The sequence below is a fragment of the Chiloscyllium plagiosum genome, unplaced genomic scaffold (assembly GCF_037043375.1).
Source record: "Chiloscyllium plagiosum isolate Xiang-an unplaced genomic scaffold, Cpla_swu_hap1 HiC_scaffold_26, whole genome shotgun sequence".
NCBI lineage: Eukaryota > Metazoa > Chordata > Chondrichthyes > Orectolobiformes > Hemiscylliidae > Chiloscyllium > Chiloscyllium plagiosum.
The window spans coordinates 45296309-45419005 of record NW_028270164.1 but is presented as its reverse complement, the minus strand read 5'-3'; the positions used below and the strand labels follow the sequence as shown (position 1 = coordinate 45419005).

The window sequence follows — 122697 nt, the reverse complement described above, 5'->3', positions numbered from 1 at the left end:
TGCAATCTCTTCTGGGGTAGAAGAGACCTGTGCAAGAAGGACAGATTGCACCTGAATTGAAAGGGGACTAATATACTGGCAGGGAGATTTGCTAGAGCTGCTCAGGAGGATTTAAACTAATAAGGTGTTGGGGTGGAGGGTTGGGGGTTGGGTGAGACCCAGGGAGATAGTGAGGAAAGAGATCAACCTGAGACTGGTACAGTTGAGAAAAGAAGTGAGTCAAACAGTCAGGGCAGGCAGGGACAAAGCAGAGAACATGGTAGGACTGATAAATTAAACTGCATTTATTTCAATGCAAGAGGCCTAACAGGGAAGGCAGATGAACTCAGGGCATGGTTAGGAACATGGAACTGAGATATCATAGCAATTACAGAAACGTGGGTCAGGCGCCCTTTGTGTGGAACTGCAGGAGATGGGGGAGATACTAAACGAGTATTTTGCATCAGTGTTTACTGTAGAAAAGGACATAGAAGGTATAGAATGTTGGGAAATAGATGGTGACATCTTGAAAAATGTCCATATTACAGAGGAAGAAGTGCTGGATGTCTTGAAACGCATAAAAGTGGATAAATCCCCAGGACCTGATCAAGTGTATCCAAGCACTCTGTGGGAAGGTAGGAAAGTGATTGCTGGGCCCTTTGCTGAGGTATTTGTATCATTGATAGTCACAGATGAGGTGCCGGAAGACTGGAGGTTGGCTAATGTGGTGCCACTATTTAAGAAGGGTGCTAAGGACCAGCCAGGGAACTATTGGCTAGTGAGCCTGACTTCAGTGGTGGGCAAGTTGTTGGAGGGAATCCTGAGGGACAGGATGTACATTTATTTGGAAAGACAAGGACTGATGAGGGATAGTCAACATGGCTTTGTGTATGGGAAATCATGTCTCATTAACTTGATTGAATGTTTTGAAGATATAACAAAGAGGATTGATGAGGGCAGAGCAGTAGATGTGATCTATATGGACTTCAGTAAGGCGTTCGACAAGGTTCCCCATGGGAGACTGATTAGCAAGGTTAGATCTCATGGAATTCAGGGAGAACTCGCCATTTGGATACAGAACTGGCTCAAAAGGTAGAAGACAGAGGGTGGTGGTGGAGGGTTGTTTTTCAGACTGGAGGCCTGTGACCAGTGGAGTGCCACAAGGATTGGTGCTGGGTCCACTACTTTTCATCATTTATATCAATGATTTGGATGTGAGCATAAGAGATAAAGTTAGTAAGTTTGCAGATGACACCAAAATTGGAGGTGTAGTGGACAATGAGGAAGGTCATCATAGATTACAACAGGATCTTGATCAGATGGGCCAATGAGCTGAGAAGCAGCAGATGGAGTTTAATCTAGATAAATGCGAGGTGCTGCATTTTGGGAAAGCAAATCTTAGCAGGTCTTATACACTTAATGGTAAAGTCTTAGGGAGTGTTGCTGAACAAAGAGTCCTTGGAGTGCAAGTTCATAGCTCCTTGAAAGTGGAGTCGCAAGTAGATAGGATAGTGAAGAAGGCGTTTGGTATGCTTTCCTTTATTGGTCAGAGTATTGAGTACAGGAGTTGGGCGGTCATGTTGCAGCTGTATAGGACATTGGTTAGGCTACTTTTGGAATATTGCGTGCAATTCTGGTCAACCTTCCTATCAGAAGGATGTTGTAAACTTGAAAGGGTTCAGAAAAGATTTACAAGGATGTTGCCAGGGTTGGAGGATTTGAGCTATAGGGAGAGGTTGAATAGGCTGGGGCTGTTTTCCCTGTAGCGTCGGAGGCTGAGGGGTGACCTTATAGAGGTTTATAAAATCATGAAGGGCATGGATAAGGTAAATAGACAAATTCTTTTCGCTGGGGTCGGGAAGTCCAGAACTAGAGGGGATAGGTTTAGGGTGAGAGTGGAAAGATATAAGAGACCTAAGGGGCAACTTTTTCATGCAGACGGTGGTACGTGTATGGAATGAACTGCCAGAGGAAGTGGTGGAGGCTGGTACAATTGCAACATTTAAGAGGCATTTGGATGGGTATATGAATAGGAAGAGTTTGGAAGGATATGGATTGGGTGCTGGCAGATGGGACTAGATTGGGTTGGGATATCTGGTCAGCATGGACGAGTTTGACCGAAGGGTCTGTTTCCATGCTGTACATCTTTTTGACTCTATGACTGTGATATTGGGCTCAGTATTGAAGATGGAATCTGGAATGGAGAGCTCAAAGGAAATAGTAGCTTGAGAAAATTGCAGAGTGTAGTATGAAGAGATGCAATAAAGAAATGTTAGTATGAGGGCATAATTAGTATTCCAATTTAAGTTATCAATTCTACTTGGAAGACCCAGGGATTTTATCACATGACCTTGTACTCAACCAAACATCCCTTACCACTGTCAATACTTTGTAATCATTGAATGAAAATGTTCAAAGTAAATGAAAACAAGGGTAGTTTATTTATTAATTGTTTTCCCAGATTGTTCCCAGCAGTTGTCATAGAGCCATAGAGTTATACAGCATGGAAACAGACCCTTTGGTCCAACCAGTCCATGCTGACCAGGCAACCCTGTCCGACCTTGTTCCATTTTCCAGCACTTGGTCCCTATCCCTCTAAACCCTTCCTGTCCATAAATCCATCTAGATACCTTTTAAGTGTTGTAATTGTACTAGCCTCCACCACTTCCTCTGGCAGCTCATACCATATATACACCACCCTATGTGTGAAAACGTTACACCTCAGGTCCTTTGTAAATCTTTCCCCTTTCACCTTAAACCTCTGCCCCCTAGTTTTGGACTCCCCTGCCCGAGGAAAAAGATCTTGGTGATTCACCCCTATCCATGCCCCCCCATGATTTTATCAAGGTCTGTAAGGTCACCCCTCAGTCTCTGATGCTCGAGGGAAAAAACGTCCCTGCCTATCCAGCCTATAGCTTAAAATCTCCAGTCCCAACAACATCCTTGTAAATCTTTTCTTTCGGGAGATTAAACTTGAAGTTTTGAAGATTGCAGGATGATCATTCAGAGTGATAGGTGCTCAAGTCCTGGGGTGATCTAGAACAAGAGATCCTATGCTTGGCTCCCACTGAGATTGATGGGAGTGTCCCCTATAGCCATTTTCACTGAGATTATTTAACTTGGCATGTGGTTTGCAATTTAACGCGATGGGGCCGGTGACTTGACCTTTGCCCCTCCCTCGCATACAACTACCAGCTCAGTCAACTTTACATTTCCGAGGTTTTAGCTGAGGAATGACTGCATTCTCGATAAGATTCTTCGATGGTGATTCACAGGGTAGATATGGGAGAGGTTATTTCCACTTTGGAGGATTGTCCAAGAGCAGAGGGCACAATCTCAGAAGGTTGCCCACTTAACACAGAATGAGGAGGGATTTTTCTTTCCCCTGTGGATCTGCAGAATTCTTTACCACAGAGGCCTGTCAAGGCTGAAACAAACACAGAAAGTGCTGGAGAAACTCAGTAGGTGTAGGAGCATCAGTGAAGATAGAAACTTGGTTAATGTTTCAAGTCCAGAATGACTTCTTCAGAACTGCCCAAGTTGGGTTGTTAAGTATATTCAGGGTGAAGATAGGCAGATTTTTAAACGGTAAGGGAATCAAGGGGGTAAAGCAAGGAAGTAAACCTGTGGTTGATCAGCAATTATCTCATTGAATGGCAGAGCAGACTTAACTGGGTCTTGCATCTTCTGAGTCAAGTGTGTGGTGCTGGAAAAGCACAGCAGATCAGCCAGTATCTGAGGAGCAGGAAAATCAATGTTTCGGGCAAAAACCCTTCATCAGGAATGAGGCTGGGAACCTCGGGGGTGGAGAGATGAATGGGAGAGAGTGAGGCTGGGGAGAAGGTAGATGAGAGTGCAATAAGAGGATGGAGGTGGAGGTAAAGGTGATAGGTTGGAGAGGACGGTGGAGCAGATAGGTGGGAAGGAAGATTGACAGGTGGGACAGGTCATGGGGATGGTGCTGAGCTGGAAGGTTGAAACTGGGATAAGGTGGGGGATGGGGAAATGATGAAACTGGTGAAGTCCACGTTGATGCCCTGGGGTTGGAGGGTCCCAAGGCTGAAAATGAGGTGTTCTTCCTCCAGGCGTCAGATGGTGAGGGAGCGGCAGTGGAGAAGGCCCAGGACCAGCATGCCCTTGGCAGAGTGGGAGGGGGAGTTGAAGTGTTTGGCCATGGGGCGGTCGGGTTGATTGATGTGGTGTCCCGGAAATGTTCTCTGAAGCGGTCTGCAAGTAGGCATCCTGTGTCCGCAATGTAGAGGAGACCACATCGGGAGCGCCGGATACAATAAATGACGTTGGTGGAAGTGCAGGTGAAATTTTGATGGATGTGGAAGGCTTCTTTGGGGCCTTAGACGGAGGTGAGGGAGGAGGTGTGGGCACAGGTTTTGCAATTCCTGCGGTGACAGGGGCAGATGCCTAGAGGAGAGAGTGGGTTGTTAGAGGGTGTGGACCTGATGAGGTAATCGCGGGGGGAACGGTCTTTACAGAAAGCGGATAGGAGTGGGGATGGAAATATATCTTTGGTGGTGGGGTCCATTTGTAGGCGTCAGAAATGGCGGAGGATGATGCGATGTACACAGAGGTTGGTGGGGTGGAAGGTGAGGACCAGGGACGTTCTGTCCTTGTTGCGGTTGGAGGGGTGGTGTTCGAGTGTGGAGGTATGGGATGTGGATGAGATGCACTGTCGGGAATCTTCAACCACGTGGAAGGAGAAGTTGTGGTTTTAAGGAAGGAGGCCTCTTCCATCTTCTGATCCCAGTTATAAAGGTGCTCAGTATGGTAATATGATTTGATTTGATTTATTATTGTCACGTGTACTGCAGTACAATGAAACATTTTGCTTTGCGTGCAGTATAAGCAGACCGTACCACACAAAGTGCATTACGGTAATAGAGTGAGCAATACAATGTTATGGCTGCAAAGAAGGTGCACAAAGAGCGAGATTAACATTCAATTTAAAGTTGTCGATGTCCATTCAGAAATCTAATAACAGTGAAAAGAAACTGTTCTTGAATCTATTTGTAAGTGTATACAAACTTTAAGACCCTTCTGCCTTACGGAAGAGAGTGGATGAGAGTATAACCGGGGTGAGAGGGGTCTTTGATGATGTTGGTTGCTTTCCTGAGGCAGCAGAAAGTATGGATGGAGTCAATGGATGGAAGGCTGGTTTGTGTGATGGATTGGACTGTGCTCATGACTTTTGGTAGTGTAGATTGTGGCTGATATTGCAGTAATAGTTATGTTCTGGGCAGTCAGTATGGGACTCTCACACCCAGTCAGTGCTGTCAATGGCAGGCTATCCTGCAGTCAGCAGTGATAATGACGTGAGCTAATAAAGAGCCTAATCTCATGGATCTCCCACGCTGGGCTGCAAATTAAACTAAATGTATGTTTGGCCCTTTCAGCAATGGGAATCTGGACCTCTGGGCCTAGAAAGAAGAACTAAGGGAAGAGTTGGACATGGGAAAATGGGTCTCTGTACTTAACCCATATCCTCACTCAATAACCTTTATCACAATGTGAACTACCTTACACTCCCTCAACATTAAAACACAAACAGAAATTGTTGGAAGAACTCAGTAGGTCTGGCAGCATCTGTGGAGGGAAAGCTGAGTTAATGTTTTGAGCAGAGTAACCCTACTTCAGACCCGAAATGTTAACTCTTCTTTCTCTCTACAGATGCTGCCAGACTTGCTGAGTTCTTCCAGCAATTTGTTTTTGTTTCAGATTTCCCGTATTTGCAGCGTTTTTTGTTTAAACCCTAAGTGCAAAACAATACTGGATATAGTTACAGATACACGTGAGCTAAATTATGATTAGCCGAAACAAAGAGCAGGTTGGGTGCATGGAACTGAGGTCTGTCTGAACAGACTCTGGTATTTGACAATTCAATGATCTTAACTCAACATTCTATCAGGTAAACAAAAAGTAGCTAAATTCTTAAATTCGCTCATTTATGTCTCTTCCATGGTGTCAATAGCAAATATATCTTGAAAAAAAGGACTGGTTGTTGATGTCTTCACAACTCAATAGAAGGTTTAAATTGAAACAAAAACCAAGACTTAAACTTTTTTTTGGCTAAGTATCATTTGCGACAGTTTTTTTTTGGAGAGTTTCTCACCATGAGCCCTGATGAGATCACTTGTTGTTATCAGAATAGAATATAATTTCCTTCATTGTCATGTGTACTCAAGTACAGGGGTACAAAGGTACAGGGGTACACAGGTACATGGGTGCAGGGGTGCAGGGATACAGGGGTACAGGAGTACACAGGTACGGGATACATGGGTACAGGGGTACAGGGCACAGGAGCGCAGAGGTGCAGGGGCGCAGGAGCGCATTGGTACAGGAGTGCAGGGGCACAGGAGTGTAGGGGTACAGAAGTACAGGAGTGCATGGGTACAGAAGTGCAGGGATACAGGAGTGAAGGGGCGTAGGGGTGCGGGGGGCAGGAGTACAGGAGTGTAGGGATGCAGGAGTACAGGAGTGCAGGGGTGCAGGAGTACAGGAGTGCAGGGGTGCAGGGGTGCAGGAGCACATTGGTACAGGAGTGCAGGGGCACAGGAGTGTAGGGGTACAGAAGTACAGGTGTGCAGGAGTGTAGGGGTACAGGAGTGCAGAGGTGCAGGTGCGCAGGAGCACATTGGTACAGGAGTGCAGGGGCGCAGGAGTGTAGGGGTACAGGAGTGCAGGAGTGCAGGGGTACAGAAGTGCAGGGATACAGGAGTGAAGGGGCGTAGGGGTGCGGGGGGCAGGAGTATAGGAGTGCAGGGGTGCAGGAGCGTAGGGGTGCAGGGGCGTAGGGGTACAGGAGTGCAGGGGTGCAGGAGCGTAGTGGTACAGGTGTGCAGGGGCGCAGGAGCGCACTGATACAGGGGCGCAGGGGCCCAGGAGCATAGGGGTACAGGGGCGCAGGAGTGTAGGGATACAGGAGTACAAGAGTGCAGGGGCGCAGGGGTACAGGAATGCAGGAGTGCAGGTGTACAGGGGTGCAGAAGTACAGGGGCACGGGAGTGCAGGATCGCAGGGCGCAGGAGCGTAGGGGTACAGGGACCCAGGAGCATAGGGGTACAGGGTTACAGGAGTGCAGCGGTACAGGGGAGTGTAGGGATACAGGAGTGCAGGGGTGCAGGAGCGTAGGGGTACAGGGTTACAGGAGTGCAGCGGTACAGTGGAGTGTAGGGATACAGGAGTACAGGCGTGCAGGGGCGTAGGGGTACAGGAGTGCAGGGGTACAGGAGCGCACTGATACAGGGGCGCAGGGGCCCAGGAGCATAGGGGTACAGGGTTACAGGAATGCAGAGGCACAGGGGCGCAGGAGTGTAGGGATACAGGAGTGCAGGAGTGCAGGTGTACAGGGGTGCAGAAGTACAGGGGCACAGGAGTGCAGGATCGCAGGGGTACAGAAATGCAGGGGTGCAGGAGTACAGGGGCGCAGGAGCGTAGGGGTACAGGGGCCCAGAAGCACAGGGGTACAGGGTTACAGGAGTGCAACGATACAGGGGAGTGTAGGGATACAGGAGTGCAGGGGTGCAGGAGCGTAGGGGTACAGAAATGCAGGGGTGCAGGAGTACAGGGGCGCAGGAGCGTAGGGGTACAGGGTTACAGGAGTGCAACGATACAGGGGAGTGTAGGGATACAGGAGTGCAGGGGTGCAGGAGCGTAGGGGTACAGGGGCGCAGGGGCTTAGGGGTACAGGAGAACAGGTATGTAGGGATGCAGGAGTACAGGAATACAAGGGATCAGGAAGGCAGGGGCGCAGGAGTACAGGAATACAGAGGCGCAGGTGTACAGGGGTGCAGGGGCACAGGGATACAGGGGCGCAGGTGTATGGGGTGCAGGTGTACGCGTTGCAGGTGTACAGGGTGCAGGTGTACAGGGGTGCAGGGGCACAGGGATACAGGGGCACAGAGATACAGGGGCGCAGGTGTATGGGGTGCAGGTGTACGCGTTGCAGGTGTACAGGGTGCAGGTGTACAGGGGTGCAGGGGCACAGGGATACAGGGGCACAGAGATACAGGGGCGCAGAAGTACGGGGTGCAGGTGTACGGGGTGCAGGTGTACGGGGTGCAGGTGTACGGGGTGCAGGGGCACAGGAGTACAGGGGTGCAGGAGTACGGGGTGCAGGGGCACAGGAGTACAGGGGTGCAGGAGTGCAGGTGTACAGGGGTGCAGGTGTACGGGGTGCAGGGGCACAGGAGTACAGGGGTGCAGGAGTGCAGGTGTACAGGGGTGCAGGTGTACAGGGGTGCAGGAGTACGGGGTGCAAGGGCGCAGGAGTATAGGGGTGCAGGGGTAAATGAGTACACAAGTACAGGAGTACATGATTACAGTGAAAAGTTTACAATGGCGCCCCATATGGCGCCAACTAAGGTACAAATCTTAGATACAAAATAAAGAAATAAAGGAGAAAAAGAAAAACAAAGATATTCATAGTATAAATTAGAAAAATATGAAATAAATTCAAAAAGATAAGCATTACAGTCTTTCTTTAAAAGGCTTGTAGTAAGTCAGTGCAGGAGGCTTCCACCGATCCCCTCTCCAACAACCGCTCCCGCTCCGTGTGAGCCTCCATCCTGCTGGCCATCCCCGCTCCGTGTGAGCCTCCATCCTGCTGGCTGGCCCTGCTCCGCTAAGGCATCCATCCCATTGGCTGTCCTGCAAGCCTCCAGCCTGCTCTGTATCAGGAGAAATCCCAAATAGGGGAAAAAATGGGGGTGATAAAAGAGATGGAAATAGGAAATAAACAGAAGGAGTGGAGGAGCTCTGGTTGGGAGTATCCTGCTCCACCACCATCTTGACCAGAGTTATTTTACTGAACCCACCCTCATGAACTGCTGAGCCCCATAGAGCTCCTCCCAATTGATTCTTGCTATTGTATCATGCGCTCTTTCCAGAACAAGTTGTCACTGCCTGGATGTAGAAGAATCAATCCCTGACACCAGTGCCCTGTATGTGGCTGACATTTGCCCTGGACATGGCGGACAAGGAAGATTTGATGCCATGCTCTGTTGGCCAAGATCTGGAAGTGCAGAGATGGGTTCCTTTGATCCCTGTTTTCCCAGGACCAGAAGAAGAACCCCCAACGCTAGACCATACCAACCTGGTCCAAGGTTACCAACTGGTTCAGTATAGTTTCAGCTTTTGGAGTAATGTACAGCAATGGAAGAAGGTGGTCAATGTCCTTCTCCAGCCCACATGTGTAAGTGCCACCAATGTCTCTCCAATACCTCACACTCACTCATTATCTTTGCTACTGCACCCAGCTCCCAACAAGGTGCATTCTCTACACTCTCACTCTTACCCATGACATCTTCTCTCACTCAATGACTCATACGCCAACATCAGTAACCCTGCATGCCCTCTGTGCTGCCCACTGACATGCTCAGGACACCTCCCAAACAACACTGAAAATAACAGTGTGCCACCCATTGTCATCTCCTGTAATATCTCTCACTCCAGGAGGAAAACAGCCCATGATAGGGCAGAAAGAGTCAAAACAGTTGCCCGGTATTTGTTTCCTCAGTCTTTACGTGGAGAGCATCCTCTGACTGCCCTGAGCAGTTGACTGATTGTGTCCAAGCCCCTGGACTGGTTCTGGAGGCTGCCTTGACTTACTGGGCCAGGACCTCCTGAGTGAAGGCACCCTTGACTTGACTGAGGAGAAAGTGAGGTCTGCAGATGCTGGAGATCAGAGCTGGAAATGTGTTGCTGGAAAAGCGCAGCAGGTCAGGCAGCATCCAGGGAACAGGAGAATCGACGTTTCGGGCATAAGCCCTTCTTCAGGCTTGCTAACAATCATGGCAAGCTTTCCAGCTTTGTGTCTGTGCTAAATGTCATGGGAAAATGGCAGTACTGTGAGCTTAGCATCTCTGGCTGAGGGGGCAAAACTCAAAAAGGCAATGCAAGGCAGGGATGTTGTGTGTTTTGGTATCTTTAATATCTCTTTAAAATTAAGAGATGCTTTTGCCCAAATATGAGTATCATGGATCAGGCAAACATACTGCTTTTGTAATGTAAATATCTTTGGCATCAAGTCCATGTTAGAAAACAGGAAATCCAGATAGTTCAGATAACACAAGAAACTGCAAACCCAAGACAGGTTCATGACCACAGAGAGTAGTTGATGCCAAAACATCGAATGTATTTAACAGACTGCTAGATATAGCACTTGGGGTGAATGGGACCGAAGATTATGGGAAGAAAGCAGGATTAGGCTATTGAGTTGGACGATCAGCTATGATCATGATGAATGGTGGAGCAGGCATGAAGGGCCGAATAGTCTCGTCTTGCTGCTGTTTTCTATGTTTCTAAATGTGAGAGATGAGAGAGAGTGGGGTTTAGCCAGACTCTTTTCACAAACTGCCGTTATGTAAACCTCACTATTGTGAGGACACTCTCTCAGGTTCCACAACAGATGATTATTTGTACACTCCATTGAATTTATAGTCATAGAGACACAGCATTGTACAGCATGGAAACAGACCCTTCAGTCCAACCAGGCCACGCTAACCACGACCCTAACTAAATTAGTCCCACTTGCTTGCTTTTGGCCCTTCTCCATCCAAACCTTTCCTATTCATGTACTTATCCAAATGTCTTTTAAACATTTGTAACTGTACCTGCACCCACCATTTCCTCTGGCAGTTCATTCCCTACACTTGCCAATCGTGTGAAAAAAATTGCCTCTCATGTCCATTTTAAAACTTTTTCCTCTGACCTTAAAAATATAACCGTGGTTTTGTTATTGATTGTGTAGAGGACAGATAAACCCACAGGAGGTGTTAATAGTGGGTGTCAATAGCAGAATCTATGTCAACTCTGCTGAAAGCAAAACCAACAAAACCAAACACTGCTCGGGATGGGGAAGCAGGGGGTGGGAGGCAGGAACCAGAAAATGGAGGACAGTGTTCATAGTCTGAATTGTTAAAGTCAACACTTAATCTAGAAAGGTTACCCTAAACATTGAGTTCATCAACATCAGACCATGAACTCTCTCCTTAAGTTTCTTTAAACTTACACCCTTTTTCCTTAAAACTATATCCCCCTAGTCATTGACATTTTTACCCTGGGGAAAAGACTCTGACTATCTATTCTATCCATGTCTCTCAGAATTTTGTAAATGTCTATCAGATCAGCCTTCAATGTTCATGTGAAAATAACCACGTTTGTCTGATCTCTCCTCATAGCTAATAACCTCCAAACCAGGCAACGTCCTGGTAAATCATTTCTGTAGTCTCTCCAAAACCTCCACATCCATCTGGTAGTATGGTAACCAGAATTGTGCACAATACAGGGTATTCAGATTCTGAAAATGATAAAAAATATGTAATATATATGTAACATACACAATACATATGAACATATATTCAGACCTACATACAAACAGACTTATGAAGATACATAGATATACAAACAGACATACAAGTTAGGAGCAGATGGCCCTTCAGCCTGCTCAACTATCTATAAGGTCATAGCTAATTGTGGCTTCAACCTTTTCCTTGCTATCCCAATACCCTTGTGGTCAAAAATGTGATGATCTCTGCCTTGAAAATATGCAACGACTCTGGCTACACTGCTCTCTGAGGGCAACAATTTCACAGACATTCTGTATGGGAACTCATTTATTTTAAATTGTGTTCCCTAGTTCTCATCTCTCCGATAGGGGAAACATTCTTTCATCCTATCAAAACTCTTCAGGAACTTGGATGTTTCAACATGATCACTTCACCATCTTCTAAACTCCACCGAACACAGGTCCAATCTGCAATCTATCTCCGATTTTTGCAGATGTGTTGCAATGCCGTAATCATCAGTTTAAATGGCACGATAAATGATTTAGCACATGCTAATGTTTCCATTCCTATTCCTGCTTACTTTCTGACCAGCTGTACTCAGGTGTAATGTGAGAACCTCCCACACATCTGGGACTTTGAGTGATACAAAATCTATCCCAAATATCGAGGCAGAATTTAATCTGGATCAATAGATGTGAACTTGAATTCAACCCCCACCAGGTACTTGCTATAGCTGTGGAGAAGGGTGCCAGTGGGTGAATCATGTGTTCAGTATGCACTGCTGTCACAAAGGTAACCTGATATATCTCAAGTGCAAACTACAATTACTTTGAGGCTTTGATGTTTCACTGATAGAGGTTCTGACTCGTTAACAAAGGGAGATGTTGAGTTCACTGACATCTTTATGGGAACAGGATCTGTGACAGAAACAAGAACCAAGCAACATTTGCCAGAGAACTACATGGTTCAGTAACACTTACTCGCAAATTTAACGACAAGTGTGAACCATGCCAGTAAACAGACTAATAATTCAGAACTGTTTGCCTCTATCATCCCTCTGTCCAATTCATGAGGGACTATAAACATTTCTTCTCAGATCATTTTTAAAAAAAGGTCCTGGAGTAGGTCATTTGGCCCATTGAGCCTGTTCTGTTCAATCATGCCAGTTTGATTGTGGCCGTCATTCCACTTTCTGCCTGTACCCCACACCTTCATAACCATTGACTGCCTTGTAGATCAAACATATACCTAACTCCAGCTCAAATATATTCAATGACATCAGCTGTCACTACTCCCGAAAGGAAAAGAGTTGCAAAAACAAATGTCTCTATCGCAGAAGCTCCTTATCATGAAACTGCACCACCCTACCCTGATGCCCACAAGAGGAAGCATCCTTTATCTTTATTCACTGATGGGATGTGGGTATCACAGTCGAGGCCAGTATTTTTTGTCCATCCAGAGTTTCCCTTTAGAAAGTGGTAGTGAGCCCTCTCTTGAACTGCTGCAGTCCATGTAGGTAGACCCACAGTGCCTTCAGAGAGGGAAATTCCAGGATTTTGACCCAGCGATGCTGAAGAAGCGGTGACATATTTCTGAGTTTATTCAAGTTTCCAGGTTTATCGGGGAAAAAGCAGGAAGGTGGATGTGAAGAATGCTGGATCAGCCATGACCCTAATGAATGCTGGAGCAGGTTTGAGGGGCTGAAGACCTATGCCTGTTCCTATTTCTTCTGGTCATAAGTCTGTATGATGTGTGGCTTGTGGGGAACTTGTAGGTGGTGTTATTCTCATGATTGTCTCAACAGCCATGCAGTCAAACCCCCTCACAATATTATACATTTCATTAAGATGACCTGTCATTTTTCTGAACTCCAATAAAGCCCAACCTGTCCATGTCTTCTTCATAAGAACAATCCCTTTAACTGGGCAGTGAATCTACTGAATTAACTTCAATGCAAGTCCATCCTTTCTTAAGCAAGGAGACATAACTGTACACAGTACTCGGGATACGGTCTCACTGATGGTCTATACAACTGTAGCAAGACTACTTTTATACTCCATCCATGTGCAATGAACTACATCTTTCAAGTTGCCTTCCCAACTACTTGCTGTAACTGCATGCTCAGCTTTTGTGGCTCATATAAAAGGACACCCAGTCCTTCTGTAGAGCAAGAGTCTGCTGTTTCTGTCTAGTTAAACAATACCCTGCTTTTCTATTATTCCTCCAACCTCATGTTTTCTCACAGTAAACTTCTTCTGTTAACTTTTTTTTCCACTCATTTAACGTATCTACTGTATATCCCTTTACAGATTGTTTGTATTCTCCTCATGCCTTGTTTTCCTGTCTGTCCATCATCAGCAAATTTGGCTACAATATACTTGATCGCTTAATCTCAGTCATATTCAATTCGGGGATTGAGCCGGTATCATGAGCACATTCTACATCAGAGTCTACACATCTAGTCAACTGAGTTATATGCCCCAATATTGTTTATCTAATTTAAAAGTAATTGATTTCATACAATTGAACTTCCCCATTTTTTAATCGAAAGAGCATGAAAAATGCCCACCTATTACCTGAAGTTACAGTCATAAAGAAATCACAGGGACATATTTTATAAGCTAAAATGATGGAGGTTTAACAGAAAGCTGGCCCTCAATCTGTGGTTGGATCATTCAATTTTGGGGTGCAGAATTTTGTGGATAACTGAGAAATGTCTATTGATGGCCAGATCCCATGTGTCCTGGTCCATTGTTATGGAGAAATTTAAGCAGAGGTTTGATTGGATAGGGTGGCCTTCAAAAATCTAAAGGTAATGTAGATTATATACCCTTCTCTTTTTCCAAGTGTGAATGCTTGGACAATGAGTGAATGCATGGTCAAATGGTTGTCCATGGAAATTATAAAGTACAAGCTGGGTGGTCTATGGAAATTATAAAGTACAAGCAAGTAAGAACATACAGAGTTGTAAGGGGAAAATATGGCTAACAAAAAAGTGATGAATTCACACTAAAATTAACTAGGATATAACAAGCTAATAGATAACAGCACAACCAAGCCGAGGGTGTCCTTTTGAAGCAAAAAACAGGAAATGTGTTGGAGGAGGAATGTCATATGCAATTTTATAAAATACAATAGATCTCAAACAGTGATAACATCACAGAAATGTAATTTGTGACTTCAGAGCTGTTTGATGATGCAGGAATAGAATTGTAGGAATGCAAATGTGGAATTGCAAATATGGAGGAGTATAGGAAATTGACAATATTAAGACACAAGGGATGGGACAGCAATCAGTGAGGACAGAGGAGCCAGATTCTCTCCTTTGTCAGGAGTGGACGTGGGGTGGGTGCACATAAGGAGGGGACAGTGTCTGAAGTTTGTAATGCCAGCGAGAATGGGACCTCAAGTACTGACTGGATTTCATAGAAGGAAAGGCAAATAGAAAACCAAATAATATGTTTTACTAGTTTTCAGATTTTGCTTTGTATACAGAAATTACAAATGGATGATGTTCAGATATTGTACAGCTTTGATTAGCAACTATAGATTCAGAGGCTAGAAGGCTTTAAAATCGTTCCACTCATTTTCACATGTTGACAACTTGTGCATGAAATAATCAATTACTAAACATAACATAATAAAATATCCCATCAAAACAGGAAATCTAACACAAGAGTAATGGAAGGAGGCCTGTTTACTTCAGCATGTACTCGATAAGATCATTGCAATACCCAAAGTTGCTTTACTTGTGGAGGTGTGTTTCAGTAAGGAGTGCAAGCTACATTTTATATAGACTGCGGTATTTCAATGTTACCAGACATTTTATCTCATCAGATTTCAATGTAAATGGCTCCCCACAGTTATTCAGCAACTACAGACATGTGGGTACAAATTTTGCATGCATGAAGCAGGCAAATGGTTAAGAAAGACTCTGGTGTGGAAATCTTCAAAACATACAGGTTTCCTGCTCTTTTTTGGAGTCACATTGTTAAGCTTGTGTCAAAACATCTTTTTATAAAGTTCACTTCCTTTCTCAATGTTATGCAAAACAATTCTTGCCTGTTTGATAGTGTGCTCAATCAGATCGTTGTGTGTTCAAGATCCATCCCTGAGGCTGAGTACATAAATCCAGGCTGTTTTGGAGGAGCAACTATTTCATTAGGCAGACATAAAATATCCTGTTTTGTAAAGGAGGAGCTGAATATTGCCAGTGTTTGGGCGACATTCCTCTCCCAGCCCAGACAGTTTAAATGACCAGGTTTCTCCTCTGCTGCTTTTGAAAGCAGTCTGCATATTAGTTATGCATTTTTTATGATGTGACTGCACTTCAAAAGGAATTAATTGGCTGCTGTACAACCACAAAAGGTGCGATGTTAACAACAACTTGTATTTAACTTTATACATATCTAAAGGGAGCATTATCAAATATATGACAGCGAGCCAAATAAGATTTCATTATGCCAGTTCCCCAAAAACATCATCAAAGAGGTAAGTTTTATGGAGTGTCTGAGAGAGAAATGCATGGTGGAACTAAACAGTTGAAGTAAGGGTAGTCCACAGCCTAGAATTTGGGCTATTCAAGGTGTGGCCCCCAGTGGTGGAGCAATTAAAACTAGGGACGCCCAGGAGGTCAGAATTAGAGTAATGTGAATAGCTCATAGGGTTACAGTTGTGGGATTGGACTATGGCGATAGGAACGGGTGAGGCTATGGAAGGTGTTGAAACAAGATTAAATTTTTTTAAATATAAGACGCTGTTTCACCAAGGGCAATGGAGGTCAGACAGTACTGAAAGTTGAGTGATTTAAGATACAGGCAACAAGATTTTGGATGAATTCAAGTTTATAGAGGAAAACAGCCAATACTACTTTGGAATATTCAAGACCAGAGATCTGAGTGTTTTCAGATGAATTGAGGAAGGGAGAATTCAAGCAATTTTACAGAGGTAAAATAGCCATCTTAATGATGGCATGGATTTGAGGTTGGAAACTTAACCTTGGGCCAAATGTGACACCAAGGTTAAAAATAGACTGGCTTAAACTCAGACTTTTGTCAGGAAGATGGAAGAAGAAGATAGCTAGGGAACAGAGTTTGGAGCCAGGACTGAAAACAATGGCCTTAATCTGACCAATATTTATTTCGAGAAAATCGTTGTTCATCCCCCAGTATTGGTTGTGAGAATTTAGCAACAATGGAAGAGTTAAGAGAAGTGCTAGTTACACAATGCTGTGCTTTCAGACAATGCCACCAAGGGACAGAACCTAGATGAGAAATAGGACTCCAGGGAATGGAACCTTGGGAGACCCCTGAGGTAATGTTGCAGAAAGAGAAATCATAGCTAGTGATTCTCTGGTTATGATTAGATAATTAAGGATAGAATTAGGTGAGAGCAGTCCCACCAAACTGCCCAATAGCGGAAAGGCACGGAAGCTATTCCAGTCTGTGCCAGGGTCAAACATTTGATCAGAGGGATTCAAATACAGAATTCCAGGTATGACGGGAAAGGGTTTGGATGTTGAACTTCATGTTACCAATCAAGGCAAGTTATTTTGTTCTATTCCCCTCAACAACTCTCTACATAGGACAAGTTATTCCTGAGTTTATGTTGAGCTTGGGACCTGAGCTCAGGCTCTGCATTTGAACCGAAAACAATTCATTATCATTGAGTGACCATGTTACAACGTGGGTCACTAACAATTTGGCTGGAAGTCTTTCGATATCGAATGGACATTAAAACTCTCGTTTCAAAGTCCAGAAACCTAGCTTCTGCCTTCCACACATAAGTTTCCAATCCAGTTCGGACTTGGTGAAAGATGAGATCCCAGATGCAGCCTGCACATTTTTTTAAAAAAATGTTCACCAGGTTGTTGGTGTGGAAGTTTATTTCATTTACACACCACTTAGCACACTGCCTGGGAGAGTCAGAGAGGCAGGAAACCTCACACCTTTAAAAAGCACGTGGACAAACACTTTAAACGTCACCTACATTGTTTCTATGCTAGACACTTCTCCCATGGATTTGCATTGTTTTTGTAAATCCTATTTCATCTCATGCACATCATCACAAGACCCAGGAGTCCCTGAATATTGGAAGCCATGGATTACTTTTCCTCTCCTTAATCCATGATGCAAAAGTCAGTTGTGGGCACCCTGGTTGCTGTCTGAGAATAACTGTTCTGGATGGTTTAGTTTCTCAATGAATAACTTTGACCTTCAGAGAGCTGCAATTTCTTACTGACTGTAATTTACTTTAGTGCAATATCCACTTGTGGCTGGCAATTTTCATAAGACAAAATGATTTATTTGGCCAACTCTCTCCCTTTGAGGAGCTTCACTGGTTTTAAGGCCAGCAATTTTCTACAGTGAGTTGGTATGGTAAATGTCCGAGGGAGAGGTATTACAGTGGTTTCAAGGTAGTATTCCAAATTGTCACCCTCTTTGCATCCCAACTGACATTAGCTGTTCCAAAAAATGCCAAGATCAACCTTCCTTCCTAACACAGAAACTTCTCATCTTGACGCGATAATTTTGTTTTAGGGCTTCAGCTTACCCTGCCTCTGTTACACCCGCCAATTTTTCCAAATATCTTACATTGCTTCAATATTAGCCTCATGTGCTTCCTCTCACCAACGGCTTCAATCTTTGTGGTCCTATAATCTGGAATGTGCCTCACCTTCTCTCACTCTCTTTAAGAACTTCTTGAAAGTCTACTTCTATGACTACGTCACTCATTCTAATATTTTCTCCCTTGGCTTTATGCAATTTTTGTCTGACTATGCTTTTATAAAACATCTAGAGATGTTTTGGTGCAATAAGGGTTTGGATTAAGCGCATGTCCATATCATATGGCTCAGCTACCCTATATGTGGGATAAGATACAAACTATTCCTATATCTGCTCGGAATGAATGACACTAAGGTGATAGATGGGACAGAAACTGGGGAAAAGTGTGAACTTTTGGGTTTATAACTGCTGTAAGCTAAATTGACATGAAGTTAAATGCATATCATCAAACCCATTTCCTAAGAGATGCCTGGGTTGTCGGCAATTCAGGGTAAATGGTCAGACTGCTGTCAGTTCTGGGCTCAACCCAAAGTCTGTTTGTCACAGTAAGCACTCGGATGCTTGTAACCTCTCATGAAAAATATACCGGCCAGCAATCCTTTTCTATGCAACAAAAAAAAATACAGATGTTACTACTGTGCCAGAACCTCATTAAACACATCTGACCTGTTGTAGATTTTTAGCAATTGTTGCTTTCCTTTTTTGTACAATGCTAGGCTACCCAAATGATTGCTGGCTGAATAGATAAATGCATTGCCTACCTGGATGGTTAACTATGGGACTAGAAACAAGTGACACTCGATCTGCATTTGCAATCAATTCATTATTGACTTTATTCCTTGAGCTAGAAAAACGTATAGGAAAAGTAGTTTAGATTCCCCTTTCTAAACAATTTTCAATGATCTTTAAAGGAAAGTGTTCCAGCTTGTGTTAATATGATCAAATCCATTTGTGATATAGCAAAGTCTCAAGAAGGGGCAGATCATTCAAGAATGAGATAAAACAAAATTTTCACTTAGAGGGGTGAGAATATTTGGAATTCTCTACTGCAGAGAGTTGATGAGTATATTGAAATCAAGGGTTGACAGATTCCTGGATACCAAAGGAATTTAAGGTAAATGGGGGCATACAGGCAGTTGAGGTACAAGATCTAATCAAGAATCTTACTAGATGACAATCAAGGGGCTGAACAGTTATATCCTACTCAGTCACACAGCATAGAATACACCCTTTGACCCATCAAGTCTGCACTGACCTATCTACATTAATCCCACTTTAAAGCCTTGACTGTTACATTTCAAGTGCTTACTTACATACTTTAAAAAGGTATTAGATCTCCCACTCTACAACTCAGGCAGTGTATTCCAGAGTCCATCACCCTCTAGGTGAAATTTTGTTTCATCAAATCCCCTCTGGACCTCATGCCTTTCACCTTAGAACTATGCTCCTTTCCTGACTGACCGTTGGATTAAGGGGAACAGCTGCTTTTTATCTGAAAAGGTGTGCGTGCTACCGAGGATCCGTGGTACTGCCTTCAGAGCAGATGACAAGGTGGTCCTGACAACAATGAGGGGCCAACCTGACCCAGGCCATCAAACAGGCAAAGCATGCATATGCACAGAGAATTCACAGCCACTTTCAGGACAGCGGCGATATGCAGAGCATGTGGAAGGGCATCCAGGTCATCACCAATCACAGAACAGCATCGCCTGTTTGTGCTGGTGAGGCCTCCCTCCCGGGTGAGTTTAACAACTTCTATGCACAGTTTGAGGCATGAAATGACGTGGCAGCGAGGAAGTCCACCAGCCTTCCCAATGAGCAGGTGCTATGTCTCACTACGGCCGACGTGAGGAAAACCCAATGTAGAGTCAACCCACGTAAGGCTGCTGGACCAGATAACGTCCTTGCTCAGAAGATGCTCTGACATATTGGTGGATGCTCTCACGGACATCTTCAATATCTCCCTCAGCTGCTCCACAATTCCAACATGGTTCAAGGCCGCTACCCTCGTCCCCGTGCCGAAGAAGTCTTCAGCGTTCTGTCTCAACGACTACCGTCCTGTTGCAATTACACCCATCATCATGAAGTGCTTCAAGAGGCTCATGATGAGGCATATTCAGATCCTGCTGACACCCCGCAGTTCACGCATCGATCCAACCACTCAACAGATGATGCCATTTCCACCACCCTCCATCTGGCCCTCACCTACCTGGAGAAGAAGAACACCTACGTAAAACTACTGTTCATAGTCTTCAGCTCTGCATTTAACACTATCATTTCTCAGCACCTAATTGGAAAGTGGAGTCTGCTGGACCTAAATACCTCCCTTCGCAACTGGATCCTGGACTTCCTGACTGGGAGACCTCAGTCAGTCTGGATTGGGAACAGCATCTCCAACACCATCACACTGAGCATAGGGGCCCTCCAGGGCTGTGTGCTCAGTTCATTGTTGTTCACCCTGTTGACACATGACTGCAGTGATGCACAGTTGAATCACATCATCAAGTTCACCGATGATATGACTGTAGTAGGTCTCATCAGCATGAATGACGAGTCAGCATTCAGAGAGGTGGTGCAGTGGCTAACAGATTGGTGCAGAGCCAACAACCGGTCTCTGAACGTGGACAAGATGAAAGATGTAGTTGTTGACTTCAGGAGGGCACGGAGTGACCACTCTCCACTGTGGTTCCCCTGTGGAGATCGTGAAGAGCACTAAATGTCTTGGTACTCAACTGGACCCTCAACATCAGCTCCATCACCAAGAAAACCCAGCAGTGACTCTACTTTCCACGCAGGCTGAGGAAAGCCCACCTCCCACTTCCCTCATCCTCACCACATTCTACAGAAGGTTCATTGAGAGTACCCTGAGCTGCCGCACTGATTGGTTCGGGAATTGCACTGTCTCGGATCGTAACACCCGACAATGGATAGTGAGGACAGCTGAGAAGATCATCAGGGTCGCTCTGACCTCCATTACAGACATTTACACCACATACTGCATCTGAAAGGCAAACAGCATTGTGGAAGACCCCACACACCCCTCACTCAAACTCTTCTCCCTCCTGCCATCTAGCAGAAGATACCGGAACATGTGGTCCCTCACGGCCAGACTGTGCAACAGTTTCTTCCCCCAAGCCTGAGGCTCCTTAACACCGTATGATGGGACTCTTTTCCATCTGAAATTCTTTGCACAATTTCGAATTGCTGCTAGAACAATGATAATTAATAGACATTCTTCTGTTATACTGTAATTTGTGTGTTTTGCACTTCTTGTGCACTTTATGCCGCCCTTTGTATGACTGCAGTTTGTGCTGTCCATGTAGCACCTTGGTCCTGGAGGAAAGCTGTCTCATTTTTAATCTATCAGTTGTATACAGTAGCAATGACAAATAAAAGTTACTCTACTCTACTCTATTCATGCCCCTTAATCTTATACACCTCAGTTAGGTCCACCCCTCCTCAGCCCTCTCTGCACTAAAACAAACAACATGACCTTTTCCAGCCTCATGTTAAAACGCTCCACCTGAGGCAGCATCCTGGTGAATCTCCTCCACATCCCCTCCAGTAGAATCACATCCTTCCCACAAGGTGCCTGAGCATAACTGTACAGTGTACTCTAGCTGTGGCCTAACTGAAGTCTTTTGTACAGCTGCAATGTAGCCTCCCTTCTCAGTTGTTCTGTCTGCCTTCATAGACACCCTATTAACTTGTCCTGCTGGACAAGCACCCCAACATCCTTCCTAGTGACCTACCATTCATCAGGTATTCCCTTGCCTTCTTACTTATTCCAAAGTGTATCGTCCATCACTTTCCAGGGTTAAACTCCATCTGACCATCTGAGAATTTCAACTTTTATCTTCCCGTAGCAGCGAGTTAACCACTGTTAACCACCCAGCCAAATCTTTGCTGTGCTTACATGCTCCCCAGAGAGGGTGGTGGTAGTTTAGTGGAAATATTATTGAACTTGTAGTCTCTACACCCAGGCCAATGTTCTGGGGATGCAGATGTAATCCCACCATGGCATTTGGTGAAATTTGAATTCAATAAAAATCTTGAACTAAAAGCCAGCCTAATGACAACAGTTATTGCTGACTGGTAAAGCAGATGGCATTTTCCAACTATGTCCAGCAGGGAAGAAAACCTACAGGCCTTACATGGTCCGGCATAGTGTGACTGGATGACTCTTAATTGTCCTCAGAAATGGCCTAAACTGCCAATCAGTTCAAGGCCAGCTCAGGATGGACAACAAATGCCCACATCCCAAACAAGAATAAAAAATAAATTAAAAGGACTAGTAATAAAAAGGTTCTGACTTGATTCCTGAAATTACATACGAGGCATCAAATGATGTGGGTCCAAAAAGAACATGGTCTAATGGTCAGAAGGAAGAAGAATTTAGAAATTCTCTCCTCTCCCCTTTTAGTCCAGGATTATGAAAATAAAAAATCTGTGTCATGGTGAGTTTGGTAGTTTTCAAAATTTAAGAAAAATCTCATGATCTGCTTCTTAATTAGATTAGATTACTTACAGTGTGGAAACAGGCCCTTTGGCCCAACAAGTCCACACCGCCCCGCCGAAGCGCAACCCACCCATACCCCTACATTTATACCTTACCTAACACTACGGACAATTTAGCATGGCCAATTCACCTGACCTGCACATCTTTGGACTGTGGGAGGAAACCGGAGCACCCGGAGGAAACCCACGCAGACACGGGGAGAACATGCAAACTCCACACAGTCAGTCACCTGAGGCGGGAATTGAACCCGGGTCTCTGGCACTGTGAGGCAGCAGTGCTAACCACTGTGCCACCGTGCCGCCCACATACAATTCTTAAGGTGAGATGAGAGTGACAGCCCTATTAAAACTGGAATCAATGGGTATCGGGGGCAAACTCTCTGCTGGTTGGAGTCATACCTGGTATATAGGAAGATGATTGTTGTTGGAGGTCAGATCTCAGTTCCAGGACATCCCTGCAGGTGCTCCTCAGGGTAGTGTCCTAGGCCTAACCATCTTCAGCTGCTTCATCAATGACCTTCCCTCCGTCATAAGGTCAAAACTGGAGATGTTCGATGATTGCACAATGTTCAGCACCATTCCCAACTCCTCACATACTGAAGCAGTCCATGTGCAACAAGATGTGGGCAAGTAATACTCATGCCACACAAATGCCAGGCAATGACCATCACCAATAAGAAACAATCTAACCACCGCCCCATGACATTCAATGGTATTATCATGACTGAATCCCCTACTATTAACATCCAGGGGGCTACCATTGAACAGAAGCTCAACATGATTTGCTACAAGAACAGGTCAGGGGTTAGGAATACTGTGGCAAGTAACTGAACTTCTGGCTCCCCAAAGCCTGTCCAACTACAAGGCACAAGGTCAGGAGTGTGGTGGAATACTCCCCATTTGCCTGGATGGGAGCAGTTCCAAGAACACTCAAGATGCTTATCACCATCTAGAACAAAGCAGCCTGCTTGATTGGTATACATCCATGCATATCTATTCCCTCCACCACCAACACTCAGTAGCAGTAGGATGTACTATCTACAAGATGCACTGCAGAAATTCATCAAAAATCCTTAGACAGCACCTTTGAAATCCACATTCCATCTAGAAGGACAGCAGATACATGGAAACACCATCACCTTCAAGGTCCCCTCCAAGCTGCTCAGCATCCTGACTTGGAAATATATCAAGTATTCCTTCACTAAAGATGGGTCAAAATCCTGGAATTCCCTCCCTAATCGCATTGTAGACTGCAACAGTTCAAGGAGGCAGCTCATCATCACCGTCTAAAGGGCAACTAGGGATGGGCAATAAATGTTGGCCATTCAGCGATGCCCACATCCAGCAAATTAATAAAAAAACCTGACCCCAGCTCACACCCACACCTTCTCATTCAACTCTAAAATCAAACTTCTTTTTCACTGAAGCTGCACCTGCAGAACATGCTAACTTGATAAGTAAGTATTAACAAACAAAAAAGAACTCCATTTATCAGTTTGAAAATTGAAAATACTTTGGACACAACAAATTGAAAACTGCATGTCAATGAAGGTAAGAAACATGAGATACACGTGGTTACTTGCTCGAACTCTCTATTGCTATCGATGGAGAAGGATATGGAAGATAGACATAGAACATAACAGCGCAGTACAGGCCCTTCAGCCCTCGATGTTGCGCCGACCTGTCATTCCAATCTGAAGCCCATCTAATCTACACTATTCCATGTACGTCCATATGCTTGTCCAATGACGACTTAAAGTTGGCGAATCTACTACCATTGCAAGCAAAGCACTCCATACCCTTACTACTCTGAGTAAAGAAACTACCTCTGACATCTGTCCTATATCTATCACCCCTCAATTTAAAGCTATGCTCCCTCGTGCTCGCCGTCACCATACTTGGAAAAAGGGTGGACAGGGAGAGCCTATCTAACCCTGATTATCTTATATGTCTCTATTAAGTCACCTCTCAACCTCCTTCTCTCTAACGAAAACAGCCTCAAGTCCCTCAGCCTTTCCTCGTAAGACCTTCCCTCCATACCAGACAACATCCTAGTAAATCTCCTCTGCACCCTTTCCAAAACTTCCACATCCTTCTTATAATGCGGTGACCAGAACTGTACACAATACTCCAAGTGCGGCCGCACCAGAGTTTTGTACAGTTGCAGCATAACCTCATGGTTCTGGAACTTGATCCCTCTATTAATAAAAGCTAAAACACTATATGCCTTCTTAACAACCCTGTCAACCTGGGTGGCAACTTTCAAGGATCTGTGTACCTGGACACCGAGATCTCTCTGCTCATCTACACTACCAAGAATCTTACCATTAGCCCAGTACTTTGCATTCCGGTTACTCCGACCAAAGTGAATCACCTCACACTCGTCCGCATTAAACTCCAATTGCCACCTCTCAGCCCAGACAATGTGGGAAAACAAATAGTGACGTCTTAAAAAATGTCCATATTATAGAGAAGGTACTGATTGATGTCTTAACACGCATAAAGGTGGATTAAATCCCCAGGACCTGATCAGGTGTACTGTGGAAATCTGTGGGAAGCTAGAGAAATGATTGCTGAGCCTCTTACTGAGATATTTATATCAATTGCCACAGGTAAACTGCAGGTTGGCTAACATGGTGCCACTATTTAAGAAGGGTAGTAGGGAAAAGCCAGGAAACCATTGACGAGTGAGCCTGACTCAGTGGTGGGCAAGTTGTTGGAGGGAATCCGGAGGGTCAGGATTTACATGTACATGGAAAGGCAAGGACTTATCAGGGATAGTCGACATGGCTGTGTGTGTGGGAAATTGTATCTCACTAACTTGATTTTTTTGAAGAAGCAATAAAGATTGATGAGGGTAGAGCGGTGGACGTGATATGTACTTCAGTAAGGTGTTTGACAAGGTTCCTCATGGTAGACTGGTTAGCAAGGTTAGATCACATGGAATACATGGAATAGCTATTTGGATATAGAACTGACTCCAAGGTGGAAGACAGATAATAGTGGTGGAGGGTTGCTCTTCAGACTGTGAGTGGTGGTCTGCCACAAAGATCAGTGCACAGTCATCTGCATTTATATAAATGATTTGGATGTGAACATTAGAGGTATTGTAAGTCTGCAGATGACGCCAAAATTGGAGGTGTAGTGGACAGTGAAGGAGGTTACCTCAGAACAATGGGACCTTGATCAGATGGGATATGGAACGAGGAGAGGCAGATGGAGTTTAGTTTAGATAAATATGAGGTGCTGCATTTGCAAAGGCAAATCTGGGCAGAATTTATACTCTTGATGGTAAGGTCCTGGGGAGTGTTGTGAACAAGGATCCTGGAGTACAGGTTCATAGTTCCTTGGAAGTGCAGTTGCAGGTAGATAGGATAGTGAAGGCAGCTTTTGGTATGCTTACCTTTATTGGTTAGAACATTTGAGTGTAGGTGGTGGGAGATCATGTTGTGGCTGTACAGGACATGGGTTAGGCCATTTTTGGAATACTATATTCAATTTTGACCTCCCTGCTATGGGAAGTTTGTGTGAAACTTGAAAGGGCTCAAAAAAGAATTACAAGGATGTTGCCAGGGTTGGGAAGCTTGACCTGCAGGGAGAGACTGAATGGACTGGAGCTATTTTCCCTTGGAGGCTGAGGGACGACGTTATAGAGGTTTATAAAATTATGAGGGGCATAGAATAGAATACCTGCAACCAACACAAAATTGCAATTCCTCTAAAGTGCAGTCAACAGCTAACATGCTCATTTCAATTTGCAAGGTCCTGTGATCAGACAATTTAATCTTGTTTTTTAAACAAATCGTTTCCCTAACCCCAAAAGAAAAGGAACTCAGTAATCTTTTGGTTTTCAGTTTGGAGTAAAGATATTGGGACCAAAGTATTAAATTATCTTTTTCTCATTCCAGTTTGACAAGCCTGGTGTATAGTTTGAAAATTTTCATACCATATTTCCAAGTGAATGATCCTTTACCCACTGGTGTGATCTTACAGGCTTCTGTTAAACGTTTCAAGTTTCAACTGTGTCAGCTTTACGCAGCTTCTCACAGTTAACTGCAAGGTTTAACTGGAAGTTGGAACAAGTCACTTTGTTACACTGTTACGTCTGCTACACTGACCAAGGAATGGTGAGAACCAAAAGGAGGAAGATTAAATAGGGTACAGTGCATTTTGTTTTTAAAATCAATTTTTCCCGTGGTCAGCTTCTTCCTGATTTTATAATTTTAAAAAAAAGTACATATAAATTTCAATGTGTTTACTGAGGCACTCCAGCAAATCAAATCTTTTTAGACCAGTAATCTTCCAAACCCAACTGAAAAACCACACAGTGCAGGTCACACACTATTCCTTTTGTGAATAATGGTATCTGAAAGATCACAAATGCACCTTTCTAGTTATATCTTTACATAAACTTTGAGTGAAGGGCTTTCTCCACTTCCGCAGAGCTGCTCTCAATGCAAAATAATTTCTATAAAATGGTTCCTGGGAAATTAGCTGAATACAAACAATATATTCATGATGGTGTCAAATAGGCTGACTTCTGAAACTTCCCCTTAGGACAATTGTGTTCCAGATGGTAAGGAATGCCATTGAAGACAATTCACCAAATAAACAACACAACAAGATTGTTCTTGGAAACACTGAAATCTGCCTTTTGGTGCAGCTTTCACTAGGGGGCCTTTGATGGTGTAAAGTCCAAGTGGTCCTTAAAGCTAAATAGCTCCTGTGTAATTGGACTGATTTAGAGACTGGACACTGGCAGAGGTACACTCAGCAAATGCATGCACTGCTGGCCTGTACAACAACTTTTGTATCAGGCCAGTCTGGAACCAGGTCACTATCTAGTGGAATTCACCAATTACTGAAATCTGTTTATGGGAAGATGTTGTGATGTAAGTGGCTCAGTTCTGTACAGTTATCACTTTAGCAAATTAATACAAAACATCTACGTTACAAAGGGTTCATGTGACAATGCCACTCCTTTAACATGGTTATGTTGTCCTTGGATTTTTTCAGAGAAGTCATGAAAGACATAGACTCTGAAAAGTCTAAGTTTGAAGGGTTTTAGGACTAATTTGATTACAGCTAACAGATACTGCCTCAGTGAAAAGGCTTTTAAGTTTTAATAAAACCACTTGTACAATGCAAGGGGAGTGGCCAGTTCTCCTGCTGCCTGATCTTGGCACTCTGAAAGCAGTTGAAAAGTGGTGAAGTTGCTGGACGTAGAGAAGCAGGTCCATGCTGATCATCCCTCTGACTTCTCTCCTGTAAGACCCTGTGTTTGATTTTACCTTTTATGCCAAAGGGTGTTTATGGGGATTGTTGCAAGTATTGGGAACAGCATCATTAAGTTGGGATAATCCGTTGCTTCTTCAGATGGGTTAAGTTATTCAGTATTCTGTTCTCTTTTGTTTAAAGGGTTAATGAATGAAACAAACAAAAAACAAAACTAAACTTATTTACAACTACATGGTTCAACCAACTGCATCCCTCCTGGAATATCCGAGTCTGGGCTACTTTCTTGAAATGTTTTGAAGGGTCTGGTGTGGTCCATACCATTCAAAAGCATCACTACTGACCTTTAGCCAATTGAAATTTGATCAACTTAAAATGTAAAGTTTGGTCACAAAAACAAGCTCGACCTCCTGTATAAGGAATCTGCTTGAACAACAACACTCGCTCCACGTTGACCAAACCAGGAATTATCCTCATTTGACTAAAGAAAGCTCCTTCAGTCCCAGCTATAGTACTAAACCAGATGTTAAAAATAATTTGTTTGCAACGTCACTCCAACAAAACCAAACACTTGTTCTCTGGTATCATTATCCAGGTGTTACTTCAGATAGGGTGTGTTACGATGGAGACTAGTGAATCCAGTACACTCATCCAAATTTGTCCTCACACAATGATACCAGAGACCCATCTACATCAATTGCAAGGTAGTGATCAGGTACATGCATCCCATGTGATTTTTCTGTCCTTACTCCACTTTGTTCCCCTGTACATCACAAACTGAGGATGAAACCAGGATATCCTGAAGTCTGTTTGCCTCATGCTGAATCATTAATCGAGCCACAAGGCTAACCAAGGACTTCCTAAAGCAGCTCAATATACAAACATACAGCTGGAGCTTTAATGCCAGCTCATTGATAGTAGTCACCTCAAAGTTAGAAGTCTGAAATTTAGCCTAATTGTTGCACAAGCCATACTTTGTAGGAGACATTTAACAGTGCAGACTGCCTGTTTAGATAGATATAAAAGATTCCATGGTTCTAGTCAACGAGATGGGAACACACCCAATTTGATAACCGACAATTATTTAACCTCACCAAAACAGATTAAGTAGCCACACTATCGCACTTGCTACTCATTTGCACAACATTGCTGCTTTATTTTCCTTCATTAAAAAGTAGTGAAAGGAAGTCAAAAACTACTGCATTAGCTAATAATTGGATGGATCAACTTCTTTGGGGAAGGGTTGTGTTTTTGCCTTGGCTACATACATGCACTCCAAACAATTGGGGTCACAGGAGCTAAGCCAGTTTAGAATTTCAAATGAAATATTTACTGGCCATGCTAATAATTAGATTCACCAATGTACCTTGCATTGCAAAAATAAAACTATTTATAAAATGCTTCACCCCATCAAAACATTACACAATAAGCCACTTTTGCAGTTGAGCCACACAGGCAAGCACTGGAACTGTTTCTCTCCAACATCTGATTACATTCTAGAGGTAAAAGGTAACTTGGTTTTCTCAGTTAGGAGAGCACTCTTTCCTGCAGCTACTGAAACATTCAAGGTCTAACCTTTAGTCTCACCCAAAGCCTGTATTACAGACTTAACAATGGCGATGAAATTGTTGAGCAACTGTTCATTGCTATTCTCTTGCTTAACAGTAATTTGCATGTCCCTCTTGCCTTTTACAGTTAGGAGTTCAATTAAAAACAATGACCCAGTCTCATTTTTGGCAAACAGATAGGCTTTCCAGGGTTGCACTCCTGCTCGACTAATTGCAACCAGCTGGATGTGAACAAACTGAAAAGCAGTTTGGATGGCATCAGGGCACGAGTCTTTGTGCCAGTCCACAGTGACAACTTTAGCAACTTCCAGAAGAGTCCAGCGCTCCTCAAATTGCTCCGGCAACAGGTGGGCACTGGTCTGCAAACTGACTGATCCGGAGTCTCTAGCCATCTCTTCCCCTTGTTCTGGCTTTGTGTCTTTGTAGAAATGTAAACACAGAAAAAGTTACAAAGGGCACTTTCAACATAAAGAAAAACACAATATGCAAAACACTACTGGACAAGAAAAGCCATTTTCTGCCTCTCTCCAGAAGAGAGCTCTAGGAGTATATTGCTGCTGTGCCAAAATGGACATTCTTGATGTGTGTTGGGGTATGGTAGCAGGCATTAAAGTTCACTTATTGGCATTATTCCAACAGGAGTCTATGGATAGTAACCACCTCATTTTTAAAACTATTTAGCCCAAATAGAGTTTATCATGCTGTTCCAACTGAAACCAGCTAGTTCAGCACAAGCAAATCAAAGCTGGGACTCTTTGGGCCAACCAGCTTAACTCTATTTCTGCATTTATTCTGAACAACTGGATAACTGTATGACAGCTGGAGACCTTTTTGAAACATAAAAAAGCTCAATTTCAGAGTAAAGGGAACATCCATTTAAGAGAAAAGAAATTTAGCAAGTTTTGAGAAGATTTGAAGCTCAGTTTGAGATTCTGGATGTCAGTTTGCTCGCTGGGCTGGAAGGTTTGTTTTTAGATGTTTCCTCACCATACTGGGTAACATTAGTGAGCCTCCGGTGAAGCATTCGCATTAGTGACCCGCTTTCTATTTACGTGTTTAGGTTTCCTTGCATTGACATCAATTCATGTGGTGATGTCATTTCCTGTTCTTTTTCTTCGAGGGTGGTAATTTACAAAATACCTTACCAGAAGTATAACAAACACCACATTGGACAAACAGCCTGAAAACTAGTCACCAGGATATATGTATATCAATTAGCCACAAAAAGACATGACCCACTCTCACTAGTGTCCTTACATACAGATGAGGAAGGACACCACTTCGATTGGGACAACACATCCATCCTAAGACAAGCCAAACAGAGACATGCACGAGAATGCCAAGAAGCATAGCATTTCAACTGGAACTCTATCAATAAACACACTGATTTAGACCCCATTTATCTGAGAAAAAGAACAGAAAATTACATCACCAACTCAAGGAAACCTAAACACAAATAAAAAGTGGGTCACTAACTCCAGTGCTTCACTGGAGGCTCACTGATAAGGTTACCTAGTAGGGTGACAAAACATCTGAAAACAAATATTCCAGCTCAGCGAGCAAACTTACATCCAAAAAAGGAATTTCTTTTCCTGACGATATTGAATGTGTGGAATCCTTTACCAACTTTTTATGGAACACTGTTGAGGCTGGTTCATTGAATATATTCAAGGCGAAGACAGATTTTTTTTAAGTCAATAAGGCCAACTGCAGATACTCCTCAGATACTGGTGCACAGGGGCAAGTATATTCATAATGCTGTCAGGCAACCACTTGCTGAGGGACATATTGGTCTCAGTGTAACAGTTCAGTACTTCTGTAGATGGTCAGGTGGTCAAAATTAACCTTACTCAAAACAGTGCAAGATATGTATAGCTGATGGAGAATGATTCAATGGGATCACTTAATTGGCAGGATTCCACTGGCTGGTTTATTTATTCGAACAGCAAATGTTGTGTCAAACTGGTTTTAATATTCATACACTGAGCAAATATTTTTAGAATGAATTTGAAACAGGTGACAGCAGTGGACTGCCAAGAATTTACATCTACAGATGACCTTCAAATTAGAGATATTTCAAAACCCTTTACAATTCAGTACTGAAATACTGGTCCAAGAGATAGGTCACAGTGTGTGGAAGAGTTGCCACTACCAGTGGAATTAGCAACAGACCAACAGCAGAATTGGTCTCAAAAGTGGGACTTGCAGTTGGAAACCAGAGTGACTCCAATGCATGGATGACAACCAAAATAAAGGAGATTGACTGTCTAGGCCTGGACTTTAACTTTATTAACTACTTACCTATCTCATTTGCCTTTACTGCTGACCCCTGCAGGATTTCGAGGGAGTCCCCTTTCTGTGCTGTTAAGCGATCCCATTGTTCTCGACCATAGATTGGTATTAGTGTGTTAAAGCCTTTGGACCAGGCACTTACTGCCTCATTGGCTTGACCACTTATTACATCCAAGGATGGGTCAGACTTTGGTCCACAGACTACCCTTTTGACCTCTTCAATTCCTTGTTGAAGCAGCCGATAATAGAGCAGTCCTCGATCACGCACAGCCATATCTAACTCCTCCTCTGTCAAAAAAAGAACAAAATATCAGTAGTGAGAGTAGCAGGTAATTTTAGAATACCTGCAGTTAGTTAATAAATATGCTGCTTAGTTTGAAATGGACCATAAATCGATGAGGACTCCAATTTGATCAGTGTTTTGGGACTGAAATAGCTGACCCAAGCCATGCAGTGAAAATGTGTATGTGATAGTCCAGCAAGAAAACAACATTGTCTCAGATGTCCTTTTGTCATCAATTGCCATTAATGAGAACCAATTAAGGTTTTCAAAATCACAATCTGAATCGTACAAATCTCATGTACATTTTGCTAATGCTGAATAATATTTTAAGGCATATCAGGAGGAACTTTGTGTTATTTCAACAAGGATTAAATTATTTCCAGAGGAACTACCTTTCCATGATACTTCTCTCAAAGTCTATTTAAGTCAGGTATCTCTCAACTTATCTAAACGTCTAAGCTTCCTTGCCTCCCCCACCTTACGATTGGGTCTCAGTGAAACAAGTAAGGAAAGACAAGTAGTTAGTAACAGTCATCCCACAATGAAGGTGAACTTTTGCAGAGCCACATATTCGTGGTTACTTATAATTGCAATCATCTTCTATCAATTCAGGTTCCCTTACATGTTAACTAACAGCCACTGATACCAGGCACCCAAGGGATCAAGTCCTAAGCAGAGCTCATGGTCTTTAAGACAACAAAGGAGTAAGGTGTCATCCCTCCATCCACAACACCAGATAATGCTAGCATTTTTTCATTATCACAATCCTTACCAATAACATAATAAAGTAGCCTTCCCAGCACATCCTGACATTCAGCTGGGCGGCTCAGGAACAGGCGTACCATTGCTGTGATCAACTCCAGCTTCACTGCTGCAGAGGTCTCCATTTTCACATTGTCCACAAATTCCTCCAAGATGTAGGGAGCATTGGGAACCTGCTCTCCGTGCATCCCAAGCAGCCAGATTAGAGCTTGCTTCCCCTAGTTAGTAAGGGCAAATGGTGGAGGAAAAAGAAATACAGTTAATTATCATAGAATCCCTGCAGTGTGGACACAGGCCATTTGACCCAAGTCCACATTGACCCTCCAAAGGCATTCCCCTCCCCTATTACTCTACATTTACCCGACTAATGCACCTAAGGTTCAGAAAAGATTCACAAGGATATTGCCAGAGTTGGAGGATTTGAGCAATAGGGAGAGGCTGAACAGGCTGGGGCTGTTTTCCCTGGAGCGTCAGAGGCTGAGGGGTGACCTTATACAGGTTTACAAAATTATGAGGGGCATGAATAGGATAAATAGACAAAGTCTTTTCCCTGGGGTCAGGGAGTCCAGAACTAAAGGGCATAGGTTTAGGGTGAGAGGGGAAAGATATAAAAGAGACCTAAGGGGCAACGTTTTTACGCAGAGGGTTGTACATGTATGGAATGAGCTGCCGGTGGATATGGTGGAGGCTGGTACCATTGCAACATTTAAGAGGCATATGAATAGAAAGGGTTTGGAGGGATATGGGCTGGGTGCTGGCAGGTGGGACTAGATTGGGTTGGGATAGCTGGTCGGCATGGACAGGTTGGATCGAAGGGTCTGTTTCCATGCTGTACACCTCTATGATTCTATCCTTGAACACCGTGGGCAATTTAGCATGGACAGTTCACCTAATCTGCACAAAGGAAACATTCTCGAAGGCACTGCTTCTAACCCTGTAGATGAGCACAGCAGTTCAGGCAGCATCCGTGGAGCAGTAAATTCAACGTTTAAGGCAAAAGCGCTTCATCAGGAATACAGGCAGAGTGCCTGAAGGGATAAATGAGAGGAGGGTGGGGTTCTCCCCACCCCCAACCTCCTCATTTATATCTCCACCCTTCAGGCACTCTGCCTGTATTCCTGATGAAGGGCTTTTGTTTGAAACATCAATTTTCCTGCTCCTCGGATATTGCCTGAACTACTGTACTTTTCCAGCACCACTCTAATCTAGACTCTGGTTTCCAGCATTTGCAGTCATTGTTTTTACCTTCTAACCCTGTATGTCTCTATGATGTTGTGACTGAGTTCAAAGGGGTTAATGTTTCTGACTGATCACAAAAAAGTTTGATTTTTAAAAAGGGAGGTGATAGTGCTGATTTCATATTTATATATTCAGACTGTATAGAGCTCTAAACGAGTCACAAGAACTATTCTAATGCAAATAAAAAATTTACTCAAGCAAAAATTTCAAGATTAACAATAAGTTTAAACTGTACAAATATAACTGGCAAGTCTGAGTAAGAGAAATACAAAAAATCTGTAGATGTTTATCTTACAAGTATTTTGACCAAGTAACATTAAATTAAAAACTTATAGATTGTTCAAATGTTGGTCTGTGCCCTAAGTCACGTGGTACATTAGCTGCTCTCACAAGGGTATCATCCAAGATGGCTAGCAGAACTCACTTTTTGGAGGCAGTGTACATTTCAAATTCTCCTTCAGGAACCCTCTGCTTAGGGCAATGAGATTTTCCAGTGGGCTTTTAACTCAAGTTTTGTTTGGAGGGGTTGCAGAGAAAAATAGTGGGCAAAGGCAATTGCTCCAGACAAGTTATCCTGCTGGTAGTCCATATTCAAATCCAAAAGCTTTATCGTACCCTAAGTCTGGTTCTGCGGTACTTTTGTGAACTCAGTAACTCCAGTCGAGCAGCTGCTGTTCTTTCCACATTTAATAATTTCCCCTGCTGCAGGCAGGGGAAATCCTGGGAAAGTCCTTTGCTTTGCAAAGTGTTCTTTCCAAAAAGTTCAAAAGGTCTAGATATATGTTGAGTCAATTGTACTTGAGGTAACAAATATTTATAACAATAAACTAAGGTTTTCTGTAGTACCTTGCTCAAGCACCACTGGGGGCTGGAGAGGTAAAAGCTAATCACAGTTGGAACAAAATCTGTCTTGTTTGGCATTCAAATGGATCTTAAAGGGCTACTTAAAATGATAATGACTAGCAGTGGGATTCCTGGCTCAAGTGTTTCTATCCTGACCACATGCTTTATTCCAGCCTGGGGAGAACAAGACCAAATGCATTAATGCAATGAGGTCAGTTGAGATTTTGAATCTGGGAAACTCCAGAGCAATGTGTTTCAGTATCTAGGCAAATGGCAAGAGCCATTTTGACCATCATAGGAATTCAAGCCAAAACCTGTTTTCTCATCAGTGTTAACCTACCTCACTGTCTTGGATGTTCTCTTCGCAGCCTGGTAGTGCCTGGCATACAGTTGCTGTACACTGGGGACACAGCCATACAAGATCACGAAACGTCTGAATGACAGCTAAAGACAGAAGGGGAGAATGATTAGCTTAGCAATGATAAATCAGAACAAATATTAAAGGTTAGAGCCTGGAAGAGGGCCATACCTGATGTAATATGTTCCTGCTTGAGGCCCAGAAGCCCTTTCAAAATAACCATACACCTTTCACTATTGGTCCGTGCAATTCGACCTAGAAAGATAACACAGTTAAAATGATGGAAATATTCCTTGTAACGTTAATGAGAAGATATATTTTCCACAATAGATTACCTTAAGTAATAATCCAAAACTTTCAGAAACAGTATTTTTGCTACTTGTCTGAAGTTCTCTTTTAGTGAGCAGATAAAGATTAAAGTAAACTTAAGCTCCGTCAGTGGCTCAGCTTATGGTAGTGAATAGTTGAACTCAGATGAGCAAGATGCCAACTTTGATCTCTAGACCACTAAACTATTTGATTTCAATGAGGCTGTTAAAACTAGCACAAGTGTCCATGAACGGTTGTGAAGAATCATGTAAACATTATGAGGGGTAAAGACTGTGGTTAATATTGATGCACTTTCCACGTAACGTTTTTCTATTCAGGCTCACACAACTCATACAGCCCACTTGCAAGTGGTAGGTGAGGGTGAATCCATGGACAACAGAATCCATGAATGGGGTGTTAGATCATAACATTAGAGGAATAAAATAGCAGGGAACAAAACATAAAAACATGTACATGAGCCTCAGTACAATAGAAAAGTAGCTCAGTTTGGTCAAATGCTCATTGTGCCACAATACATGTCATAGCACAAAGTCAAGTAAACAATGTGTGAAAAGGCTTGATCACAGGTCTTAGCGCAGTGTTATTCTCAGTTCTGGTCCATGACAAATCAAGGAAACATTCAAGCAGTAGAACAAGGGACCACAAAGTCCCTTGCTGTCCTTTGCAGCTGGGACTGGACAGAAATAGGTTTTCCAACTTAGAGGCAAGTCACTCAAGAGGTGATCTTAAAAAAGAAAGGTTATAAGATAACTAATGGCACAATAAAGTAAATAATTATTTACAATTAAATTCCAGGAGGGCAGGGGAAACTGGCTTTAAACTAATACAGATCATTCTGCTCTAACTCGGCAGATGCGTTCCTCTGCAATCTCATGCTATGGAAAATCATGCTGTGGAAGATCACCATAGAAAATTGCTACACGCATTCAGTAGAAAGTTCACGTTATCCAAATATTGTCCACAATTCGTCAATCGTGTTATCACCAATTCACATTGACGAAATGCATGTTATACCATAACAACTTGCAGTAAATTTAGGATCAATGTTGGGGTTAATGTGCTCAATACATGGAACAGAAACAAAGTTCTGCACGAAAAATGCTAGAATCATTTATGAAAAAATTCAAAAATGTAATAAGTAGAACTGTTAGTTCCATCTCCATTGATGAGTCAAATTGCCTTCATCAACTATAAGGTGGCTCAGTGGTTAGCACTGCTGCCTCACAGCACCAGGGACCCAGGTTCGATTCCAACCTCGGGCAACTGTCTGTGTGGAGTTTGCACATTCTCCCCGTGTCTGTGTGGGTTTCCTCCGGGTGCTCCGGTTTCCTCCCACAATCCAAAGATGTGCAAGGCAGGCGAATTGGTCATGGTAAATTGCCCATAGTGTTGGGTGCATTAGTCAGAGGGAAATGGGTCTGGGTGGATTACTCTTCAGAGGGTCGGTGTGGACTAGTTGGGTCAAAGGGCCTGTTTCCACGCTGTAGGGAATCTAACCTATTCTAAACTATAACATCTTGCAATACCCAGAATCACCAGAGCTTAAGAAACATTGTCCCAAATTTGTGGTGCAACTTAGACTTCACTATCAAATGAACACACTTCAGACAGGAAGCCAAACTCTCGAACTTAGCATAACAGATGGAGGATGACTAAGTCACAAATGTATATATAGCAGAGCAGCAGTACCAAAATCTCCTGTGGGTGGCACTATGATGGAATGATTACAGATAACTTGTTCCACAGCACCACCAACAGGAATCTACTGCTACAATTAAAATAGAGAGCCTGACAAATATAAACGACGCTTGTTACCAATGCCAAGATTGCCAGCAAAGAAGTCGCACTGCCATGACAGCGCCTTCTGGACCCCACTTCGAGACACATTTTCTACTCCATCCTACCAAAGCATGACTGCCCCAGCCAGAGAATAGCGAGCGTGTTGGTGGCTGCCATTTGAGAAGTCACAGGACAATAATTGCATTTTCCTGCCATTAAGCTGCTGGGAGACATGACACTGTAGGATGTTTCATACTCGTGATTTCTGGTTTGGACCTCTCTGCATGATCAGAATCTGAGCAGTGTTCATGTAAAGAACCTAGGGGCCACCATCACTGTGTATAGAAGGATGAACAAATCTGGGTCAGAAAGTTTGTGTGTTAAAGGCTCTCCATCTGGTACTACAGCAGAGTGATGCAATTGCAACTATAAAGAAAATTGTAATGTATCCAGTCAAATACAGCCATGTTCCTAGTTTAACAAAACAAAAAAGTCCTCATCTGTATGTATTTTACTTCACTAAAAAAAAAATAATGTTTGAATAAGGAACCATCCAAGTGAGCCCCGAGGACAGCAAAACTCGACTGAAAGATATGAAAGTGCAAAATGAATGGTACCTATATTTAAAATGGCCATCTGAGCTAGCTCTACAGAAACATCTGTGCAATAGGTCTGAAGCTCCTCAAGTATCTGCTGGACATTCTCATCGTTCACCAACTCCCTGAGGATTTCCATCTTCTGGTATTTAATGTAATTCGGTTCAGAGTACATACAGAAGAACTTCTTGTAGTGACCACTGAAATGCCCAGGTGAGCTGCGAAGGATCTCCCGTGCATGACACAATCCGAGGAAACACAGCTCGTGACACTCTGATGTGCAGATAGCCAGCAACGGCCCTTTCACCCGCTCCAGAACATCTATCTGCACGTGTGGGAAATCTTCAGACAGCAGAAGAAATAGTTTGGTGGTTGCCATAACAACGTTAGGCTGACTGCTCTTGAGAAAGCCATCGAGTACATTCAGAATTGTGAACACTTCATCTTCAGTTCGGGTCTTGTAGCGAACCAGGTATGCCAACACTTCACTCTGCCCCCAGTGATCCAAGTCCTTCATTCTAAACAAATAAATAAATTGAAGTAGAATTCCTTATCAAAAATGCTCCAGTCCTCATTATTATGCTCTTTTTCCTACTCATCCCACAATCCTGAAACTCTGACCTTACACTAGGACATTGCCTTTAGTGCTTAGATTTAGTTCGCAAACACATTTAAAATTGAAAAGACAGAACAAACCAACCTGTTTAAAAGGTGATGCGCTATTGGCTTGTTGATGACCACACCCCCTTCGTGTTTGAGGATTTCCTCTAATGCTCTCAAGCAATTGACCATAACAATAGGATCTGGGTCACGCAGCATAGCATACAGCTCATTTACCACAGCCCCATCTGCGTGGGAACAAAATCAAATGACAACAGTCTCAAATCTCTTCGCTCTTCAAGTTTCTAACAAACAGAACTAACAGCAAGAAATGACACAAAGATAAAACAAACAACTACAGATCCTGGAGAACAGAAATTACTGGAGAAACTCAGCAAAAGTCACCAGACTTGAAACATTAACTCCACTTTCTTCCCACAGATGCTGCCAGACCTGCTGAATTTTTCCAGCAATTTCTGTTTCTGTTTAAGAAACTACATGCAATAGGTTTAAACCAGACTTAAACAAAATTCCCTTTTCCCCTTCTCCATGGTACTACTTCAAAAGGTCAATTCTAATGAGTAATAGGAATTAAAGCTAAATTAGTCAATAATCTAACAGTACAAGGACATGTGGCTGATTGTGATCGTAATATAAAATAAATCAATATTAGGATTGAAATGGAGGAGAGCAAGTCACTCAAGCTTTTAATTTTGTGTAAGGCTGACTTGGGAGAGATGAGGCACAAAATTTGCCATGACAACCTGGGCTGCACTATTAAACAAGTACTTAAACAAGTGGGCGGCACGGTGGTTAGCACTGCTGCCTCACAGTGCCAGAGACCCGGGTTCATTTCCCACCTCAGGCGACTGACTGTGTGGAGTTTGCACGTTCTCCCCGTGTCTGCGTGAGTTTCCTCCGGGTGCTCCGGTTTCCTCCCACAGTCCAAAGATGTGCAGGGTCAGGTGAATTGGCCATACTAAATTGCCCGTAATGTTAGGTAAGGGGTAAATGTAGGGGTATGGGTGGGTTTCGCTTCGGCGGGTCGGTGTGGACTTGTTGGGCCGAAGGGCCTGTTTCCACACTGTAATGTAATGTAATGTAATGTAATCTAATCTAATCTTACATATAGCAAGTTTAAAATGACATAATGTCTCCCAAGAACCTAAACAAAATATTATTAAACCAAATTCCACAATGAGAAACAAAAGGAGACACTAATGTGGCTGAACAATAGCTTGATCAAACAGCCAAATTGTAAGGAGTATCTTAAAGGAGTAATGAAAGACAGGCAAAGAGGTTAAGGAGAGAATTTCCGAGCTTACTGCATTGACAACTGAAGATTGGTAAACAGACCTTGGTGCAAGTTAGGGCATATTAGATGTCAAGTTTACAGAGGGTAGAAAATGAGAGCCCACCCAAGAATGTTTTGGAACAGTCAAGAATAGATGGGTATTTTGTCATCAGATGACTTAAGATAGGGCAGAGGAAGGCAATATTACAGATATGGAAATAGGTGGTGATGGAGCAGATAAAACTGTGGATTAACAATGGGAGGTGTTCAAAAAGTCTTTGATAGAATACAAGACTTGGTTATGTCTCTTAAAGGGCAACAGGTGTACCTTGTACTGAAATAACCTTGACCAAAAATGTAAGAAAGAACATGGAATCAAGAAAATAGACTTATGTGAAAATAAAGAATAGTAGAGATATTGTGGACAAGAAAGATGTAGGATGCAAAGACCGTGGCAATAGCAAATAATAAATATTTTACAAAGGTTATCAAGGATAAGATTAGAGGATTTTACAACGTCATTAAGTGAAAATTGATTAAAAGTAATGCCAATTTTTTAAATAAAAGGCACAGGTGATATTGCAACTGAAAGTTCACAAAATAACACTAAGTATCTATCTTGTACTGATTACACCACAGGATGAGAATAAAGAACCAGAGATACAAATAAAACAAAACAAGAGGCACAGCCTTTATTCATGACAAGTATTAAAAGATTAAAGTTGGACATATCTCCAACACCTTATAGTTTCAACACCATAGGTGAGGATATTGATGAGTTAGTTCTGACCTTCTAAATACTCTTAATTCACAAGTTATCCCCTTGAACTGGAAAACTGCCCACTTTACTTCACTATTCAAGAGTAGAAAGATTAGTGAGGAAATTATATGGTTAACAGTCCAATGTCAGTTATGATCAAGTTGTTAAAATCTACTTTTTGTCTTGAGTAACTGATTATTTCAGCAAAACCGCTGATTTGAGAATAACCATGGACTTGTTAGGAGGATATTACGTCTCAAATTTCATTGACTTTTTTTGAGGATGTAGCATTGCTGGTAGATAAGGAGGGTCTATAGACAATTTACAGGTTTCGGTAAGACATTCAATAAAGTTCCATGTAACAGATTGTCAACAAAAATGGAAATTGAGGCAACCTATTGCCAATTGAAAGTTTTCAAAACTGAGATCATTAGATTGTGTGTTAGGTAAAGGTTTTAATAGTTACAAATTATAGTAAGAATGGAACTAAGATAAAAACAAAGCATTATCGATGCTCGTGAAGTCTGGCAGCATCTGTGGATACTGAAGCAGAGTTAAAGTTTCAGGCCCAGTGTGACTCTTCTTGAAACATTAGCTTTTTTGATTTGTCAGCACAAATGCTGCCAGACCAGCTGAGATTCTCTGGTACATGTTGTTTTTATTTAGGAAGCTTGGATATAATTGAATGGTAAAACAAACTCAAGGGTTCAGTGTGTGAACTTCTACAGAAGGATCACTGGACCCAAAATGCTAACTTTGATTTTTCTTCACAGATGCTGCCAGACAAGCTGTGCTTTTCCAGCAACTTGTTTTTGTTGCCAAATTCTAAATGCCTCTTCAGTTATACTGACAAGAAATGTTTAAAATTCGAGTGTGGCATTAGGAGGAGAATGAAAGCCAGTAGGCCATTCAGTCCTTTGGACCTGAAACATCACCTTTGATTTCTCTTCACAGATGCTGCCAGACCTGCTGAGCTTTTCCAACAGCTTCTGGTTTTGTTTCTGATTTACGGCACCTGCAGTTCCTTCGGTTTTTATTCAGAAATTGGTAGTTCATCATATATATTCAGATCTCACAGAAAGGAACTTCCACTGAATGATACACTGTCAGTCAACTTAAGCTGAAAACATGTAAAGATTTAAAAAAAAATGAATTTCCAAGATCATGAGCAGATAAATCAGATTATTTTCAGTTTTAAATAATCTCCAGCATGCTGCCTCCCAAAGAAATTCTGTAAATCTGCAAAAAATTTCTGAATAATAAAAAGGTTGTTTTTGTACTTACCAATTTCTGTGTCTCCTTGAAGGGTCTGTATTTTAGCACATCCCAGAACTGCTGCTCGCCTGACGTAGGAAGCTTTATCTCTTAATCCATTTAGTACTGGCTGTTGAATATATTCACTTATACCTGGCATTCTGAAAAAGAACAAATCACTCATTCAAATTCTCAATGATCCAGAACAGAAGGGGGCTCCTCACATTAGATTGCATCAGAAATTTATTTACTTTCGTTTGGAATCATGTTTCTTCTTTGAAAACAATCATGGAAGAGGTAAAGCAGAGGAGGCCTTTTACCCTATCGATCCTATTCCAACTCTCTGTAATAGGAACTAGCTTGCCTTGTGCTTCTGCCTTTTCCACATAGCTCTGCAAATGGCTTCCTCTCAGGTGCTTGTCCAATTCCTTTTTCAAATTCACTGCACTCAAACTCCAGATCCGCAACAATGTGAATTCTTTTTTTACTAATCACTCTAAACTTGTGTCATTTTGTTATGCACCCTTCTGCCAACAGGAACTGCTGTTCTCCATTCTCTGTTTAGATCTGTCATGATTTAAAATCTCCTCTCAATTTTTATTTATCTAATTAAAGCAATCTCATCCTCTCCAATTCACCAATAAGACACCTGCCTGCCTACTAGAACAATTCACACACATCTTTTCTGCACTCTCTAAAAAAATTAGAACATAATAAAAACAACAGGATATGTCAGGAATGTGTTTGCAAACCCACCTGATGTGGTGCAATCTGATATACACCCAAATGAAAACCTAGTCAGAAAATCTGGGAATCGCTTAATATTTCACACAGTTAACAAAGTACTTTTTAAGAGTTTCATTGTCATAATATAGTAGACAGTCATCAAATTGTGCACAGTGACCTCCCCCAAACTGTGACCTATCAGTGATCAGATAAACTGTTTTGGGAGGTTGATTAAAGAATAATGCAAATAGAGATCATTTACAGAAAAAGTGCTAGAGAAACCCAGCAGCAAGTCTGACAGTTTCTGCACAAAGAGAGTCAGAGTTAACATTATCATAACATTAACTGTTTGTCCATTCACTGGTACAGCCGGACCTGCTGAATTTCTCCAGTACTGTATGTTTCAGATTTCTGGCACCTGCCTTTACTTTGGTGGAAAGAATGGGTCCAACTCAAAAGGGAAACGGAGCCTCAGTTGAACGTGTACCTTGTCTCAAAAGCGGCACCTGTGACTGTGCAGTGCTGCCTCAGGACTGTACTTCCATGATCTGGACTGGGGAGTGTGAATGCTCTGGTACAATGGTAGCATCTCTACCTCTAAGCCACGTTCAAATGCCACCTGTTCCAGAGGTGTGCAATGGCATCTCTAAACAGGTTGAACAGAAAACATGTCTGAGACACGGCAGCCGGGACGTGCACCAACCTGAAGCTACACATACTCCTGAGGGCCAGCCCCCTGACCATGGGGTTGGGGTCAGCGCAGTCTTTCCGCAGGGTGTTGATGGCCAGCAGCGCCAGGTTGGGTTTCAGGGCGGCATAGGTGCACATGTACAAGTAGACCAGCTTCTTCTGGACAATGTCCAGAGTCGCGCCGGCCTTCACCATCTCCATGAAGAGGCCGGAGACATCCAGGCCCTGGCTCATGTACCGGATCACCCTCAGTACCACATTCCTGTGGCGCAGCCTATCCGCCTGCACGTTGGGGTTACACAGACTCCGCCTCAGCTCCTTCACTATCTCCTCGGAGCCGGAGTACGGCATATTTCCCGCCGCTCAACAAGCCCAAACTCCAGGCCAGGCTCCACCCCGGCCAGCCCTAGCAACCACACCGCCAAATACTCCAATCTCATTGGCCCGCTCGCTCAGTAAAACCTATCCCGATTGGTCTTTACGGAAATAAATCGACGAGTCCTCGGGGAAGCCAAGAGCGTACCTGTATTCTTCACCGCCCCCAACTGGTGGGAGATTGTATTTACTCCCAGCTGAAAGCTGGACTATCTGAGATGCTGCCCATTTTCTCCAGCAGTACTGTATTTTGCTTTTATCTAATTGGTGTTGATGCCACATCTTTCTCCAACATTTGGTGTTTATGAACAACGGGCTGAGTCAATACATAGAAACTAGCCCACACCCAATTCCTGAAGAAGGGCTTATGCCCAAAACGTCGATTCTCCTGCTCCTTGGATGCTGCCTGACCTGCTGCGCTTTTCCAGCAACACATTTTTCAGCTCTGATCTCCAGCATCTGCAGTCCTCACTTTCGCCCACACCCAATGACATTAAACCAATCACAAAAAGGGCTTGAAAGGGCACAAATTAATAAGGAAACAGAAAGTGCTATTGGAAGTCAGTAGGTCTGGCAGCACCTGTGGAGAATGAAAGAGTTTAAGTTTTGAGTTGAGCGATTGTTCTTCAGAACTGAAAGGGACTGGAAAATGGTGAATTTTACGCAGTTGATGGGGGGGGGGGTGTGTGGTTGGTGGAGGAACAAGTGGAACACATTTTGTGCGTGTCCACAGCAAAAACCAACGGTTTTGACAGTGGTGGTAAAGGAGCAACAGAAATAGGTGTGAATGTCAACTGTGAAAATAAGTCTGCTGAATTCAAAGCCAACAAGACACTAATAAGACAGTACTAGAGGATGGTGGAGTACAGAAAATTGTGCAATTCAGAATTCAATCCTCAACCTGTAATATACCAAATGGAGGACAAAGTGTTGTTCCTCTATATTGCATTGAGCTTTGTTGAACCATTGTAACAGACCCAGGACAGAAGTGTTAGCAAGGGCGCAAGTTGGTTCAATGAAATGGCAAGCACCTGGGAGGTCAGGGTTATTTCTATGGACACCACAGATGTGTTCACCTAGTTTGCATTTGGTCTCACCAATGTAAAGGAGATCACGTTGTGGGCAGCAAATACTGTAGAACAGATTAAAAGAAATACAAGTAAAATACTGCTTTATCTGGAAGGTGTGTTTGGGGCCTTGGATAATGAGAAGGGAAGAGGCGAAAGACCAAGTGTTGCACCTTCTGCACTTGCATGAGAAATACCCTGGAAAAGAGGGGAAGTATTGGGAGTGATGGAGGAGTGGACCTGGAAGTTATGGAGGAAACAGTCCCTACAGTCTACTTATAGTGGTGGAGTATGGAGAATGTGTTTGATGGTAGTATTGTCCAAGGTCACCTCTAATGACTCCCCTATGCATTTAAATGATAAGCAGTGACATGATCAGTCCTGAACAAGTTAATGGTACGTACTCCTGTAAAACAGTGGTCATGCCTGGCTGAGAGTGATGTACATCCAATTTGTTACTGAGTTTTTGTTAATGCAAGGAATGCAGAGCTACCATTTCTGAAGTAGAGTTGTATTAGTCTCGCAATTTTAACTATTTGTCTCTCTCTCTCACCACAGATGCTGTCAGACCTGCTCAGTGTTTCTGGCATTTGCTGTTCTTAATTTGCAGGATCAAGACTCTTTTGTGTCTGTCCCTGCCTTGCATCAAAGATGACCCTACATTCCTTCCTTGAAGTGGTGGCTTGTGAACAGACTTTCATTCGATGTGTGGAAAACACAACAGCCCTCTCTGCACTACGTAAAGAACGGATGGTCACACCTTATCAAAATGGAGTGGGGAACACACAGAGATGAGTGCTGAGAAGAGCTGTGTCCCAGACAACATATCTTATTGCTCCCAATCTCAACAAGGCCTTTCACAAGGGAGCAGGAGCTATGACAAAAAGCTTGGGAAGGTTAAGCTTGAGAAGGCTGCTTCTCATTTCATAGACTTCCCGAAGTCTTAAGGGAGATGAATTGACTTAATGTGCATGTACGAGATATCCATTGGGCCCAATTCTGGGCTATCAAATGTTTCATCCACATCCCAGATTTCAATAAAGTGTTATCTTATCCTCCCTTAATTCTACTGCTTTGAGTGGGTGACTCGCTCATATCATCAGTTTGACTGAATCACCCACCCCAGATAGACTAAAGTTTTTCCTGAGAACCTCATGTACAATGGCTGCCATATAGCTATCCTTTACCCCAACTAGACTTTCACATCCTTTAGTCCAGACTGAACCAAATGATATAGCACTAGACATCTTCATTGATAAGACCATCATTCCATAGCAATGGCAACCCACATACCAACTTCACCATTGTTATGGTGACAGTGATTGATTACTCAGTACCTGCGATTAGTTACTCAGTACCTGCGTGGGCATACTCTCCGCCAAGCAATATAAGTTGAGGTGTTCCACCCATGATTGTATCCAGGATAATAATTTCAAAAGTATATGTTTGTTCTGATAGTTTTTGTATTCAGGTCTGAAAGAGTCTAAAATTGTTAATATTTTATTAAATGCAAAAAGCACTAACTTGTGATGCTGTGGGCTGGGGAGGGATTGGAATAAAGTATGGTCTTGTGGGAAATGGAATATTTTGTTGTGGGGTTTTCTGCGCACATCTAAGACTTGGGTTTAAGACTGGTTGAGAAGAAGGCAAGGCCAAAAAGTGTTTTCAGGCTTAAGGCCTTTTGAACAATGTTTATTGTAAATTAATACTAACCAATATTATACATGATGATCAGATATATACTGCAGTCTATTTTTGCATAGGTAGACTAATAATGCCTTTAGGGAATGAAGTCCAAGAATCTGATCCAATTCAGGATGGTGAGTGGCTTGGAGAGGAATTTTCAGATGGTGTTGTTTCCATGTATAGTATTTGTTGTCCTTGACTTTGGAGATGGAAGTGATTATGGGTTTGGAAGATGCTGTCTGAAGAGCCTTGGTGAATTTCAAATGCAATGCTTTTTGTAGGTGCTACACACATTAGCTACTGAGCATTGGTGCTGTAGATGTGGTGCCAATCAAATGGGCTGCTTTGACCTGATGGTGTCAAGCTTCTTGTGTGTCATTGGAGCTTCACCCATCCAGGCAAGTATTCTATCCCACTCCTGACTTGTGCCTTGTAGATGGTGGACAAGCTTTCAGGAGTCAGGAAGTGAGTTACTTGCTATAGGATTCCTAACCTCTGACCTGTTCTTGTAGCCACTGTGTTTATATGGCTACATCATGGTAACATCAGTAAATGTCAAGAGATGATGGGTAAATTCCTTCTTTTTTTGCCTGGCATGTATGTTACTTGCCATTTTTCAGCTCAAGACTGGAGAGTGTTCAGATCTTGTTGTACTTGGACATGAAGTGCTTCAGTATTTGAGGAACTGAAATTGAGATGAACATTGTACAATCACAACAGTGAGGTAGGATGAATTGGCTCCCCTCTATATCTAGAATTCTGGAATATAAGGATGTAGAAGTTATCCTGCAGCTATACAAAACCTGGTTAGACCCCACTTGGGAGTACAATGAGAAGATTTGGGCACTATACCTTAGGAAGGATATATTGACCTTGGAGGGAGTGTAATGTAGATTTACTAGAACGATACGTGGACTTCAGGGCTCTAGAACTTAGAACTTTAAGGAGTGATTTGATCAAAGTATTCACAAAATCAACAGGAAAAGACAGGATAAATCAAGATAAATTATTTTCACTGGTTGTGGATTCTAGAATTGGGGGTAAAATCTAAAAATTAGGCCCAGACCAAGTGAGCTGTTAGGAAGCACTTCGACACACAAAGGGTGAAAGAAGTTGAGGGGGCTCCACAAATATCCCCATCCTCAATATTGGAATTCTCTTCCATAATCAGCTGTTGATGCCTTTAGCCCATGTCCTTGAATATGTAACTATGCTACAGACTAGCCACAATTTCATTGAATGGCAGAACAGGCTTGAAAGGCTGAATGGCCTACTCCTGTTCCTATACTGCTATGTGCCCTTCTTTATTCACTGACCCCTCAGTTGACCCCCATAACTGGCATCTGCCCGGAAATGTGTAAAATACCCCAGGTGTATCGTATACATAAAAAAGCAGGACAAATCCGACCAAGCCGATTATGCTTCATCAACATCTTCTGAATCCCTGACTCCTTCCATCTCACAGGACAAGGGCAGCGCATACATGGGAGCACCACTACATTCAAGTTCCCCTCCAAGCTACTCACCATCCTAACTTGGAAATATATCAGCATTCCTTCACTATCCAAATCCTGGAATTCCCTCCCTAAGGGCATTGTGAGTCAACCCACAGAAGGTGAACTGCAGCAGATCAAGAAGGCAACTCACCATCAACTTCTCAACGTCAACGATGGACAGGCAGTAAAGTTGACCCAGCCAGTGATGCCCATATCCCACAAATGAAAACAAAAATGACTGTTTCACTCCAGGTACTTACAAACATGGTGGTTTAAAAGCCAGTTTCAAATCTACTGGACTAGTGGAACTGAATACCTACGTGTACCTGCCTTGGTCCAAATGATGACATGCATTAAAGGTCAGAGTCGAAGAACTATCCCCTAATTACCCCATTTCACAGATAAAGATCCTCTCACACTTTCAATGTTACAAACCAGTTAAAAAAGGAATCAGGACTAAGGAACTTCAATCAGCCTTACAGCGAAGAATTTCAAAAACCAACTGTCTGACCATTAACATCAATGCTATGAGCAAACTCAATGCAATGGCGAGAATTTTCAACTTTCAAATCTTCAGAAACAATTCAGGGACTGATCAGTTTTTACTTTTATATTTAATCTATGTGCATATTTGTTATTTTTCTATTTCACCTAGCATGTGTAATTAATAGACTCACACATTTCGTTAATTCAACAAAACCTAGTTAATTGGCCCTTTTTAATATAAGAAGAGTATCCACAAGTACAGGATTATTTTTGAAAAATTAACTTTGTTGCAACCAACTGAGGGGTTGGTGATTGAAGAAGGGCACATTAGCAATATAGGAACAATACAGCCTTTCAAGCCTGTTCTGCCATTCAATGAAATTGTGGCTAGTCTGTAACACAGTTACATATTCAAGGACATGGGCCAAAGGCATCAACAGCTGATTGTGGAAAAGAATTCCAATATTGAGAATGGGGATATTTGTGGAGCCCCCTCCACAGATTTGTTTAATTGTCCAACACCATTCACTACTGGATGTGGCAGGACTGCAGGGCTTAGATCAGATGCATTGATTGTGGGAACACTTAGCTCTGCCACTTGATGCTTATGCTGTTTGGTGTGCAGTTGTCCTGTTAGGTGGCTTCACCAGGTTGACACCTCACTTTTAGGTATGCCTGCTGCTGCTCCTGGGGCAAGCCCTTCTGCACTCTCCATTGAACCAGGATTAATCCCCTGGCTTAATGGTCATGGTTGAATTGGGGATATACTGGAACATGAGGTCACAGATTGTGCTGGAGTACAATTCTGCTGCTGTTGAAGGCCCACAGCGCTTCATGGATGCCCGATCTTGAGTTGCCAAATCTGTTTGAAGTCTGTCTCATTTAGTACAGTGATAGTGCCACACCACATGATGGAGGTAATTCTCAAAGTGAAAACAGGACTTCGTCTTCCCAAGGACTGTGCGGTAGGCACTATTACCGATACTGTCATGGACAGATTCATCTGCAGGCAGCAGATTGATAAGGAGGTCAAGTATGTTTTTCCCCGTTATTGGTTCCACACAGATCCAGTCTAGTAGCTATGTCCTTGAGGATCTGGCCAGCTTGCTCAGTGGTACTGCTGCCAAGCCATTCTTGGTGGTGAACATTAAAAGCCCCACCCAGAGTATATTCTGCACCCTTGCCACCCTCAGTGCTTCCTCCAACTGTTGTTCAACATGAATAGTGCTAATTCATCAGCCAAGGGAAGATGGTATGTGGTAATCAGCAGGAGGTTTACTTGCCAATGTTTAACCTGAAGTCATTAGACTTATTGGAGTCTCCAGCCAATATTGAGGGCTCCCATGGCAACTCCTTCCCAACTGTATACGCCTATGCTGCCACCTCTGCTGGGTCTGTCCTGCCGGTGTAATAAGACATATCTAGGGATAGTGATGGTAGTGTCTTGGACATTATTTGTAAGGTATGATTTGTGAGTATGACTATGTCTGACTGTTGCTTGACCAGTCTGTGAGGCAGCTCTCCCAATTTTGGCACTAGCCCCCAAATGTTAGAAGAGAGGACTTTCAGGGGTTGACATGTCTGTTTCTGCCATTGACTTTTCTGGTACCGAGGGTCAATTCCAGTTAATCTGTCTGGTTTCATTTGTTTGAGACTTTATAGCTATTGGTACAACTGAATGGCTTGGTAGCTCATCTCAGAGCACAGTTGAGAGTCAACCACCCTTCTGTGGAGTCACATTTGGCCAAGCCAGGTGAGGATGGCAGAGTTATTTCCCTGAAGAACATTAGTGAACCAGGTGACCTTTCTGGCAATCAATAATGTTTTCATGGTCATCATTAGATCCTCAACTCCAGATTTTTTATTTGAATTCAAATTCCACTATCTACTGTGGTAGGATTTGAACCCGGGTCCCCAGAACATTAGATAGTTTCTGGATTAATAGTCTAGCGATAATAAGACTAGATCATTGCCTTCCCCCATGAATGCAAGAGGTGGCTTTCTCTTGCTAGGGGAGAGACAGTCAGTCCCCCTTGTAATTTCTTCTTGTTAAGTCGTCCCTTGTTTGAAGTATCTCTAACGCTTTATAGGTGTGACCTTCTATGGCTTCACACAGGGCTTTGCCAGACGTCATCGAATTTAAATCCACAGTTTTTCTGTAATAGCCCTCTTTTTGAAAATAACACACATTTTAGAATTAAAAGTCAAAACAAGTTTATAAATACTCTAATCTACTATCACAACAAGTTAGGGTGTGCTGACCTATTTTGCATTTGATTTCATATTCAGTGCTGAAGCTGTTCAAAATCTGAGGAGTTGTACTTTCTGCATTTGCCAATTCATGGACATATCAATTGGATTTGATAACTAGAATTGAATCTCTGGTGAAATGATTGGTTATGGTGACTTGTATGGGTAATTGTTGATGAGCTATTAAAGTTGTGGTTTGGATGATAATTATTATGATTTTGATCTCCTTGTAGTTCACTCAATTTATTGTTTTGTGGTATTTGTTGATTAAAATTGCTGTTTAATCTTTGTTGTTGTAAAGGTTGGTTGCAGTACTAAAATCGAAAGCTATTGAAACTTCTGAAGTTGCAAAAGCTATTTTCAATGTAAAAGTCAGTGTTTCCTTACCAATGAATGAAACAATCCCCTTTCCAAATAAAAATGGAAAGGACTGCAGATGCTGTAAATAAGAAACAGAAGTTGAGAATTTCTGGAAAAGGTCAACAAGTCTGGCATCTGTGGAGAGAAATCAAAGATAACGTTTCGGGTCGGTTCTGAAGAAGGGTCACCACAGCCAGAACGTTAATTCTCATTTCTCACTACAGATGCTGCCAGTGCTGCTGAGCTTTTCCAGCAATTTCTATTTTTGTTCCTATTTTGTCAAGCAGGTTAAACCATTCTGAAGGATCCGTCAGCAGAAACTTTCTCAAAATGCCTTTAATCATCAAAACCTGTTGTATTTTATTTTGACTATATCACAGCTGGCAACCATGACATTTTCACACTGATTTTTTTCTCTCTGTCTGAGGTATTTATGTACCGGATTTTACACCATATGATCAGATTTGGGCATCTTCTTTCTTTGATAATAATTTTTAACACTTGAAATAAATAAAGCTTATTAGTTACTGAATAAAACTTGCATTTCTTGCCCTTGCCATCAAAATAATAAAGAATTAACTAAATGCACTGTTAGGGCTCTGAAATTTTGACTTCCAAGAAATAATTATTGTCTCAATTCTATCAATCAATGTATCATGAGCATATTTGTGAAGAACTTTCCTAACTTGCTTGTTAATAAAACTTACTTTAAGTAAGTAGTATAGAGTTGCTAAGTGATTGCCAGAAATCTTAATTCTGTTTCTCAGCATTTTTTGGCATTTTGTCTCTGAAGGATCATATCTATCCTGGATAATTGGTCTCTTTTTACAGGTGTTTCTACACTCAGGGATTTCTCCTGTTCAGCTCAGTGGCATTTATGTTATTTTCTGGTCTTACAGCTGTAAGATTAAGTTTTAGGAAAAAGAATTATGTTGAGCTCTTCTGTTCAAACGGTGTTAGGTCAGTTTCTTTACCCTTCACAATTTCAAAAATTTTATCTGTGTACTGTTGTGCCACCATCTTTTCCCACATCTAAGAAAGACTATTTGAGGAGAAGGCAAGTGTTATGAAGGTGTAGAGGTGTACTATATTTTTAAGAGAGTTGAAAAGCTAGCAAGGATGGACAATGCACAGAGAGATCTGGACAAGGTAACAATGTAACATTTGATCAAAACAAATATCAGCAGGTAAGTTGCCATGAAATAAAAACAAATTCAAATTTGGCCAATCAGTTTAAATTATGACCCAAGACAGCAAAATCCAATCAAATTTAATTTAGTATTTTGATAATATTAAAACCAATGAAATGATCTGATGTTTTGGGATATAAAACCGAACATTTTGAACAGTTAGGGGGAGAACTGCCAAAGACCATCAAATCTGGACTGCTAGCTAAAGAGCTCTCTGAAAGGTACCTGTCAATGGGGAGTGTGCATCAGAACATTGAGGCTGACCTGGAGAGAATCTACAAAGGAGAATTGACGAAGCTGCCTGGTTTTGAAACTTGATGTTCTTTTGTAAATCAGAATCGGGATTTTTTTTATTGGACCAGTATATAGTGGGAGGTAAATAGTTGTTGGCTTTAATATTCTCTGTTGGACTTAAAGAATAAAGTTGTTAATTGTTACTTTAAATAGTGACCACTGGGATAGTTCTTTGCCTCCAGACTTTTAACAAATTACAGCATGGGCTGAATCTTTTCTGTGTGGCTGGTTTAGTTTCGGGGCTTTTGTCCACAATTTGAACAGATTTAAACAGAGCCAGTCTGAGATTTGGACAGATTTGAATAGATTTGGGGTACGAAAATGCCCAATATATTTAAACACTTGCAGGTTAGTGTCCTAGATCTTTAAATAAAACCTAGGTGAGACAATTTGTTTAATTTCGGTGACTTGTGGTTGGTTAAATTAAAAGTGAGAGAAATGGCTCTTAAAATTGCTAAAGAGACTCTGGGATTTGAAAATGATTCTCAAATTTACCAAGAAAGTTTAGAAGGAAATAAAAAAGGAATAGAATTAGCAAGTAAGTTAGATTTGGGCTTAACCAAAGACATAATTAAAGCTGGGATTGTAAGGGAGTTATTTAAACACTTAGATGTGTCAGAGAAACAGACAAGTGCATTAGAGGTAGAAAAACTTAAATTACAATTGAAGAAAATGAAGTTAGAAGATAAACAAAGAGAGGGAGAGGAAAGAGAATGAGAGAGGGAGAGAAAAAGAGAGGCAAGTGAGAGAGAAAGGAAAAAGAGAGAAGGTTGAGCAGAGAGAAGAAAGAGATAGAGAAAGAGAGAGAGAGAAGAAAGGGAGAGAGAAAGGGAGAGACAAAAAGAGAGAGAATTTGAACTTGAGAGGTTACAACTTAGTCAGCAAAGTTAAGTTAACAGGATGGAAATTAAAAGAGAAGGTAGTGATATATACAAATATGTCAAAACTCTGCCACATTTTGAGAGAAAGATGTTGAAGCTTCTTTATTTCATTTGAAAAATTGGCTAGGCAGATGGAGTGGTCCGAAGATTTATGGGTAATGCTAGTTCAGACTAAACTGGTTGGCAAAGTTAGTGAGGTATTTGCCACGCTGCCAGATGAAGGGTCAAGAGATTATGAAGAGGTCAAACAGGCTATTTTAAGTGCTTATGATTTGGCGCCAGAAGCAGAGAGACAATGGTTCAGAAACACAAAGAAGGAACCAGGTCAGACTTATGTTGAGTTTGAAAGAATTAAACGTGGTCCTTTTGATGGATGGGTGCATGCTTTAAAGATAGATAGGGCCTATAATACTCTAAGAGAGATTACTCTGCTGGAGGAGTTTAAAAGTTCTCTACCAGAGATGATAAGAATTCACATGGAGGAACTGAAAGTTCAGGAATTGAGAAGGGCAGCAGAATTAGCAGTTGAATACATGTTGGTGCTTAAGACAAGCTTCCGGCCAGAATTTCATCCTGTGAGAGAATAGAAGTTGGGAGAAGGAGAGATCCTACGCTACAAAAGAAAGAATAGAGAACACTGGTAAGAGTTTACCACAGGTTAAAAAATAAGCCCAAGAAGTTGGAAAGGAGGTGAAAGGCCTCAGATGTTTCCACTGTGGTAAAGTGGGACACGAAAAGTCACAGTGCTGGTTATCAAAGAATGGGGTAAAGATGTAGTAAAAGAAGCTAAGCCAGTGGCATTAGTGAAAGTAACAAAGGAAACCTGAAGAAGAGATGAGGAGCTGCAGGAGACTGCACAGCCCAGGCAGGGGCTGGGTATGGAGTTAGTACCTGATCTCTACAAAGAATTCACCTCTGTGGATAAAGTTTACTCAGAAAGAACAGGGGGAGAAGGGCAAGAAGTTATAATTTTGAGAGATACAGGATCTAACCAGTTGCTATTAGTAAGGGATGAGCGAATTTGCACTCTTTCTGATCTGTTACCTGAGAATGTGGTAACTTGTGGGATAAATAACAGAAATTTAGCGTTCCCCTATGTAAGATTAGGTTGGAGTGCCAACTTAAAATTGGGGAAGTTACAGCGGGAGTGATTGACAGAGTGTCAGTTCCAGGAATTCAATTTGTTTTTGGAAATGATTTAGCAAGGTCCAAGGTGGGAGTGACACCCCTTGCTGTGGAGAAGCCCAAGGAAGACCAAGAAACTGAGGAGTTAAAATAGAAATATCCTGGTATTTTCCCAGACTGATAACCAGATCCCGCTATCATAAGTCACAGCAAGAAGCAAATACTAAAGAGAGAGATGTAGGAGTTTAGTTAGTGGATACTCTGTTTGATGTAATGGTGCAGGAAAAAAATGAACAGGCAGAGGGTCAGACTGTTTAGTTCAGATGTTTAGTCCTGAAAGGATAAGGGACTTGCAACAACAAGACAAGATGTTAAAAGATTTATATGTGGATGTGTACTCCGGAAAGGAGGCAGAGAATATTCTGGAAGGTTATTACTGAAAGATAGAATCCTAAGGCAGAAATGGAGACTGCGGCTGGTTAGTACAGAGGAGAAATGGGCTGAAGTCCACCAGATTGTATTGTGTGTAGCATACAGAGTTAGTACACAGCCACTGTGTCGCATTGACTTTTTGTTTTGGCTTGTTCCTTGGCACATCCTATTTAGTTAGCTTGTTAGATTGGAAGGAGAACCCTCACACACACGAGACATAAGCCTCAAAAGAACCCATGCACTTGGAAGCTATGGATTCAAGTACCAACAGCAGTGCCTTTGTCATTAACACTTTGCCAAATTAACCACTGTATATGCAGAATAGTGTTTTATAGTGGATTCCAAATGCAGTATTGTAAGGCTGTATGGAGTTCGCTAATGTGGACAAAGTTAAGTCAAATTCCCACTCCAACAAACCCCTTGTCACATGCATGGCAGATCAGTCTGCAAAACAGGTCTCTATAGAAGATCCCACATGTGCAAAGCCCAGAGAACCTGACCCACTAACTGTAGTAGTGATCAGTCCAATAAACTGGTCTCTTTGTAGCCCACAGAAGATCCTTTCACATTGATATTGAGTGACACCAGGCAGGGTCAGCTCCGATCTGACAGGTCCAGCCTACTTCCCCATTTTAGACCGACTCATACGTATCAACCACATCCTCGGTTTGTAGTTACATTCATGGGCTACCTTTTGTTTGTGTTCCTCCAGCAATAGGAGATGAACTGTTTGTGTCATTGCACACTCACCCCACCAAAGGCCACTATTTGGTAATGTTCTCCTGAAGAAACCGCCCTTTGTCCAGGCTGTGAAGCCGACTACGTGGTCAGGACTTGGAGGCATCTTCCTCTTATCCAGCTTAACCCAAGAACCATTCTAATCAGAGAATGTTTCAAAAGCTATCCCTGGACACAGATCCAGATAGAATTCTAGGATCTTTTATCATTGCACCCGCAGGCTACAGATACTGTTTAATCTTAATAAACCAATAGTCTGAAGTTGTGGGTTACCAGCTTAGCTTGATAGCAACCAGGGCTCAAGTTTCACCAGCGATGTTTCTTGTCAGAACTTTAGCACTTTACAAAAATCAGTCCTAAGCTGCCCGCGGCTTGTCACCCAGCTTCAAGTGGAATGGAAAGAGGGAACCGAAACCTCAAACGTTATGTTGATCATCCCACGTAGCGGGTTAACATGGTCACTGTTGGCTGGGTCGCCATGGGTACAGCTCCTCTTAGTGGCAACTTACGTAGACCCAGTGGGTTGCCCAGTGAAGACACCTCACCCAACTCCCACAGGGGGCAGTGAAACAGAACTGGATGGAGTCCATGATATAACACCATGAGAGACTTTGTGGTCCAGTACACTGGGAAAAGTCAGCAACAAATTTTTAAAAATCTCTCTCAACAAGGTCAACAAGGTGCCACCATTTAAATACTCAGTGGGAGAGCACAGAGACCTTGGGGTTCAGGTTCATAATTCCCTGAAGGTGAAGTCATAATGAAGAAAGCATTTGGTACCCTTGTCTTTATTGGTCAGTCCATTCATTGTAGGAGTTTAGATGTCATGCAGTGTTGTACAGGACATTGGTTAGGCCACTTTTAGAATACTGCATTCAATTCTGGTCTCTCTGCTATGAGAAAGATAATGTGAACCTTGAAAGGGTTAAGAAATGATTTACAGTGATGTTGCCAGGTTTGGAGGGCTTGAGCTATAAAGAGAGGCTGAATAGGTTGGGGCTATTTTCCCTGGAATGTCGGAGGCTGATGGGTGACCTTACAGAGGTTTATAAAATCGTGAAGGGTATGGATGGGCTGAATAGCCAAGGTCTTTTCCCCAGTGTAGGGGAATCCAAAACTAGAGGGAATAGGTCTAAGGAGAGAGAGGAGAGATTTAAAAAGGACCTAAGGGGCAACATTTTTACTCAGAGGGTGGTGCTTGTATGGAATGAGGTACCAGGGGAAGTGGTGGAGGCTGGTACAATTGCAACATTTAAAAGGCATCTGGATGGGTACGTGAATAAGAAGAGTTTAGAGGGATGTGGGCCAAATGTTGGCAAATAGGACTAGATTAGTTCGGGTTATCTGGTTGGCATGAATGAACTGGACTGAATGTCTGTTTCGGTGCTGTACATCTCTATGACTTTAGATACTTATAGATAGAACTATTTACTTCAGCTGTGGGTAAAGTGTTGGAAAAGGTTATAAGAGATACGATTTATAATCATCTAGAGAGGAATAACTTGATTGGGGATAGCCAACATGGCTTTGTGAAGGGTAGGTCATGCCTCACAAGCATGCTTGAGTTCTATGAGATGGTGACCAAACAGGTGGATGAGGGTAAAGCGGTTGATGTGGATTTCAATAAGACATTTGATAAGGTTCCTCACAATAGGCTATTGTACAACATATGGAGGCATGGATTTGACGGTGATTTAGCGGTTTGGATCAGAAGTTGGCGAGTTGAAAGAAAACAGAAGTTAGTGATTGATGGGAAATATTCATCCTGGAGTTCAGTTACTAGTGGTGTATGGCAAAGGTCTGTGTTTGGGGCCATTGTTGTTTGTCTTTTTTATAAATGACCTAGATGAGGGCATAGGAGAATGAGTTAGTAAATTTGCGGATGACGCTAAAGTCAGTGGAGTTCTGGATAGTTCTGAAGGATGTTGCAGGTACAGAGGGACATAAAAAGGTTGCAGAGCTGGGCTGAGAGGTGGCAAATGGAGTTTAATGCAGAAAAATGTGAGGTGATTCACTTTGGAAGGAATAAAGAGTTCTTGGCTCATGGTAAGAATCTTGATAGTGTAGATGAGCAGAGAGATCTTGGTGTCCATGTACATAGACCCTTGAAAGTTGCCACCCAGTTTGGTAGGGTTGTTAAGAAGGCATACAGTGTGTTAGCCATTATTGGTAGAGGGATTGTGTTTTGGAGCCACAAGGTCATGTTTGCTGTACAAAACTCTGGTGCAGCTGCAGTTGGAGCATTGCCTAGAGTTCTGGTCACTGCATTATGGGAAGAATGTGGAAGCTTTGGAAAGAGATCAGAGAGATTTACTGGGATGTTTCCTGCTAAGGAGAGAAGGTCCTATGAGGAAAGGCTGAGGAACTTGAGGCTGTTTTCATTAGAGAGAAGAAGGTTGAGAGGTGACTTAATTGAAACATACAAGATAATCAGGGAATTCGATAGGGTGGACAGTGAGAGACTTTAACCTGGGGCAGTGTTTGTAGAGGAATAAGATAGTGTTATTTTCTGGGTCTTTAGATTGTGAAGGAGCAAAAATGGCCTTTAATAGAGTGACATATACTTCTTGTCAGATGTTGGAGTTTAAAGAGAGTTCAAGGGTTACTGCAGATTATATCTGCCATAAATGCTGTTGGCTGTGAATCTTATCAGACAAAATGGATTGGTTGGAGAGACAGTTAGAAGCAATGCGGAATTTGCAACAGCAACAGTATGTGATGGATGGCAGTTATAGGAAGGAGGGAAAGTCTCAGATACAGTCACATAGATGGGTTAACTCCAGGAAGGGTAAGAGAGGTAGGGAGTTAGTGCAGGAGTCTTTTGTGGATATACCCATTTGAAACAGGTATGCTGTTTTGGAAAATGTAGGGGTGATGGATTCTCAGGGGAACGTAGCATGAACAGCCACGTTTCTGGTATTGAGACTGGCTCTAATGCAATGAGGGGTACGTCAGCTTCCAAGAGATCAATTGTTTTAGGGGATTCTGTAGTCCGAGGTACAGACAGACGTTTCTGTGGCCAGCAGAGAAAAAGCAGAATGGTGTGTTGTTTCCCTGGTGCCAGGATCAAGGATGTCTCAGAGAGAGTGCAGAATGTTCTCACGGGGAAGAGGGGCCAGCAGGAGGTCATTGTCCACATTGGAACTAATGATATAGGAAGGGAAAAGGTTGAGATTCTGAAGGGAGATAACAGAGAGTTAGGCAGAAATTTAGAAAGGAGGTCCTCAAAGGTAGTAAGATCTGGATTACTCCCAGTGCTACGAGCTAGTGAGGGCAGGAATAGGAGGATAGAGCAGATGGATACATGGCTGAGGAGCTAGTGTATGGGAGAAGGATTCACATTTTTGAATCATTGGAATCTCTTTTGGGGTAGAAGTGACCTGTACAAGAAGGACGGATTGCACCTAAATTGGAAGGGGACTAATATATTGGCAGGGACATTTGCTAGAACAGCTCGGGAGGATTTAAACTAGTAAGGTGGGAGGTGGTGGGGGGAGGGGGGGGGGGGGGGGTGGAACCCAGGGAGATAGTGAGGAAAGAGATCAATCTGAGACTGGTACAGTTGAGAACAAAAGTGAATCTAACAGGGGAGGCAGGGACAAGGTAGGACTAATAAATTAAACTGCATTTATTTCAATGCAAGGGGCCTAACAGGGAAGGCTTTGGGGCAGCGACCATAATTCTATTAGATTTAAAATAGTGATGGAAAAGGATAGACCAGATCTAAAAGTTGAAGTTCTAAATTGGAGAAAGGCCAATTTTGCCAATATTAGGCAAGAAAGTGCAAAAATGTGCAGGTTAGGTGGATTGGCCATGCTAAATTGCCTGTAGTGTTAGGTGAAGGGGTAACTTGTAGTGGAATGGGTCCAGGTGGGTCGCACTTTGGTGGGACGGTGTGGACTTGTTGGGCCGAAGGGCCTGTTTCCACACTGTAAGTAATCTAAAGAAACTTTTGAAAGCTGATTGGGGGCAGATGTTTGCAGGCAAAGGGATGGCTGGAAGATGGGAAGCCTTCAGAAATGAGATAACGAGAATCCAAAGAAAGTATATTTCGGTTAGAGTGAAAGGAAAGACTGGTAGATATAGGGAATGTTGGATGACTAAAGAAATTGAAGGTTTGGTTAAGAAAAAGAAGGAAGCATATGTAAGGTAGAGACAGGATAGATTGAGTGAATCCTTAGAAGAGTATAAAGGAAGTAGAAGTATGCTTAAGAGGGAAGTCAGAAGGGCAAAAAGAGGACATGAGATAGCTTTGACAAATAGAATTAAGGAGAATCCAAAGAGTTTTTACAAATACATTAAAGACAAAAGGGTAAAAATCAGCAAGGCGGCCTTTGTGTGGAGCCACAGAAAATGGGGAAGATACTATATGAGTATTTTGCATCAGTATTTATTGTGGAAAAGGATATGGAAGATATAGACTGTAGGGAAATAGATGGTGACATCTTGCAAAATGTCCATATTACAGAGGAGGAAGTGCTGGATGTCTTGAAACAGGTAAAGGTGGATAAATCCCCAGGACCTGATCAGGTGCAACCGAGAACTCTGTGGGAAGCTAGAGAAGTGATTGCTGGGCCTCTTGCTTAGATATTTGTATCATCGATAGTCACAGGCGAGATGCCGAAAGACTGGAGGTTGGATAATGTGGTGCCACTGTTTAAGAAGGGTGGTAAAGACAAGCCAGGGAACTATAGACCAGTGAGCCTGACTTCAGTGGTGGGCAAGTTGTTGGAGGGAATCCTGAGGGACAAGATGTACATGTATTTGGAAAGGCAAGGACTGATTAGGGATAGTCAAAATGGCTTTGTGCGTGGGAAATCATGTCTCACAAACTTGGTTGAGTTTTTTGAGGAAGTAACAAAGAGGATTGATGAGGGCAGAGCGGTAGATGTGGTCTATATGGACTTCAGTAAGGTGTTCGACAAGGTTCCCCATGGGAGACTGATTAGCAAGGTTAGAGCTCATGGAATACAGGGAGAACTAGCCATTTGGATACAGAACTGGCTCATAGGGAGAAGACAGAGGGTGGTGGTGGAGGGTTGTTTTCAGATCGGAGGCCTGTGACCAGTGGAGTGCCACAAGGATCGGTGCTGGGTGCACTACTTTTTGTTATTTACATAAATGATTTGGAAGTGAGCATAAGAGGTACAGTTAGTAAGTTTGCAGATGACACCAAAATTGGAGGTGTAGTGGACAGTGAAGAGGGTTACCTCAGATTACAACAGGATCTGGACCAGATGGGCCAACGGGCTGAGAAGTGGCAGATGGAGTTTAATTCAGATAAATGCGAGGTGTTGCATTTTGAGAAAGCAAATCTTAGCAAATCCTAGGACTTATACATTTAATGGTAAGGTCCTAGGAAGTGTTGCTGAACAAAGAGACCTTGGAGTGCAGGTTCATAGCTCCTTGAAATTGGAGTCGCAGGTAGATAGGATAGTGAAGAAGGCGTTTGGTATGCTTTCCTTTATTGGTCAGAGTATTGAGTACAGGAGTTGGGAGGTCACGTTGCGGCTGTACAGGACATTGGTTAGGCCACTGTTGGAATATTGCGTGCAATTCTGGTCTCTTTCCTATCGGAAAGATGTTGTGAAACTTGGAAGGGTTCAGAAAAGATTTACAAGAATGTTGCCAGGGTTGGAAGATTTGAGCTAAAGGGAGAAGCTGAACAGGCTAGGGCTGGAGTGTCGGAGGTTGAGGGGTGATCTTATAGAGGTTTACAAAATTATGAGGGGCATGGATAGGGTAAATAGGCAAAGTCCTTTCCCTGGGGTCGGGGAGTCCAGAACTAGAGGGCATAGGTTTAGGGTGAAAGGGGAAAGATATAAAAGAGACCTAAGGGGCAACTTTTTTACACAGAGGGTGGTACGTGTATGGAATGAGCTGTCAGAGGAAGTGGTGGAGGCTGGTACAATTGCAACACTTAAAAGGTATTTGGATGAGTATATGAATAGGAAGGGTTTGGAAGGATATGGGCCGGGTGCTGGCAGGTGGGACTACATTGGGTTGTGATATCTGGTCAGCATGGACGGGTTGGACCAAAGGGTCTGTTTCTATGCTGTACATGTCTATGACTCTATGACTCAGACGCAATGGCTAGCATGAGGGGACATAGCTTTAAGTTGAGGGGTGATGGATGTCAGAGGTAGTTTCTTTACTCAGTGAGTAGTAGAGGCATTGAATGCACTGTCTGCAATAGGAGTAGACTCTCCAACTTTAAGGGCATTTAAATGGTCATTTGATAAACATATGGATGAAAATGGAATAGTGTAGAATAGATGGGCTTCAGACTGGTTCCACAGGTCGGCACAATATTGAGGGCTGAAGGGCCTGTATTGTGCTGTAATGTTCTATATTCTTATCTCCTATTTGAGGAAAGATCATGTTTTTATCAAAAGTGGTTGGGATCTTACCCAGTAGTTAACAGAACAAGTTCCAGTAGTTTCTCTGGCCTGGATTTCAGCTAACATGAGATAACAACAACTCAAGTGGTTTTACTGTTTGAAACTGAATAGGATAGAGATGCATCCATACTTGGACAAAAGAACAGAAATGACATGAGGTAAGGGATAATATCTGTCATACTGTACTTTGGGAGCATTCTCTCCCCAGTCAGGATATGGAGCATTCTGTGGGAAAAACGGAGCGGGTTTTCCCAGTGATAAGGCGAAAGTGAGCACTGCAGATGCTGGAGATTAGAGTCGAGAGTGTGGTGCTAGAAAAGCACTGCAGGTCAGGCAGCATCCGAGAAGCAGGAGAATCGATGTTTAGGGCAAACGCCCTTCATCAGCCCTTCATCATTCGAAGGGTTTTTGTCTGAAACATCAATTGTCCTGCTCCTCAGACGCTGCTTGGCCTGCTGTGCTTTTCCAGCACCACAATCTTTCCCAGTGATAAACCAGGCACCAGAAAGTTGGGAATTTAGGACAAGAGTAAGGGTGAATTGATGTAGATGCAATCGAAGGGAGAAAGAAGCTAAGAAGGACAATGGGGTTAGGAGAGTGGATTGGAGGATGAGCATGAGCAGGGACTACTGCCTGGAATCAGGCTACACTGGAGAGTATGTCGATCACAATGTTGCTGCCATGTGGTTGGAGAGTCCCAAGGTGGAAGATGAGGTGTTCTTCCTCCAGGTGTCAGGTGCCTTGGAGTTGGCGATGGAGGAGGTCGAGGGCTTACATGATAATGGCGGAGTGGGAGGAGGAGTTGAAGTGGTTGGCCACAGGGTGGTGGGGTTGTTTGGTGCGTGTGTCCCAGAGATGTTCCCTGAAGTGTTCTGCATGTTGGCTTCCTGTCTCCCTAATGTAGAGGGGATGTAGAGCATGTGTGGAAGTACAGGTAAATCTCTGCCAGATGTGGAAGGATCTTCTGGGGCCTTGGATGGAGGTGGGGAGTGGGGGTGGAGGTGTGGGCACAGGTTTTATACCTCTTGTGGTGGCAAGGGAAGGTGCTGGGGGTGGAGGATGGGTTGGTGGGGGGCATAAAATATACCCCTGGTGGTGGGGTCTGATTGTAGGTAGCAGACATGGTGGAAGATGATGCATTGAATCTGGAGATTATTAGGGTGGAAGGTGAGGACTGATGGATTCTATCTTTGTTGCAATTGGAGGGGTGGAGTTCAAGGGCGGAGATGCAGGAAGTGGAGGAGATGCGCTGGAGGGTTTGTTGAGCACGTGGGAGGAGAAATTGTGGTCCTTGAAGTGGAGGCCATCTGGGATGAACAGGAGTGGAGGTGGAGGAATTGGGAGCAGATACAGTGGAGGTGGAGGAATTGGGAGCAGATACAGTGGAGGTGGAGGAATTGGGAGTAAGGGATAGTGTTTTTACATGGGGCTGGGGTTGGGAGGAGGTGTGGTTGGCCATACGAAATGCAGGATACAAGGATAGGTTGGGGGGGGTGGGTGTGGGTGGAATATTGTTCAGATGGTCGGTGTGGACTAGATGGGCTGAATAGCCTGCTTCCAAACTGTAGGCATTCTATGATCCTAGGTTCCTTCCCTCAAGTCAAAGGAATTTAAAGAACAAGAACAAAGAACAATACAGCACAGGAACAGGCCCTTCAGCCCTCCAAGCCTGCGCCAACACATTTTGCCCTTCCATACTAAAACTGTCTTCACTTACAGGATCTTTATCCTTCTATTCCCTTCCTATTCATGTATTTGTCTAGGCGCTTCTTGAATGCTGCTATTGTGTCTGCTTCCACCACTTCCTCTGGCATCATGTTCCAGGCACTCACCACCGTTTGTGTGAAAAATTTGCCTCACACCCCTCTTTAAATTTCCCTCCTCTGCACCTTGAACCTAATTTTAACATGCTTTCTTGAGTTAACAAAGGAGGTTGCTAGACGCAAGGAGAAATAGTAATAACACATGTTCAGACAGATTATGGATAAGAAGTGTGTATGAAAAATTGATGAAAGTGCAATTTACACATCATTCCCTTAGTTGTTTGTGAAGAATAGTTGAATCTTACAGCCTTTCCAGTGCAAGTTACCAGCAGCATTGATGTTTGTAGTTGAACAATTTGATTTTGGAACTTTTGGTTTTGCAGCTTCATTAAAATTCTTTAGTGCTGATTCATTTCAACAATGGCTGGCAGGCAGACAACATTCAGAGCAAGAGGCTGTAACAGTTTGACATTCCACAATCTTTTTCCATGCAGCCACCCAATTCACTTCCACAGTTACCTTGGCTGTCTCAATACATAGTGGAATTAAAGTTTGATATTTGCATAAGTTATCTGGGGTTGTGGTCCATACTGTGAGTGTTCTGATGACAATGATATTTTTAACAACATGCTTTCGGGTCTTGCAGATAGTTTCAAAAGGACTCTGAACCTGCCCTGTCTCGGAGGTAACCAACAGGAAATCCACCCAGTGCAGGAGTGGCTTGCAGGCTGCAGCTTCTTCTGACACTTGTTGCTGTATTTCTGACATCAAAGGTCCCAAAGTCACCTGAGCAGTGGCTGACACAAGGTAAGTGGGTAAGGTATACAAGGGACAGGGTGCCAGATAGGTAGGATGCCAAGTCAGCGATGAAGTGTTTAGCATAGGTCGAGGTGATGGAGGGGTGGTCAACCTGGGGAGTGTCAATAGTGTTGGGACAGGGGAGCTGTCAGACTGGCTGTTCGGGGTGTCATGACCAGGAATTTTGGCAAAGTCAGCTCCGATGGGGGTGGCAGGGTTGGGGCAATGTGAAGGGGGGTAGATGGTTGTCAGGCTAGCAAAGGGGGAGGCGTCACTGGGCTTTAGTGCCACGGGCATCGCGTATGGCATGGTCAGTTTTGAGGGGATTGAGTGGTGGGAATGTGGAATTGGGTTGGGGAGTGGAATTCTCTGGTTAGTAGGTGATTGACTGCAGTCTGGGGTCAGAGGGGGTGTAGTTGGGGGTCATCACTGCTGATTTGGTGGGGGATGGGGCTGTTCACTGTCATAGTTGCCCACAAGTTGGAGTAGGTTTTTAATCCTCTAACAGTTCCTGGGTAATGATTAGGTTAAGTATGGATGAATCCTTCGAATTGTCTGGCTTTAGTGGAATTTTTCTGAGGGTTCCAGACTTCAGGGGAATCATCCATTAGAACTTCCACTTTCTCAGGTGGTTCCTTCAGAGTTAGCTTGGTCTAGGATTCTGCATGGTCACTGCCCACAAGTCCAGCCAGTGCTATTCCAACAATTCTCTGATCATCGGAATATCCAGGCCCATGGAGGGTACAGGATCAGTCCCAGGCAATCAGCCCACATTCACAAACTGGTAGGTCTCAATGTGATGATCTGAATGGGTTCCCTGAAGCTATTGCTAGCACACCAAGAGAACTGGATCCCAGTGGAAGTCAACTCTCCAGAATATATGGTGGGGTCAGGACACTGGGTGGGCCAAATGGTTTAATCACTGCTGTTGGGACCTTAACACTTGATCTGTTACTATGGTCACCATTTCTGTACAGTCGTTAGATTGGTCTGTCTCTGTTACTCTCATTTCAATCTTTCTCTCACTGCCTTTCTCACCTCTCTCTCCCTTTATATCCCTATTATTCCTTCTCTCCATGTTTACTATTCCAATAAGAAGGAACCCCTAACTGCTGGGAACTACACAGTAGGCTAATCAGCCTCAGGTTTCAGTTGGTAAGCTATCTCCTGTGTGATTTACCTCGCTCTCTGTGTTTTTGTTGCTCTCTTCCTGTGTCCCATCAAATTAAGTGAAAAAAAAACTGTTTACTGCTGAAGTAGATGACTCATGCAGCGTGGAATGGAAAAGAGAACAGACTTTTCTGCATCTATGTGACTGACTAAGGCAAGTGACATCTGAGTTCAATATACACACCCTTGTTTTAAGCTAAAGTTAAGGATTTATGTAAATCTATATTGGATGTAATCTAATCTTGGTTTCTGTTTACTTCTTTATTTCTGTTACCCTGCCAGTTCTGTGATTCTCACTTTCTGTACCTGACTCTTTTCCCATAACTCTGTTACATCCTTTCTCTGATTGTCCTTTTGCCATGTGACACACTCCATTAACTGCGCTGGTGAAACTATCTATCTCCTCTTTCAGCGTGGGTCAATCACTGAAAGTATTTTAAGAGAAGGGGAATAAATTGATAAACGTCAAAGAATTGAGGCTATGGGGGATTGATATGAAAGAGAATTGAGATCTTAAGCAGATTAGCCACTCCTCCATTCCTGAAGAAGGGCTCATGCCCGAAACGTCGATTCTCCTGTTCCCTGGATGCTGCCTGACCTGCTGTGCTTTTCCAACAACACATTTTCAGCTCTGATCTCCAGCATCTGCAGTCCTCACTTTCTCCCATTCTCATATAATGGCAGTATAGGCTTGAGGGGCTGAATGGCCTACTCCTGCTGCCTTTTTTAATCCTCTTGTGGGACCTGAGCATCACTAGCTAACCAGCCTTTATTGCCCATCTCGAGTTGCCCCTTGAGAAGGTGGTGGTGAGCTGCCTTCTTGAACCGCTGCAGTCCACCTGCTAAAGGATAACTCACAATGCCAATAGGAGAGAATGCCAGGATTTTGATTCAGCAACAGTGAAGGAAAGATGATAGTTCCAAGCCGGGGGTGGTGACAGTCTTGGAGGGGATCTTGGAGGTAGTGTTCCCTTGCAGCTCCGGCCCTTGTCCTTCCAAATGGGAGTGGTCATGGGTTTGGAAGGTGCTGTCTAAGCATCCTTGGTGAATTTCTAAAGTGCATCTTGTAGATAATACACACTGCTGTTACTGAACATCAGTGATGGAAGGAGTGGCTGTTTATTGATGTGGTGCCTATCAAAAAGGCAGCTTTGTTCTGGTTGGTGTCAAACCTCTTGAGTGTTATTGCACCCATCCAGGCAAGTGGGGAGTATTCCATCACACTCCTGCCTTGTGCCTTGTAGATGGTGGGCAGGCTTGGGAGAGTCAGGAGGCGTGTTACTCACTGCAGTATTCCTAGCCCTGACCTGTTTGTGTAACCACTGTGTTCATATGGCAAGTCAAGTTGTGTTTTTGGTCAATGATAGCCCCTAGGATGTTGATAGTAGGGGATTCAGTGACAGTAACACCATTGAATGTCAAAGGGTGGTGATTAGATTGTTTCATATTGGATAGTCATTGCCTGACATTTGTGTGCTGCAAAGGTTACCTGGTATTTGTCAGCAGAGGCCTGGACATTGTCCAGATCTTGTTGTATTTGATCACGGACCTCTTTAATGTCTGAGGAGTTGTGGATGGTACTGAACATTGTGCAATTTCGGCGAACATCCCCACCTTATGATGGAGGGAAGGTCAATGCTGAAGCTGTTGAAGATGGTTGGGCCTAGGACACTACTCTGATGACCTCCTGCAGAGATGTCCTGAGCTGAGATGACTGACCTCCAAGGTGAGGAATGAGTAATACATCCCTGATACTGGCTGCCCTGCTGCAGACAGGACTTACTGAATACACCTCCTCCATCCTGCAGTGCCAGTAGTCAGACTTGCTATGATTGGAGCCACAAAACAGATTCAAAGTCGCGGAGGCAGGGATCAGGTCAGTGAGGGATTGGCTAGTGGTGTCTTACAGCAGGTATGACTGAGGTAGAGTGGAGAAAAACCGAAAAAAGAAGAGAGGGAGGGAGGTGAGTCTCTCAATGGAGAGGCCACAAAAGAGGGAAAACCCAAAGGAGAGAGCAGACTGTGCCGCACACCGGTTTTGAAATAAGGCCTTTCAAGGAGGGTCACCTTCCTTCTTAGCTGAACTTGGAGTTCTCCATGACTTTCAACTCTTCCTGCAAGCCTTGAAATTGAAGCTAGGCAGTAAACAGCCTGGATAGTTATTAATGGACTCTGTAAAGGAACTCAATTTGGGAAGTGGTGTGTGTGCCAGTCTAGGCCTTGCTGGTCTTCAGTAAAATGAATGGTCAGAGTTGGTTGGATCATGCTGGGTGAGCCATCATGGGAATGTAATCTCCCTTGTTTACAACTCACCAGTGTGGGACTAGAACATTTAGTCCTTGCTTTCTCTGAAGTTCATTCAGTATAGTTTACACATATGCCAGCTTTGTCTCAGAAAATAAAACCTAATTGTTGACGCTTTAGAAAACTTTCTCCAATTTACAGTACTGAAACTGAACTAGCTTCCTTTCATCCTGTGTTCTCCTTCATGTATTTATCTACCTTCCCTGTAAACTGCCTTGTGTTTAGTCTTATGATTTAGTGCCATTTTATTAAAACATTGATGCAATAAATCTCTGTTAAGTTTGAGTTTGTTGCATGTGAACATAGTGCAATATTATATGGGCATGAAATAGCTTAAAATTCTAAAACTTGATGAAAATGTCAAGGGAGGCGTACCATGTCAAGGGAGGCGTACCACTTGCTGCGGTATGGGGTCATTGGGGAGTGGTTACAGCAGTTGTCACAGGGATGTGAAAGTAACTGTAAAGACAAACATAATAAGACTTGAGCCTTTTGGAGATTTACAGAACTGCAATAATTAGCAGCCTGCCTTCAACCCGAGCTTCCTGCCTGACTGAAGTGGGTCTTTTTTTATCCTATGATTGTCCTCTGCTTTTCCTCTTTTAAAAAAAAAATCAGTACAGCTCTTTTCTCTTGTGTCGTATCTTTGTCTTTTTAATAATTGTGCAGCTTCTCTCACTGTTTCCCAATGCAGCTTCCGCTGTTTGTGTGCATGGAGCCCTACAAGGAAGCCGCGCAATGCTGAGTCAGTCCAGATGCAAATATTGAGCCTGCCAGAAGCAATGTGCCTGAAATGAAGTGGAAAGATGAGCTCTCTGACATTAGTCTTTCTGACATTCAAGTGGTTTGGTCTGGTGTGGTTTGGTCGACTGTGATGAAGTCCTGATATTTGATCATTAATAGTACAAGCATAACTTGTCAAACTTGGAAGTTCTTCTGTGATTTTTAACTGTTATGTTCTGTGCTTTGTGGTGCACAGCATGATGTTCAGAGTCCCTATTTACAATTTTCATTGATCTTGACTATCAGATCTGATCATTATCATTTCCATAGTTGAAAAGAAAGAATTGCACTTGTGAATTTCAGAAGAAGAATCATTCTGGACTCAAAATGTAATTCTTACTCCTCTCTCCACAGATGCTGCCAGACCTGCTGAGTTTCTCCCGCATTCTCTGTACTTCTTTTTAACTTGCAGTTAACAGTCAGTTCTTGCTATTATGTGGTAATTCCGTTCTCATGCATTCCCGTGGTATAAGAAAATCACACAATAGCAGCACCATTTAAACTAATGAGGCCAAAATTGCTTTATAACCAATACATGCTTTAAAAGTTTGCGCTTTAGAAGCAGTCAATCGTCGATCGCGTTATAGCGATTTTGTATTAATGAGATGCATGTTATAACAAAACAACCTGTATGTTGATCCCTTCATGATCATCTGAAGTAGAAAGTTAACTACATACTTACTGTAAAAATAGCTCTTGAGCATGTGTGAATGGAACAATGTCATTGTGACACCTGATCACATGGAACTGGAGCCTCAGTCTGTGAGACTCCAGAAGATGTCCTCTTTTAATATCCCTTTATGCAGTTATGATCAATAAAACTTGTTTATATTCCCTCACCTGACTGTCGGTGGCATTGCCAGAACAGAAAGGTAAAATAGCCCACTGTAGTGTGCAATGTCTGCGCCTCAGAGGATGTTAAGAAACAAGATGAATTCTTCTTTTATGAAAAGCCTATTGATTAATTTTTTAACCCGTTTGAGGTTAATAGCAAAATAAATTGACTCAGTGCTTTGGGAACTGTTCCCCCATTACAGACAATCCAGCACTGCAGGAAGATAATGTGGACCCTTCCTTTCTCTCCCAGAAGAGAAAGCTGAAAATGGAAGGGAGAAAAGGCTTCAGAAATAATGGTAACCAAACACAAGAGGACACCCTGTACCTTTCAAGAGGGAAAACAAATAAACTGGAGCACACCCACGGGGAGAAAGTGCAAACTCCACACAGAGAGTCACCTGAGGTGGGAATTGAACCCAGGTCTCTGGCGCTGTGAGGCAGCAGTGCTAACCACTGTGCCACCCACTTAATGGCTCTATAAAGGTCATACTTGGATTCCTTATATTTGAGTGGATCTCCTGATCTGAAGGCCTCACATCTGGTTTTCAGCAAGTTCTGTATGTCCTGATTCATCCGGGATTTCCTATTGGGGAACACCCAGATTGACTTCCTTGGTATGTAGTCCACCACACACTTGCTGATAAAGTCTGTGACGGTGGTGACGTACTCATCCAAGGTACTTGCGGCCTGTTTGAACATGGCCCAATCAGCCGATTCCAGACAGCACCGGAGTTGATCCTCTGCCTCCTTCAACCAGCACTGGACCTTTATCCGTGAGGGGGTCTGTTGCTTGAGGTTTTGCCTGTAAGCCGGGAGAAGAAACAAGGCCTTGTGGTCGGAGTTCCCGAAATGAGGGCAGGGGATGGAGCGATAGGCATCTTTCACAGTGGTGTAGCAGTGATCTAAAATGTTCAGGCCCCTAGTGGGGCAGGTAACGTTCTGGTGGTACTTGGGAACACCTTCCTTAGATTGGCTTGATTAAAGTCGCCAGTTACAATAAACAGGGCCTCGGAGTATTCAGTCTCCAGGGTGTTAGTGATGGATGTACAGCACATCCAGAGCTTCCTCAACCTTTACTTGTGGCAGTATGTACACAGGAGCTAGTATAGCAGCAGTAAATTCCCATGGTAGATAGAAGGGGCAGCATTTGATGGTGAGGAATTCAAGTTTTAGAGAGCTATGGCTGCCCAGGGTTGCAATGTCTGTGCACCACAAGTTGTTGATTAAAAATCAAACCCCTCTACCCTTTGTCTTACCCGAGGACACTGCATGGTCCATATGATGGATGGAAAAATCATCAGCCTGAAGTGCATAGTCAGGAATGGATGGGTTGAGCCAGGTTTCTGTGAAGCAGAGTGCGCAGCAGTCCCACAGTTCACTCTGGAAGCTGAGCCGTGATCTGAGTTCATCCATCTTTTTCTCCAGAGATTGTACATTTGCTAGGAGTAAGCTGGGGGGGGGGGGGGTTCTTGAAACCGCATAGTCTCAGTCTTACTAGCATGCTTACCCTGTTTCCTCGCAGGTTTCTTACATTTGAGTGTCCCATGTTCTGGTGGAGTGGATTGTGACTGCTTCCAGTTAAGCGATCCTTCCTAGGACCCTGTGGAGCAGATAGGTTGCAGTTTTGTGTATGTTTGCAGAGGGTCTGCTTCAGACCCAGTGTAGCAGGTAATTTACTGTGTGGCTTTTAAGTTCCAGTGGAGAAAGTAAGTTTCTGCTTGTGTTCCAATTTGCCCAGTTAGTTCCTGGTTTCAGTTGCTGCTGATTTGCTGCTCCAGGGAGCCACATATTTTACAGAGGTGTTTGGGCTGCTTTCCAGGTATGTTCTGATAGATTTCATGTCAGGCAGGTGTCTTATGGGTTTGGGAATGTTTCGTGTCAGTTCTCCTTCCTGGGGCAGGTCTTTCGGGTCCCTCCATTTTCCTGCCAGAAATTAAACTTCATCTGCCATTCCTTGGCCCAGTGGCCCATCTGATCAATGTCCCATTGTACTCCGAGATAACTTCCTTCACTGTCCACTACATGGATGATGTCCCACCTATAATGATAGGAACCAATTGTCCAATATCATTACAATCACGCACAGAGAACACCAACCTCAACCTTGCATGTTTAAAGAAAAATATTGAAACCTCAGTGACAGTCCATCTTTTGGTAGATCAATAACTGCCAGCAGCTGATTTAAAAAAAAACTATCCAAATAAAAGGCTATGCTTAAGCCAATAGGAATGTCTGACCAAAATTCAAGAATTAGCACTGTTGCCTCACAGGCTAGAGACCCGGGTTCAATTCCTGCCTCAGGTGACTCTCTGTGTGGAGTTTGCATATTCTCCTCGTGTCTGCGTGGGTTTCCTCCGGGTGCTCCGGTTTCCTCCCACAATCCAAAGATGTGCAGGTTAGGTGAATTGGCCATGCTAAATTGCCCGTAGTGTTAGGTGAAGGGGTAAATGTAAAGGAATGGGTCTGGGTGGATTGCGCTTCGGCGGGTCGGTGTGGACTTGTTGGGCTGAAGGGCCTGTTTCCACACTGTAAATAATCTAATCTAGTAATCTAATGGCCCATTCAGTCTCCTGAGCCAATGAGACTCTTGAAACTTCAGCTCCTCCAATGGAGATGAGGAGAAATGCTATCTTTTGGAATGATTCGGAGATGCCGGTGTTGGACTGGGGTGTACAAAGTTAAAAATCACACAACACCAGGTTATAGTCCAACAGGTTTAATTGGAAGCACACTAGCTTTCGGAGCGACGCTCCTTCATCAGGTGATTGTGGAGGGCTCAATCGTAACACAGAATTTATAGCAAAAATTTGCAGTGTGATGTAACTGAAATTATACATTGAAGAATTGATTGTCTGTTAAGCCTTTCATCTGTTAGAATACAGTGATAGTTTCACTTCTTTCATGTGTAAATCACAAAACCCTTTTTTTAAAGTTGCATTCTCGGGGTAGCTGTTAACAATGGTGATAGCTAGACAATGTGTTGAAGGTGTTAGCCCCCTGTGTTCTCTGTCTATGACCTGATGTTTAGATTGATTCCAATCTAAAAAGTGAAATAACAGTGAAAAAGTGAAATAGGGAGGGCCTCAACCGGGACCTTGGGTTCATGTCACATTACAGGTGATCACCATTGCACTATACACACACACACAGATATTCCTACACACACACACACACACTCTCTCATATGCACACGGACACAGATACACTCAGACGCGCCCACAGACACACACATACACCCTTATAGACACACAGACTCCCACATATACACCCCCTCACAAACTTAAGACACTCTGCACTCACTACACACACACACACACACTTTCTCACACTCACAACCCCCACCCCAGACAGACACACACACACAGACAGACAAAGACCAACATGCACACATATATATTGTGTGTGGTGAATTTTTTTGGTACAAAGTTACATTGCACTTTGCTCAAAAACCACATAGATTCATGTCGAACTCTGAGCTCAAAAACTGCATGAATTTATGTAAAACTCTGTTATTTCACTTTTTAGATTGGAATCAATCTAAACATCAGGTCCGAAAACCTGTGAAGGCACAAACCGTGCCATTGATAGGAAGTCCCATAAACTGTCTTCCTTGTCTATTCAAGTCTCCTACATGTACCAGACTTCCTGAAAATTCCCGGTATCCTGAAAGACCCTAACTGTTGACAACCACAGAGCCTCAGTAAATGGAGTTTTGCACATTATCAGCCCATGAATTAACACAATTCATTAAAGAATTGAAACCTTTCTGGATTCCATCAGAATTTAAGATTGACAATCACTGTGGAATATTGCCTTTTATTTTCTGATAACATAGTGTTTGCATTTGTGAATTTGTCCATCTACTGCATCCGCTGCAGCCGGTGTGGCCTCCTCTATATTGGGGAGACAGGCCGCCTACTTGCGGAGCGATTCAGGGAGCACCTCTGGGCCACCCGGACGAACCAACCCAACCAACCTGTGGCACAGCATTTCAACTCCCCCTCCCACTCCACCGAGGATATGCAGGTCATTGGACTCATCCACCGCCAAACCACAACAACCCGACGGTCGGAGGAGGAGCGTCTTATCTTCCGACTGGGAACCCTCCAACCGCAGGGGATGAACTTGGACTTCACCAGTTTCTTCATCCCCCCTCCCCCCACCTTGTCTCAGCCGGATCCTTCCAGCCCGGCACCGCCTTCCTGACCTGCAGTCTTCTTCTTGACCTCTCCGCCTCCACCCTACTCCGACCTATCACCCTCACCTTGACCTCTTTCCACCTATCACATTTCCAACGCCCCTCCTCCAAGTCCCTCCTCCCTACCTTTTATCTTCTCCTGCTGAACACTCTCTGCTCATTCCTGAAGAAGGGCCTGTGCCCGAAACGTCGAATCTCCTGTTCCCTGGATGCTGCCTGACCTGCTGTGCTGTTCCAGCAATAAAATTTCAACTACTGACTGAGTGCCATTTTGTCTGATCTTTACAGAATGGCTGCAACATCGGATGAATTTAATAGAGCTGTTGATGTTGAAATTAGTAACAACACCGAGAATCAATTCTTCACCTCACCTGCGTGAGTATTCAAAGGTATAACTGTATGTTCCAGACCAGGAACGGTGGCACAGTGGTTAGCACTGCTGCCTCACAGCACCAGAGAGCCGGGTTCCATTCCCGCCTCAGAGTGTTAGGAGCATTAGTCAGAGAGAAATGTTTTGTGGGTGGCACGGTGGCACAGTGGTTAGTACTGCTGCCTCACAGCGCCAGAGACCCGGGTTCAATTCCCGCCTCAGGCGACTGACTGTGTGGAGTTTGCACGTTCTCCCCGTGTCTGCGTGGGTTTCCTCTGAGTGCTCCGGTTTCCTCCCACAGTCCAAAGATGTGCAGGTCAGGTGAATTGGCCATGCTAAATTACCCGTAGTGTTAGGTAAGGGGTAAATGTAGGGGTATGGGTGGGTGGCGGGTTGGTGTGGACTTGTTGGGCCGAAGGGCCTGTTTCCACACTGTAATGTAATCTAATCTAATCTAATTTAAACCCAGTTTAATTGCAAAGATTGAAACAGCTACCAACCTGGCTGCGACATTCATTGGTTCCAGTTGCCAGGTAGTTGAGGCTTTTCCCAGTTGGAAAGGTTGAAACTGATCCATCTCCCTGCTGATAAAACAATGATCATTTTTTTTTTGATTCAATGAAGAGTGGGAGATTCGGAATGGGTTTCATACTGGAGTCTGTTTGCAAGTCAAATTATTGTCAAGTTGGAACACAAAACATGACAGTGGAAAGCAGCTGTTCATAATTACATTGTCGGGTCTTCAAAATTACAACCATATATGGTATCGCATTCGTAACAACAAGCATTCATAAGTCAGATGTCTGTAAATCGGGGACCGTCTGTACAGCTAAAACTGTCCTGCTGGGGGGTGGGTAGTTCAAGAACAGGCACCAAAACCATAACAGGCTAATGAGGTTCTCACTGACCAGAACATTTTCTGTTTTGAGAAGAGATGGCAGTATACGTGTCTGTTTAATTCCAAGGTGCCTGAAGTTTGTACTAAAAAAGATGCCCAGCTAAGAGTCCAACCCTGGAAGAGCTTAGCCCCAATATCTCAAACACTGAGCATTTTTCCAAGCTTGATGTCAAAACCAAAGTGTTCCTTAAATCTCTCAGCAATCACAGGGACTGACAACTTTTCAAACACCTTTCAATAGATCCAGTTTCTTCACATTACTATTTGGATTACCTGTTAGCCAGGATATATTTCAACAACATGTGGGAAGTTTTCAAGGTTACTTGTTTCAAAGTAGACACAAATTAGGTTCCCTAAAGATCAATTCTAATGTTGTTAGCAAATTTCCAAATCCCAATAAAAATAAAAGATCTACGAGTGGCTATTAGCAAATCTGAACTGGAATGTAGTCTCAACAACAGTCTTACGCATTTTGGTCACAGCCAGTCAGATCAGATTCAGCAAGTTACAACAGTTGATGATCAGCTGCAAAATTATCATCATTTGCCTGAACACCAGCTCAGGTCCCTGAGCTCATACATTTCTTCTTAGCATTCAGAAATGAGTCCGTACTCTCTGAGAATGTAATCTTCAAAGACAAGCAGGTCGTTATTCTGCAAGCTCCATGTTGAACCATGCTGGATCATATTCATATGCGCCATGAGGATCCTGAAAAAAACCCAAGAGGTTGGCATGGGAACCCATATATTGTGCCAGCGTCGATAATCAATTCATTAAGTTGTGTGATACATATCAACTCCGTAAACCTAAGCAATTAAAGGCACCTCTCATCTCCCACAGGATTTTTCTTTACATATTGGATATTTTCCATGTCCAAAGACATGATTAGATTCTAATGACTGGCTATTTCACCAAATTTCCTTTTGCGCCAAAAATCAAGGATACTGCCAGTGCATCAGTTGTTGACAAATTGACTATTATATTCCTCAACAAATTGTGCCTGACAATGGTTTGCAGTACGCTGGGCATGTAGCAAATGGAGTGTTTAACATATTACATTGTCCCCTCACTAGCCTCAGTATAAGCCTCACAGAATGCACCATTCACATAGTAAAAGTTATGATAATCATAACTTGCCAAGATTTTTGGATAACTACACTATATCCATGTGCTACTCATCAAACTTTAGCCTCACCAATAGCTGTCATGCTTCAGCAGATAGATGAGGAAAGTTCTTTTCTCAAACTTTAACCATCCAACCACATGTGCATGAGGTTGGGAAGAAGGTCTTAATGGTAGAAGAGCGTGCAAACAGTTATCCTAACTTGAACCAACTCAAACTAAGGATCAGATTTTGAGATTTTCACACGATCACATGGATCTGTGGACAGATCATTGTATCCAGCCTCGGTCATGTGATGCTGTGATGACCAATGGTCAAGATCTATAAAGAATAAGTCAACTTATCCAATTAGAATTTCATCACCCATGCTGAAAGTATCAAGTAGGATAAATCCCAAATGATATTCAACAAACGGCCCACTACAGATTGTGATCTAATCATGTTATATGTCAAAATTATATATCTATGTCATCATTGTACATGTTTGTAAAAAAAATTCCTAACCTTTAAAAGGAAAAGGGGGATGATGTATTAAAACGCAGACTCCAGGCCCAAGTGTAACTTTAAAACAGTCACATGATATCCTGACTTGTGACATTCCAGCATAAGAGGTTCTTGCAGTGAGTTATTTGCTCTCAGATTACTTACAGTGTGGAAACAGGCCCTTCGGCCCAACAAGTCCACACTGACCCGCAACCCACCCATTCCCCTACACCTAACACTACGGGCAATTTAACATGGCCAATTCACCTAACCTGCACATTTTTGGACTGTGGGAGGAAACCCATGCAGACACGGGGAGAATGTGCAAACTCCACACAGTCGTCTGAGGCGGGAATTGAACCCAGCTCTCTGGCACTGTGAAGCAGCAGTGCTAACCACTGTGCCACCATGCCACCCATATGGTTTGGTATGTCAGTCAGTTACATATATGTAATGTGTCAGAGGTAGAAGTAGATAGAATTTTGATTGCCAAAGGGATGAAATATTATCCAGGATATGCAGAGATAAAGAATTGATGTTAAAATCAGATCAGCTGTAATCTTATTGAATGGCAGAGCAGCATTGAAGGGCTGAATGGCCTTCTTTCGTTCCTTGTTTGTATGTTCTTATGTGACAGTAATAGTAAGCACAGAACACAGATTATGTAAAAGCTTGAGATATAATAGTGGAAAATGCAAGGTTTATTAATGGACATAAAAACATTCATCTCAACAAGAACCAGGGCTAGATTGTACGTGTTTTTGGATAAATTTGAGTTGTGTTGGGGTTTTTGGAGGGATTTCCCCTGTAAGGCCCAGCAAGTTTTCTCACTGTATCTTACCAAACTTGCCTGATTAACTACCTACCCCACCCCTATACCATCCCTCACATTCGATTCCAGCCATATCTTACCACACCCCACTCCCAGAACACCTTGCCACTCTGTGGATATCTCAGAATTCACCAGCAATCCTTGTCTTCAAAAGATTTAAAAAGTACTGTGTGTAGTTATTCATATTTTCCAGATAAAACATAAAAATGTGACAAAATGGACTAAAATTAGCGTCAGAGGCTGAGGAGTGACCTTATAGAGGTTTATAAAAATCATTTAAGAAGTCGCAGCACAACATTAAGCTAGAGCTTTCTTGATAGTTTTACTGGTCCAGTGTGTGTGATAATAGTTTGCTGTTTGTAGAAGCTAGTTTTGTACAAATTGCCTGTTTTTTTTTCTTATGTTACAACAACAACTACATTTCAGAAATACTTACCTAACTGTAAAATGTTTTGGGTTATCCTGAGGTTTTGATAAGCACTTTATAAATGTAAGGATTTTACTTTGATAAAATTACATGTTTCACAAGATGTGCAGCACTGAACAGGGCCAAGCAACCCAAGTGGTCCACGCCGATGTTAATGCTCTATGTAAGTCTTCTCCCACCAGTCGCTACTAGCCCCAGCAGCACAACATTCAATTTCTTTCTCCCAAGTGTACTCCTCTTTGCTCCCATTAAGTAGATAAATTATTCACTAAAAGTAAATATGTATCACACACATAGTTTAAGGTCTCAGTTGGTTTTGCCTTCGCTCAACAAGCAGGGTGCTTTGAAAAGATCTCTGATGCTGTAAAATTTCCCATGAGTTGCTTTGAACTCAGTTGGCCTTGATGCACACTTACATTTATGTACCACCTGTAATATAGGCAAACAGACCAAGGAGCTTCACAGGAATGGAATCAGGCACAAGAAGGAGATAATAAGATGGGATGACTGAAATTTTGGTGCATTTGATCTTAAATATAGAAACTAGGAGCAGGAGTAGTCTATTCAGCCCTTCGAGCCTACTTTGCCAGTCATTGCGATCACGTGTGAAGAGAGAAGAGGGTTGGCAAGGTGGATCCCCAACTCACAGCCGATTTAGCTGAAGGAAAAGGTAGGGCAAAGAGAATGAGGGTATGTCAGAAATCATGGCAACCTTGAGGCTTCTGTCTGTAGATAATTGAGACTCACAACTGCAGTCTGCCCAGTTCTCTGTGTCAGGACTGGAGAGTTTGCAGCACTAAAACAACGTTTGACTTCCAGCATGTTTAGAGTCATAGAGTCATAGAGTCATAGAGATGTACAGCACAGAAACAGCCCCTTCGGTCCAACCTGTCCATGCTGACCATCCTTGCCCCTCATGATTTTATAAACCTCTATGAAGTTGCCTGTCATGATTTTATAAACCTCTATAAGGTTAGCCCTCAGCCTCTGACCCTCCATGGAAAGCAGCTCTAGCCTATTCAACCTCTCCCTGTAGCTCAAAGGTTAATTAGCAGTGTTTGTGTTTAAAATAAACAAGATGAACCAATTTGATATGAATCCATTAAGGATAATATGGCACCATTTCATTTCCTGGCTGGTTTATTTTGATATTTTTGATTATGATTAATTTGCTGTTGGCCCCCTATTCAGACTTTTAGAGACTAATCCTTCTCTGGCTGTAATTGTAAGGAAATGCTGTCAGAGGTTTGAATAAATATTTACTTAATTGGAGGCAGTTCACTGGGGGCAGTTCAGAGAAGATTCAGGAGGATGATATCTGGTATGGAGGCATTGCCTTATGAACAAAGGCTAAACAGTTTGGGATTTTATTGAATTGAAGGTTCTGAAGGAGGCTCACTGGACCTGAAACATAAACGCTGCTTTCTCTGTACATATGATGCCAGATTTACTGTGTTTCTCGTTCAATTTCAGTTTGTGTTTCAGATTTCCAGTGGCACGATGGCTCAGTCGCTTGCACTGCTGCCTCACAGTGCCAGGGACCTGGGTTCCATTCCAACCTCAAGTGACTCTCTGTGTGGAGTTTGCATGGTCTCCCTGTGTCTGTGTGGGCTTCCGCCAGGAGCTCCAGGTTTCTCCCCCCCCCCCACCAGTCCTAAGATGTGCAAGTTGTCCATAGTGTTCAGGGATGCGTAGGTTAGATGTCTTAGCCATGGGAAATGCAGATTTACAGGGATAGGGAAGGAGGATGTGTCTGGGTAGGATGCTTTTCAGAGGTTTGGTGTGGATTTGTTGGGCTAAATGGCCTGTTTCCACACTATGAGGATTCTGTGATATAATAATTCTATAATCTGCAGTTCATAGTTTTTTGTTTGGGACTGTACTTACTGCAGTTTGGAAGAATGAGAGGTGATCTATTTGAAACATATAGGATTCTTAAGGGGATTGACAGGGTAAATGCTGAGGCGGTTTCCCCTCATTGGAGAGTTAACGACTAGAGGACATAACATCAGCACAAAGGGATGCTGATTTTAGACCGAAGTAATGAGGAATTTCTTCTTAAAGAAAATTTGGGTGTCTTTAGAACTCTTTGCACAGAGAGCTGTGTGGGCAGAGTCCTTGTTTATCTTTCAGGCTGAGGTAGATTCTTGATCAAGGATTATTAATCAAGAGAATTAAGGGTTACGGGGAAAAGGCAGGAAAACGGTTGAGAGGAATGTCAGTTTATCTGTGATCCTACTGAATGGCGGAGCTGGGTTGAGGGGGCAAAAGGCCTACTCATGTTCCTACTTCTTGTGCTGTTAACACACTATGTTCTTCTCTCTAGGGTGTACATTTACAGTGGTTATATATACAACTTACCAACACCCTTGATCAACCCTGGGAAGAAAGGAGATGCTCTGTTTGTTCGGACTTCAGGCACAGCCTGCGGTAGTGTTGGGGTGCTCACCTATGCTTTTGGTCATACCCAGTTCTCACTGCTCTTTTCAAACCCCTATGATTATAATCTATACTCTACAGTTTTTGCTGTATACATCCCAATTGAGCCTGAGCTGACAGATGAAAACCTGTATTACAAGATGTACTATGAACTTGAACCTTCAAGTTATTTTGCTAAAGCAGAATTGAGTTCAGGATCTGAACAAATTTATGTCAGTGGAGGGAATGTAGTTATTTCAGCTACTGTAACAAAAACGGGAAATTGCTCCATCACTATCAGAGATGTTTAGCTGGCTCATAATGACGAAACTTGATTTTTCAAACATTTTTCCACTCCATCAGTAATGAAGCCATCACATACAGATTTACAATTCATTTTTTTGATAGTATTAGATAATATCAGCCTTGTATATCACTCAGAGCAATTCATAAGAAATGCTAACTAATGTAAAAGGAAAGCAACATTTATATGGTATGAAGGGAATGCTGATTACTTGGCAAACAGACTCTAATTGGTAGATATATTGCCATGGAGAATGCTCCATTTAATGATGATTGACAGTTAAATATCAAGTCGAGTCTAAATTTTAAACACAGATTGGTCAAGGCATTACCAATGGAAAAATACACCAGAGAATGGCTGTCATCTACTTTGTTGCATTGAGACAAAATCTGCCTTTTTTGTTTAGCAATATTCACACCTTTCTGATATATCTCAAAATATTGTGGTAATCAAATGTACTCAGCTTTGAAAATGCTTTGCTACCAAATGTAATTATAAAGCCAGTTGATCTTGATCCCCCCTCAGATTTGGAGGTGCCGGTATTGGACTGGGGGATGGGGGTGCGGTGCATGGACAAGGTTAGAAATTGCACAACACCAGGTTCTAGTCCAGCAGGCTTATTTGGAACACTAGCTTTCAAAGCATTGCTTCTTCATCAGGTGGTTCCCAACAACTACCTGATGAAGGAGCGGTGCTCCGAAAGCTAGTGTTCCAAATAAACCTGTTGGACTAGAACCTGGTGTTGTGCAATTTTTAACTCCCTCAGATTGAACCTTTAAAGTTTACAGATGCCAAATGTTGAACAGAATAGAGCATGGGAAGTATTTTTTTAAATTTTGAAGCAGTTTATTGATTGTGTGAACAATTCTAATGCAAACCATGAAATCATGTAACCTGTCTGCACTGGTTAAATCGCTGTAAGCTTCATTCCGTAGTTGTGATTGACACTCACTCTGTTATGCAATAGTATAAATAGTATAATGCAAGGGACGTAGGGAACAGAGGGCAAATAAAAGGTTTGAACATGAATAAATATTTCAGTGACTCTGTTTTATTTATCATGAACACAATGCAGAAGAATGTTTCACAAATTGATCCCAATAGCAGTATTTCTATTCTGAGGAAGGGTCACTGTACCCATAACAGTAACTCTGATTTCTCTTCACAGATGCTGCCAGAGCTGCTCAGATTTTCCAGCAATTTCTGTTTTGTGTGTGTGTATGCACGTGTATGCACGTGTGTGTGTTGTGTGTGTGTGCCACATGTGTGTGTGTCTGTGTGTATGTGTCTGTGTGTGCACGTGTGTGTGTGTGCACATGTGTGTGTGTGTCTGTGTGTGTTGTGTGTGTGTGTGTGCACGTGTGTGTGTGTGTGCACCTGTGTGTGTGTGTCTGTGCGTGCACGTGTGTGTGTGTGTGTGTGTAGTTTTTTGTACCTGTTAGCTGTCTAGTCCAGATGGTTCCACCCTCACTTAAAGAATTGGCACAAGAACACATCGTACCTGAAATAGAGCTCTCTTGACGTTCTGACATGCTGCTGGTGTCTTTCCACTGCAGAGTTTCTATTTAGCTTCGTCATCATTTCTTTGTTCCCATTACTACTTCTCCATCCTCATTTGCCAACAAAAGTCCCTCTGACCTTTTTTATATATAAAAGAATTCCTGTAATCTTCGTTTATATCACTAACTAGCTTACCCTCATGTTTCATTTCTGCCCCCCCTTTCTTTTTTAGTTATCCTAACCTGATTTTTAAAAGCTTCCCCATCTCTCTGGCTTCTCACTAATCTTCAACATATTGTATGCTTTTCCTTTTGCTTTTAAGCTGTCATTGACTTCTGTTGTCAACCATGGTTTCCTCATCCTTCCCTTAGAATGTTTCTTCTTCCTTGGGATGAATTTCTGCTGTGCCTCCTGAATTACCCACAGAAAGTCCTGCCATTGCTGTTCCACTGTCTTCCTTGCAAGATTCTACTTCCAATCAACTCCGACCAGCTCCCCATTCATGTCTTTATAGTTACCTTTATTCTGCTATAATGACTTATTTCTGATTCCAGCCTCTCCCTCCCAAACTACATAACATGATCATTGCCCCCTAATGGTTCCTTCACCTTCAGCTCACTAATTATGTCTGCCTTATTACACATCAGTAAATCCAGAAATGCCTGTTCCCTATTAAGCTCCAATGCAAGCTGCTCCAAGAGACCACATCACAGACATTCCATGAATCTCTTGTGATCCGCCACTAACTTGATTTCCCAGTCCCCTTGCCTATTAAAGTCCCCATGATTATTAACATGCCTTTTCTCCTGATTTATTTTCTTCACCACACCCTGCTAGGAGGCCCGTACACAAATCCCATCAGCGTCTTCTCTCTTTTGCAGTTCCCCAATTCTACCCGCACAGATTTGTTATTACCAATCCTTATCAATTTCATTTCTTACAAACAAGACCCACTACCTGTACTTTCATTAGGACTTGTATCCTTGGTTATTGAATTCCCAGCCCGAGTCCCCTTGCACCTATACCTCTGATACCTACAATAGTATATCTGCCAAGTTTAATCTGTGCTACAAGCTTATTTACCTTGTCTCATATAGTGTGTGCATTTAAGTACAACACCCTCAGTCTTGGGCAAAAGTGAGGACTGCAAATGCTGGAGATTAGAGTCAAGAGTATGATGCTGGAAAAGCACAGCAGGTCAGGTCGCATCCGAGATGCAGGAGAATCAACGTTTTGGGCAAAAGCCCTTCATCAGGAATGAGGCTTGTGAGCCAAGAGGGTGGAGAGATAAATGGTAGGGAGGTGGCGCTGGGGGGAAGGTAGATAAGAGTGCAAGGTAGGGGTAAAGGTGATAGGTCAGAGGGGAGGGTGGAGTGGATAGGTGGGGAGGAAGATGGACAGATAGGACAGGTCATGAGCGCGGTGCCGAGTTGGAAGGTTGGAGCTGGGATAAGGTGGGGGGAGGGGAAATGAAGAACCTGGTGAAATCCACATTGATGCTATGTGATTGGAGGGTCCCAAGGCGGAAGATGAGTCGTTCTTCCTCCGGGCTTCGGGTGATTAGGGAGTGGCGATGGAGGAGGCCCAGCACCTGCATGTCCTTGGTGGAGTGGGAGGGAGAGTTGAAGTGTTTGGTCACGGGATGGTGGTGTTGATTGGTGCGGGCATCCCGGAGATGTTCTCCGAAGCGGTCTGCAAGTAGGCGTCCAGTCTCCCCAGTGTAGTGGAGACTGCATCGGGAGCAACGGATACAGTAAATGACGTGTGGAAGTGTAGGTAAAACTCTGATGGATGTGGAAAGCTCCTTTGGGGCCTTGGACAGAGGTGAGGGGGAGTAGTAAGTGCAGGTTTTGCAATTCCTGCATTAGCAGGGGAAGGTGCCAGGAAGGGAGGGTGGGTTGGTGGGGCGTGTGGACTACCTGACGAGGTAGTCGCGGAGAGAGCGGACTTTATGGAAAGTGGATCAGGGTGGGGAGGGAAATATATTCTGGTGGTGGGGTCCATTTGTAGGTGGTGGAAATGGTGGAGGATGATGCGATGTACACAGAGGTAGGTGAGGTGGAGGGTGAGGACCAGGAGGGTTCTGTCCTTGTTGCGGTTGAAGGGTACGGTTCGAGGGCAGAGGTGGAGCAAGTGGATGAGTTGCGTTGGAGGGCATGATCAACCATGTGGGAGGGGAATTTGCAGTCAGAGAGTCATAGAGTCAGAGAGTACAGCATGGGAACAGACTCTTCGGTCCAACCCGTCCATGCCGACCAGTTATCACAACCCAATCTAGTCCCACCTGCCAGCACCCAGCCCATATCCCTCAAATCCTTCCTCTTCATATACCCATCCAAATTCCTTTTAAATGTTGCAATTGTACCAGCCTCCACCATTTCCTCTGGCAGCTTATTCCAAACATGTACCACCCTCTGTGTGAAAAAGTTGCCCCTTAGGTCTCTTTTATATCTTTCCCCTCTCACCCTAAACCTACGCCCTCCAGTTCTGGACTCCCCCACCCCAGAGAAAATACCTTGTCTATTTATCCTAGCCATGCTCCTCACAATTTTGTAAACCTCTATAAGGTCACCCCTCAGCCTCTGACACTTCAGAGAAAACAGCCCCAGCCTATTCAACCTTTTCCTATCGCTCAAATCCTCCAACCCTGACAACATCCTTGTAAATCTTTGCTGAGCCCTTTCAAGTTTCACAATATCTTTCCGATAGTGAGGAGACCAAAACTGCATGCAATATTCCAACAGCGGCCTAACCAATGTCCTGTACAACTACAACATGACCTCCCAACTCCGGTACTCAATACTCTGACCAATATAGGAAAGCATACCAAACACCTTCTTCACTGACCTCCACTTTCAAGGAGTTATGAAACTGCACTCCAATGTCTCTTTGTTCAGCAACACTTCCTAGGACCTTACCATTAAATGTATAAGTCCTGCTAAGATTTGTTTTCCCAAAATGCAGCACCTCGCATTTATCTGAATGAAACTCCATCTGCTACTTCTCAGCCCATTGGCCCATCTGATCAAGATCCTGTTGTAATCTGAGGTAACCTTCTTCACTGTCCACTACACCTCCAATTTTGGTGTCATCTGCAAACTTACTAACTGCACCTCTTATGCTCACTTCCAAATCATTTATATAAATGATGAAAAGCAGATGATCCAGCACTGATCCTTGTGGCACTCCACTGGTGACAGGCCTCCAGTCTGAAAAACAACCCTCCACCACCACCACCCTCTGTCTTCTACCTTTGAGCAAGTTCTGCATCCAATTGGCTAGTTCTCCCTGTATTCCATGAGATCTAACCTTGCTAACTAGTCTCCCATGGGGAACCTTATTGAACATCTTACTGAAGTCCATACAGATCATGTCCACCATTCTGCCCTCATCACTCCACTTTGTTACTTCTTCAAAAAACTCAATCAAGTTTGTGAGACATAAATTCCCCCACACAAAGCTGTGTTGACTATCCCTAATCAGTCCTTGCCTTTCCAAATGCATGTACATCCTGTCCCTCAGGATTCTTCCAACAACTTGTCCACCACCGATGTCAAGTTCACTGGTCTATAGTTCCCTGGCTTGTCCTTACCACCCTTCTTAAACAGTGGCACCACGTTAACCAACCTCCAGTCTTCTGGCACCTCACCTGTGACCATTGATAATACAAATATCTCAGCAAATGCCCAGCGATCACTTCTCTACCTTCCCACAGAGTTCTAGGGTACACCTGATCAGGTCTTGGGGATTTATCCACCTTTACCTGTTTCAAGACATCCAGCACTTCCTCCTCTGTAATCTGTACATTTTTCAAGATGACACCATTTATTTCCCTACATTCTATTTCCTCCATGTGCTTTTCCACAGTAAATACTGATGCAAAATACCCATTTAGTATCTCCCCCATTTTCTGCGGCTCCACACAAAGGCACCTTGCTGATCTTTGAGGGGCCCTATTCTCTCCCTAGTTACCCTTTTGTCCTTAATATATCTGTAAAAACCCTTTGGATTCTCCTTAATTCTATTTGCCATAGCTATTTCATGTCCCCTTTTTGCCCTCCTGATTTCCCTCTTAAGTATACTCCTACTTCCTTTATACTCTTCTAAGGATTCACTCAATCTATCTGTCTATACCTGACATATGCTTCCTTCTTTTTCTTAACTAAACCCTCCAGTCTTTGAAGAAGGAGGCCATTTGGTGTGTTCTGTGGTGGGACTGGTCCTCCTGGGAGCAGATGCAATGGAGGCGGAGGAATTCGGAATAAGGGGTAGCATTTTTACAGGAGGCAGGGTAGGAGGAGATGTAGTCCAGGTAGCTGTGGGAGTTGGTGGGTTTTTAGAAGATATCAGTGTTGAGTCAGTCACCGTTGATGGAGATGGAGAGGTCCAAGAAGTGAAGGGAGGTGTCTGAGATGGTCCAGGCGAAGTTAAGGTCAGAGTGGAACGTGTTGGTGAAGTTGATGAACTGTTCAATGTCCTTGTGGGAGCACAAAGTGGCGCCGATATAGTCATCAATGTAGTGGTGGAAAAGGTGGGAAATGGTGCCGGTGTAACCGCAGAAGATGGACTGTTCCACTGGCCAGACATTTACCGCCGCGACTGCTACAAGATCTGCTGCTGCCAAAACCTAACCAGAACATCTCTTATGCCTCCGTAGCTGCCACCATCACAACCACTTCTGCCCACACTGACGCTACTCACCTGAACACCGCTGACAGAATCGTCTGCAATTCCCCGCTCCCCGCCGCGGATCCCACAGTCACCACCTCCATCCACCTGACGCCCAGGATCAGCATCACTTCCATATATGACGTCTCTCCTGCCCCTCGACTACCACGCCCACTCCAGTTACAGACTCCACCCCCACTCCCAGCTCCAGCCCTACACCAGGTCCTGGCTCCCAGACCTGCCATGTTTTCACCATCCCCCCCAGACCTCCCCCTCACTGAGGACAAATGATCAGTCCTCAGCAAAGGCCTTACCTTCACCCCCTCTGTCCCAGATCAATGAATTCAACGTGTGTTTGTGACATCGAACACTTCTTCTGCTGCCTCCACCTCCGGGCTTACTTTTTCCACCAAGACTCCTGCCCACCTTCCTAGGACCCCTTCTCTCACCTCCAACACACCCCATCCACCTGAACACCCCATGCCGGGCTGTTACCTGCCCTCAATCTCTTTATTTCAAACTGCCAATGGGACATTAACCGCTTCAACCTGTCCACACCCTCACCCAGTCCAACCTCTCACCCTCACAATGCACAGCCCTCCATTCCCTCTGCTCCAAACACAACCTCATCATCAAACCAATGGACAAAGGGGGGGACACACTGTTTGGTAGTTTGGCGTACTGACTTCTACACTGCTGAAGCCAGGTGCCAACTCGAAGTCACCTCCTCCTACCATTGCTCGACCATGACCTCACACCCCATTACCAAACCATCATCTCCCAGACCATACACAACCTCATCACCTCAGAGGACATCCCACCCACAGCTTCCACTCCACCCTCTCCTCCCTGACCTATCACCTTCATTTCCTCCCCCACTCACCCCGCACCACTCGGTTCTACCTCTTACCCAAAATCCACAAGCCTGACTGCCCCGGCCGACTCATTGACTCGGCCTACTCCTGCCCCACCGAATTCATTTCCACATACCTTGATACTGTCCTATCTCCCCTGATCCAGAAACTCCCCACATATGTTCAGGACACCACCCACACCTTCCACCTCCTCAAAGACTTTTGTTTCCCTGGCCCCCAACGCCTCATCTTCACCATAGACATCCAATTCATACATACCTCCATCCGCCACCTCCATCTGCCATCCAAACTTTCTGCACCCAGTCTCCCCAATGTAGAGGAGACCGCATCGGGAGCAACGGATACAATAAATGATATTAGTGGATGTGCAAGTAAAACTTTGATGGATGTGGTATGCGGTCTCCTCTACATTGGGGAGACTGGGCGCCTCCTAGCAGAGCGCTTTATGGAACATCTCCGAGATACCCACACCAATCAACCACACCGCCCCGTGGCCCAACATTTCAACTCCCCCTCCCACTCTGCCAAGGACATGGAGGTCCTGGGCCTCCTTCACCGCCGTTCCCTCACCACCAGACGCCTGGAGGAAGAACGCCTCATCTTCCGCCTCGGAACACTTCAACCCCAGGGAATCAATGTGGACTTCAACAGCTTCCTCATTTCCCCTTCCCCCACCTCATCCTAGTTTCAAACTTGCAGCTCAGCACTGTCCCCTTGACTTGTCCGGACTTGTCCGACCTGCCTAGCTCCTTTTCCACCTATCCACTCCACCCTCTCCTCCCTGACCTATCACCTTCATCTCCTCCCCCACTCACCCATTGTACTCTATGCTACTCTCTCCCCACCCCCACCCTCCCCTAGCTTATCTCTCCACGCTTCAGGCTCTCTGCCTTTATTCCTGACGAAGGGCTTTTGCCCGAAACGTCGGTTTTGCTGCTCGTTGGATGCTGCCTGAACTGCTGTGCTCTTCCAGCACCACTGATCCAGAAGCTCAAGGGCTGAGGCTGCTTCAGCACTACCTCCTGTATCCCTCTACATGCCTCACTTGTTGTAATACACTCTTATCCCTGGTCACTGCCCAGATTTGAGGTAGTTAATGTAAGGGGTGTGAATGCCTCCTAAAATACATCATCCAGGTAACCCTCCCTCTCCCTGATGTGTCACAGTGTACACTTCAATAGTAAGAACATGGGAGAAGATGCTCAAGCCCTGTTTACAAAAATGATTGAGTTTCCAGTTGCCTGCAGCTTCAACATAGCAGTTTGTTTCCTGGCCAATATCTTCGTTTCAGGCTTGCTGCAGTGCTCCAGCCAAGCTCAGCGCAAACTGGAAGAACATCACCTCACTTTCCATTTGGGGACCTTGCAGCTTTCAGGATTTAATATCAAATTCAACAATTTTAGGGCTTGAGTGCCTTCTCTCATGTTCTTACCTCAACCCCCACATCACATTGGCTGCTACCACACACAACCCTTTGCCAGCTACTGTTAGTCCCCTATAGCAGCTATTCATTCTCCTGGGCTGACCACTATCCACTCCTTTGTCCAACTGTTGTTATCCCTCTTTGGGCTCTATCTCCACCTATTGATCACTCCTCCATCTTCCCCCACTCCATTGTTTGCATAAATCCCAATGCTTTCATCAGTTCAGAAGAAGGGTCAGTGGACATGAACACTGATTTCTATCCAGAGATGCTGCCAGACCTGCTGAGATGTAGTGACTAATGTCTGACATGACAAACTCAGCGGTCTCAAACTGTAACAATACTTGTGGGAAACTCCAATTGAAGGCAGAGCAATAACGAAGGCTTTTTTTTGTCTAGGAGATATATGTGTAAGTCTAATACTTGTTGCTATTATGCGGGTGATACAAAAAGCAAACAGAAAACAATGAAAAAGTTAATCAATTGTTTATTATTGTAACATAGGTCGGTACATTCCAGTTTGATGAAAATGTTGAACAGTGATATTTTCATATTGTTCCTTTTAACATCAAAATGAATTGTCATATTATTTCATAAAGGAATTAATGACCATAAAACTGAATATAACTGACAGTAGCTTTATGATGGAAAATTAATTGCAAATTGCAAATCAAACTGCCAAATAAGTCTGAGCAGAGGGGATTGAAACATTTAATTTTCAAGCAGAAGTTTAGTCAAGAATAGTTGGTGGTATTTAACCAGAACATTTTATAAGGAATTTAATAAACATTTAGGGATGAAGTTAAATGATAGGAGGAACAGTGAAGTGCTTTAGATAGATCTGATTAGCACCAGTATAATAGGCATGCTGTGCGCTGCAATTTGTATATGCTTCTCTAAGTGTGAGAGTTTTACCACAACATTACGCATCTCTAATGTCTACTTTGACGATAGCTTTCTTCTCGTTGGACATAGTAGCTGAAATGACCACGTTTCCTTTTCTGATGTTCAGAGATGCATTCCCTTTGCCCAGAGAAGTCTTAGTGAAGTTTGGCGATTCGGTCAGCTCATTGTACATCTTAGTGTACAAATTGTTGTCAGTGGCAATTGTCCTATCAGGGACATACAGAGCGTACTCAATGCTATACTTGCTGTAGTCATAAGGGTTGGAGACCAGCAGTGAGATTTGGGTGTTGCTGAACTTGTAGGTTAACACCCCAACAGTGCCACAGGCAGTGTATGGGGTTTTGATGAACACACATATTCCGCTTTCCCCTGGGTTGATGCTGGGCGAGGGAGGGCTGCTCAAACGGCCACTGTAATGGTAGGTCCTGTAAGATATACATTGCATTATAATCTTAAACATATGATACTTCCAAGCATTGTTTAGGTTAAAACAACTGGTTTTTGTGTAGTGCCCATAACAAGGCATCCCAAGTTGTTTTTCAACATCATGATTATAAAATCCCTACAGTGTCGAAGCAGGCCATTTAGCGCATCAAGTGCACACTGATCCTCCAAACAACATCTCACCCAGACCCAACCCCCTACAACCCTGAATTTCCCATGAACAATTCAACTAATCTACACATCTTTGGATTGTGTGACGAAATCAGAGCAAACTCCATGTAGACAGTTGCCTGAGGCTGGAATTGAACCTATGTTGTTGGCTTGGTGAGGCAGCAGTGCTAACCACTGAGCCGCTGTGTTGCCCTTTTGAGCATTTGAAATCAATCACAGAAGAGCATATTCGGGTGGGTGATTAAAAACTTGCTTGAAGAGATTGACTTTAAGGAGCATATTAAGGATGAAAAGAGCAGAGGAGAGGCAGAAAGGTTCAGGGAGGGTATTCCACAGCTTAGGATCTTGGCAGCTGCAGCCACACCCGTCAATAGTTGGATGCTTGGATGCTTAAAATCAGGATTGCCCCAGTGAAAATTAGAGAAGCACTGAGATCTCAAACGGTCGACAAGTTGGAGGAGTGGTATTATATATATAGAGAGAGAGTGAGAGAGAGAGGGTGAGAACACGGGGGAATTTGAAAGCTAGTTTGCCAATTTTAAAATGCAGTCATTGCTTAAATACATTCACAATTTACAATTTCCATAAGCAGAAGATGATGAGTAATGAAGATGGAAAAGAAAATAAGCCCGTTAGGATAATTTTGCGCACACTGTTTAACTGAAATCATTAACTAACCCAGCTTTTTAAAAAAGATTCAAAGTGAGATCTGCAGCCAGCAAGTACAGGGGTAAAGAATGGTCAATAGGACTTTGCAGAGTTTTGGATGAGATCAGGTTATGGGATTCAAAAATTGGAAGCCAGTCAAAAGGAACCAGAGCTTTGCCAGAATTCAATGCCAATCTATACCTCAAAATATTCACTTGTGTTTTTCTTCAAGATTTAGATTATTATGAAATTTTCTGGTCACAATCTGTCTAAAGTATTAAAGTATTAAACTATTTAACTGTGCAATTATGTTTTCCTTGTGCTGTCACATTGGCTGTGATGGAGTTAATGTTCAGATAAACATTAGTCACTTTTTAAAAAAATCTCCACTTTAATGTTACAAGGAACAAGAAAGTCAGCACTGGGTGTAATGTCAGCATATGCAATGAACATTTACATTAAGCACTGCAAAGTATTTAGTTCTCGATGTTTTCCCAAGAAATAATTGGACATACATATTGCTGTACTTACACAGGCTCAGTTAAAGGATAGCTGCTTTTGTTGGTTATTTCAACGGCCACACATCTGGCAGAATCAATAGTCTCAAGTACGCTTTCAACTGATTTTGACATTCTGTATAACCTGTAAAAAATTAGGCCACCCTTATCAGTAGAGCCATGTAGAAGTCTATGTCTCAAAAGAAAACCTGAATAGTCATAAAACTCCTTTACTCACTGTGTTTTGCGCCAGTCGGTAATATTCTTATGGATACGATGTTGTTCTCTGCACCTTTTCAAAGAAACTGCTTGCTTTTCAGACTAGGGTGGGGAGGGAGGATGTTGGGCGTTTTGAAAACAAGGCTACGCCCTTACCATGCATCATCTCCAAGTCTGGAAAAAATGTTTCACTCACTGTTGCCAATCTGCAAACACAGCATGCCAGATTGCAGCTTGAAATTCCCCCAAACCATATCAGGAAATAGTCTGCAAACACTAAACTCTCTAAATTCATGAGAAGGACAGCCAGGGAGAAGTTGAATTTGATTTCAATTTGAAGAGATTTGGGAAAAGTGAATATTCCTCAAAACTTAAGTTTGTACTGAAAGAATTAATGTGTGTTCTTGGGGTCACAGCTAATTGTAGATCTGGAATTTCCTCACTAAATGTTTCCATCTTACTACCCTCTTTTAAGACACTCTTTCAAACGCAGCTCTTTGAGCAAGAATTTCACAACTTTTTCTCACTTTTTTGATTTCTATTTCCTTTTTTACTGATTTATCAATTTGTGAAGGACAGTGGGAAGATTCTGCAAAATATTGCAGGCTGGCTATTGACAAAGAAACAACAGCAAGAAAGCGTTGAAACAATATATTGCCTTTAATGTGGTAAAATATGCCAAGGTATTTCATGACAGCATTGTCAGGAGTCAGGAAGGCGATGGAATATTTCCCACTTGTCTGGATGTGTGCAGCTCCAACAACACTCAAGAAGTTTGATACCATCCATCCAGGGCGGCACGGTGGCACAGTGGCACAGTGGTGAGCACTGCTGCCTCACAGCGCCTGAGACCCGGGTTCAATTCCCGCCTCAGGCGACTGACTGTGTGGAGTTTGCATGTTCTCCCCGTGTCTGCGTGGGTTTCCTCCGGGTGCTCCGGTTTCCTCCCACAGTCCAAAGATGTGCAGGGTCAGGTGAATTGGCCATGCTAAATTACCCGTAGTGTTAGGTAAGGGGTAAATGTAGGGGTATGGGTGGGTTTCGCTTCGGCGGGTCGGTGTGGACTTGTTGGGCCGAAGGGCCTGTTTCCACACTGTAATGTAATCTAATCTAATCTAAAGCAGTCTGTTTGATTGGCACCACATCCACAAGCATCCACTCCCTCCACCACTGACACCTCAGTAGCAGCAGTATGTCATATCTACAAGATGTTTTGCAGAAATTCACCAAAAATCCTCAGACAGCACCTTCCAAAGCCACAACCACTTCCATCTAGAAGGACAAGGGCAGCAGATACATGGAAATACCACCTTCAAGTTCCCCTCTAAGACACTCACCATCCTGATTTGGAAATATGTCACTGTTACTTCACTGTCATTGAGTCAAAATTCTGGAATTCCCTCCCTAACAGCTTTATGGGTCAAGCCACGGCAGGTGGATTGCAATGGTTCAAGAAGACATCACTACTACCTTCTCAAGCGCAACTAGGGATGGGCAATAAATACTGGCCAGCCAGGGACACCCAGATCCCACAAATGAATAAAAACAATTGTGGTTCATTGTTGCCCGGTAATGTTAAGTTTCTTATTCTGTTCCCCAGTTTGTAAATCTGTCCATATCATTTCCTAGTCAGAAAATCCAACCCTTTTTCCTTCCTCTCGAACTGCTTAGGGAAAATAGGAAATGAGATATTGAGAGAGAATTCCTTCTTTAATGTTATGAACCCAAGTAAGAAACTGGATAAAAAACATAGGAACACAAGACCAAAGCAGTTGGAACAGGAGTAGGGCATTCAGCTCTTTGCCGCTGCTCTGCCCTTTGATAAGATTATGACTGATCTGATTGTGGTACAACCCTGTATTTATGCCAGTCCTGCATAGCCCTTAACTCTCTTGTTTACCAAAAAATCTCACTTAAAGGTCTTCTATTTGACGTTCTTTTACTTTAATGTCAATAAAATTAATATCAGCAAGTTAAATTATTGAGCATTACATGACTTGTTTTAATGTTGTTTCCTGTGTTACCCAGTTGGTTCCTCTCCTGATCTGGAACCTCTGATATATTACACTTTCTCTTCCCTACCCTCCAAGTTTCAGCTTCTCCATACTCCCCAGCTCTTACCACCAACCCTTCCCAATTCCTGACCTTCGCACTGGGACCACTACCCCACCCTCTGAGATTGTGGTTTTTTTTAACCCCTTGCTAATTCACCTGTTTCCTCACTGTTTCCTTCCTCTGGGCTTGCGGTCCTGTTCTGGATCTAGATTCAATCCGAAGCTGGAGCTGCAGTCTCGTGTAAGTGTGAGCCCAGTTGGTTTGGAAATGCTGAGACTTTCACAATTCATATGTTTTTTTTAATTCTCCAATCGACTGCTGCCCTCTCCTGAACTCTCTCTCTGAGCCAGGGCTTGAGAGAAGAGAACAAAGAACAGCTTTGAAACATATATTTGTTTAAAAAGCACAAGTCAAGGGGAAGGAAGCAGAGAGAGGGAAGAGGCTACAACTTGGAGGGTTAGAGGTGAGCAGGGTGGGTCGAAAGTGGTCAGCGTCATAAATCTTCTTCCATCCTGGCTCTTGTGTTGGTCCAGATTGCTCAGCGTAGTGGCAACAACACTGGATTGCTGCATTGCTCTTACCTCTTTCTGCAAAGATGGAATTGCATATTTCTGGCCAGGAGTTCAAACATTCTTCATAAATATGAAAAGATTTCACTCAGCACAGGTTCACCTGGGAGGAGGTGGGGGAGGGCTTGACGGGCGAAGGTCAGAAGGTAAGTGATTAGGTGGGAGTCAAAGTGCTGATAGTTTTGGAAGTGGTCTGAGAATCATGGGAAGAATCAGAGAGGTGCTGGGGAATTGAGGATTCAGAGAATCAGAAGAGGGCTAAAGAGTCAGGATATTTGTTCTGGATTCCCCAGCCAGGGGCAAGTTTTATTCAGCACCTACCATGTAAAGCCCTTGAATAATTGGATATGTGTCAAGAAGATGATCGCTCATTCTTTTAAACTCCACAGAATATATGTTAATTTTCTCTGACTCTGCTCTTGGAACAAAGCCCTCATCCCAGAAACCAGTCTAGTGAATTTACATTGCTCTCAAGCTAACGAAAGCTTGTCCGTCTTCGGGTAAGAAGCTTAAAACAGCACACAGTGCTCCAGATGTGGTCTCACTAATGCTCTTGGGGTATTTAATAAAGGAGCTGTGTAAATGCAAGCTGTTGTTGCCTTGTGGTAATGAGTCACAGCTGGACATTGCTTTTACATCAAGTAAATCCGACAAGTCTTCTCTGCAAAAGTTAGTTTGAATTATGTAGAGATGTTTTTGATTCTGGTTAATCCACTGGTATGTGATTATTTGTGGAATAAAAAACATTGCATGGTTTAGCTTTAAGATCTGTTGCTAAGCATACTTTGCAATCAAATATCCCAGTAATGGCATTATTTTGGTGTGTTTTTAATGTAACAACTGAGTATGATATTTCAGTCAAAGTATGACTCATTTCCTTCTTTCCAATTTTCTCTCCTTCTGGTCCCACATCATCTCCCCACCCCAGAACCTGTCTCAAAAGCACTGTCTGCAGCAATTTCCACACTAGCCGTGGGCATCATGGTGGCACAGTGGTTAGCACTGCAGCCTCACAGCACCAGAGACACCGGGTTCAATTCCTGCCTCAGGCGACTGACTGTGTGGAGTTTGCACGTTCTCCCCGTGTCTGCGTGGGTTTCCTCCAGCTACTCCTGTTTCCTCCCACAGTCCAAAGATGTGCAGGTCAGGTGAATTGGCCATGCTAAATTGCCCGTAGTGTTAGGTAAGGGGTAAATGTAGGGGTATGGGTGGGTTACGCTTCGGCGGGGTGGTGTGGACTTGTTGGGCCGAAGGGCCTGTTTCCACACTGTAAGTAATCTAAAAAAAAATCTAATCTATTTTGCCTAGGAGAAAGTGAGGACTGCAGATGCTGGAGATCAGAGTAGATAGTGTGGTGCTAGAAAAGCGCAGCAGGTCAGGCAGCATCCGAGATGCAGGAGAATCGACGTTTCGGGCAAGAGTCCTTCATCAGGAACGAGACCATTTTGCTTAACCTGTCATTTCTTTAATCCTGTTCACTGGTGGGATTATCACGAAATCAGATCTGAACTTCATTATCAACTAACCGAATGGTCAGAACAGCACACTCTGGCACAAGTCATGAAATGGGTCTTTGAAACTCATCACGTTTCGTATTTAAAATTTGTCATATTTTCCAAATTAACTCAGAAAATTTGGCAGAGCATATCATCACTCTTTAAACCATACTGTAGAACAGCAATGGAGAATCCTTAATATCAGAACATCGACAGCATTGCATTTGGGGCCTGTTCCTCCTTTGGAGTTCATTATACAGCACAATAACACATTAAAATACGTTCACCTTTCCTGATTCCTCACATACCCGATCATACATCATTGTGATATTCACACACAATGTGAATTAATCACAGGCCAGATTTCCTCCTCAGTTGTCACGGGTCCAAATCTGAAAGAAAATTTCAGATTGTATTCTATCTTTGTAAATATTATTTTAACTTTGGGCATTGTTTAAAAGATAATTGAAGCTAGTTTTTACTCACTGTTTCCAACAGTAGTGCATTTTCCATTTGCATTGGGGTGGGACAGAGACTGAAGGAGAAATGACCTTTGTAATGTTTACATTGTTGTTCAAAGACTTTGAAGTTGAAGTTCCTCTGAGGTTATGTCAGTGTATCCTGGGAAGAGCAGTGTAGTGATTGGAACAATGTCAGCCAGGTGAACCTCATAGAATATGAGTTCCCAGATTGGGGCTGTTAACCTGGTTCAGTCAGGGAGCTCTGGCTGACAGATAAGAAGAGGTGTGTCTGTGGGTTCTGTTCACTCTAGGAGCTGGCTCTGTGTTAGCTGGGTCAGTGTCATGTACTATGCACATGTAAATAAAGGGTGACTTGGTGACGGGATACCGGCCTTTTTTAGTTATATTAGACAGCAGCCATTCTGTTCATTCCTGCTCTTATGTCAGGATTTTCCCCTGGAAGTGGTGTTAGGAAAATATGATTGGGTGTTGCTATAATTACAAATGAAGAGGAAAACCGTCTTGTGATATTCCGGATATCTTAGCAAAGCTGGATTGAAGGAATGCTGGTGTGTTTTGCATTTGGTGCAGACAGCAATTTCAAATAAATTTCCCTTTGATATGAACAATGCTTTATTGAAGGAATTAGCTGCATCAAAGTTATTCTTTGCACCCCCATTTGGGTTCTGCTGCCAGTTTTACTATTCTCCAGCTGATATCATGATGTATGCTATCTAGAAATATAAACCATCGCTATGTCCCTCTTTCCTCTCCCAAATACAGGTAATACCATAGTAATGACGATTAAAGCATTGAATACAACTGAAGAAAAATGTGGCTTTTTTCAGTGAAGCAGAAACTTGCACAAAGCTTGGAAAGGGCAAAACTTCCCAAAGATTATACATCAGGCTCTGACGTACTCGCACAAGCTTATTTTTAAAGGAGAAATACACTGAACACAAAAGATCTCCTGACAGCCAGGAGAAAGAATAGTTTCCTGGTTACCTCGTTTATTCCATTATCAATCCATTTTAAACTTTTGCAAATCCTGAGGGAGTGAAGAGGAGACATGGCTCGGATTTTCCATTGTACATGGAAGATGTTCCTGGGGACCCTGCGGAATGCCAACTTTAGCAGACTTGGAAGGAATTGCCTGGGAAATTAGATTTTCCTCTGGGCAATTCCTCTATGCTGGCATCTATCCAAAAATCTCCATAAAGATTGGAGATTATGGATGGTTCCAATGAAATTAAATAAAATAGTTACTCAGACATAGTTGAACTATGAAATACATAATCCATCTCCTGGGTAACTATTAAATTGACCCATGTTTACGTCACTCACACACACACACACACCAACACACACACACAAAAACACACATTTCCGACCACCCATCAGATCCTCATCCTGAACAACACTTTGCCACAGCCACTATACCCAACAAGCAATGCTCCCATTCCCACCTGACCACCTCCCTCTGCCAACATCAGATCTACCTCACCTCCCCAGTTCTCTGGCCCACAGCCCTGGCCCTTATACCCCATCCAATCTGACCCAATCCCTGAAGCCCACCACCGCTACTGCCACTGGAACTGAACCCCTGCCCTCCAAGTCAAAGCCATTGTACCCTCACAGACCCCTCCCATCCATTGCCAACCCGAGCTTCCCTCCTCCCATTGGACCAGAGTCAACACCCAACCTCCACACCCCAGTGCCAGACCCAATTACTCTGACCCACCTCAGCCCATCCTGTTATCTTGCATTTGGCATTTTTCCCCTTGGCACCATACCCTCTTCCCGCGGATGATATCCAGTTGACACACTACCCCCACCTCAACCATCTACTTACCTTGCATCCTACCCAGTTGGCACCCTACCTACCTGGCACCCTACATTCCCAGCACCCTAACATCACATTTACCTCTGTTTTGACAGCAGCTGTTTAAGTGGCTATCAGGGCCAATATATTTCAGAATATGATAGCAGACAGTTGAGGAAACCTCTCAGAAATGCGTAGCTCTCTTGTTTCGTAAAACTAAAGGTGAGGCAATCTGTGTGGATTCCCTGAAAATTGGGCCCAATCATGATACCTGGTTCTGATGGATACAGGTGTGGGAGTTAAGGAAAAATCCTCAGATTTAAAATTAACAATCATATGACTATCAATGACCACTGTGGAAGTAGATGCCACACTGTTTCATTGTACAATCCAGGCTTCAATCCTAGAAATAGGGAGGTAAAAACAATGACTGCAGATGCTGGAAACCAGATTCTTGATCAGTGGTGCTGGAAGAGCACATCAATTCAGGCAGCATCCGAGGACAGGCAAAATCGACGTTTCGGGCAAAAGCTCTTCATAAGGAATAAAGCCTAGAAAGCCTGGCTGTAATGTTTAGACTGCACATCCAGAGGCCTGATATGTGAAAGTCACTTCTCTCGATCCATCTTATCAACTTCCATTAATATTTTGAAAACGTTGCTCAAATTGCCTTTTCAAGACCTAACTTTCAAGGAATATAACACCAACTTAAGTATAATTTCTAATAGCGTATCCTACCAATGTCGGATCTGTGACATTAATGGGCAGGAAGTGCCTTTGCCTCTCACTGGGGAGGAAGATTTGCCCCACAAAACAGTTGTCCAATCTGATTGGTTATCAGCTCTGCTATCCCAGCTGATGTCAGGATGACAGCTGGGTCCCAGACTCTAAGTGCTGAGAGCCCAGGACCATGGAGAGAAAGTCATAGAATCATAGAGATGTACAGCATGGAAACAGACTCTTCGGTCCAACCTGTCCATGCCAACCAGATATCCCAACGCAAATCTAATCCCACCTGCCAGCACCTGGCCCATATCCCTCCAAACCCTTCCTATTCATATACTCATCCAGATGCCTCTTAAATGTTGCAATTGCACCAGCCTCCACCACATCCTCGGGCAGCTCATTCCATACACGTACCACTCTCTGCGTGAAAAAGTTGCCCCTTAGGTCTCTTTTATATCTTTCCCCTCTCACCCTAAAGCCGATTCCAGGGAAAAGACTTTGTCTATTTATCCTATCCGTGCCCCTCATAATTTTGTAAACCTCTATAAGGTCACCTCTCAGTCTCCAACGCTCCAGGGAAAACAGCCCCAGCCTGTTCAGCCTCTCCCTGTAGCTCAGATCCTCCAGCCCTGGCAACATCCTTGTAAAAAATTAAATATCAGAACTCCCTGACCGTGGAGGTAAGTAAAATGAGTAAAGGTCAGGTTGGAAGTCCAGGAAGGAAGGGAACACCAGAAGGGTCAGATCTTTAGGCATTTCCATTTCAGAAGTGGGATCTTTGAAGGAGCTCCTCTCCCCATTTCCATCCCAACCAGCCAAACAAACAAAGATAGGAATTATGAGCAGGAGTAGGCCACTTGGCCCTTCCATAACATTTAATGATGACGTGACTGATCTTATTGCTGCACATTCATACTTACATCTGAAACTTTCACCTCCTTGCTTATCAAAAATCTACCCCAACACAGCATTAAACATGCTCCAACACTCTGCTTTTTGAGGAAGAGTTCAAAAGTGTTTCATCTTTGAGAAAAAAATTCTTCTCAACTCTGACTTAGAATCAGAGTACCCAATTGTTTTTAAGTGATGACCCTGAGATCTGGATTATTCTACAAGTGGAAATCTCCATTTCACATCCACCCAGTCAAAATCTCTCAGAACCTTATATGTTTCAATCAAGTCACCTCTTACTCTTCCATTAACCAGTGGATATAAGGTCAACTGGTCAAAACTTTCCTCATAAGACATCTTGCCCACTCCAGGTATTCATTTTGTAAACCTGCTGGAATTCTCTCTTTGAACTCCTTCTGGTCAGCTACAATTCTGAGGCCTCAGTTATGGGCAGGATGGCCCAGGCCTCGCTAACCACCCCTGTAAAATTTCAGACATATCACTGGGATATGTGTGAATGCTGGGATGCTGAAATAACTGCACAGAGTCAGGTATCCCATCACCAAGTCATCCTTTATCTACTTGTGCACAGTACACTGTCTAGAAAGCAGGAGACAACAGCTTCGCTTCATTTGGAGATCGCCACTGATGATGTTACCTAGCCAGGTAATGAAACATCTGGATATCAAACCTACAGCTCAGTGAGCAAACCTACACCCTAAACCTCAACCTGAGCTACAAACCTTCACAAACCTTGCAAAAACACTGGCTATGGCCAGCCAGCTCCGAGTCAGTTGCCTAAACTGAGGAGATTGTAATCTCCTGGTTACATTGATCAGGCAGGCTTTCCTGATTGGCCCAGGTTCACAACTCCAATCACCGACCTCATAGTCAACAAGGTTAACTTGGTTCCAATCACTACAGAAGGACACCCACAAGTTAATACTTTCACAACAACATGATTCTATCCTATTTTCAAGACTTATGGATGATCATATATTTACCAACATTGAAATCTGTTTTCCACTGTTTTGCTCAGTCACCGAATCTGTTGTTATCTCTAAGTCATTGTGCGTTTTCATCCTAACTGTTTACAGTGTCACATGTAGCCAGGCAGGAGGCTAGAAGAACATGGAAAGCCAGGCAGCATCAGGAGGTGGAGAAGTCGACATTTTGGTTACAACCCTTCTTCAGGACCCTGAAGAAGGATTTCATCCGAAATGTCGACTTCTCCACCTCCTGATGCTGCCTGGCTAGCTGTGTTCATCCTGCCTCCTGCCTGACTATTTTGGATTCCGAAATAGTCTCTAACAGTGTCACATTTGGCAGATTTGCAGCAACAGTGCTTTGTAATGCTCATAATAATTTGAAAAATGACCATGTATCTGCAAGTAATCTATAAAGAGCAATGGCAAGTTCTTTTTTAACTTTAGTCCAATGAAATCAGGGTGGAGACAAAAATGGATAACCCATGAAAAAGTGGCAGCTTGCAATTTATTCCTCCATATTGTTCCTGATGCTAGCAACATGCAAACCATGTGTTATCTGTGTTATGAAAGTGTAGGTGTGTACTGTACCTTTAAGAGAGGGAGGAAGCTCGCAAGGTCTGACTGAAAGTACAGAGTGTCTTAAACAATTTTAAAATGTAGCATTTGTTGAAACAAATTGCTGGAGTTGCATTGCCATGGAACAAAAACAAATTCAAATTTGGCCAATCAATTTAAATTATATCCCAGATACCAAAATCCAATTGAATTTGAATTTTACTGTTTGGGATGACGTCAAACTAATGACATAATCTGATGTTTTGGAGTATAAAACTGGACATTTTGAATAGTTAGGGGGAGAACTGCAAAGAGCAGCAACAAGTACAGATTGCCAGCCGAACAGCTCTCTGAAAGGTACCTGTCCATAAGAAAAGTTGTGCAGCAGAAGACGGAAGAAAAGACGACCCAGGAAAATACAGAGGAAAGTCTACAGTGGAAAATCAAGAAACCTACCTGGTTTTGAAACTTGATTATTTTTTCTGTAAATCTTAATCGGGATTTTTGTTTTATCAGACAAGTACTGTAGAGTGGGAGGTAAAAGATAGGTTTAAGAGAAAGGAGTTGTAAATAGCTATTGTTTTAATGTTCTCTGTTGGATTTAAGGAATAAAGTTGTTAATTTTTACTTTAAATAGCTACCTCTGGGATCTCTCAAAATTTAACAGATTACGGTGTGAGGTGAGCTTCTCTGTTTGTTGGGCTTAAATTAGCAGAGGGGCTTACCCAATGTCATAACATCTGCTCACCTGAACATTTGCAATATACGATTGTGAGTGCCTACATATCTCAGCAGATGCCTTGTTCCTGTGAGGTTTGTACAGCTCCTCTTAAAAAAGAGGTGAATTCTTGTTCGAGCTGTGTTTTTCTTTCATTCATGGGATAAGGACTTCACTGGGTGGATTGGCATTTAATGCCCATCCCTAATTGCCCAGTGGGAACTTAATAGTCAAGAACAATGCCGTAGGTCTGGAGTTATATGCAGGCCTAACCAGGTAAATGACAGATTTCCTTCCCTAAAGGACATTAGTGAACCAGGTGAGATTCACCCCCAACAATCAACAATGGTTTCTGGTCATTGTTGAACTATTAATTACAGATTTTTATGATTTCAAATTCCACCATCTGTTGTGATGGGATTCAAACCCACATCCCCAGAACATTATCTGGGTCTCTGTATTTACAGTCCATCAATAATATCACTGTAAAGTCACCTCCCCAGTGGTGATGGAAGTGGTTGGTAAACTGTATCCGAATTGTAGTAAGAGTGACTATGAGAACACTGAGGAGGAGAGTGCTGACCAGTGTTCTCAGATGCTGTACAAGAGGCCTCAGTGCAGAAACTTGGAGAGGAGGTGAGATGTCATCTATCTCTAAGGGTCAGAGTATACCTCAGACTATGAAAGCTACAACATCAAATAGCTCTGAGAATCTGGAGCAATGCCACAACAGATTCAATGACCTTGCATGAGTGGTCAAGGTCAATGAATGTATCTTCAAATGATCCCGAGGGGGAGGGTAACACCTACTTCCTGATCACAAGTGTGTTTGCATGTAGGAGAATAAATCACGGGATGGAGTTGAAGCACTGAAGCAACTGCCTCCTCTTTGAAATTATCCTCACCTTCCTTTTGCTGCTTGTTTCCCAACTCTTACAAAGCTGCTGTGAAACCCACAAAGGATGTAAGGTCAGAGGCAATCATCATGATCAACTCACATCCCGGAAAGAGATTGAGATCTTCCAGTTTGTTGTGACTCAAGTTGGAAGTGGGGATGTGTTCAGACCACAACTCACATACTTTCATGTGTTAAAGTTTGTCCTGCATTCCTCCCTCGACAGAAGATGCTGTGTGTTTTCCAGCATTTTCTGTTTCTCTTTAGGGCTCCAGAAGGTGGGGTTTCTGAGCTTAGATTGCGGGAGTTGTTGGGGGTGGTGTGGTTAAGATCTTTAAATTGCAAGGAACGATGAAAGGCTGGAAAACTCTTGGGAAAGCACTGTTGACTTATCCAAAAAAAAATCAATCTTGATTTCTGCGCAGTGAGGGCATGGGGAGAGGGTAATTGTTACGTGGTCTACATATTGCTTAGGAGAAACAAGCTGAAATATTCCGAAGAATAATGAGAGCTATCATCAGTGAAAACAAGAAAAAATATATTACAAAAGCTGTTCCTGAAAAGTTCCCTTCAAATTACTTGACATGATTTGGAGAAATCCCAAATCAACTAATTCATTCAGAAGTCACAAATAAAACTGCTGCTGTGGGCAAATCAGGAACTTAAAATGTGCTGTGTACTTGCGAAATTGATCTTCCTGTGTACCGATAGTGAATAATTACCAATTGTAGTGGCTCAATATATTAAAATGTCTCTTCTGAGAGTTCAGAAGAGGTGTTAAGTGAATGGATTTTTTTTTTTCTTTCAGTCTCCTCCTCACAACCTTGTACTTTTCCTTAAACAGTTCAGCCTTTCTTCGTTCGATTAATGTTGGATGTCACTTGCTCCAAGCTGCCAGTTTTTTCCATGAGGTTTCCACTGAAACAAAAACTCTTGTGGGAAATTTTCCATCTAGACTAGCTCACTTTCAGTGTAATTCTGAACACATGAGCAACTGTTTTTCTATAAAAATAGAATGACCTGGAAAATTATATTTGTTGGAGGAATATCTGCATTCTTTCATTATGTACAGATGTGAGCATAAGAGGTACAGTTAGTAAGTTTGAAGATGACACCAAAATTGTAGGTGTAGTGGACAGCGAAGAAGGTTACCTCAGATTAAAACGGAATCCCTATCAGATTGGCCAATGGGCTGAGAAGAGGCAGATGGAGTTTAATTTAGATAAATGCGAGATGCTGATTTTGGGAAAGCAAATCTTAGCAGGACTTATACACTTAATGGCAAGGTCCGAGGGAGTTTTGCTGAACAAAGAGACCTTGGAGTGCAGGTTCATAGCTCCTTGAAAGTGGAGTCTCAGGTAGAAATGATAGTGAAGAAGACATTTAGTATGCTTTCCTTTAATGGTCAGAGCATTGAGTATAGAAGTTGGGGGGTCATAGTGCGGCTGTACAGGACATTGGTTAGGGCACTGTTGAAATATTGCATGCAATTCTGGGTCTCCTTCATATCGGAAAAATATTGTGAAACTTGAAAGGGTTCAGAAATGTTTTACAAGGATGTTGCCAGTGTTGGAGGATTTGAGCTATAGGGAGAAGTTGAATCAGCTAGGGCTGTTTTCCGTGGAGCATTGGAGGCTGAGGGGTGACCTTATAGAGGTTTATAAAATCATGAGGGCCATGGATAGGATTGCAACATTTAAAAGGCATCTGGATGGGTATATGAATAGGAAGGGTTTGGAGGGATACAGGCCAGGTGCTGGCAGGTGGGACCAGATTGGATTGGGATATCTGGTCGGCATGGATGAATTGGACCAAAGAGTCTGTTTGCATGCTGTACAACTCTTTGATTCTATAATTTTACAGTTTGCAAAAATCAATTTGTGCACATATACAGAGTGAGCGTATCTCAAGTCAAGTGAATGGTATTTACTGACAACAACTGTGCACTAATTTTTTTTCATTCATTCATGGATTGTGGGCTTTCCTGGCTTGGCCAACAATTATTGTCTATTCCTAGTTGTCCATGAGGAGGAACCTCCGCATAAACCAAATCATCTGCCGACATTTCCGCCATCTCCAAAAAGACCCCACCACCAGGGATATATTTCCCTCCCCATCCCTTTCCGCCTTCTGCAAGGACAGTTCCCTCCGTGACTACCTGGTCAGGTCCACGCCCCCCCTACGACCCACCCTCCCATCCTGGCACTTTCCCCTGCCACCGCAGGAACTGTAAAACCTGTGCCCACACCTCCTCCCTCACATCTATCCAAGGCCCTAAAGGAGCCTTCCATATCCATCAAAAGTTTACCTGCACATCCACTAATATCATTTATTGTATCCGTTGCTCCCGATGCGGTCTCCTCTACATTGGGGAGACTGGGCGCCTCCTATCAGTGCGCTTTAGAGAACATCTCCGAGACACCCGCATCAATCAACCAAACCGCCCTGTGGCCCAACATTTTAGCTCCCCCTCCCACTCTGCTGAGGACATGGAGGTCCTGGGCCTCCTTCACCGCCGCTCCCTCACCGCCAGACGCCTGGAGGAAGAACGCCTCATCTTCCACCTCGGAACACTTCAACCCCAGGGCATCAATGTGGACTTCAACAGCTTCCTCATTTCCCCTTCCCCCACCTCATCCTAGTTTCAAACTTCCAGTCCCCTTGACTTGTCCGGACTTGTCCGACCTGCCTAGCTCCTTTTCCACCTATCCACTCCACCCTCTCCTCCCTGACCTATCACCTTCATCTCCTCCCCCACTCACCCATTGTACTCTATGCTACTCTCTCCCCACCCCCACCCTCCCCTAGCTTATCTCTCCACACTTCAGGCTCTCTGCCTTTATTCCTGATGAAGGGCTTTTGCCCGAAACGTCGATTTTGCTGAAGCTCCTCGGATGCTGCCTGAACTGCTGTGCTCTTCCAGCACCATTGATCCAGAATCTGGTTTCCAGCATCTGCAGTCATTGTTTTTACCATGAGGAGGTGGTGTTGAGCTGGATTTGTGACCCGCAAATGGTCTTGCTCTCCAATAAGAAAGTCATGGTGGGAAAACTCAGAGTTGAATGAACTTCTACTCTGTAAGTTTTCACACTTTATGAAAGAAGCCAGGAATGCGAAGATCGAGGAAAGATTTACTCAAATTGCATCACGTTTTAGGGAATTCAGTTGTGTGGAGAAATGAAACAAGGTCTGATTGTTCTCCTTTGAACAGTGAAGGGGAAAGGGAATTTTAATATAATGATTTTGGAGTCAATATGAGTCAGTGCTTTCAGCAGAGAAGAAACAAGAGAGGAGGAATTTGTATGAGTAAGAATCAGCTGCTCTCTCCCCCTCTCTCACATCCAATTCAAATACAGTTGCACCAGTTGTGTGGTAGAGAGAGAGAGAAAAAATGATTTGCAAGTTATGGACAATCAAAGACTGGAAAAAGAACAGCTTTTAAAAAAGTATTTAACCTACTTTTCTAATTAACCCATTCAGAGGTGTTGTTACATAACTCTGGTGGAGCAGATGGGACTTAAACTGGGTCCTCCCAGTCCAGGAGTAGGTACATTACCATTGCATCACAAGAACTGCTTTTCATTTAATTTAACCAATTTTTCCTCATCAACCTCTTTCATGATGTAATTACACAGCTCCCGAGTAGGTGAGACTTGAATCTGTGCCTCTAGGTGCAGTGGTAGTAACACTACTACTGCACCATGAGTGGCTTTATCTATCTATTACCATATCATAGAAACCTGTGCCATTAGCTTTCAGATCATTCATTCAACCACTGTTACTGCTTTCTCTCATTCTGTCTTTCCATGAGGATAGGTCAATATGTTAAGTCACTATCCACGAGCCTGTTCCTTTGCTCCTTCCTCATTTAAAGTGCCAAACACTCCGTTTCCCTTGTTGGCTGAATGTTAACTGATCCTCTTCCTTTCATAACACTTGCACAAATAAGAAACCTTTGACTCCTGTCATGATTCACTGGGGTAATACACTGGAAATCAAACCTCACTGTTCCCAGAGTCATCACAAATATGAAATGATTTGGTCAATGTCTCCAATTTACCTGACTGACAAATTCAGGTGAAGAGAGAATGCTCACCCATATTCTGCACTCAATAAGAAAATAATTACTTCTTACAAAGAAATTGTCTTCAAATAACTTAATTATATCCCTTTTAAATTTCTCCTGTCAAAAACAGTTGAGCATGGAACTGCAGTAAGACATGAATATTAAGGATAGAAAGGGAAAGAAACCAAGGAAACACAGTTCAATAGCACCATTCTGGACAATGCAAATTTGATGAGTTGTTTACTTTCATTTATTTGAATTCTTTGATATTGACACAAAATTGTTTGCATACATATGTTCTCTATTGAGAATTTGTCCCTATTCTCTCCTTATACAAGCCTAATAGAATAATTTATCATTTCTTAAACCCTCAAGTTATTTTACCATTTTTGCATTTGGAACAAGGCACCTCTGATCATGTTACCATTACCTGCAATGTGAACAATTTTTACTTTGAATAGTTGAATCGTTGCCTCCATCTGAACAGTCTTGTATGTTGAGTCTGAAACTTCCCAACATCAAACATTTCTCAGAAAGAGAAAATTCTCTTATCTGTCTCATCCTCCAAGTGAAAATAACGTCAGGCTAAGAAAATAACACTCAATATCTATATCTCAAATATTCACTGAAAACAAGAGAGAGAAAATATTATTTGCTTCTGCAGTGAATTCCTTTGTATCAGTGTCTAAAATTACATTGATTTAACTTTGGTCCCAAGGTATATCGATGCTCTTGGATTAGAGTCATTGGATTCTTGTCCAATTCAAACTCAAGTAAATAATCCAGCATTCTCGTTTCAATAAAGTAATCCCTAATGTATGAACTAAAAACATTTCCCCACACTTCAGGTCCATTTTTCTACTTTAAACTTATGGTTGTTTTTCTGTCACAATGGTTTATTAATGTCGACCTCCTCAGACTGGAATAGACAATGGAATCCTGCAGTGACTCCCCAAACCTTTCCACCATCTACAAGTTCCAAGTCAGGAGTGTGATGGAATATTCCCCTGGATGGGTGCAGCTCCAATAACCCTCAAGAAGCTTGACACCGTTCAGGACAATCAGGAGGCTTGAAGAACACAGCAAGCCAGGCAGTATCTGGAGATTCTGGATTAGTGGTGCTGGAAGAGCACAGCAGTTCAGGCAGCATCCATCGTCAGGAATAAAGGCAGAGAGCCTGAAGCGTGGAGAGATAAGCTAGAGGAGGGTGGGGGTGGGGAGAAAGTAGCATAGAGTACAATGGGTGAATGGGGGAGGGGATGAAGGTGATAGGTCAGGGGCGGGGGAAGGGTGGAGTGGATAGGTGGAAAAGAAGATAGGCAGGTAGGACAACTCATGGGGACAATGCTAAACTGGAAGTTTGAAACTAGGGTGAGGTGGGGGAAAGGGAAATGAGGAAACTGTTGAAGTCCACATTGATGCCCTGGGGTTGAAGTGTTCCGAGGCGGAAGATGAGGCGTTCTTCCTCCAGGCGTCCGGTGGTGAGGGAGCGGCAGTGAAGGAGGCCCAGTACCTCCATGTCTTTGGCAGAGTGGGAGGGGGAGTTGAAATTTTGGGCCACAGGGCAGTGTGGTTGATTGGTGCGGGTGTCCCGGAGATGTTCTCTAAAGCGCTCTGCTAGGAGGCGCCCAGTCTCCCCAGTGTAGAGGAGCAATTGGGAGCAATGGATACAATAAATGATATTAGTGGATGTGCAGGTAAAACTTTGATGGATGTGGAAGGCTCCTTTAGGGCCTTGGATGGTGGCAGGGAAAGGTGCCAGGATGGGAGGGTGGGTTGTAGGGGGGTGTGGACCTGACCAGGTAGTCACGGAGGGAACGGTCTTTGCGGAAGGCGGAAAGGGGTGGGGAGGGAAATATATCCCTGGTGGTGGGGTCTTTTTGGAGGTGGCAGAAAAGTCGGCGGATGATTTGGTTTATGCGAAGGTTGATAGGGTGGAAGGTGAGCACCAGGGGCGTTCTGTCCTTGATACATCCTCTGTATCAGGAGGTGTAGAAGTCAACATTTCAGGTGTAATTCTTCAGGACACCTGCCAGTTCTGAAGAAGGGATACACCTGAAACGTCGACTTCTACACCTTCTGATGCTGCCTGGCTTGCTGTGTTCTTCCAGCCTCCTGTCTACTTTGGATTCCAGCAGACGTTTTGACTCTAACCATCTAGGACAAAGCAGCCCATTTGATTGGCACCTGCGCACAAACATTCATTCCGTTTGCCACTGAGATTTAATTGCACAGAATTTACTTATATTTCCTTGGTTTCCACACATGTTGCAAAATTACAATGTCCTATGAACTACAGTCAATATTTAAATCGTATGTTATAGATGAATCTGCAAGAGGGTACTGACCACTAGTTTTATATTCCTTTAAATGAGAAACATTGTTAGCCATCTTTTTTATGACAGGGTTAGGAATTCTACTTTCCTGGATTAGGGCTTCAGCGCTTCTTCCTTTTGTTACAAACAAAACAATCCCAATTAGAGTTTGCCACTGAAATCACCAACCCTCCGCTGCACTAATTAACCAATATTTCCTAAAATCGCTGAACTTAATATTATAGCTCTTCTTCGATCATTGTCCTCAAAGGAATAGCTTTCCGAAATTGGATTATTGTATCCATAATTATAAGCCTGGACTGATGCTCCTGCTTTCATTGCTGGTTGTGGTCCAACACAATGTACTCCCACTCAACTGAATGGTATTAAAGGGGCCAGATTGAAGCAGACACCAACAGGAAGAGACAAAGAGTGCAGATCTAAGAGCAAATCATCAATATAGTCTACAAGTTCCAAAAATAATAAAAGGACAAAGTTTAAGACACTATATTATTTGAATGGCAATCCAAACAAACCAGATGAAATAATAGTACAAATTGAGATATTGGCCACAGGATAACTGACATAGGGACCTGAATATTGAAAGGTTTGCAACATTATGGAAGGATGGGAAGTTAGGAAAGATTGGAAGAGTGACTCCGATAATTAAAGATGATATTAGCATTACAGAGTGGATAACCTAAATTTAGGAAACCAGGGTATTGAAGCAATCTGGGTAGAGTTGAGGAACAATATAGTCAGAGATCACATCTGGGAGTTGTTTACAGAATCCCTAGCAGTAACCATGTGGTGGGACAGGGTATGAAGGACAATCCATGGGAGCTTGTCAAAGGGTGCAGTCTTAATCATGGAAGTTCCTGTAACTGTTCTATCCCTTTAAACCTGCTTTGGGGTTTCTGTGAATATGGACTGAGAAGTAACATTAACTCCAGCCAAATCAATGCCAAGGAATAAGCTCACTCTGTACACAGGTAATTTCTTCACGACTCCTACTACTAGTGCTCCCGATAACCTGTCTCACACTGCACAAAGTGCACTTGAACTGGGATATACCTGCCACTTATTCAGCTTAATCGCAATTTGTCAAATATTGAACTCTGTGGAGACTAAACTAGATCCTTCTCGAGCAAAAGAGCAAAAATACTATTGGATTCCCTTGCAATTTTCAGCATTCTGAATGAAGGTGCCCCACGCTGTAACAATGGAAACACTTATTCTTACAGTTTTCATCTCCATCCTCAGCACCTGCTTTTCTGATCTGAGAAAGGGGCCTTGGGACTGCCTTCCTAGCTGTCTTATTTTTCTGTGGGACAGGGCTTGAGTTTAGGCTCAGTTTGTCTCTGGTTAGGTTTGACATTCTTTGTCATCATTGGCCATTCTGTTGAGCCGGGCATTGGTTCTGCTGAGTTTAGGTTTTGAATCAACACACTATATTTTGCTTCTCACTGTGAACAATTTTACCTCCTTTGACGTATTCCACATATTTTGGGGGAGGGATGGTGGTCAATATCCACTATGCATTCTCATTGCTTTCATTCTCTTCCAGGCAGAAACATCTGGTTGACTCCATGATTCCAACTTATTTTCTCCAGAGCACCGTATCTTTGTTGGCAGAAGGTTTAATGGACTTGGCAAACCAGCTGTGGCATTCAAAGAGGCTGCCAAGTTCTTTGAGACTGCAGAGTTGTTTGTCGATGTAGAGCAGTAGCTGCTTTCTTTTAATTCACAACTGAGCAGAAGAAACTAATTCTTACTTTCTTAAAAATTTAAGTACAGCATTTTCTGCAAATGATGATTACTCAGACAGAAACGGGAATCCATCATTTGCCAATAGCAGGGCTGTTCATGTGTTTCTCGCATTGCTATATAAAGTTAGTTGAGACCTTGGCAATTTGCCATCATGTTTAATAAGCGACAAGAGGAACACATTTACTATTTGTTGATCCTGAATTGACTGGCTCTACATTTGTGACTTTTTTTCTTGCTGAAAAACTTGCTGTTTTCTTCAGGCAAAGACTGCTTTGCTACTTATAAAATTTTCTCCCCATTTTCTCTCCTTTTTTTCTGGTTTCAGCTCACAATCATGGCTATTCAATAGCTCCCAGTAATATGCCAACAGTGCAACAAGATCTCCTTTTCTGATACTGTGCAATGACTGTATGTGAATCCCTGCTTTTCCATGACAGGTCACCCAGTGCAGTTTAATGAACCTTTTGCCTTCGATTTTCCTTCCAAAATAGAAAATGTATCACAGGATGCAGCATCAAGGTCAGATGGGGCCATCACCATTTGTGACAGTGATCTATTACCATTTCAGGACAATAGGAAGGTGTAACAAAACTTCTGGAATCGTCAATCATCAGTTGATATATTCATTACCCATTGACAACTCCAGTTCTCCAAGGGTTCTCTTCCCAGTCTGCGCTGTTCTTAACCAGGCATTGGTATTGGTAGTAGAGTCAATGCCAGTACACTGGGCTAGGAAGAGAACAAATACTTCCAATTCCTTTGTGTTTAGATTGTGGGTAGGATCAAACTTGATGTTTGTTTTGTCTGCAGTTCTTAACACTTGTTGCACTTGATTGAATCTTTCACTTAAAATCTATCATAGATAGATAGAACACTGAACAACCCTGCAACGGGGACATCACAAACCAACATCATCTTGAGCTTGAGGAAGTAATGGGTCTTATCCAAGCATGTGCTGGCATTGGACAGCTGGCAAAAATGATCCTGGGGTGAAGAACTTATCATATGCGGACTGGTTGAGGATTGTGCGTCTATACTTGATGGAGTTTAGAAAGATGAGGAGAGTCTGATTGAAACATACAAAATACTGAGAAGCCTGGATAAAGTAGATGTGGAGAAAGTGTTTCAACTAGTAGGAGAGACTAGGACTTAAGGGCACAGCCTCTCAAAGTGAAGGATTGACCCCTCAGAACTAAGATGAAGAGGAACATCTTCAGCCAGAGGATGGTGAATCAATGGAACTCATTGCCACAGAAGGCCTTGGAAGCCAAGCTATTGATATATTTAGGACAGAGATAGATAGGTTCTTGATTAGTATTGGGATCAAGGGTTATGGGAGAAATCCAGAGAATGAGTTTGACAAACATGTCAGCCATGATTGAATGGTGGGAACAGACTTGATGGGTTGAATAGCCTAATTCAGCTCCAACATCTTATTGTCCTATGAAAACATGGATATATGGTTGGAATTGAAGTTTAGCCAAATATGTTGACGTAATTACACTCGAATAAATGACAACTTTCTATCTTGCGATGGTTTATACTTTGCCCGCTGTTACGAAGGTGTAGGGGTACTATACCTTTGATTTGAAAAGCTGGCAAGGACTTAGAGAAGCACAAAGATTCCGGAGCAAGGTAACACTGGAGCTGTGGATTGAAACAACTAGCTAAGAGCGGTGTTGCCAGGATACAAAAGCAAATTCAAATTTGGCCTATCAGGTTAAATTACGCCCCAAGGTACCAAAATCCAATCAAATTTGAAAAAATAATGTTTTAACAACACTAAACCAACCAACTTGTGGAAAGATCTGCTCTCTTAAAGGTACCTTTATTGATCAATGATCTGTGAAGCAGAATACCGAAGAGGACGGAAAGAAGACAGAGGAAAATCTACAAAAGGACACTTGGCAAAGCTGATAGGTTTGAATCATGATTATATTTTTTTGCAAATCGTAATCAGGTTTTTTATCGGTCTAGTATTGTAGACAGGAAGGTAAAGGATCCCATCAAGTCTGTTCCCACCATTCAATCATGGCTGACATGTTTCTCAAACTCATTCTCTGGATTTCTCCCATAACCCTTGATCCCAATACTAATCAAGAACCTATCTATCTCTGTCCTAAATATATTAATAGCTTGGCTTCCAAGGCCTTCTGTGGCAATGAGTTCCATTGATTCACCATCCTCTGGCTGAAGATGTTCCTCTTCATTTTAGTTCTGAGGGGTCAATCCTTCACTTACCTGACCCAGACACTACCATCGTCATTCCTGGATTTGTCCTGTCCCAATGGCAGGACAGACCCAGCAGAGGTGGCGGCGGCACAGTGGTATACATTCAGGAAAAAGTTGCACTGGGAGACCTCAACATTGACTCTGGACTTCATGAGGTCTTGTGACTTTAGATTAAAAATGGGCAAAGAACCCTTCTAATTACCATGTACTCTCCACCCTCGACTGTTGAATCATTACTCCTCCATGTTGAACAACACTTACAGGAAGCAAGGGTGCAAAATGTACTCTGGGTGGGGAATTTCAATATCCTCCATCAAGACTGACTCAACAGCAGTATTACTGATCAAGCTGGTCAGATCCTAAAGGACATCGCTGCTAGCCTAGGTCTGCAGGAGGTGCTGAGTGAACCAACAAGAGGGAGAAACATACTTGATTTCATTTTCAGCAATTTGCTAACTGTGGATGCATCTGTCTATCACAGTATCAGTAAGAGTGACCACCACACATTCCTTGTGAAGTCAAATGCCAATTTTAACCATGAGAATATTCTCCATCATAGTGTGTGACACCATCACCGTGCTAAATGGGACAGACTTCAAAAAAATCTAGCAACTCAAGACTGGGTATCCATGAGGCACTGTGGGCCATCGACAGTAGCAGAGTTCTACTCCGACAATCTGCAACTTCATGGTCCAACATATCCCCCACTCAACCATTACCATCAAGCTAGAAAATCAACTCTGGTTCAATGGAGCGTGCAGGAGGGCATGCCAGGAGGAGCACCAGGCATACTTAAAAGTGAGGTGTCAACCTGGTGAAGCTACTGAACAAGACTTCTTGCATCCAAACAGCATAAGCAGCAAGTGATAGACAAAGCCAAGCAATCCCACAACCAACAGGTCATTTCTAAGCTTAGCAATCTTGCCACATCCATTCAGGAATGATGGTGGATAATTAAACAACTCACTGGATGAGGTGGGCCAACAAATATCCCCATCCTCAATGACGGAAGAGCCCAACACATCAGTGTGAATGATAAGATTGAAGATTTCACAGCAATCTTCAGCCAGAAATGCCAAGTAAATGATCCATTGGAGCCTCCTCCAGTGAGTCCCCAGCATCTAACATGCCAGTCTTCAGCCAATTTGATTCAGTCTCGGTAATGTCAAGAAACGATTGGAGATACTGGATACTGCAAAGTTTATGGGCCCTGAATGTTCCAGCAATAGTACTGAACTCTTCTTCTCCAGAATGTGTTGCTCCTTGAGCCAAGTTGTTTCAGTGTAGGTTGCAACGCTGGCATTTAGCCAACAATATGGAAAATTTCCCAGGTATGTCCTTTAACATAAAAAGCAGGACAATTCCAACTAGACCAATTACTACCCCATCAGTCTACTCTCGACCATTTGTAAAATGATGGAAGGTATCATCAACAGTGCTATCAAGCAGCACCTTCTCAGCAATAACCTGCTCTGTGATGCCCAGTTTGCATTTCACTAGGGCCACTCAGCTCCTGATCTCATTCCAGCTTTGGTTCAAACATGGACAAAAGAGCTAAATTTCAGAGAGAAGTGACAGCCCTGGATATCAAGGCGGCATTTAACAAATGTGGCATCAAGGACCCCTAGCAAAACTGGAATTAATAGATATTAGGGGGCAAACTCTTCACAGTTTGGAGTCATATCTGGCACAGGGTTGATGGTCATGGTTGTTGGATGTCAGTTATCTCAGCTCCAGGACATTTCTGCTGGAGTTCCTCAGGGTAGTGTCCTAGGCCCAATAATCTTCATCTGCTCCATCAATGATCTTCCCTTCATCATAAGGTCAGAAGTGGGGATGTTCATTGGTGATTGCACAATGTTCAGCATCATTCACTGCTCCTCAATTACGAAGCAGTTCAAATACAACAAGATCTGGACAATATCTAGGCTGACAAGTGGCAAGTAACATTCATGCCACACAAATGCCAGGCCATGACCATCACCAATAAGAGACAACCTAACCACCGCCTCTTGACATTCAATGGTGTTACCATCAATGAATCATCCACTATGAACATCCATAGGGTTTATCATTGAGCAGTAACTCAACTGGACTCACCACATGTACAGGGAGAGAAAGTGAGGACTGCAGATGCTGAAGATCACAGTCTACAGTGTGGTGCTGGAAAAGCGTAACAGGTCAGGTAGCATCCGAGGAGCAGGAGAATTGACATTTCAGGCATTAACCCTTCATCAGGAGCCCAAGTCAGGAGTGTGATGAATACTCCCCACTTGCCTGGATGGGTTCAGCTCTGACAACACTCAAGAAGCTTGACACTATCCAGGACAAAGCAGCCTGGTTGGTCGACACTACATCTACAAGTATCCAACCCCTCCATCACAAACGCTCAGTAGCAGCAGTGTGTACTATCAACAAGATACACTGCAGAAATTCACTAAAGATCCTCAGACAACACCTTCCAAACTCATGATTACTTCCATCTAGAACAACAAGCTCAGTAGGTATATGGGACATCACCACTTCAAGTTCCTCTCCAAGTCTCTCATCACCCTGAATTGGAAATGTATCACTGTTCCTTCACTGTTACTGGGTCAAAATCTTGGAAATCCCTCCCTTAGGACATTGTGGGTCAACTCGGTGAACTGTAGCAGTTCAAGAAGGCAGCACACCACCACCTTCTCAAGGGTAGATACAGACAGGCAATAATTGTTGGCCAACCAGCAGCATTGCCCACATCCCACAAACGAATGAAAGAATGAAAATGGGCAATGGAGAATCAGCAGCTCATCTATGGATTTACAATTGAATTGAAGGCAATTTTAATGGAAAATAATAGAACCTCCTCATTCCCTTGGGACTGTACCAGACTATCTGCTAAAACTGTGTCGGGAAGTCAATTGCCCAGCTACAGAACATCAAAAACAGTGGGGTTAAATTTTACCAAAATTTATTTCACTGTAAATTTCTGGGAGTTTCATCGAGAGGCAATGGAGAGGAAAGTCTTCTTCTCCCCTCAGAGCTGCCTAAGGATACCATGTCACCAGACCATGCAGCCCGGACTGATGTAGTCACCCAGGTCACTGCATTCTCCATGGTCTGGAGGAACACCCAGCACTATGGAAGAAGATGAATGATCTTGCGTCTTCTGCAAAGGTAAACATCAGCAGTTTTTACTGTCAAAAATCTATTGAATTAACCAAGAAAACTTCGCTGATCAACTTATTATCTGTGCACCACACCTCTACGACACCACTATCATGCTATTTGCCCTCACTAGCAGCAGAAATATGTCACAATGATGGCACCTGTTGGGATTCTCATCACTGGTTCCATATTTAAAACCCAGACATTCACCGGAAACTGCTATTAACAGTTTGTTGCTGTACAATTCCAAAGGATATTGTTGACAAAAGGAATTTTATACCTCACTAAATCATCAAGGACGTGGAGGTGCTGGTTGATGGGCAATGGAGAGGAAAGTCTTCTTCTCCCCTCAGAGCTGCCTAAGGATACCATGTCACCAGACCATGCAGCCTGGACTGACGTAGTCACCCAGGTCAATGCATTCTCCATGGTCTGGAGGAACACCCAGCACTATGGAAGAAGATGAATGATCTTGCGTCTTCTGCAAAAGTAAATGTCAGCAGTTTTTACTGTCATTTTATGGGTGTTGGTTAGTTCCATTTGGTGGCTGACTGGTTGGGATGCAGAATGATGCCCACAGTATAGGTTTAATCCCCCAGTGACTGAGGCTATTGCATAGGACCCTTATTCTCAACCACTTTGTTTGTCTAGGGTGTGATGATTCTCAGATTAAATCACCACCAGCCATCTCTGTCTAGTGAGAGAGCAATTCTATGGTCCTTCAGCTCAGTGAAATTTAAAAATCACACACCAGGTTATAGTCGAAGAGCGTGGTGCTGGAAAAGCACGGACGGTCAGGCAGCATCTGGGACCAGGTTCTGATCCAACAGGTTATCACTTCCACGTAATAATTAGAAAAAAATTCAGTAGCATTATTTTAGTAGGAGAAAGTGAGGACTGCAGATGCTGGAGAGGCCTGATGAAGGGCTTATGTCTGAAATGTCGATCTTCCTGCTCTTTGGATGCTGCCTGACACACTGTGCTTTTCCAGCACCACATTCTCGACAGCATTATTTCAGTGCAGATTGAATTGAATTGAATTTCTTGTCACGTGTACCAAGACACAGTGAAAAGCTTTGTCTTGCGATAGCATAGATAAGTAACAGGTAAACAGCTTCAAAAACTAGATGACTTGAATGATCTTCCTGTGGAGTAGAATATTTTGCTATTTTCTGCAACCTCTTGCAGCACCATACGTTTGCGACTTTGAGGTTTGAAGTTCAGCTTGGCTTGTTCCTCGGTTCAACCCCACCCCCCCACCCCCAGCAATACCCCCCACCCTAATCAGCCCTCTTGGGCCACAAGCTTCATTCCTGATGAAGGGCTTATGCCTGAAGCGTCGATTCTCCTGCTCCTTGGATGCTGCCTGACCTGCTGCGCTTTTCCAGCAACACATTTTTAAGCTCTGATCTCCAGCATCTGCAGTCCTCACTTTCTCCTACGAAAGGGGAACTGCCAACCCTGGAAACTAAAGATCTGTCCTTGAAGAAGTATATACTGGGCTTGTCCTCCTCTTTGACTTTCCTCAGGAAACAGAGTTTGTTGGCACAGACTCCACCCCTTGAATTCACCGTCCATCCAATCCAACCGGGGGATTGGGTCCTAGTCAAATCATGGACTGAGACCAAATTGCAACCAGACTGGGAGGGGCTGTACCAAGCACTCCTAACCACTGAAACAGCGATAAGAACGGCAGAGAAAGGCTGGACTACTACACATGGATCAAAGGGTCAGTGGAATCTCCAGTTGAGACAGAAATCTGGACAACTGAATCAACAAAAGAGCCACTTAAACTTAAGTTGAAAAGACTTTAAATAATTGATTATAACTTAAGTTAAACATACTTTAAATAACTAATTATACAGTAGCGCCGCGAGCGTGGGATAGTTTCTGTAGTATTCTATGCTAAGTCTCTTGGTGCTTCAATACCACTGTAAAATGGGAAGAATGTTTATGTACACTATATTAGCTTGTCTAGTCTTAGGATTCTGTCAGGCCATGGTGTGGTCGTCTTACTTAGTGATAACGGTTCCAGAAAGTATAAATCTACAAGTCACAGAAACAGATGCTTGCAGCCTGGTGGATTGTGGCGATGTAAGAGATCAAAGGCAATACAGTAACTCAGAGATACATGTTAGGTTCTATGAAAAAGGTCCCAAAAGGGGGGGCATGGGATCAGACTAAAGGGATGAAAGTGTCCCGGAGAGAGAAGTGTAAGGGATATCTTTGGAATAAAGAATGGCGGAGGCAGGAAGACCTCAGAGGTTTTCTCTTGATTAATCCACTCATTACAGTACACCGAAGCCCCTTCTGGCCAGTTCTTGATTGTCCCGATAAAAAGTGTAACCCAATATATTTAACAATAAAGAAAACCTCATGGTATGAAGCAGTTTTAAGGGGAGAAACCTATCAGGTCCAATTAAACCAAATATTTGGGATAGAGGTGACAGCAGACAGGAAGAATTTCCTGGGATGTTGTTTTAAAATACAGATGAAAGACAGAACCCGAGTAGGAGAAAGGAATAATAGAGTCCCTTACTCTGACCCTAAGGTGATAAAATTTGTAGAGGTAAAGGACTTAAAGCAGACCATTGAAGTAGAAACAGGATATGGGGATACAAATGCCTGGGTTGAATGGGTAAAGTACACGGTGAAAAGTTTGAATAAAAGCAATTATTATGTATGTGCCTCGGGGAAGCCAATGGCCCAAGTAGTGCCCTTTCCACTCGGGTGGAAGCGAGACAGGAGGGGCATGACATGCATGATAGCCCTGTATCAGGATGAGACTGCATGAAGTAATAAAGATTGTATGCCCCTTCTATTAAAGTTCTCTCCTTTAAAGAAGGAATGCTTAAAGACGCCCCCACGTTTTCTGCCGTGGTCGGAAATCACACATCGTGTGTAAACAGGCGAGGAACAGATCGGTCCAGATACTTGGGGGAGCTGAACTCATGTACCGAGATTGAGTACGTTACGGAAAAGGGAGGGAACTACTCAGCATTAAGGATTCCCCCGAGCGGATCTGTGGTGGTACTGCGGAGGGAAAAAATATTGAGGCCCACCCTACCTCCAGATTTGAGGGGCATGTGTGCAATTGTACAATTGGCAATTCCGTTCACCCTAGCATTTGAAAAGAAAGAGATAGTAAAGGAAGGCGGTCAAAGTAAGAGATCACTGTTGGGTACTTCGTTTGATGATCAAGTATATCTAGACTCTATAGGAGTCCCAAGGGAGGTACCTGATGAGTTTAAAGCTCGTAACCAGATCACGGCAGGCTTTGAATCAGCTCTCTTTTGGTGGGTAACAGTCAACAAAAATGTGGATTGGATAAATTATGTTTTCTATAATCAGCTAAGGTTCATCAATTACACGAGAGACGCAATTAAAGGTATCGCTGAACAACTTGATGCAACCAGCAGAATGGCCTGGGAGAATAGAATGGCCCTAGATATGATCCGAGCAGAAAAAGGGGGAGTGTGTGTAATGTTAGGAGGGAGCTGTTTTACCTTTATTCGAATTAACACAGCCCCAGATGGGTCTGTTACTCAAGCCCTGCAAGGTATAACAACACTAGCCGAAGAACTAGCTCAAAATTCAGGAGTCAGCACATCATTTACCGGGTGGCTAGAATTGTGGTTTGGAAAATGGAAGGATGTGGTGGTTTCATTCCTTACCTCCTTGATCATAGTGGTGGGAGTACTAATCGCAATAGGATGCTGTATTATACCTTGCGCAGCGGGGTTAATCCAAAGGTTGATTGAAACAGCTTTGGCCACACAAATGCCTCTAAAGAGCAATCTGGGACAAGGGCTGTTAAACAATGAAGGAATAAGTGACCTCGAGGGGATTCCCAAAATAAAGGAAATTTCAGAAAAGATACTGGTCAATTTGGAAGCGACATATTTTTAAAAATGCAGAAGATAACAAATGATAATTAAAGAAAAAGGGGGAATTGTGGGATATAGGTAAAGCAGTGTTACATTTGCAATCATAATTGCTTATTCAAGGTGAATGAACTAACTTACACCAGTGTATAATTGTTTCAGCAAAGAGCTGAGTTAGCTAAAATGTGCATACAAGGATGGAACGTGCCTGCAAACAATAGAAGATGTTACAGACAAATAGATAAGTTGAAAAAGAACATCAAGATATTCCAAGCTCAGCACGTTTCCCTCATGTCAGCACTGAAGCGAGCCAAGTCACTCATAGGGGCGAGGGTTGCCCAGCTTGGAGTAGGGGGAAAAGTAAACAAGGGCGGAGTGCAGCTGGGCAGGGGCAGAACACAATAAGGTATATTGATAGGTTTGAAGGCCAATGAGGTAGACGGGAAAGTACCGAGAATTAAAATGTATAAATTGTGGAGTAATTTCTGGATCGGTGTGGCTACTTGCTAGTCACCCCTTCTTGCAAGAATGTTTCAATAAAATTTGCTGCTTCAGAATTTGATGTGGACTGAAATTTATTGTGAGCTTTGTTTCTCACACAGACTGTTCACAGACATGCTGTAGATGAGTGCATTTGAATCCACGCTCGGTTTTAATTGGCCAGAGTAGGAACCTGCATGAAAGCAATTGAGCTCAGGAATTCTGTGTGACATTGAAAGATAAATGCAGAAAATACATGAAAATGTCACCACGTTCAAATTTGTCACACACTGCTCTGACTTTGAATTGTGTTACGTTTCTTCACTGCTGTTAGTCAAAATCTTGGAACTCACTCTCTCACAGCACTGTTCACCCCAGGGAATGCAGATCCCTTTCTAGAGAAATTAGAGATCGATATTATCTGATGATCTAGCTAGCAGTGCCACATTTTTATTTATGCATCTGGCTAGGTCTTGCTTGCGAGGTCAGTGTTTGTTGCCAATCCCTAAATGCCCATGTGACAGATAAGAGTCAACCTCATTGCTGTAGGTCTGGAGTCACGTGGGCCAGACCAGGTAAAGACGATACTTTCCTTCCCTCAAGAGCATTAATGAATCAGATGGGTTTTTCTGACAATCAACAGTGGATTCATGGCCATCAGTACTCTTTATTCCAGATTTTTTTTCCTGACTCTCATGTTTCTTCAAGGGGAACTGGATTGATTTCATGGACCCTTTTGCTTTGCTTTTAGTTCAGACTCTTTCTCTGCCCCCCCCCCAGCTACTTTGCAACACTAGTGAATGGGTTTATGATCCACACCAGACTTGCATTACAGCAAAAACCATCATGAGAATGGAAGCTAACAATTCTTGGAAATCATACGATACTTGTAGGAACTTAGGAAGAGAAATACGTCATTCGCCCCTTGAGTGTGTTTCACCATTTAGTGAGATCATGTCTAATCTGTGGCATAATTCCATATCTCTGCCATTGGTCAATATCCCTTGATGCCTTTGCTTAACAAAAATGTTACTGCCTCAGATTTAAAATTAACAACTGATCCAGCATCCATTGCTGTTTGTGGATGAGAGTTCACCTACCACTTGCATCAGCACATCTGGCTGTGAACTGAACTGCAACAGTTGATCCAAAAGTTTACCGGGATTGTGGACAGTGGAATTTGATGCAAAACTGGTATGGAAGGTAAATTTTGGCAGTTTCATGGTTTATCTTTTTATAGTCTGAGCTAAATATGAAACTTTGATATATTTTGAAATAAAATCTGAAGACTGATCAGTGCTTTTTATATACAATACGTAAGGAGATGATTGTAGAGTTAACTGGTCAGCATACTGATTCCTTGGTTCAATTCTATGGTGACTAGTCAGATCAAAAACTGCTTTATGTCAGTCCATTGTGAAATTCTGATTCAGTAAAACATTAAACGACAGATTAATTCATAAATTTTATCTTGAGTTACAGGGGTATTGTTTCTTATCTTGTGCAGATGCCGACTGTTCACAAATAGCGAGCAATGAATGGAACTTTGATCCCAAATACTCCGTTTGCTGTTGATTTCTGGCAGGTTCGGAAGTGCAGCCATGTCCGTTTTTTCTTTCTGTCCCACTTGCACAGTGATCATACATCAGGTCTCTCCTCCACCTGGAGCAGACCAATATATTGCTCTCCCATAACTGCCAAGTTGCGTTGGAAGTTTCAGGTAAGCCAAAGAAGTGAGGATTTCACTGTTCTATTTTTTCGCTGTCTTAAAGATAGTAGTCATGATTTGAAGATGCCAGTGTTGGACTGGGTGT

At 43.2% G+C, this 122697-nt stretch overlaps 3 protein-coding genes across 5 annotated transcripts; 1 reads left to right on the top strand and 2 right to left on the bottom strand.

Annotated features, from left to right (window-relative positions):
- Positions 1-14723: 14723 nt before the first annotated feature.
- On the bottom strand, positions 14724-43348 carry ap4b1 (adaptor related protein complex 4 subunit beta 1). Of its 3 annotated transcripts, XR_015750953.1 has the most exons (10): positions 42986-43348; positions 41587-41717; positions 38349-38496; positions 37670-38166; positions 35115-35198; positions 34926-35029; positions 32514-32721; positions 31468-31746; positions 22763-29584; positions 14724-20054 (listed from the first exon to the last, which is right to left on the bottom strand). XR_015750953.1 is itself a non-coding variant. In XM_043716987.2 (9 exons), exons 1-9 carry the CDS (start codon positions 43321-43323, stop codon positions 29169-29171), a joined length of 2205 nt encoding a protein of 734 aa, XP_043572922.2. In that variant the 5' UTR covers positions 43324-43348; the 3' UTR covers positions 14724-29168. The 3 variants fall into 3 exon arrangements, 2 of the variants coding, with proteins under 2 accessions (XP_043572922.2, XP_087829796.1); XM_043716987.2 differs by having other exon boundaries at positions 14724-29584; XM_087973670.1 differs by lacking the exon at positions 42986-43348 and adding an exon at positions 41808-41934 and having other exon boundaries at positions 14724-29584.
- A 24850-nt stretch (positions 43349-68198) lies between these two features.
- On the top strand, positions 68199-81093 carry LOC122563286 (DELTA-sagatoxin-Srs1a-like). The gene is made up of 3 exons (XM_043716984.2): positions 68199-68346; positions 73895-73981; positions 80066-81093. Exons 2-3 carry the CDS (start codon positions 73896-73898, stop codon positions 80466-80468), a joined length of 489 nt encoding a protein of 162 aa, XP_043572919.1. The 5' UTR covers positions 68199-68346; position 73895; the 3' UTR covers positions 80469-81093.
- An 8304-nt stretch (positions 81094-89397) lies between these two features.
- Positions 89398-91982, bottom strand: LOC122562989 (uncharacterized). The gene is made up of 3 exons (XM_043716289.2): positions 91832-91982; positions 91628-91738; positions 89398-90258 (listed from the first exon to the last, which is right to left on the bottom strand). Exons 2-3 carry the CDS (start codon positions 91726-91728, stop codon positions 89850-89852), a joined length of 510 nt encoding a protein of 169 aa, XP_043572224.1. The 5' UTR covers positions 91729-91738; positions 91832-91982; the 3' UTR covers positions 89398-89849.
- Positions 91983-122697: the final 30715 nt, after the last annotated feature.

What these genes read in the sequence shown, in the direction of transcription:
- ap4b1 (XM_043716987.2), bottom strand. Translation starts at nt 43,323, where the DNA reads ATGCCGTACTCCGGCTCCGAGGAGATAGTGAAGGAGCTGAGGCGGAGT. An exon ending in AGGAGTATGTGTAGCTTCAG is followed by an intron (nt 41,718 to 42,985) that starts GTTGGTGCACGT and finishes GTTCTTTTTCAG; the next exon opens with AATGCCAGGTATAAGTGAAT. An exon ending in GCTACTTTATTATGTTATTG is followed by an intron (nt 31,747 to 32,513) that starts GTAAGGATTGTG and finishes TTTTTTTGACAG; the next exon opens with AGGAGGAGTTAGATATGGCT.
- LOC122563286 (XM_043716984.2), top strand. Translation starts at nt 73,896, where the DNA reads ATGGCTGCAACATCGGATGAATTTAATAGAGCTGTTGATGTTGAAATT. An exon ending in CAATTCTTCACCTCACCTGC is followed by an intron (nt 73,982 to 80,065) that starts GTGAGTATTCAA and finishes TCTTCTCTCTAG; the next exon opens with GGTGTACATTTACAGTGGTT.
- LOC122562989 (XM_043716289.2), bottom strand. Translation starts at nt 91,728, where the DNA reads ATGTCAAAATCAGTTGAAAGCGTACTTGAGACTATTGATTCTGCCAGA. An exon ending in TATCCTTTAACTGAGCCTGT is followed by an intron (nt 90,259 to 91,627) that starts GTAAGTACAGCA and finishes TATATCTTACAG; the next exon opens with GACCTACCATTACAGTGGCC.